Source organism: Rhea pennata, chromosome Z, assembly GCF_028389875.1.
Source record: "Rhea pennata isolate bPtePen1 chromosome Z, bPtePen1.pri, whole genome shotgun sequence".
Classification (NCBI taxonomy): domain Eukaryota; kingdom Metazoa; phylum Chordata; class Aves; order Rheiformes; family Rheidae; genus Rhea; species Rhea pennata.
In genome coordinates this window covers 63,721,309-63,865,487 of record NC_084702.1, presented here as the reverse complement: position 1 = coordinate 63,865,487, position 144,179 = coordinate 63,721,309, and the positions used below count along the sequence as shown (strand labels likewise).

The window sequence follows — 144,179 nt, the reverse complement described above, 5'->3', positions numbered from 1 at the left end:
ATGTGATACAAATTAACTGGGCAAGGGCAGGACCTCCGAGAGGGCAGCACACATCTTAGACCTCAGACCTCAGGCTCCTATGGAACTCAATGGGATTATTCCTGCAAGGAACATACTAGCGATGCACCTCTGGATAGCTGCTTGCTAAACGTGTCTTTCTACGCAGGTTTTCAGAGAGCCAGAACTCAGACGCATTTGGAGCAATACCTGGGGGAGCATACGTGTTGCACATTGTATGAAAGACGCTGAAGACATTTCTGACAAACAAGTGAAATCCCATCCCGTTCCACTAGAGGGTTATGCTTCAAGGACAAGCCTAAGAAGCAGCAGTAAGAGACTGAGGCCAGTATGCTTTAAAAAAAAAGGTAAAGATAATTTTAATTTTCCAAATACAAAGGCATAGCCCTACTTTACACCACTAGTTCTTGAGGCAGAAACAATTTATGAAGCATAAAATCTCTAAATTTTGTCCATTTTTCGTAGCCCGTGTCTCTGATTAACGCTTTCAAAGTTCCCACTCCAAGTCCTCCTCAGCCTGACTTTGCTGCCTAGGGAACAAGAAAACTTATCTGACTGCAAGACATTAATACAAAAAAAGACACCAAATGATGTCTCTTTTTCCCCTCTGCCATACCAAAGAAATACTTTTTTAATGATAGCACACGTTCACAGTGCGAGCAAAAAAGGAATTATCGCAGAAAAGCTTGTCTGAAACAACAGGCCATGCATAATAACTTCATAAATAAGAAAAAGATGGAGCCTGGTCTAATAATAGACATCACCTCTACCAATAGGAATACCCAAAAAAGAGAGATCAGATTTGAAGATAATCTTAATTCTGCCCCTAAAGAGACATTACTGTAGTTGAATCACAAACATCCTAGCAGTTTAAGTAAAACATTAAAATATTAAAAAAACACTAATTACAAATAAATCCCTGCTCTCCCCATAAATACCTTCTCTCCCCTTATCCAGACATACATGTGACCAATCATTTTTGTGTCAAGTTATTTTTTCTTTTAACTCGGCTTGATTTTGTCCAGGATTTAATCAACCAATTCAGTGAAATGAGTATTCATTTCAGTGAAATTCCATTTCTGAGAAGCTCTAAGTATGTTTCGGATTTTTTTTCAAGTAAAATGAATAAATCATCACCCTCACAGTGCTACAAGAAAGCTATAAAAATTACCTGCTCTGTCCTGTTCTAAGATAATCATGAATATGTGCTAGCAAAATACTTAGGAGACTTTAAAAAGATTGTAAAAATCATGTACATCTTTAAACAAGACAGGGTAGAAATACTACTTTTATTTCATTTGTAAGTGCTTCCAGACACTGAGAATTATGTTGATGGTAAACTACTATTTTCCTCAAAAGAGCCAATTGCTTCACTTGCAGTATTGAATTTTGAGTTAGTGAATTTTGAGCCAAATAGCACACAAAGTCTGATGCTTAGATGTCCCTCTTATTGTCCAGATTTGTGACGTCTTCATCTTTAAAATACACTCATCTCTGAAAGACTTCAGAAGAAATTCTTTTAAGGATTTGTGTTTTCCTAACAGCAGGTTGCTAAAACATGCTTCAAAATTTTGTGGATAAAGCTCATTCACTTTCTTCCCAACTTATGGATGTCAAATCAGTTTTGACTCAGGTCTTCCCAAGAATGTTTTCCATTTTGCTGTTTTCCTTTGTTTCACCAACAGGTGAAGCAACACAGAAATCAAAGACATCAAGGAAGAAAAGAGCTAATGGAGTTCATGCTTAGTCCTCAAGAGGTCTCTCTTATTTTATGAATTCTCTGTAGATGTCAGTTTGTTGTTGTTAACATTATTTTAAATTGATATACTTTCAGATTTTTAACTCAATTATTTACTTCTGCGTATTCCTTCTCCTTCCCTCTCCCCTGCTCCTCCAACAAAAATTCTTCAGTTTCTGTAAATGAATATGAAGAAAAGTCTCTTTCTCTGACAGTCATATTTCCATAAATTAGGTCACTCTCCCTATTCTACTTTCAGATATTTCACAGCCAACAGGGCCTCCGAGCTAGTTTAGTAGCTGTAGCTGGAAACTCTGTTGTTTATACGAAGGAGACATTTGATGTTCTCAAAAATCTGGCTATTGCAATCAAGGCATTATACAAGAATCTCAGCTTTCATTTTTTAAAAATTATTGGCTAAATGTCATTGTTCTGCGGAAAAGCTAGAAAATGTGACCACAATCTCAGAAACCAGAAAGTAGGAAAAAAAAAAGAACACAGTGAAAAAGCAATTATTTAGTTTCATTTATTTTAGCCAAACTTCATGATACTCATATATTCAGGACGCTTGATCTTGGCAAGGCTGTAGTTCACTAAGGTGAATAGTCACTGTGATCAAAAGTTCACAAGAATCACTGGCGAGAGGAGTGAGAGGAGTGAGAAGAACAGCAGCACCCTTTAGTTAAGCGTTGCTGCTATCACTACAGAGAAGTGGGGGTCTGCCAAGACTCACCCAGATACTTTCTCTCTTGTTCATACCTGTACGGACTAGCACTCAACTTAGAAGGAGTTGGAATGATCTAACTGATTAATTTTGTACTATACCATGACTTTTCAGGTTCGCAGAGATGGCTTCCTTTATATGCTAAGCGACCTCTTCTAGAGAATTTCATCTTTCTTTTCGGATCCCACAAAGGATGCTCAAAAAGTTCAACTGGCTCAGGATACGGCCAATGAGTGTGACGAGGGACTAGACACAGATCAAATTTAGAGTGGAAATGGGGACTTCACAACTTTACGCAGTGATGATCCTGCAATTAAGCTGCAACTGTGGGGCTAAAGATAGGGAATACCTGGAGTCTGGGTGAAATCACTACCATCTTCTACTGCCTGAAATGGAAGAGAGCAGAACAGACCTCATGAGTGAACCTAAGATAATTGTTTCAGGTCTGCAGGGATATTTGAGCACCTGCATGCAAGTCTTCTTAAAAAAAGGTGATTCAATAGTAAATGTAACAAATATAGACAAAACACAATAATACAGACTGAATGCTGAATGTCAGGATTTTACGATGCATTCATGAAACAATTTATTTTTTAATAACCAACTCTTCTTTGTCACTTCATATTGGTGCCTGGGCATGAGATTGGTCCATGGACTTTTGCAGGTGTAACTGAGATAAAGTAACACAGCACAGCCAGAAAGAATGGCCCACTGGAGACGGAACTACTCCAGCTGGGATTTGGGGTTTTTCTTTGCTATTCCACAGCCATATGCCTTTGGGCACGTCACTTAGTGCTTGTTTCAGTTGCCTAAACATACGCATTTCATGTCATTTGTAATGTCCTGGTGTATCTAGGTTATTCATACAAAGCTGGCAGATGTGGTGCCACATCTGTGCCAGACACTTGCACTTTTGCAGCATGAGTTACAGGCCCAATAGGCTAGGCACTTTATGTGGGAAAATGACTAAATCTTATTCTGCTTGCACTTATTTGAGACAATATCCTGTCCCTGCTCACTCTTCCTGCTCTCACAGCAGTGCAGGGTCTCAGAGCTGCAAGCCACGCAGGTGCCAACCTATGCTGAGGAAGTCCCTACTCTGGGATCACGCATGCAGTGCCGTCCTGCAAACTGCCCAGCTGAACTATGTCTCCGGGACACAGAAAACAGACAGTCTGCTCTCTCTCAAGACAAAACTTTTTCCAGATATTCAAGGAGAAAAGGAACTTACTGTAGCCCTAAGGATTGGCAGTGTGGATATCAACCCTCTTATTCAGGCTCTTCAAGTCACCTCTTAGCCAATTGTAGAAAAAAGCCCACATGAACTGATAATTTCAGTGGACAGACTTGGAGTCACAAGGCTTTTCCTAGACCCCTCCTTGGAGGAGGAGTGGAACAACATGAGCAAGGCAGTTTTTGTGCTACTAGACAACTATGTGCTGCAAGGCCAACAGACTCTCAGCAGTCCATGCATGGCCTCCACTCCAAAAAAAAAAAAAAGAAAAAAGAAAAGAAAAGAAAAGAAAAGAAAAGAAAAGAAAAGAAAAGAAAAGAAAAGAAAAGAAAAGAAAAGAAAAGAAAAGAAAAGAAAAGAAAAGAAAAGAAAAGAAAAGAAAAAAGAAAAGAAAAGAAAAGAAAAGAAAAGAAAAAAGAAAAGAAAAGAAGGTATGCAATAGGTCACAAGAGAGGGCATAAATTGCCACAGGCTTTTTTCCCTCCCATACCATTATCTAATAATTAAAAGTCCTGTTTAGTCAACAAAAAATGATTCCAAAATAATGTAAAATAGGTTTGCTTTAGAAGGTCCACAGATATCACTGCTGTACACTGCAATAGTGACTTAAGCCTACAGATTTGCTTGCAATGCCATTTACATAATATAATTTTATACCTTTAATTTGAATTTAAAAATCATTTTGAAAATTCACTGTTGCTTATACAGTGTCATAAATGTGCTTTTTAATGGACTGAACAGAAAACTTTGGTGATTTAGAAGTATTTTAATACATCTGATGTTGTAGCAAGTCTTGGAAAAAAATGTTTTAACACTAAGCACATTTTGATATTCTTATTCCATTACAAAAGAAAATTTTAAAGGGATTAGAATAATTCATGAGCTACTACTTTTCTGTTCATAAAAATAAAGAAGATCATCACAATCAGGAAAAAAAAATCTTCACTTCCATCATAGCCATGGCATTAACTTTTCCAAATTCTCTGTTAGGTCATATTTCCGCTACGGGTTCTTTCTATTTCCTTTCCTCTCTCACATGCTGTATATTCACCCGTATGTGTAACACAGTACTAGAAGGTGACATTTGCAGTTTATCACACGTATGGTGTAGGGCAATGATGATAATGATCTATGATAAGTTGCCATTGACTAAACAGCATTCTAAAACCCATTTGGTTCCATTAATCTCTGAAAGCAAACCATTAAAACTGATCCTCTTCCTTGATGGGCAATAAAGTAAATAACAAACCTCACAATAAGAAGTTAATGACCTGTCCCTAACAAGGCTGTAACTTTGACGTACACAAGCACCTACTCTCTCAGTTTAAAAACAAGATCCAGTATGTCACCAGATATATGCACTGAGCCAGAAATTGTCCATTTGTTATCTCTTTTGCCATGCTATACTGAGCTTTTCACAGTTGGCTATGGCTATCGCTCTCAACAATGATTTTTATTCCGTTTAAGCTGCAGACCAAGATCCACAGTCGGAGCCATTTTTGGACTAGAAAATGATGCATCTCCACTTATTTGATGAGTCAAATATGCCTTCTGCATTAACTCTAATAGAATCAAACTAACAAGAAGAAAAATAAAGTAATAGCAAAAAATCAATTGAACTTTCACAGTAGTTATTTACAAACTATGTCTGTCCTCACTTTAATCTTGGATTTAGTCTCCTATCTCATTCCAGTTGCAACTGATTGCCAACTGACCTGTCATTTCAAGTCTGCCACACAAAATGTTCCAGACCTTACAAGTGCAATAACCACACATAACCCCACTGCTCTTAAAGCACCATGCTCCTCATCTATAATTTTAAAATCACAGATTTGAAGTTATAGCATCAGTTGTGGCCTAGCTCTGCTTGGCAGGATTGTGGAAGTAGAAAAGGCAATTTGCCAGCCAGGAAAATGAGTAAGAGCCATTTTGCACTTAGTACATGACTTAGGACAACCGAACAGTAGCTTAATATTGCACAAGCTGAAACAGTCTTCTAGGGGCTGCTCTGTTTGACAGCTTTATTCTTTCCCTGCTTCCTCCCACTATAACACTTCTTGTGCCTTTACATGGGAATGGGTTGTTCAGAGCCAGTGGTGCTGGCTTTCTGGAATTTTGGATGCCTTTACAGCAGTGGTTCCCTAAATGGCTGTTTAGAGCACATTTCTAGCAATTATTGCATTTTCTATTAATTGTTTAAGTTTTCCAAATTTCATATAGAATCAGTGTCAGAATTCCTGCTTCTGTTCATAGCACTGCAGTCTCAGCAAGAGGACGGTCATCTTCTGCCCTAGAAATTCCATGGTCTGTGAGCATTTCTGGTTGTTTTCTGTTCTCTGAACAGAAAAGTACAATAGAGCAGTACTGAAAAGTAGCATATATAATTTTTATCATTTTTCACTTGCCTTCATCAGATAGTTAATGGTCTTAATGTTTTCCTTATGAATGTTTCCACTCTTATTTTGTACTTTTATCTTGGCTAAATAATATGGAAAGCTTTTGTAACTTGTTTAGCAACCTGTCACAGTTTTCATTTCGCTCATGCGTTAAGCCTCATCTTATCACATCACACACTGTTTGCAATGGATACTGAAAACAAAGCCTGCAGCACTTTCCTCAGTGCTGGTTTGGGGTATTGACAACACACAAGAAAATTTGTCTAAGACTGTTCATGCTGTCATGGCCTACAACAAGGTGAAAGTAACCACCAAACTGCAGAGTTTATGTTATTACTACCAGAGTTACCAACAAAATGTAGGAAAGGGGCGAATTTGGCTCCTGTCACATACACATAGACTTTATTTGACCCAAATGATGAAGGCCACCTGTCCACACGCCCTTCCTGAACAAAGTCACAGATACACATAGTTGTTAAACCTCCATGGGCTACCAGAAATGTCCCACGTCAGGTCAGAGTGCTCACATTCACAATATCATCTTGTTCCTTCCATGGCAAAAATGAACTATCAAGCTAAAACTCTGGGGTGCCCTCCAGGCAGTCTGACCATCTGTCATAGAGCAGATTATTAAAGCTGCATATTAGTTACCTACAAGAGGACTTGTTGACCATGCTCAATTCCTTCCTTCCACCAAACCAGAGAGAGAAGTTTCAAACCACATACCTGCTTCCAGCCATCTTAGTCAGAGGTGATGATAGCTTTTCAGATCTGACTTGCCAACTATTTACTGATGATCAAATTTATATTCCTTTGGTAATTTTTGCCAGTGATATTTATTAGGTAAAATTCCTACTACTTTGCAATTCAATCCATAGGACTGAATCCACTGAAAACAGACATGAATTTCTCGGCCAAATTAAAGAAAAAATAACTGTTCAATGTACTTGTTTTCATCTCCTAAGTATAACTCTTACCAATAGCGTATAATAAAAGTTTTATGTATAATAATCTCACTTATGTGTAGGAACTCAGTGTAATAGCATATTTATCCATGACTTGGAGATAGTAATACTCTAAGTTAGTTAATATATTTGGAGGGGGCTTAACATCATCAAGAACTTCTTTACTTGTTTTTCATGAGAAAGTTTTGCCCAAATCAAGAAATGAATCTTTGTAATCCAACTAGTCATGTTACTTTTCTCTGAGAAACAATACATGAAATTCTGCATCAGAAAAGGATGTTTGAGTGAACTGGCCTACAATGAACGAAAGAAAAGTTCATAAAATGGAGCCATGCATGGGTGCTTACAGAAGTCTTTAAATCTGAGATCTGAAAGTGGGGAACTTTTGTAAAACTGCACATTTCCAGAAATGTGCCCCTCTTTTTGTGATAAACAACCAGGCAGGAGTAAAGGAGGCTGACAGGTTTTCTCTCCTACCAGAAGGGGACGACCTACCTTTATCTGAGCTCAACTCTGTAGAAGAAACCAGTTGTATGAGAAACCACATCATATGATACATGCATCCCGTGACAACTGGATCCTGTTTGAATCTTCTTCTCTCTTGAATTTTAGGTAGGGAAATGTCAGGGTAGGCCTTCAAATTTTCTCCAGCCACAAATCCAGATCACTTCCAAATAATCAGCTTTATCTGGAGTCCTATTCATATTCTCAAAAATATTTATGCAGACATGCTCCTTTTAAGAGAGAGGATCCAGATGTGGCCCATTCTTGATAAAGAGTGACAGCTCCTCTGTTGGGAGACAGTATGCTGAGGAGGAAAGAGTAAAAGAAAATACATTATACTAATGAATATTGAATTATCACACCACAAATACATCCAATATAGAAATGTATGTGTATATACACATACATGCATACATATATGTTTGTGTGTATGTGTGTGTGTGTGTATGTAGGTATGTTAATAGCACATGTCACACAAAGTTACGCTTGGGGATTATTTTTCTTTCTACTCCCCACCAGCCACTCTGTATTTTTGGTTATGGAGTCTGTTGTAACTCTACAGCTATATTAGAGGTAGGACAAAGACACACATTTCATGTAAATCGAGAGCTAAATCTGAACTTTCTGAAAATTCGAGATGCTAGTGCATAGGGTTTTTTTAAAGGCTTTATTATTCCAAGATCAGGGCCAGCTGCAAAGATTGGATTCACATCCAAAAACATATAGTAAAATGCATACACTTCTTGGTAGAAAGAAGTTTTAAAACCTGTCAGGCTGAAAACAACCCTCTTTTTGTGTGCGGCCTGACAATTCAGTTACAGATTGACCCTATTGTTTTTTGGTAACTTAAATGTGATTGCTGGCAAAGCAGAAAAGGGTGAGGGAGTTATGGAGGCATACAGATAAAGAAGAAGAAAGCATTTCTGATTACACAATATATTCCTGACATGTTGTCACATACAAACCCAATATTTAGCATTTAAAAAAGAAAAATAAAAGAAAAAATAAAAGAAACAGCAGCTGTTTCCATGTGATGTCAGAGAACAGGTGTGATACAAATCTCCATACCAGCGCAATCGTATTGATCTCCTGATGATGCACGCATGAAGCACATGTGCAAACGTTATCGACCCATCCGGCATCTCATTGCCAGGAATATGGCCTGAAAATGCCCCTCTCTAATTGAAAACATTGTCAGGATAAACAGTGTATTGGCCAACTATTTAAAAAAACAAACTAACTAAAAAAAGGGGGGGGGGGGAAGGTGAGGCAGACGCGCCGCAGCCCGGCGTGCCCGCAGGCCGTCGGGGCTGCCGCTGCCGCTGCCGCGCCGCCTGCCCGCGCCCGCCGCCGCGGCGCGCCGAGGGGCGGCAGGGAGCCCTCGGCGGGGCCGGGGGCTCGCCCGCCGGGGGAGGCGGGAGGCAGGGTGAGGGGCGCTCGGCCGCCGCGGGAAGGGGGCGGCGAGGGCGGCGGGGCCTGCGGCTCCTCGGTCGGCGGCCCGCGCGGCGCTGAGCGGGCGCCTGGAAGGGGCGGGCGATGCCGGCTCCCTCTGCCCCGGGCGTGGGGGGCACTCGGGCCCCTGGGGGCACCTTGCCCCCCGGAGCCGCCCCTCCTGGAGGGGGCAGCTCCCGCAGCCGGCGCGCTCTTGGCGGCGTTTCGCTGCGAATTGCTAAAGGCATCTGCCATTAGAGGGCACTACACAACCCTACATCAACGCTGCTCCGCAGGGAGAGCAGGGAGAGGCAGGCGGGGAGAGAGAGTGGCACCGATTTGGGAAAAGATTAAGAAGGATGTGGAGTCCCGGAGCTTCTGAAGTGATCAAAATGCCCGGGCGCTGCTCAGGACGATGATCATAATAAAAAAAAATGCAGCGAGGTCAATCATTTACCAGTCTGCTTCTTAATGCGTGTGACTGCAGGTGGTACAGAGGGACATTGTGATTCATGCCCACTTTCAAAGCAGGACCAGGGCCCGGGCTGAGGCACCCAAACAACTGTCTTCTAATATTAGCACGGCTGTATTTCTGGATCTATTATAGTCTGTCCAGACAGATCCCATTGTAATGGGATCTTTTATTAAAAGATTAGCACTATCTCCTGCAGTTGGTGGAAAAAAATCTGTTATCACTGAGTTATTTGCAGTTGTGGGGAGGGGGCGGGCTGGGGGTGCGGGGAGCGCCGGGCCGCGGGCGCGGAGGGCTGCGCGCACCGTCCCCTGAGCCGGCAGTGTCCGGGAATTCCTGTCTGCATACTTCGCAGTCTGTTGTGCTTTGGTGGCTCAGAAAAGCGAAAGAATCGAAATTAAAAAGGCAGCTTTTGAATAAACAATACCATTTTCCGTTAAGTAATCGTTTTGTATAAAAGGAAATATCGCCTACTCAGTTTCATTCAGCGGTGCCAAAAAATGTTATAAATGAGAGACCGCCAACTTTTCTAAGGGGAGAATAATGCCAGACTGTGCTTAATAAACTAGTGCCCTAGAAGTTCATTATCGATGTTGCAATCTTTTCTGATTCTGAAAGGAGACCGCCTACGTCGCCCCCATTCCCGTCTCGTCCTCCCGGGCTCCCAGTGAAAAGGCTGTCACTTGGGCAGAGCCCTAGGTATTAAACTTTTATTTGTTTGGGGTCTTTTTTTTTTTTTTTTTTTTTTTTTTTTTTTTTTGAGGTTGGTGTTCTGAGTTGGGTTTTTTGGTGGTTTTAGAGTGTTTTTTTTCCTCCCCAGACGAATGCCGCCGAGCGCGATGTGTGCGCGCCAGCCGCCCCGCTGCCGTCGGAGGTGCGGAGCGCGGCGCCGAGTATTAGCCGCGACGTCGTGCGGCGGCGGCCCGCAGCCGCGGAGCGGGCGCGCGGGAGGCCGGCCGGCCGGGCTGGCTCCCCTCCGCGCCCCGGCAGCTCCGGTGCGCACCGCTGCGGAGCGGCGGCGGAAGGCGGCGCGGGGTGGGGGGGAGGGGGCCGCGGGGCCGAGCCCCGCAGCGCGGGCGCGGCCCGCCGCGCGCCTCCCCCGTGCGCGGGCGCGGCGGGCTCCGCGGCCGCCGCGGCCGGGCTTGCGCTGCCTCCCGCTGCTGCGCAGACGGCTCCGGCGACTGCGCCGCGCAGGGGCTGGCTCGGGGCTGCGCGGGTGCGCCCCTGTGCGCGCCTGTGTGTGCGTGCACCTAGAGCAGATAATTGGAGAGGGTTTCCAGAAGGTGGAAAATGTCACCTGATTCACACTGAACTTTTTAAATCTCCCCACCCCCGAGCAGACACACACACACATTAGGAGACCGCCCACCGCAGACAGCTAAGACCCCCGTATAGATTTAAAGAGAGACTGCATTCAGCGCCTGACGTTCATTCAATAGAGCGATCATCGCCGGCTGGCTGCTGCTCGCTCCCTCTGCCTGCTCCCCGTGATACTGTTCCTGTGGCTCTTCCACTCCCTGCTATGCTGAGGATGTTAAATCGGAGGATCCACCCGGGCATGCTCTTACTCCTGATGTTTCTGTGCCACTTCATGGACGATCACACAGTGCAGGGTAAGATGAGGTTGTTTATTCGCAGATACGTTTTCTTGAAACCTATTTTCTGTCTTTCGGGCAATGTTCAGTTTGCTGCGGTGTTTAAACGCCTCCCTTCAAGGTCCAGCAGGACAGAAGTTAACTGTGGGCATGGGGTTGCTTTGTGCCAACGTGCAGAGGTGTCATTTAGATTCCTTTTTGATCTTTTTGCCTTTGCACTGCTGTGCATAGGCACAGAGGACAGATGAGGATGTTTCTTGGTATTTATTGTTACTATGCAGCATGAATGAACAACAGCATCGCAAGGGAACTTTCTTAGTGTCGGATTGCGAATGAGTACTCAAAGTTTGTTGGTAATTTAGCTGAGATTTTTATCTCGCCTGTCTGACAAAAGGAGAGGTGGTGATGGGGAGCCCCACAATTACAACTGACATTTTCAGAAACTAATAGTGATCATTTTCTGGCCATTCCTTCAATATTAGGATTTTCTCCCCCCTCCCCACCCCCTCTTTTTGATGAATAGTGTTACTATGTTGTAAATTCTTCTGCACCGAAGAGTATGGTTAAATAAGTTTTTTTCCATGTGCACAAAACAAACACGAACCTGATATTGACAACTCTTAAGAGCCCTCTTTCGACACAAGGGAATATTGATTTTTAGTTTTGGATTTTTTTTTTCCCTTATCTTGACTGTGTTCCAGCCCTAACCTGGATATCTTACCATTACTTATCATTGTTTTTTTTTTCTTTCTTTTTTCTTATTTTTCCACCGAGCAGAGCTTAAGTTAATGTAACGTAGGCAACTGTAAAACATAAAACCTTTTTTTAAAGGGCGTTGTTTGTTCAATGATTTGGGGGAGGAGAGATGTTCCCCCGTGCCCGGCGACATCTCGGATGGCCGATCCTGACCCCTCACTGCGGTAAATTCCCATCGGAGGAAGGAGGCAGGATCGAGCCCTCGCTGGATTAGCACCAGAATCAATTGGTATTGAGTTGCTGGAGAAGTCACATTGGTTATTCACGGGAGACTCATCCCAACCAAAACTCTCCAGCTAAAAAAGGGGGAGTTGCTTGGACTAATGTTCTTGGCATGACTCCACAAATAACAGGGATACTAGTATAAAAAAAAAAAAAAGAAAGAAAGAAAGAAAAAAAAACTCTGTCCGGTTTAAGGACAGTGTACTTTCCTCTGAACTGCTTGCGAGAGAGACAACACCTATAACTTTTCCAGTTTGATCGTTTTTTAAAACTCTGTGGGGACCCTCCTACTCTATGTGCCTGTGTATTTTGTGTACTTTGCTCACTTTTTTGGATCTCTGCTAACCTATTTTAGTAAAGGAAAGACATTTGTTAGTAGAAGCAGCAAAATGTGGAGATTTCGAAAGACTTTGCTAACAGCAAATGTTCCCAATTCGTGCAGATTGCAAAAAGGGCTGGGAGTGAAACTCTGTGCAGCGCTAAAACAATGCTGCTGTGCAGACGCGGTGAGGAGGAGAGGGCAGGGGGAGGAGGAAGGAATTTGCAAGCGCGATTTTCTTTTTATTCCCTTTTAAATGCACATCCTTTTCAAGCCTCTGTCACGTGCAAGCAGTGTTCCTTCTGCTCTACATATGGAATAAATACCTCAGAAAACTGCCTCGTCCTGTTTTGATCAGTTTGGCTTTTTTTTTTTTTTTTTTTTTTTAGTTTTTGTTTTTTAACTGCGTTCCCAAATGGGCCGGTGTAGCTGCAAGTTATGAAATGGGACAAATAAAAGTAAACAGTCTAGTAAAAGTCAATGCAAGGCGCACGTGTTGTGTCTGGGTCACTGGTAACTGACACTGATATGGCTGAGTGTCTCCCTCTCGCTCGCCCTCTCCCCCTCCCGCAGCTGGGAATTGTTGGCTCCGGCAGGCGAAGAACGGCCGCTGCCAGGTCCTCTACAAAACTGATCTCAGCAAGGAGGAGTGCTGCAAGACGGGTCGCCTGACAACTTCATGGACAGAAGAAGACGTCAATGACAACACGCTTTTTAAGTGGATGATTTTTAATGGGGGAGCCCCAAACTGCATCCCATGCAAAGGTGAGGGGGGGAAGTGAGCTGCATTTTGCTGAGGATCAAACCAGCCAGGGGCTGGGCTGAGGAGGAAAAGAAGTGGGAAATGAGCTTGGGAGGTTGGGGGGGGGCACGACAGTTCCAGCTGACGGCTGGAAGTGCATCTTGTACCAGCCCTGGGATCAGCGAGGGGGAGCCCCAATTCTGCTTGGCCACTTCCGCACTGTGCAGAGAAGGGCTGCGGAGGGCAGTGAACTCCTCTCTCCCCTGTCCTCACTGGGCAGGAGAATTTCCCTCAAGTTTTGTCTACTGCTTGAGGGAAAAGGTGAAAAGGTGTTTTCTCTTTATACCCTGGAGTTGCAGTGGCTTTTTTTTTTTTTTTTTTTTTTTTTTTTTTTTTTTTTTTGCAAGCAGTTTTGACAGGAAGTCTGATCTGCACACTCGATACTAAAGCGGTGCCTCTTTCCTTCCATCAGAAACATGTGAGAACGTGGACTGTGGACCTGGGAAGAAATGTAAAATGAACAAGAAGAACAAACCTCGGTGTGTTTGTGCTCCGGATTGCTCTAATATCACTTGGAAGGGCCCCGTGTGTGGCTTAGATGGGAAAACCTACAGGAACGAGTGTGCCCTTCTCAAAGCCAGATGTAAAGAACAGCCCGAACTTGAAGTCCAGTATCAGGGCAAATGCAAAAGTAGGTTTGCAAATCTAATCCGATCTCCCTCAAATGCCAAAGGGTGTGTGTCTGAGAGTAGGGAGGAGGAGCTGACGTACTTCCCCACAGTAACCAGAGCGATGTTCCAAACGCTGGGAGACAATAACTAAACCACGCTCAACAGACGAGAACATAGCTGGATTGAGAATTCCCCACAGTCTAGCAGCACTTGTGTCCTACCAGCTACCCTGACATGGGAAGGTTTCCTCCAGCGGCCTTTAAATGACAAAAGCTGCTGAAGGCTTTTATCTGATCATTTGTTTCACTGTGTCACTCATTCACTCCTTGCTTAGGCTCTGGGATCTCCTATTAATCACTGCCTGTTTCCATCTTTATTTCAGAGACCTGTAGGGACGTTTTATGTCCAGGCAGCTCCACATGTGTGGTTGATCAAACTAATAACGCCTACTGTGTGACATGTAATCGAATTTGCCCAGAGCCTACCTCCCCTGAACAGTATCTCTGCGGGAATGACGGCATAACTTACGCTAGTGCCTGCCACCTGAGAAAAGCCACCTGCCTACTGGGCAGATCCATTGGATTAGCCTACGAAGGAAAATGCATCAGTAGGTATCTCGGTTGGAGGGTAAGAGTGGGGAGAACCTCTTGGCTCAGTTGTTCTGGGATATCGTGTGTGGAATTGGATGGACGTAGGTTGTGATTGGGTGCAGGACAGAGACCTCCAGCAGCCTGGGCTTGTGTCCTCTCCAGGAGAAAGGAAAGCCAGGGGCAAAGGTTGCAGAAGGGATGAGGGAGTGGAGGGCCTGTTCCTGCTTCTCTTGCTATCAGTGTGGGTGGGTGCTGACATTAGTATCCAAGGGAGAAGTACCCACACCATTAAATAGATGATGACATGGTTACAGTGTAACAAGGTCTCGATATTCAGTGGATCTGGATTCCTGGAAACAATTGTCTTCAAGTGGTCTTGGCAGAGCTTGCTTTAACTTAATTGGAAACATCTGATCACTTTTTCCTCTTTAAAAATACTGCAGAGTTTGGAGACAGTTGGTGCATCTCTGTGCATCCTGACATTTTGTATTGTGACTGTGATTTCCAGAAAGGAATGATAGTGCGAGTGTTACAAGGAAGCACCTTCAGGAAAACCTCTGCTCCCCAAAACTGCCGGGGGGATTCTGGGGAATCTCAGGCTGCTTTTAGTTGGCCTAGGTTGAGGTAAATTCACTTTCTAATCTTGTAGATAACTACTGTATGTGGTTTAGTTTTAAAATAATTGATTTAGAAATGCTGAATGTGTTGGTAAATTATGCACTTACCACCAAAGTTATGGGGAGCTGAATTTCCACTGATTATCAGACAGAGCAGGGAAGGATGTGCGCAATATGCAAATGTAATTCTGCATTCCCAGGGCCAGACTCTCCTGGCACGGCTCGGCTCCCTCCCCCACAGATAGACAGGCAATGCTTTCTGAGGAAGTACTTGCTTGAGTAAAACCAGCAGGTATCATCACATCTCCCGCATCTGAGCTTTGTCTATCACAGTTCATGGAGGAAAAGGAGTCTGGGATTGTTTGCTGTTGCTTTTCTTTTTTCTTTGTCTTTTCCCTTACCTCTAGTATCCTGTGTGTATTTTTAGAAGCAAAATCCTGTGAAGATATTCAGTGCGGTGCTGGGAAGAAATGCTTGTGGGATTTTAAGGTTGGCAGAGGTCGGTGTGCCCTCTGTGATGAGCTATGCCCTGAAAGCAAGTCAGACGAGGCAGTCTGTGCCAGCGATAACACTACTTACCCAAGCGAGTGTGCCATGAAAGAGGCAGCCTGCTCCATGGGTGTGCTTCTAGAAGTAAAGCACTCCGGATCTTGCAACTGTAAGTGAGATTTTTAACTCTGCAGACATTTAAGGCTTCTGAAGGCAATCCCTAGGTAATAAAGACTATGCCTTTACAAATAAAAAATGCTTAATTTAGAGATTCAAGATACAGTACATATGCAATATAAGTATGTGTGTATTGTGCACACACTTTGGTTACTGGTAACATGCAGTAGATCTCCAACAATTGGTTTGCTTTGAGCTTGGGGTTTTGGGGCTATTTTAAGGAAAAGTCATTTTATCAGAAAGGGGTTGCCCTAGGAGCATAATTCTAGCGATTTCTCCTAATTTGTTTGCTCTCGTGTGCTTCGCTGATTGCTTTATTAACACTCGGATAAACTCTAACTCCATCCAAAAGAACAAGCTTAATGGTAGCACATGGGCATCTGGTTTAGCACAGTTGCCTCTACTAACTCTGAATGAAGGGCACAAAGCAGTTAAACCTAGAACACAAGAGCGCTTTTTATTTGATTTCAGGAATCTGCCAATAAAACCTGAGCCATTGATTCTTCAGAACTTTCTGCAGTTATGACTTCATAGATTATGTATAAAAAAAAAACCTTATTGCATAACAGCAGATGCCAAAGAGCATCTCACTACAAGTCGCATAAAATGCAACGCTGTATTATGGCTGTTCAGAGGGCTTTGAAAACATGCACTGAGCTGCTTCTGCGCTGTTGTTGTCCTTATTTAAACAACAGCTCCCCTGTATTCCCCCATCTAGCCATTAATGAAGACCCAGAGGAAGAAGAGGAAGATGAAGACCAGGACTACAGCTTTCCTATATCTTCCATTCTAGAGTGGTAAAACCTCCATCACTATTGGAACAGCCATTGGGCACGAAATCAATGTCCATACTGTAAATAAGTGTATGCTTATTTATTTTGGGGAGAAAAAAAGTATACATATAGTTGAGTCTCGTAGACATTTATTTATACTGTGTCATGTTTTATAATTTATACATAAAATGTCTGGTTGACTGTACACCTTGTTTTTTGAAGAAATTTATTCGTTACGGGAAGAGCAGTGTTATTTATTGTGAGGTCTCTTGCTTGTAAAGTAAAGCTTTTCTTTTTTTCCTGTAAACTATAAAAGTCCATTCCTTAGAGCTTACCCACATGATCTCATCTCTTTGTTTCACTGATGTTAACTCTTTTCCACTTTAACAAACTTGCATGTCGGTTTCTGTTATGTTTATTTATTGGATTTTCTTCTTGCCGGTTCTGTACATAAAAGATCCCTCGGGTTTTTGTTTACAAGGAATCTTGACTGACCAAAAGGCGTTGTAACTGACTTAAATATACTTCCAGGGTGCAGTGAGGCGATCTTTAAGGAAACTTCTTCCACTTCACTTTTCTCTGCTTCTGATCACATCATGTACTGAAGTGATCTCAATGTGCTGAGCTTATATACTGTACTATAAGAATTCCGGACCCAAAGAAATCGGATTATGAAGGTTGTTAATAGCTACATGGCTAACTGTAATAAGAATAAGGTTTTTTGTTTTTTGATTTTTTTTTGTAACATGCATAAATGTTTTATCGGGTGTTTCCTTTAAGATGGTCTTGCAGTACCACTTTCAAAGTTTTGTTTTCCCAATCAGTGTGTCACTAGAAGTTATATCAAAGCTTTATCAGTTCAAGTTTCTTGCTTTTCATAATACTTTTTTTCTGATGCAATTTTATATTTTCAAACATGGCGAGTTAAATATAAATTCATTTAAATATATAGTTTTGTACTTTTCTACCATGTAAATGTGCAATGTATATAAAAGTTATAATGTGTATTTGTAAATAAATGATGAGTGAAAAAATAAAAAATGGAATTTTCCCTAGATGCAGTCCTCTGGTTTTGATTTTAAAGAGTTCTGGCCCTCTGCTGCAGAGAAGAGATATTGATAGTTAGAGGAAAGAAGGCTTGTGTATGACATGGAAGTGAAGCACATTGGTTACGGCCAAAGCTTTCAGCTAAAATTGATTCAAGAAACCCTCCTTTTCAGACAGGATCAATGTCTTCAGCTTTTTAATATTACATCATTTTAAACCCAGGTAAACTGATCAATGAGAAGAGAAACAGCATTTCTGTCTCCCTCTCCCTCCTCCAGGTAAAAAAGTTTGTCATTTCTTGGGTACCTTAAGTTTGCACACTTCTGGGAGGTTTTGAACATGCATTTGATTTTTTGCTAAGTTTCAGATTCATGTTACTGCAGTATTCTGTTGAAATTGTATCATCGTGTTAGATGACCAGTGGAAAAAAGCCAAAGGTGGCCTACTTGCCCATATGCTGGGTCTGTACCAACTGCCACAAAAGACAAGAAGGTGCTCAAAGAGCAAGCTAGCTCCTGGAGATGACCCTCCCCCCCAAAAGAGGGAGGTTCAATGCTGAGATACTGTTTAGTGAACCGATATTCAGACTGGACACACTTTTCAAAGCAGATTCCAGTCCAGTGCACTGAGAGGAAGGAAACAGCCATAACCATAGTGAACTGAGAGGAATGGTAACAGCCACGAGCACAGCAGTGACAGAAATTATGTTAAGCTACTTGGACTATGCTATTCTGCCAAATAAGGCCCCTTTCAGCAAAATTTCTTATCATACTGTATACGACACAAAAACGTACTTAAGCATCTTATTCAGTACTTTTCTGAGTTGAGGTCTCATAGCTGAAGGTGATTTACCCATTCTGTTTAAATACAAAACACATTTAAAGGCTGTTCCTGCTACCGTGCTCTGTATATTTTTCACTACAAACTCTTAATTTGTTATGGGTTGCTTAGCATTATCCAAAGCAAATATAACTTACTTATTTATGAATAAATACATAAAAACTACAGGACTGCATTTACAATATTGTATTCAAAATGCTACCAAAAAATTCTGCCTTACATCCTCCTGTTGCTTCGTTTAGACAAGTAGTCTCTTTGGAAGGAAGTGCATGATGAGAGGAGCAAGGTGAGGAGAATTTTAGTCTCCTGAGGGTAATACAGCCTAGAAGAAAAGAGAATGGGGGTTGGGAGAACAGAGGGATGGAAAAAGAACCTATCAAAAATCTCTTAAGGAATGATACAGAGATGAAATGTTTAATAGATGTGGAGAATATCAGAGGAGATTTTTCTCAAATTCAGATAGGTGCCAGCTACTTCATTTCCAACAAAACGACAACATTCAGGACTGTTTTTAATTGTAAATATATTTACATGTCTTACAGAGAGACTGTAGCAGAGCAGGATTTCCGGGTTCTAATTTTATGTCCTGCCCCTCGCTCACAAAATAGCTTTGAGAAAGGCAATGAGAGCCAAATTAAAAAAAGTAACAAAAATGCCAGTAGGTGATATTTAGGTGTGTACCTGTTTGTGAAAAAGCCACAAAAATCTACGTCAGGTTTTTGTTGATAAAATTATCTAAAAGTTCTGTGACTGTGTTATTCCATCACTACTGCTATTTCTACACAGTTCAAAGCCTTGAAAACTACCTTGCCCCAAAGCCTGCCTGTGAAGAACAGGTGGGGCATCTCCAGAGAGCCTGACGAGGCAGGCATCCTCTGGGCACACCTAACATACACCAAGCTCAGCGTGAAGTGCAATAGCCCGGAGACTTTCTTCCAGAAGCATGTCCATAAGTGGTGGTAGCACGACTGCCAGTATCTTACATAACAGCATACTTGTAGCTAGAGTACTTGTTCACGAAATTTAGGTCCACCACTCAGGCTGGAGAACGCTCTATCATGCCTCCTGCAGCCATACTTCTGTTTTGGAGAGGAAGCAAGCTTAATTGAGAGAGGATAATTTGCAACCCTAATAGATGCTCCTTTTGAAGAGGCAGTCTTGGGTTCTTGCCCCAGAGGCTGCCTACACATTTTGCATTTGTAATTGAGTAACATACATAAATAGTGCTTGAAGCAGGGGCCAGCATCCAGGTTGCCTCTCCTTCTCCTTGCCCTAGCATTTAAGTGCCTCCATCCCTGAGCTATGAAATCACGCCTAACCCTCTGTTTAAATCAAGATTATAAATCTCACATCCCTCTCTACACTGAGTCATACTTAAAACAGAAGACATTGTGCTTTTTTCTTCCCTTTCTTCTAAGTTTGCACCTGGGGAACTTCCTGGGAAGTGGAAATGTGGAAGTTATTTCCCTCTGTCTAAGGATGGCATTTTCTGTCCTATTTTTTTTCTGCTTCCTGTCTAACTAACAGCCTATCCTACAATACAGATCTGCTGGATGTTGTTTAAATGAAGAAACAGAGATATCTGGAGGCCTAAGAGCAGGAAGGTGGTTTTCAGCTCTGAAACCATCTTGCACAAGCACTGAAATCCAGAAAAGAAATAAGATTTCAGAAGTTTCTCTCTCTCCAGTGTTTTCCTTTGGCTGGCATATGTATTCCCCTTACTCAGCAAACCCACTGCTGTAAATTACATTTCTGGCGCTTTTAGTTCACTGTGGCATGTACCAGGGTACCAAATCCTAGGCCCATGAATTACACTCACAGATGCAGGCACTGAAGAATCAGGGACAGTAACATGGAGTGAAATGAGTACTTTTGAAAACAGAAACCTGTATTCTGGAACTTAAATAAAAACAGTTTAATTCCAAGATCCCCAGTTTTAGATATTTGAACGATAGGAATATTGCCTCTACAGCCCTGGTACCCGAAAGTATTAGTCTGTGCAATACCTGCAAGCAAGTATACGTAATTTGGATCACTCTAGGATGCATTCCTGATAGCAATGTTCATAAGACAGATTCAAGAACAATATAATGGCTCTCTTTTGCACCTTTTACCTCTTTGCTTGCTTTCTGCCTGCTAATACTAACTAAAACTACATTCCAAGCCCCTCAGCAAATTTCAAACAGCTGCCATTTCTTTTTTTTATGACAAAAATGTTTCCTTCTTTCCCTCCAAATGGGAATCAGGTGAAATTAAATTTCAGTATGCAGTGCTGTATTCCAGACAGTGACATTTTACTATACAATGAATCATCAGTACTAGGAACATCTGTATCTTATCCCTTTGAAGAACTGAGATTCTTTGCTTTCTGGTAAAGCATAACATTTGCACATAGACCAAAAGGTTCAAAATGTATTAGATTTTAAATTCATAATTCCCTGAAGATAAAGCAATTACATTTTTTGTTTGATATTTCTGTAATTCCAAGGCCTGCCCAATCCATTATGGCAGTATGCATTTTGCAGCTAGAGGTAGAGGAAAAATAGTTCCCACAAATTAAGTTTGAAATATCTTCTTTTTTTGATAGACAAAAATACATAATAGACAGTGGTTAGGTTCTTCCAACATTCATTTCGGCAGATCTGTGTAATTCATTATTCCTAAATAATGTGGCCAAAAAAACTATCACATTGTGTAGAAATCCAACCTGAAAACAAGACAGGACTCATAATATTCAGCTTAGCAACTGATTAGGAGTTAAAACTGCACTGGATGTCTAGTTTTCTTGTAATTTATAGGTACATTGTTTTGATCTTTCAATGGATTTGTTCAACTTTGCCATGGGATTGAAAAGCACTAATGTGTTGGAAAACTGAGAAGGAACTTTGGAGTTTGATAACAGCTAGATGCTGTTACAGGATAATTAGTTTAACAAGGTGGTCCAGCGTAAATTTGAGTGTGTAAAGGCCCCTGAATTCCTACCTGTGCAACCCAATAATAGCACCTGAGACTCCCAGAGCTTCCAGGCAGATTTACAGATATTCAGAACTCCCTGAAATGAAAGCACTGTATGGAGCTGTCTACAGTTACATTCAAGAACCAAATGTTAGTCCTCTGGTTTTAAAGATTTTTGACAATTGCTTTAATGAATTTTGGAAATACTTTTTATGGCATATTAAATGTTCAGCAAGGTGGCGTTTAAAAAAATCATTATTACTCTGTGCAGAATGATTGTATATAAAAATATATGGTAAGATATACTCTCTGCCTTGAATAATTCCTTTATAAATAATGCAGTTATTTCACCAATAAGAATAGTTTTAATATATTTCTCATTGAGATCTATTAGCAATATGGAATGCTGTTATTCAGAAAACAGCTCCCTATGAACCTTCTGTTGAGTTCCTTGTTATATACCTTTATTTCAAGTTTCAGTCACTTCATATTTTAAGAGGTACCTGGAACTACAAGGATGATGTTGATGGGTGGCTGATGTAGAAACCTTTAATTAAACTGCTTAGAAGATGCTAAAATAGGCTACTATCTGATTTCTGAATTAGAAGCATTGCTAAAAGAGGTCACAGGACAAGATATATAGATAAGCCAGATATGTATGTAGGCAAGTCTAAACTGACGAAGGTAGTGCTGATGATAAGCGAGTCAAGCGCAAGGACACTGGGATGCTCAGGGCTGGAGCACCTGCCTCTCCCTGAGGAGAGGCTCAGGGACCGGGCTCCTTCAGCCTGGAGAAGGGAAGATGTTGGGGGACCTTAGAGCAGCTTTCCCATATCTATGAGGAGGTCATTGAGAAGAGGAAAGATACACTGCTGTGCAGAGCCTGGCATTAGGATAAGGGACAACAGGCCTAGGTTGAAACAAGGCCTGTTCAGAGAGAATGAGCCTTTTTCTCCGTGAGGACAAGTCACCTTCTGATGTCCCTTCCAACCTGAATTATGCTCTGATCCTATGAAGAGGTATGTTCCCACACTTTTGAGTCTTGTAGACTCCAAAATCAGAAAAGAATGACCAGCTAATAAGAAACAAATCCCAGAAGAAACAAATGTTCATGAAACAATCATGTCACCACAGCTGCTGGACACAACTGTCAGCAGGAATAGTCTTCCTTCTTTAATATGTCTTTCCCTTACTTGATCCTTAAAATTTCTCATAAAATCTATTTCCCATTGATTTTAGTGAAACTTTTTAGTGTGCAAGGAATGCAGCATCTATTCACCAAAATATTCATGCTGTACAGAATAGAATGCATAGCGAATAAATTGCAAGTAAAAGTTACTGTCTGTATCTTTAAATCAAAATGAGTAAATAAGATGAAAGAGTGAAGTAGTTAAAATGCAGTTTAAAACTATTGTATTGTTCAATTCCATAATTTTTTTTTAGAAATGGCAGTAACTGCCAATGAGACAATAGCAACTACAAGCTAGATTAGTCAAGACAGCAAGGAGAGCAAAAAAGCCCCCAAGAAAAGACACTTGGAAAAATAATGGATAAAGCCTACTAAAGCAACTAAAAAGAGCCCTGCAGGGATGTTTCCCATAAACTTTTCCCACATACAGATGGTTTAGTCAGGACAATTCCAATTCTTCCAATTCTTGTTTTAACCAGAACTGCAAAAAACCTAAAATGCTTGGCACAAAGATTTAAAAATATTGAGTACTTCCACATTTGGACTCAAACTTTGGAGAAATTAATTCATTCATTTTCTGAGAAAGGAAAAGGGGATTGAGTCTCTCTCTACAAAGATACAGACACGGAGCTCCAAATTTACACAGCCCACAAACTTGAGAGTTGTACTTCCCAACCCAGCACGCCTGGAAGCTGTGACAATTCGTTTATTAATCTCTCAGGCATTCTCCACTTATGGGCTCAGATGGAACTTCAGCCTTAATTGAAAGGCACTTTCCACTGTCAGCAACCTAGCAAGCAGCACCACATGTGCTGACGAGGCGGAATCCAACCAGGGCGCAAAGCAGAAGCCTGATCAAAACTCTCATTTCCTATCTGGAAGAAAGTAGAGGCCAGAATCTGAAGTGTTTAGCTGGAATCTGTGTAAAGCAAAGGTAGCACGACATCTAGACTTGAGGATGGACAATGTCTTTGGATATAGTCACAAATACTATGCAAAACACAAAAGCATTGTTTACCTCATACTGCAAAAAATATGTGTTGAGGCATAGCGGCACGGACTGTTCCTAGTATTATTACCATTCTGTCTGTAAACTGCAGATGGTTCACTGCAGTGCACTTTTGGAGCCACACGATCAGATACATTCATAGGACCTGGGAAACCCTTGAGACCAAATCTTGCTCCGTGGGCTCCTCTGAGTTCTCCTCAGTAATGAATCATTCTGAATCTAGATAACTCTCTTCTGAAAAAAAAATAATAAGTTAAGGATTTCCATGTTATAAGATTTCTTTTTCCCCTTTTGCAAAAATGAGAAATTAAGAAGCAATACAGAAGTATCATAGCATGGAATATGAAAAAAAGAAAAAAGAGAGAGAGAGAGAAGAGAGAGAAGGGAAGAGTAGAGATCCCCAGGAAAAGAGCAAAAGACCAAAGAGAAATAAAATTATACTAAAAGTTGTATGTAAAGAATATACAGGAAAAAAACACATTTTTATCAGCTCCTCAGATGCACAAGCAATGCTATGAACTCTGAAGTGCCATCTACTGGTATATCTTGTATTAACTAACCATGTTCCATGGAGTCCACCATGGTATACAAGAAACTTGAGTTTCATTCTTCTCTGCCATTGACTTTCTGGTGATTGTGAGCAAGAGACTTTGCCAGATCAGTGTCCTAATCTCCTCCTTGTAAAATGAAGGTATTAGGACTTCATAAGCTGTATAAAGCTCTTTGAGACCTAATGCTAAAAAGTTCAGTATGACAAATAGGATTTTTGTAGCATTATCTCTGTGTACAAACTGAGCACTCCTGTAAAAAGGGTTAAAAAATGAAGTAGGAGACATGAAGAAAACGAGAAAAGAAGAAAATAAGAAAAGAAGAAAGGAGAAGAGGGTAAAGACTAGTAGGAGTTAAGGAGGAAGACAGTTGATAGCATACACTGTAAGTGATTAATTGCTAAGGACAACACAATTTACACTGCAGTTTTAGCAGATGCGTGTGTGCTGCTCCAGCTGTGGGAACAGCAGACTCTCCAGATCTAGCTTCTGACACACAATAACTGTGAACTCTATTATGTGAAAATAATAAATCTAAGCAGCACCTCCAACATATGAATGAGCAAGAAAAAGAGGGTCATATTTTCAGAAGTGTTAGCACATATTTGTCAACACATTACTTTGCTAAACAGCACAAAGGAAGATGACAAGACAGTGGTAACACACATCCAAAGCATGTGAGAGTTCACAAGTAGATACATGCTTTTGAAAGTCTGACCCATGTTCAATAGGTAAGGTCTCGAGGGATGGCAGCCTGCACAGGGTCTTGGGTAGAGTGGACGGATTTGTTTTGCTGATGTATTTACTGGCTGGTATGTTAATTTTTTCAATGTGTTATAGAGCAGTTCCCAAGTTAGGGTCATGACCCCACTTGGGGCCCACAAGCCTGGAAGTGAAAATGAAAGTGGGGTTGTGACCCTGGAAGTAGGGTTGCTACAGGAAAACTTTGGGAAGCACTGGTGTTGTGCTACTAGTTAAGACCCCTACATGGATGGCGAGTTTAATTACTGCTGAGCAATACAAATTTTTAAAGTGCTTATATTTTCAGAGATTTAGGTCTCATTTTTTATTGATTTACTGCGAGATTCAAGTAAAGGCCTCAGATTACGAAGAGACATTTGAGAATCAAATTCAGAGTTGCATATACTACAGCTTGAAAACATCAGGCCCATCAGGCAGTGAAGGCAGATCCACCATTTTCTTTAAAATGTCCTTTGGTAATTGTAGTCTACTGATTAGAGCACTTCTCTTACCATCCTTGGCCTGAAGAAATCACACCTACCTCTACCATTTTCCAGGAGGGTAATCTTAGCACCAAGCTGTCATGGAGAGATGTGACCATGCACAACTCTACAGCGTTATCAGGGGAAGTAGAGGTTGTCGCTCACCACCTGCATGACCTATATTCTTTGGGTAAGGCAAAAGAAGGGTTAACATGTTGGGGGAGGCTACTGAATACACAGGGACATCCCCTCTGAAGAAAAGAGTAAGTCTTACATGGTTCTTTGGAAGAAGTGGCACAGATACCTACTTCACAAATAGCTCCTAAGCTTGACTTCAGCCTGGTCTCTGAAGCCTTATGGTTCAGTTGCCAGCACACACTCACCGAATGCCACTTCAGGCACCCTAGAATATCCTGGTTGATGTCCAGTTGCTGTTCTCAAAGGACACACTTCTTCCATAGGTTCTGTGTCATATCTGACAGTCCCAGAGGAGGTCTGGGATACCCTACCGCATTTTAAATACCACAATGTTCCTATCTGTAGACAAGTGAATCGAGCCCTTATTGTCCTAAATTATGTAAGCACTTCTGAATATACTCATTAAAAGTAAACATAAAGAGTTATATCTCCTTATTTCCCAGGCTGTATACACATTTATGGCAATCTCAAATTATATTGTGTCATGAATATAGCATTCGCAGAAGACCTGCAAAATAATCCTGACTTTCACCTTGTGAAATATTCTGTAGCTAATAATAAAACATTTGTGATATGTAACATGTCATTTTTATCAATGAAGAGGTATTAACAGGCAATTTTTGGCAGTGACATGTTTCTGTTTCTCATTTATTAGTAACTTGCATTGATTTATACCAGGATTAATTATTGATGCAAATATTTCATCCATATTTTTTCTGTCACAAGCAGGGAAAAATGCATGGCTGTGAATAATCCATACAATGGTTTATGAAGCCCAAATTCCTCAGAGAGTATCACATATCCACCTGGTCTCCCTGAGTGCTGGATTTCACATTTAGATCTCTGAATTAACAGATGTGTACAGTCACATACAGGCAGATAGCTCCTTCTTGATACTACATCTGAGGAGGCTCATGGGCACTGTTTATTTTAATAAAATTGTGGGATATCTTGAGCTTGTGAAATTTGTTCCAAACTAATGTTTCAGAATGGTAATAACCAGTACTCTGCTCAGAACTGAACTTCAAAGTTTTTGTTTATAAAGAACATCTAAAAAATATAAGTTTACCCACTACAATGTGTTTCCAAAATCAAAACAGCCACAATTTTGAACAGAGATACTTGATCCTCAAAAATATACCTTTTTAATGTATGCAATCCCATTAAAAAGTGAATCTTATTACACACTTTTGCCTGAACATTTCAATACATGACATCCAACACCTTTCAAACGAACTCAGGAATATTTAAAATTTACAGAATTCACTATTGTCAAAACTACAGCATAAAAAAAGGGAGGTCCAAGAAAGAAGGAAATTGATTTAAAACTTACAATATTATAAAATACTGCAAATTTCAAATCATTCTATTTTCTACATTAAAAGTAGGGATTGTAAGAGCATTTTCAAGCTTTTCATCACAAGAAGAAAGATGGCTGGAAAGGTCGTTTCAAAGCTAGAAAGATGTTTTAATATGAAGCACTGACTTTCATGCATTCATGTTATGCAAGAACTTGAGGATTTTAAGAAACAAAACAAAAACAAATATTGAAAAACATGATAAAGTCTTACGAGTCAGCAGAGCTGACTGCCAGAGGGAGAGCAGTTTATTTGTTCAGAACTGTTCTGGGTCTGTGAAACAGAAGCCTTGCCTGTGCTTAAGAACGTCTCTTCTTATTAGTCCCATATAGGGTAATCCTTTCCCCTATCTAGAAATAACATTTCTAGATTTGTATGTTTTTAAAGGTGTGTCTTGCTTCTGGTCAGTGAAGCAAGATCAGTTTCTTCAACAAGAGCGCCAGCATACCTACATCTGCATTAGGGCTGTTAGGCACAGTTATGATGATGAAAAAAATTGCACTGCTAGCAATCATGGCAGTAAAACTTATTAAGTATAGACCAGACTTGAATACACTGTTTTCTGCAGGAACCACAGAAACCAATTTGACATTTGGGGTTTGCTTTTTCACAAGAGCTAGTAGCCACAGCTGCTTATAAAGTTTTAATAGCTATGTTTTTCACTACAGTAGCAAATCATATAAGCATATATCAAATAAGCTTTTACTATAATCTTGTAAAATAGTCAACAACATGTATCAAGCCCGGAGCCTATGTTCCACTCTTTGTTCCAATGATGTTAATAAAGAAAAAAATACATAATATTTGGATTTATCGAATCCACAGAAGAAGAACAGTCATATTTCAGGAATTCACACAGGCCAAGACCGTTCCCAGTAAGCAGTATGAATATAGTTAATATGGTCTGAAGGCCAAACAAACAAGCCATATGGACACAAGCCTTGCCATGACAGTTAGACTTAGGACCAAAGAACAATCCGTAGTCTATTTTATTCACTAATATAGACCTAGCCTTCAAATCAGATTTATGTGCTGTATGTATGAAATGTAGTTGTTATATGGTCTAGAAATTGCTTGTATAACTTACGAGTGATGGAATGACATAAGACAAAGCTACAAATGAGTTGTGCGTGATACTCATCTTAATTGTCTAGCAAATGCACACATGTATCAGCCTGCTGTGTTCCCTACTCCTTCAAAACAGAACTATAGAGATTTTTCATGGGGAATCAGGAAAGAAAGACAATAGGTAATTCTCAGTTACTCAATTAACTCAATTAATATAATAATATGTAAATAGTGCATATGTAATATATTAATAACAGAGAAGGTGCTTGTTATTAATATACTTGGGAAAAATTTAATCAATTTGAATAGCTCAAGTGAACTTCACAATCTGCATAGGAGAAATGCCAGAATTGAAATAAGTAGTTGCCTTATGGAATCTTGGCATTTTCTCCTATTCAGAAATGCAAACTGTGAAGTTCAAGTGAGCTATGCAAATCGTCTTGTCTTATGCTTCTCTTATTAGGCAATTCTGTCATGATATTCTGAGTAGTGACCTGCATAGTCCCAATGGCATGTGGATGCAACCTGTTACTTAAAGAGTGGAGATACTATTAGTAAATAATTATTTAGAATAATTTCCTACAGCTTAAACTGAAGAGCTGATGTATGCACAAACATAGCCAGGAGGGCAAGTAAGGAATGAGAAGGAATGAAGAGCATTTGGACAACCTCATGGGTTCCCAATACTGCTACATACTTCATAGCAGGCACAGTATTGTCATGTTTCCACTAGGATTTTATAAAGAGCAGGTACTAGTTGATCCAGTGGGAAAAGAAGCAAACAAAAGGAGAAGCAGTGAAAACATGGCTTCTGAATTTTCCCTGCAGTGCTAGCTGGACTAATATGCACCTGATTTTGAGCATCCGGGTTAGCCTTCACCAAGTAAACATAGTGCAATATTAGTTCTCCCTCAACTAGAGTTGTACTGCCTTTATGTGTGCGGTGTGGTGTTCTCGGGAAGATCTCCCATTGTTTGGGGTTTTTTTTCCTGCAGTAAAATGAACTGTTCTCTGCTTTTTTAATTAGAAGAACTTTCTGTTTGGCTAGAACTGTTGGAAGGCATTAAATGGCTATCAACACTTTGACGATTTTAGCTTGGATTTTCACTGCAATGGAGATGGGCAACCAGTCTTGATAAAAGTGAAATTTAGACTCTAATGACATAAAGATAAGGCAATGAGAAAGGCAAGAGAAAAGTCCTACAAAATGCTGACTATTGCATTTCTAAGGCTAATTTTAGTAGTGTGATTCGTTAATATTCATTAATTACTCCAATAGACCTAATTGCAACTAAAGACATCTGTCATAAAATTCTCTTGATAGCATCTGAAAATAAAGCCTTGATCTCACTTATTTGGTCCATGCATGGAAAATGAAAAAAAAATGTTTATTCTTTCATTGACAAGGGGATTTGCGGAGCAGTTGATTTTCTGACTACATTTCTCCTTCCATCAAGAGATGTAGACTGTTTGCATACCCTGAAAAGATATAGTCAAGAAGTCCTCTACTAAGGAAGTCAAATCCATCTCCAGAGATTACATTCTTAAAGTAAAATAAAATGCTACCTATATTTTTCAAAAATATTAACTTCTGCTCTCTATAAAAAGTAAGATAAAAAAGAGAGAGGCCTCAAAAAATGACTATATTCATCCTACAAATTAACAGGGATCTTTTCTGCACTATTTTGCAATCAAAATCCATAAAGTTGTGGGACTTTAGCTGCTGGAAAATAAGTCACTAAGGCTACAGGGTTTTTCATTATACGAAGAAGCCCTGTTATATAAAAATATGTTAAAATTAACATTCATGCTCTTTGCTGAAAATAAAGTGCATTTTCAGCCATTATGAGACACTTCTGCAAGAGATCTTCGCGACATTTTTGGAGAGCCTGTATTGTAATTCTATTCTAATTCTGGAAACCTATTGTTAAAAACCTGGCCATAGGGATATCAGGAGCTTAACATACTACAAAGAAATACAACTGTCCTCCTACATATTTATATAGATTAATATGGAAATATAAAGAATTTTTTTATGTTTTTTTTCTGCTGATTCCTCTCCAGCTACTTTTATTGTAATAAAGGAGGATGACCTATCTCAGAAAAAACCCACTGCTTGTTGACTTGTCAAAAAGGGAATGAATAATACAAAAACAAGAACAAAATCATAGCTAGGCTAGAATTAACTTCTTAGCGAAAACATTCCTTAAGAACTCTGAGTTTGGAACTTTCTTTTGCACAAAAGTAACTTCCACTGATACTTACAGTTGCAGACATCCCAGCACCTTTTTTTTTTTCTTTTAGTAAGCAAGGTTAAGCTTTTGTCTTACATATTTCAGTTGGCTGATGTATCAGATGGCAAAAGTGAAGCACATTCTGGGAAATCTGTAGCTTGCAATTCTTGTTTCTTAAAGACCTGGCAGAAGTTTCAGGTTTCAGGTTCCATGAGGCTGGTCTATGGTAAAACAATGATAAGATCATTATCCATAAAGACATCCTTGAACCAGCAAATATTGCATCTATTTTTGAGAAGGGAAAAGAAAGTGATACAGGAAACTAACTACAGGTTTGTTAGAATGACCCTAACAACATGCAAAACTTCATAACAGATAACTTTTTAAAAAATAACTTCATAAACAGATTTTAAAGACAAGAATAAATGAAAGGAAGGAGGCAATAAGAGATGGCAAAATGCTAGAGATAAGTTTTGTCATGGGGACACTGTGTGTCAGATTGCCATCTTTCCCTGATAAGTTAATCTATTTTCAGACTATGAGTATTTTAAGACTATTCAGAAATGCAGCAGAGATAATCCATGTGGACATCAGCAAAAAATGTGTTATGACACCATACAGGAAATTTTTAAGTCATGCCAGAAGAAGGGGGAGATTACTGAAATAATGGTAAGGCAGGTAAAAAAAATGGCCAAAAAGAAGGAAAAAATGACCACATGTAGTCTTGAGAAAGGGAGTATCACACCAGAGTGCTCCTCAAATATTGTATTTTATATATTTGTTTATTACCTTGGGACAAATACCTGTTAAAGACACAAGTTCAGATATATGATCAGTACAGATGAAGATACAGGTATCAGCCAGAAAGAACTGAATGACATTGATCATTGGTATATTACAACAGAATAAATAATGAGACTTTAAACTGAGGAGCTACTTACAATGACACAAGGCAACCGTGTGATATGGACATCCTACAAATCATACACAGTCACAAGACAGGACAGAAGAAACGATGAAGTTTTTGAACAGCTTTCCAGCAGGAGCAATGGAATAAAAAATAGCCCTGTTCATCTTAAGAAGGAACTTCATCAACTTATTAAAATGATTATATGATATGATTGCCTGAAATAGGAGGAGACTGGGCCAGATGAACCAGAAGATCCCTTTCAGTTCTTAAATATTCTTGGCAAAAAATCACAGCAGCTTTTCCACTATTTCTGAAATGTGATTTACCAGTACAACAACCTGCATTCACTTGCTTGTTCAAAGTCTTCTTGTTGAAAGGCCATCACTGCAAAACCTTGTCAGGATTCAAGAAGAGGGAAATCTGAATATAGAAATCTGAACTGTGAGGGAAAACGTTTTACCTGATAAAGTAACAGTGAAACCATAACAAAGATAGGGAAAAAATGGATTTTGCCTCTTAGAGAGACCTTTAAAAGAGAAGGATGGAAAGTGTCATAAAGATAATTATTCAAGGAAAAGTTCAAAATAATTTACAAAAGAATTCCTGAAATTCCCATTTATTTATTATCAAGTCAGTTTCAGTTAAACAAAGTTGATTCTTAATGTTCAAAATTCTGTTTTTTTTCTGAATAAATCATTTTCCTTGCTGACAAATCAAACATTGCTTATTATTTAGCCATAGGAATTGTGGCTGTTGTGGATGGACTTTATAACCTGGGCATTATTAGAACATTTTTCAAGAAATAGCCCTGGAAACTGAAGGTTAGAAACACATATAAGCAGGCTTCAACACTGTAGTCTGTGTTCTTAAAGACAGAAAAATAGGAAAAGAGAGAATTCCTTTTCTAAATTTACTATAGTTTCTCTGATTCCAGTTGTCTTTCTGTAGTGCAAACCTCCAAGTTTGTGAATAATGAGGATATTTCACATCATTTCACATTTGGTTTATCCAATCAGAAAACTGTGACAAACTTATGTATTTTTTTAAACAGCTTCTTTTTTTGTATCATTTTTTGGAAGCTATACTTTCTGGCTGGTCTTTCCTCTTTACTTGAGGATCTCAGTTTTTTATTACATTTCAGTTTATTGGAAATTTAGGCCTCAATACAGCAATGTATTTTAGCATGTTCTGAATTTCTCTAGGGCCATGAATATTCCCACTGAACATATGAAAGAGGCTATATTAGTGTGAGAAATAGAGCTGGGTATTAAATATATTTGAGGAGACCTTATAAAGTAATTTAGACTAAAATACGGTCGAAATTGAAAAATGCATTTCTTTTTGAATATACATTTCTACTGAGGTAATATAAATCAGTTGTACATCTAATACCTATACATGAGGCTACAAAGTTCTCTGAGCTCTTTGAATCTCTTATATGCTACTTACATGGTTGTTACATAGCTTAACAACAGATAATCTTTGAGAATAGATATATTATTTTCCGTTTCTAAGATTCATCAAAATTAGAAAGGAATGTTAAGCTTGAGATGAAATTTAAGCTTTCAGAATATGTTGCTAATTTCTTAAATTTCTCTGAGAGCCTTTGTTCTCATTCCGAATGTCAGTGATCCTCTCTGAATCACAAAGATTCAATAGAAAACCTTGACCATCATGTCCATGTTGTTCATAAATGTACCCTTTTATTTCATCTTGTGCTCTTTGTTTTCAGAACAACCACCCCCTTCTGCAGAAAGGAAAACCCTGATAGCACTTTCCTCCAGAGAATTCCAGTAAAAGAGCCAAGCAATAATAGAAGTATGGATTCATGGGCACTAAAATGAAACCATACAGAAAGATGGGCAGAGGATTTGTGCAGGAAAAGTACTGTTTAAAAATTAATCTTTATGGCTTACTGTGGATTAAGAACACTGAAAAAGTTCTGAAAATTACTAATTCAATGCTGTTACACAGCTGGTGAAAAAGCTAAAACACCATTTGTGTTGTAGACTTACTCATCATAGAATGACAGTCTGGGAATGCACTTTGTGACCTAAATGCTAAACTAATGAAAGATCTCCCCAAAATACTTATTGTATCTGCCATTTAGTCACAATTTCTGTGGCCACTGATATATGTACAGGGAATTTATTACCCTATTGTAATATTACTACACCTTCTTATGAGTAAAACAGGGAATGAGAAAAAAGGAAAGGTCTCAAAAACCTCACATGACAAAGAAGGAAATATGAGCACTATAATAATACTTAGCCTGTTGTTCATGAAAAGGGCAAAACAAATTTGTAACTTAAATTACTATATTAGTTTTCTGTCTGTTTTTCCACTGCACTTCAAGAATATAAGGCAGAAAATATGTGAGAACAGCAGTATTAAAAGAAGGCTTTTTGTTACGATAGTCCCTGAATTGACAAGAAGAATACACAGACACAACAGGGATAACAAGTCTCTTTGATGAAGTCCCTCTAATTTCAACCCGTTTCTGCCTTCTTCATGGAACAAGATAATCTCTCCAAGATGATTGTTATTGAAAAAAATTAGCTCAAAGAAAGATAATTGCTAATGTAAGGCTCCGAGGTCAGAACAAATGTGGGAAGAAAGGTAAGGAGAAGAATAATAAATATACAGACAAATTTAGAAGAGGGCCACGCTGAGGTAATTTCAAAACCAATTAAGCTAGCAAATCCTTAATTGTTTCACTGAGAAGCAGGAAGAGAAAAAGTAAAGATCACACAACTTTTCAAATGATCATACAGCTTCTCATATGAAAGAGCCTTGCTTAGACAACATACGGATCAATTAGATCCTCCCTGATCTAATCTTGACATGTTAACATCCGAGTCAAAAGGCACAAGTGTAAATAACTTCATTCATTGTTTATATTAGCTAAAATTAACTCGGTAGGAATACTGAACTAGGTGGAAAAGACCTATTTGTATCTAGCAGTTTCTGTTTCAGTTGAAATACAAATTTATTTCTGTGGAGTTCTTTGTGTTGCAATACAAACGCCTTTGGTGAAAACTAAATCTGATACAAAACCAAAGCAACAACGGTTTAGCCAAGCAAATGTCACAGAAAATGAAATTAAAAAATTGAAAGAAAATTGCATGAATGACTTTCTTTTATTATTATTTTTTAGGGAATTATTTTTATTTATCTTATTTATCTCAAAATATTCTGACAGAGAATTAATGTCATTTTTGCTTTGCCACTGTTTCCTGTTGGATGTAAGTAACCTATTCTTTGGTATGACAGTGTCCTGCAGTTGAATGGCTGATACTGGCAAAGAGCTATTAATATGCTAAGCTTTTAGTGGCATAGGATAGAACCATCCTCTTCTCTCCAGACGTTGCAACAGGCCTACAACTTAATCAACTGATTAAAAGACTCTGAAGTCTGACTTGGTAATCAAGCTATTGTCTCCAAAATTAAGAATATAAGTATTTCTTCTAGGTAGAAATCCCATACGTCCCAATGTTATTATTGTCCAAATGCATGTCCCAAAGTTATTATTATGCAATATTACCTTAAACAGAATAAAGAAACGGAGTGAAATAACTCATTTATAGCACTTTCTAAAATCATCAAGAAAAGATGCAATATAAATTGCACAGGTACTACAATGATAATCCCATAACTCACTGTGTACGTTACTAAGCCCCAGGGCTCAGTACTGGGTCCCATCCTGTTCAACTTTTTCATCAATGACCTGGATGGGGGGATGGAGTGCCTCCTCAGCAAGTTTGCCAATGATCCCAAGCTGGGAGGAGTGGCTGACACACCAGAGGGCTGCGCTGCCATACAGAGAGACCAGGACAGGCTGGAGAGCTGGGCGGAGAGGAACCTCCTGAGGTTCAACAAGGGCAAGTGCAGAGTCCTGCACCTAGGGCAAAATAACCCTAGGCACCAGGACAAGCTGGGGGCTGACCTTCTGGAGAGCAGCTCTGCAGAGAAGGACCTGGGAGTGCTGGTGGATGACAGGTTGACCATGAGCCAGCAATGTGCCCTTGTGGCCAAGAAGGCCAATGGTATCCTGAGCTGCATGAGGAAGACTGTTGCCAGCAGGTTGAGGGAGGTGATCCTGCCCTTCTACTCAGCCCTGGGGAGGCCTCATCTCCAGTACTGTGTCCAGTTCTGGGCTCCCCAGTCCAAGAGAGACATGGAGCTACTGGAGAGAGTCCACCATAGGGCTACAGAGATGATCAGAGGGCTGGAGCACCTGCCCTATGAGGAACGGCTGCGAGAGCTGGGCCTCTTCAGCCTGGGGAAGAGAAGACTGAGGGGGGATCTTACCAGTGTGTACAAGTACCTGAAGGGAGGGTGTCAAGGGGACGGGGGCCAGACTCTTTTCAGTTGCCCCGTGTGACAGGACAAGAGGCAATGGGCAGAAACTGAAGCACAGGAAGTTCTGCCTGAACGTGAGGGGGAATTTCTTCACTGTGAGTGTGATGGGGCACTGGCACAGGTTGCCCAGAGAGGTTGTGGAGTCTCCTTCTCTGGGGATATTCAAAGCCTGCCTGGATGCAACCCTGTCTAACATGCTCTAGGTGACCCTGCCTGAGCAGGGAGTTGGACTAGATGATCTCCAGAGGTCACTTCCAATCTCACTGATTCTGTGATTCTATGAAAAGAAAATTAATTCTGAATAAGCAATCAGAAGTATAAACTCACAAAAAATAACAGCACATTTGGGGAAAAGTGTGGTGGGCAAACTAAAGCTGCCACTGCCAAGTATCTGAAATAAAAAATATATTCATATAGCACATAGACTGACCATAAATTATTTTGAGGAGGGCATAGCATACTTTTGCCAGCGTAGTGAGTAGAATCAGACTGTTCTTCAACATCTTTTCCTATGAGTCAGAAACTTTTTCCTGCGAGTTTGAAAAGTATTCTATTTAAACAATATTCTGCCAATATATAATATTTTGGTAATTTACTTCCATGGAAACAGAATCATTAGTCCTTAAGAATTCCAACAGCTGCTTTACAGAAATCATATTATTTTCCTGGCACCATAATCCTTTTTGTAGAAACTAATTGTGTCACCAAAACTAACATTTCTGGAAGTCCTGGTGTATTAAAATGCAGTGATGGTTGTAATCAAAATGTAAAGTACTATTTAGCAGGCTGTATTTTAGCAAAAGATTTGATCACCCCTGACCAAATACAGAAGAGGCATAAATGCATACGTGGCCGTTTGCAGATCCACCATGCCAGTGCACGAGGCAAACAGAAAAAGAGCTTCTAACTCTTTATCCAAAGCATTCAGAGACAAAGCAGGCATAACCCAACTGGGATGCTGCCTTCCTTTCTGTAGTCTCTTGATTTCAGATTCCAGCTACAACAGGGAAATCTATCTTTTTATATGTGCACAGTCAAAGATAACAAGACTTGTTGGTAACGCTCATGAATCTTAGCCTTTCAAACTGCATAATTAAAAGAAAACTTAATTTTCATTTTACTGCAAAGATCCAATGTAATCTTCACACTTCTGTAGGAAAATGTGAATATGCAAACTGAGTGAACCAGAAGGTCCCAAAAATCTGGAGGCAAACTACATTTTTGTTATTTTAAAAGACCTTTTAACCAAACTCATGACATTTCGGGTCCAACTTCTGACCAGACAGAGTTTGCAATGCTAGGCTTGAATCAACCCTCCCACAAGGTCTCCCTTTTGATTAGATGGGGACCTTGGAATTTCCATGGGAGGGGAATCCCAAAACTGCACCCAGCCAGATAAACACTGCTGTTTCCCAGAACGCACTAGACAGGAGTCTGTTGGGGTATGTTGGTAGTACGAGAGTTTGCACGCCAGTGAATGCTGAGCAATACAGTAACTCCTGCGAATACCACAAGAAAGAGCTAGAATCAGTGCTGTCTTCAACTTGGTCAAGAAAAAAAGGAGAAAAATGGCAAATAACATATGGATTGTTACAGCCATGAGTAAAAGCAAATTCACTCCTTAAAATCTCTTGCAAGTTTTGCAGCACAGTGGCCAGATTCTATTTTGTGGTTTTGAACCACAAAACTCCAAGATTTAATTCAATATGCATGAAATAGGAAAAAAAAAAAAAAAAAAAAAAAAGAAAAACAGTTGGCCTTCAAATCCTGTTTACATCAAAATGAGGTGAGGCTAATTCAAAATTTAGGAAAATAATTCAAAAAACTCAAGAAACACAGAACTCGCTTGTGGTGTTTACTACCACAGAATATTATCAAACTCATAAAAACTGCATCTTTAAATTTATGAGTAGGAAAAAATCTTAATCATTAAGAATATTATTTAGGATTAGAACCTCTGTGTGGGAGACTAAATGTCATCCTTCCCTGTATTTTCCTCAGAAGGTACCTGGCAGTGGTAACTACTAGAGACAGACCGTTAACAGACTGTTAACCTCAGTTTGATCTAGTATTGCATCGTATTTTCATATTCTGTTCTATATTTCAGTTCTCATAAGGCTATAACAAATTATTTTCCTATATATCTTATTGGACAGTCTGGTTGATTCATCAAAATACATTTTTATTATATAACTGTAACAATTTCCTGCTGATCTCTCAAAACCTTTAAAAAGCCTGTTCCTTCAATGAAACTGGAATCTACAGTTGATGTCATTCCAAAAAAGGTAGACTGAACAAAAGAGAGAGAACATTTTAATCTATTTTTTTAAAAAACATTCAACCCTCTCTAACAGTGATGCTACTCTATGCAGCACTTCTTGTGAAATCTAGCTCCAGAATTAGTTTATGAATCCAAGTGAACATCAAATGAGTGAGAGACTGAGCTTTGAATGGCATAGCAAATGACGAGAAAAAGGAAATAAAATCACAAATCAGACAAACAAAATGTTAATTACATCAGACAAACGAAATGTTAATTACAATATAAGTCTATTCTATTCCTTTAAATAAATCAGCAATCAATTAAGCAATCTGTACCACAATTTATTTTTTCTAAATTCTCAGAGGCATTTATTTTAGCCTGCATATGCTTGCTTTATTCATAAAGAATTCTAATATATAAATATTTGAAAAGCAAATAGTTTTTTTCGGTTATACACTTGGAAACATTTCCTAATTTTGAATAGAGTTCATAAAACTGGTACTTTTAGTAAACTAGATGTAATTCTGTGACAGAGTTTCAGCAATATATATTCACCATTTTAAAGTATTTTTCTTTCTTATTAACCACTTTAGGTTATTTATTTCTTAAAACCCACATATTATTTCACAACGAACCTAAGATATCATCACTTGAATTATACTCTCACCTGATCACATCCTATCAAAAGCATCAGGTATATATCCTTATGATGACTGGCTAGAGAGAATCCTTTTAATTTAGGCTGCATAATTGGAATACCAAGTATAAGCCAGACATTCTCCGTCAAGACTGCAGAGAACCATTTCCTTAAGTCTTAATTCTCCATAAGCCTCAGGAAAAACTATGAAGGAAGAATGATTATCGTTAGCTTCTTCTATCAAGGCATATCTGACCTGGACTGCCAAAAGGACCAGAATCGCTAAGAATTGCTTTCCTTTTATTAGTCTGACACTTCCACTTACAAATACTCAGGCACACCCAGAATCTTTCAGAAATAGTATGAGAAAGCAGATGGCTATAAAAACTCAAAGACTAAAATCTGCTTTACCTCCAGTTTCAAAAAAAAAAAAAAAAAAAAAAAAGAAAAAAGTAGAAATTATCCTACAGATGTTAATAATTGTCTGGGGTGGGAGTCAGCGAGGGGAAGGCTGGCTTCTAAGTAAACAATACAAAAAAAGACAAAGAGGTCCCTGCTGATGTAAAACAATAAAAGCAGTTTTCTCAGCAGTGTCAGCTTAGTAAGCCTGAGGGTCTGTATTTTAAACCCCAGTGGCCTGACGTCACTCACCCTGATGGTGTGTGTGAAGGACGCTATCTCTCTGCGATGACCGACCTGAAAAGTGTTTTCAAAGCCCAGTGGGCTAATGTCACTCACACCGATGGTGGATGGTGGGATCTCTCAGGGTGGCAGCCTGAGGGAAGTGAGCTGCAACACCAGCAGCCTACCATCACTCACTCTGATGGCAGGGGGTCAGCTGGGATTCTTTGGTGGCCTCCCGGGCAATAGTTAAAAAGAAGATTTTGGTTCACATGTCAATGTCTAGCCTGAAAGCATTGAGTATAAAAAGTGATTTTTTTTTTAATTGTAGTTCACAAGTGGCAGCAATGCAGTCAGGAAGGGGAGTTTCCCTGTAAGGCTGTTTGACTGCATGTGAAGCTTACAATGGAGCTGGCGCTGCCTGGTTTTAATTTTTTTCTCCTATATGAGCTGAGATGTTTCACTCCCCCATATGAGAGGGAAGGAAAAATTAAATCCAGACAGCTCAAACTGCACTTTAAATTTCATATACAATCAAATTGACTTTAAGAGTACTGTCATCTTCCTTACCAACCGAGCTGCCATATACAGAATGTAAGTAAACACTAAAATCCCCAAATATCATGTCTTTATGTTCACTTAACTTTAAATGCAGAAACTGGCATTTGGGACAAAATCTCCCATTAAATTTATCCTGACATCTAAAGCCAAGTAAGTTTTAAAAATGACTATCTAGGAGAAATATTCTTTGCTTCACTGAAAATGAAACTTTGTTTCGGGGAAAAAAGTGTAAGCAGAACTGCAGCTGATATTTCATCAGCAAGAGAAATCATTTTGGATAAAATGGAACCCAAAGTGTCACTCCTTATAAAGTGAGCTCTTAAAAAGATAAAACACATTTTCCAACTTAAAAATTAGTATATTTTTAGACTAAGGTCCAGTCCTGTAAACATTAATTATTGGCAATAACAGTGCATATTAAGCTACTTTCAAGCTTAGGTGTCAGAGAGGTCAGGATCTGAGAGTTATCAAGCACTGAAATGAGTTTCCATATGTAAAAGCAATAAAACCGACAGCAAAATGGAGCTGACAATATGCAGTTATAACCAGTATAATCAGTTTTCTAGTATGCTGTACCCCTTTTTACCAGTCATCATCAGTTCTTTACCTCATTAAGCTGTAGAGATCTTTGAGACAGGAGCCATATTGCTCCCTATACGGCTCTTCTACATCATCTAGAATGAAATGCAACAATTCACTATAATGATACATAAAGGAGTTATCTGTAGAATCTTGCTATCACTGCTAAACGCAGTTTGTTTGAGACTAGAAAATTATTCGTATCAGAATTGATTTGCTCGGACATAGAGTAAAGCTTGCACAAGCTTACTTTTGCAAAAAAAAAAAAAAAAAAAAAAAAGTAGAAGGTTAAATTTTCCTCTCAAATTCTCACAATGTGTGCAACTCACATATGTGAAAAGAAAACATGACTAATTCTTCATAGTGAAGCTAATAAGCTTTCTCATAGAATTAGACAATAGGAACTGTGAGCATACTGTACAGCACAATAAATGCTGGCACATGAACTGTTTCAGTCTTGAGGGACAGTGTTTCACAGTATATCAGTGACAGAAGACCAGTTTGCAGCCAGAATTATGAATGAAAAGTTTAAGCCTTCATGAAAGTATGGATGTAGAATGACTCTTTTGCAGTCACCTCAAAAATTGACTTTTATTGAATTATTTTTAGTATACAGCATTTAACACTATTTTCTAAGACTGTGCATACACACGCAAATTGATTAGTTTAAGACACAATGATTTAAAAAGATGGTACATTATACATGTGAATACATTTACGTGATTTTAAGTCAATCACATAAAACATTATATATCAAATTTAAAGTTATGTATGAATATCTCACAGGTCTGTTTCTAAATCTATTAAAAATTTCTAAAGCTAGAAATAGTATCTCTCTTCCTTTCTTAGGCACCAGACTGCAAGGGACTGTTGGTGCATATTAATTTCACGGTAAACTGTGTGTTTGGAATTGCCACACATGCTGTCTTTGGAGAGTTATTTGTCTTGAAATAGCCTCTCATGCATTTGTGACTACTATACAACAATACTTCAGCAACAAACACTATGGTTACATTTATATGAGTAAATAAACAATCCAGGGACCCTTTTTACCCCTTACGCAGCTCTGCTTACGTGGCACAGCTCACATCAATAGAGCTAAACTCTTTCCTCTCTCCTCCCCTGCTCCAAAAAAACAATCCAAAACCAATAATGGCCTCATCCACTCTGCTTATTACGAACAGTCCCAGGCCCATGCTAGTTCCCAGACTCTGCTCAGACATTGTTCGGGACAGTGCTAATTGGTCAGGGCCAAAACCATTCCAGAGACTGTGCTAACAATTAGCACCACATTCAATCATGTGCACATGCTCAAGCCTATAGTTGCTATGATCTAGCACCAGACAATCAGCCTCCACAGCTGCCAAAGCCAGCTCTTGATTTTGGCACCCACTTCTATGGTTTCAGTTAATAAAGTGGCAGTTCAGTGTGCTACCTCAGTCCCTTCCTCTCCACTCCAAGTAGAGGTAGCAGGAGCTCAAAGAATTCAGCCATGTGAGGCACAAGAGGCATTCACATGCTACCCAAATTGCCCTTTTCCATCTCCAACAGTGAAAGATGCCAAATATAAAAATACTAAAAGCTAGATCTACCCCAAGAGCCTTCAGCTGAGCTATGATTATCTGGCAACTGATGGAAACTTTATCAACGCACCTAAGTTTTCAGCTGGGCCCTCCAGAGCACATAACTTCACCAAACCACTCTTCACTTGCTGATGCCTTTCAACAGCTCTAAAATCTTCCTCTGCTTCCAGTCCACTGCCCTCATATGAAGAGACAAAACAAGAGATTTCTCCTAGCTGAAGCATCAGAAAAGGTACAAGTTTAGGTTAGCCAAAGCAGGTCTGAGTTGGTGTGAATGGTTCCTACAATCTTACATCATTCATGCTACAAGAAAAAAGTCCTTGAAAAAGAGGGCTAAAAAAACTTGGATTTCCAGAGAAATATATGCACTATGTCTATACGCATGTGATGGACTGTTTCTAGTGAGAGATAATATACATTATTAGGCTGATAATTGATATATTAGAAAAAAATGTGAAAAACTTTGCAGAAGATTTTCAAGCCTGTCTCTCAAAATACTTGAAGAAAAGCTTGAGCTCCAAAGTTCAGAGTGGGTTTCCACCTATATTTAATAAATGATATCACCTCTTCACATCAGTCCATCAAGATACAAGGTTACTCCTGTAATAGGAAAGCCTTCTTACTACATCTGACTCGGATCATATTCACTGATAATTGAAAAAAAGAATTTTAAAAATTCCTAACTGTTAAAGCATCAAATTTGCAAACCATTGTTCTTAATGTATATTTGTATTATGCTGCCCAGGATGATTTTTCATTTTTGTTCTGCAACAATGCTATGTTCTGAAAGAAAAAACAATGTATTTCTTTAATTTCCCCCAAATTCAGAAATATAGAAAGTGTTTTGTGAGCTTTGCCCAGTACAAACAGTGTGAAATAATCGCTCTAAGTCTGACATTTAATCAGGATTATATAATCAAGATTATACAAAATAAAGTTTGATGCTTGTTTGCTCTCATTAGAAATTAAAGTTCGGTTGATCCAATAACTGCAGAAAACATTTGTTGAAAGACTAACTTTTTGTTGGAACTATTATGCTTCTCACTTCCTTTGTTTGGGGTAGGAAAATGTAGAATTTGCTTGCTTCTATAGGATTTTTGTATCTGAGCCTGTCAAACTATACTGTCAAAACAGAGTATCAGCTAGTTTCTCCAGAGCAACTCTGAAACAGTCAAAATGGAACTGACCTCCTTTAGTAGGAATTTCACAACTTTTTGAACAAGTTTTTAAACACTTTTAAATTTTCCAGTAAGAATTAGGCTGAAAATTTAGCATTCTACAAAATGTGAACAGATTTTAATAATAATTAATATATTTTAAGAATACAGTTTTTTAAAAAAAAAAAAATAAATAACATTCCTGTCCTCGAGGATATTACAGATCCCACTATAACATAGTGCTCTAGCACTATACGTTTTCCCAGAAACTGAAGGTCTTTTGAAGTTTTGGCACTGAACGCAGTAGTATTTCACTTTTCATTTATAGTGATCTGTCTTCTTTAAATAAGAACACAGCATTGTGCTGCTTCTCACATATAAATACTGTTATTTATTTCCCTTTTTTATTTCCACAGTCTAAGTGTCAAAAACATGACTCCGTTTTTAGAGAACAGTGGTCTTACTGGCGTTGCTTGTTCCAGCGTAGGAAATGAGCCTAGAGCTGCTTCGAAATCAGCACAGAGCTCCTAGAAGTACCACAGTAATGCAGACACTTGTCTTAGTGAATTGAGAACCTGAGAATTTTGTATGGTATGTTGTAAACCTGAGAAATACGTTTAAAAAACGCTTCTGTGTTTCAACGCTACTGCAAAAAGATGTATCAAGGCTATATATATATATATATAAATATGTATTATCTATATGTGTATATATAAACAATTGGGGGGGTACGAAGGAATGTGCTGTTTTCTCTGAGAAATGCGGTGGGAGAGAGCAGGGACAGAAGCCGCCGCCACAGCTCCGGCGCCCTGCCGCGCTTGTGCCGCCTCAGACACCGAACAGGTTTGGGCGCGGCGGGAGGCAGCGGCCGCGGCCCAGCGACACGCGGCCTGCGCGGCTGCGCCCGGGCCCGCCCCGCGGCCCCCCGCCCGGCCCGGCCCGGCCCGGCCCGGCCCGGCCCGTCCGGCGGCCCCAGGCGCTTCCCGGCACCGGGGACCTGCACGCCGCCGCCGCGCCCTCGCCTTCCTCCGCCCCCCTCTCCCGCTCGCCGCCTTCGCGTTTCCTGTCTGGGCGGAGGAGGTTTGGCCCTGCGACGCCGCCGTTCCCCAGCGGCGGCGGTAACCGTCATGGCGGCGGCGCTCTCAATGTCAGCGGCTCTGCGGCGCCTTGTTGCGGGGAGCGGGGCCGCCGCGGCCCGCCGGACTCCGGCCAGGTAACGGGGACCCCGGGCGCGCCGCCGTCCCGCCGGGCGGCCCCGCGGCAGGGCGCAGCCCGGCAGCTGCGGCCCGCGGCGGCCCGTGCGAGGAGCCCGACCCGGGCCTGGGGCTGCGGCGCCGGGCGCTTGGGGCGCCGCGCATGGCCCCGCCGCCCGCGGGGACAGGGCCGCGCTGCCAGCGGGCGCTCGCCGAGCCCTGCTCCGAGCGCCCGTGCCAGCGGCCCGCCCCTCTCTGCGCTTTCCTCCCCGCGGTGGCCGCCCGCCCGGCGTCCTTGCGGCGCCCGCAGGCCCGGAGCTGCTCGGAACCGCGAACAAGCCGCGCCGTGCCCGGCGTCGGCGGGCAGTGCTCGGCCGCTCCGCGGAGGAGGGCGGTGGCTCCTTCCAGCACCACCGTCTTCCCGGAGGACCGTTCCCCTTCTCCCTTTGCCCTCTTCCGTGCCCTGTCCCTTCTCCTCCTCTTTTTCTCTCCAAGATGTGTTCATAGCCTCTGCTTTCAGAGGCTATGAGGCTGACTCTGAAGATGTGTGCATGTGCTCTCTTCTGTGCGTGTCACAGGGGTGAGGCATTTGTCAGACTCCCTTTTCTTCTTGTCAGGAGAAAAAAATATAGTTCAATAGAGTTTACTGTGATTTACCCAGGTTTACAGATCTTGCAATCTTGGTTTCCTTTCAGGAAGCATTTTGACAGATATATTTGATACAAGTAGCTTCTTTGTTACAGCAATTTTAAAGTATAGTAATACAATTTTTTTCTATCTCTTTAAATATGGGAGTAATCCATATATATTTTTCAATCTACAGAAAGAATGTACTATACATACATGCTAAATAAGAACATCTATGTTTACTTTAGGATTCATGTCTAGTTAGAATTACCAGGAATAAAATGTAATGCTGCAGTTCAGAGATGACCAAATAAGATGCTGGAGGGGTCAACAGTGAGGGCATTTGGGTGAATTTTCTGTCACCTTAGCACTTTTGTTTATTCAGTTTCAAAATAAGGTTTGGGTCTAGTTTGATATGGCATTGCTAGATTAAAGATTCATCTTGTTTGCCTAAATTATGATACTGGAGCAATGTAACTTACTGTTTGAGCACTGTGAAATTAAAGTTTAAACTTTCAAGCAGTGGTTTTATTTGTAGTGGGGTTTGCAGTTTTTTGTCTGTCAGACTTCTGATAGTTCTCTGATTTTTGGAATTTCAATTACAGAGTAATATGGCTTCCTTCTGATTTTTGAAAACTTCCTGAGGTCACTCTTCAGTAGTTACAAGAGAGAGTCTACTCTGATTTCCTGAGTTATATCTGATTCTTACTGATATTATGACTTTCTCCAAGGAAAAGGTTACATTTACCAGTGGATGTTTAAGCACTTTAAAATATGCTTGCTCAAGTTGCTTGATGATTTTGAGCAGATGACTGTAAACGCAAAGAGGAAGTAAATATTCAGCCCTGAGTTAACAGAGTGTGCAGCAGTATTTCTGGTACCTTTAGGAAGGAAGTTCAGAGTGCCCAACTCTGAACTGAAGCAGCACTCACTTGAGTCTACCATTCATCTGGTTATGGTGAGACAAATAGATTGTGAGGAAGTGGCTTGAGCTGATCTGATAGGCAGTTCGACATTCTGTACGTTGCTTAGGTCACAGTTTGGGAGAATAACACTTTTGTGTTGTAAGATTTGTCCAGATTTGAGAAGGTTGAAAGTATGAAACATGCTTTGCCAAGCTTTTCCAAGTTCAGCCTCTTCAGGAAGAAAGAGGCACCTTGTTCATCTGTCCTACCCAATTACTTCCAATTTTATGATCCAAAATTTGATTAAAGGGTGTAATTTAAACAATGCAGTTAAATTCCTACAAGATTCATGTGAATAGGAAACAAACAGATATAAATGTCTTCATCTTGGGAAAGGTTGCATTGTCACTTTGCATTATAGAATCTGGGTAGGTGGAGTTGGGAAAAGAGAATTTGTAATTGTATTTTGAAGAACAAGCAAATTTCTATTAAATCTGAAAATCGGCCATTCATTCCAAAAATGCTTAGTAGTTCTTAGAATGACTTTGTTTCCTGAGATATTGCAATCGGGATACAAAAAAATGAATTTCTATTGCAGAAGCAGCATATTTTGCAGTTGTAATATCTGGGCATGTAGTCCCTACATTTCATAATAATGGATTATTCTTGTCACTTTTCAGTGATGGATGATGCTTCTTTAAAATGTATTGCTTGCATATTGTAATTCTGTTATAAAGAGTCTGAGTGCAAGCACAAATGTTTTGCTAGTTCATCGTAAATGGACATCTGAGGTTAGGAAAGTAAAGAATTCTGGATATTTGTGTAGTAGGAACCCTGTTACTCAATTCATGCCATATTTTTAAGAGAATGAGGAAATCTGGAATGCCATTTAAATCTTATTCTTCAGTTGACGTGTGTGTTAGCAAGCAAGTTTGCTTAAAAAAAAGGAGGGGGTGAAATTTTGTGGGGAAATAAAGGACTTGGAAAAGAAGCCCAGCAAACTGTTCAATGTCTGTCTTGCTCTTTTGCTAGGAATAGAGAATACATTTATTAAAATTTCAAAAAAACGTTTTTTTCATCAAATAAACTTATCTCCTTTTTTATGTTATTTTTTTTTCTTCAAAATGGTATTAATCCAACCAAAGAGGTTGGACCAGATGATCTCCAGAACTCTCTTCCAACTATTTTGTGTTTCTGTGAAATTCTGCAGCATTGAACTTCATTGTAATTAATTTCAGTGGATAATTGCGTTTGAAGTCACAATCTGGATTAAAATTTGAAGACAAGGGGAAAAATTCTTTAAGAAGGGCTTGCCCTTGCTGTATAAGTGGTTTTTATGCATAGTTTCATTTTGGTTGTTTATAGTGGGAAAAACTTCTAAAATATACATTCATCTTGAATTTTACAGTCATTTTATTTTTTTAAATATATATCAAACGAAGTACAGTGTTGAATCAGATTATACCAATACACAATAGTACAACTGTAAACTGAAATGCAGAGTAAAGCTCTAAGGATTTATTTAGGCGTTAGATTCTTGGAATGACATGGAGCTATGGAACAGATTCAAGGTGGAAGATGTGGCAAGACAAACCAACATAGCAACGGGAGAAAGAGATGAAATGCACTGCAGTTCTTCCAGTTAATAAGTACAAAAACAATACTCCAGGTATCAGTGTTGGTCTGAACTTGCAGATGGGCTGAAGCAGTAGTTTGGGGGAAGTAAATGTTCTGTATACTTCAGTGTGCAAGTCATTTAACACACATGCTCTTTAACTTATCTGCACTGTTCAAATAATGACTGTGTGGATAAGAGAGGATCTAGCAGCCAAATCTTGCAAGTCACTCTGACTGAAAACATGGCTAGTGGTTATGTTTTTATTGTCACTTGTCTCTTGAACAATGATCTGGTCTTTGCTCCTTATGAAGAAAGGACCTTTTGCTCCATCAGTTTTGCATGCTTTGAAGGAGCAAGGAGGAGATTTCTGACAGGTAGTGCAACTTGAGTCCTTTTACAGTACTTTATGTAGGATCTCAGATTGCTAGTTCATCCTTACTTGTTTTGGTCATGCAAGATCTGACTGAGGCGAAAAGCATATTGGTTAGTTCATGACTGATGTGTTGTTCATGGATATACATCTTTATTACTAGGTCATAGTGTCTCTGCTGAATCAGAATGATGCTTTTGTTTCATTGCTTTTGGTTTCCCTATTTGGCTTTATGGGCAATAAGATGCAAGACTGCTCCTTGTCTCCCTTCAAATGGAAAGAAGAAGCTTTGAAAAGAAGAAAATGTTAGGTGTAAAGAAACGCTGGAACATTAGAATGTTGCTGTCAAAATGAGGATTTCTGTCTCAGCTGAGAAAAATATTTGATTCTGTTGGAATATGGAGAACCTAGGATTTGAGAACTGAAAAAGTGAAAAATAGTGTGTTGTATAGTTTAGCATTCTTTTAATGCACAACATCTGTCTTCTAGTGAGCTAAGATGAAGATCATTCTTATAGTTAGTGTTATGTGGGATTTCCATAATGTTTCTTAAAGTTCAGGCAGCCTCACTGTCAGTCTAGGTCAGGAATAGGGCAGGTAAAAGGAGTGAAAGTAAGAGAGTTCAGAAGGGGAAAAGAGGTTGGAACAGCCAATGTTTGAGAAGCGGGGGGAGGGAGAGATGTGTTGCTCTGGAAATGTCTGTCTTTCTAATGTAATTGCAGAAAAATGAATAAACAGAGCAGGAGGTGATGACAACAAAATGTTCCTGATGAGGCTTCTTAAATTGCTGTTTGTTGTTGGGCATGTAACTTAGACCGACTTACTTTAATTGCAGCTGGTTCCTTCTCGTTTGGAATTGGAAACCTAAAATACCCAAATGGAGTGGATGACAGATAACATTTTTAGCTAGAGAAGGTTTAATGAAGATAATTACAAAGATGTTTAAGGTATGCTTGTATTGAAAGATAATTTTAGTAAATAAGCTGTGTGCTCACATCTGCGCTTAAAACAACTGAAAGGTTTTCTCACCAGCCTCTGGCAACTAGTAGTTTTGGGCTGAGAACTGCTGGTCACTTACCTAGAGTTTGGCCTATCTTTGAAAAAGCATTATTGCATTCTAGAATAATTCTTCTTCTAAGTCTACAGATTTGAAAATTTAAAGAATAGGGGTGACTTTGGTAGAACTGAAGACTGAAGTTCATTAGCTTATATATCACTTATAGTCTAAATCAAAAAGACATAATCTTTTTCCTTAGTTGACTAAACAGTTTAAACTAGGTTCTGACACTGAATTTGAAAATTACACTTCTTTTGGTTTTAAAAAATACTTTTGTGTCAGTATTGCTTAATACCAAATATGTGGTATGTTTAAGTTTGAAAGAAATGTATTTTTTCTATGACTTGTTAGACATAATCTCAAAATTTAATTAATATCATCTATCTCAAAAGCATTCTTCCGTGGCCTTTCACTCACAACTAATCACAACTGAAAACAGTATTGAATATTTTGGGGAGGGGAGTAAGTGCAGATCAAATCAGCAGTAGGAGTTATTAGACCTGTGTATTGATATAGGTCTCTCCCTTGACACTGTGGGTAATCTCTCTCATTGGTATGTTAAGTAAATGTTGAGGAATAGTAAGAATGAAAACACTTTTTATAGTCAATTTAGACAATCCCTTAAAACTTTCAGCTGCATTCTCGTTTTTGAACATTTTTTTTTCTGATGTCTTTGTATAACTTACCCTCTGGATGTATCTATTTAGTGTACTAATAATTTCTAATCATCCACAAACTTGTAACTGTGTCTGTCACTTTTTTTTTAATGGATCTATGGACTTTAAAAATAGTGTTCTGCATAAGGTAAATTTTTGGAGATACGTAAATAAGGTTGCCACTTAATTCTATTTGGGAGTAGCATGTAATCTTTTATAGTATGCTTTGTGCTGATCTTTGAGTACAGATATTTTCCTGCATCCCAAACTGTGCGTTCATGCTTCTTTAAAAATGAATCAGGTTTGTGTGCACCTTTTTCTTTCTTTCTTTGTTTTTAACATAAAGCCTGAAATTAAACTTCAGTGTTCTGAGGAAAATTTGAAAAGAAGGATATCCCCCTCCCCAGTGGCTATTGATTTTCCTTTGTCGACAAGTTGACTGTTTTAAGAAAGAAAAATTACGTGTATTGGAACACTGAGGCGCTTACGTAGTTAGCAGGGAAGCTTGAACCTACTCATAAAAAGTTTTCAAGTTTGTTCTGGCTTCTGTATTTTAAAAAAACCCTTTTATACTAACAGTTTCAGTAAATTTGTATAATCCTTTAGAGCTTATTTTTATATTTTTTCCATGTATGTATTTTCATTCTCGTGAGAATGATGCAGTAAATTTCAATACACTTTAAAAAATTTTTCTTTCTTGTAAGAATTTAGAATCAAGTGTGTTATAAAGGATATGACAACTGTTTTGAGATTACACTGTTTATTGTTTCTAATAAGAGATACTGTTAGGTTAGCAGCAGGTAAGCTGAATAGTTAACATCACTTTCTTAACAGTGCAATTCAGATTGTAAAATAGGAAGTGATGTATTTTTTAGGAGCTGACTGGCAAATTTTTCCTAAGAAATGAATTGTGTGCTTCTGTCTGAGTTTCAAAGTGCAGTTGTTCCTTCTTGATATTACGGTATATTTAGGTACCATTTGTTAACCAGCCACTTTCTAGCTGTAGTAATTTGTGTCTGTCTTAGTCTCCTCTTGTCCTGTGTCTGATGTTGAGGAAGTAAATTAACTTTTAACTAAACTAGACAGACTGTAGGCAGCTCCAGAATGTGTGTGGGCAAACACTTCTTGCAGCTGTTTATTCTTGTAGTGTTAACATGGAAGATTTTATGAGTTAGTTATGTTTTCAAAATCAGATTTGATGTATTTTATATAAAATAATTGAAGACCTTGCTTTTATGAGTGTATATTCAACATGCGTATACTTTTTCTGATCATCATTTTCTATCAGTCTAAATAGTGTCCTATGACATTTTCGAGACGCCATTTGTATTAATGTCCAAAGTCAAATTTCATTGAAGAGAATAATTCTTTTAATTTTTTTCTTCATTTCCATCTATTTCAGTATATATTTCCATCATTTCAGTATATATATTTCCATCCATTTCCATCTATTTCAGTAGTTCATATTTCAGTATTTGAGAATAGGAATGATTGAGACAACTTATTAATGTTCAGAAATACCCTTCTTGATTATAAAATTAGAGACGCGTTAGCTATTTAAAGACCCAACTATAAACAAGTGGCTTACTACTGTAGAACCACCATCTTTTCAAATTAAGAAAAAAAATAGAGCTGATCTTCATGCAGTAGTTTTAACTAGTCTGACGTGTATTCAAGGAGTATTTGCGTGTTTTGCATAAGTTATCTGAAGGGAAATTTTGCAGCAGTTGTGTTCTGTTGTAGGTCAGTGTTGATTGTGCCTAACAACAGAAAGAGACAAGTAATCTGAATGTTGTCTGAACTGGAATTGAACAAAAAGCTTTGTGTCTTAAGCACTAGTTTTGCCTTAAGGGTTTATCCTACTTTAGGAAGGAGCGAGCAGCAGCAAGACTGATAGTCTCTTTTCAGAGAGCTAACAGCTACTCAGAAGAGAAAGAGTATGGAGTAAGCTACTCAGTAAGACTGGAGAAAGACTACAAAGGCAAAAGAATAGTACTAGGGAGGAGGATAAGGTTAGTATATAAATAAGAGAACATACAAATATGGTAGCTGATAAAGTCATTCTTGTTTTCAAAGATGATTTCTCCCATAATATTTGTTTAGTGTGAAATAAATAATAAAACCACTGTAAATGGAAAGAAGATAAGATACTTATGAAACAACAGGGCAGATGAGCTATTTTCAAAACAGAATTCACTTCAGTAATTTGACAGTTTCATGAAAATGATCTTTTACCACGCAATAATTTATCCCTCACTAGTTGCTGTCCCAAGACTGCAGATTTTTATATATTTCTTCGTAGAAGAAACTGTTTTTTTGCATAAACTGGTTACATACAATTTTAACTTTCACTTGCATGTAGAATAGCTTTTAAACGTTTGATATAATGATTTTTGTAAGACTGCAGTTGGAAACACTGATAATAGGCCACTTACACTGCAGTCAGCCGCTTGTTTCAAGCCAAAGGTAAGTGTGTATTTTACAAGCTAATTATCACTTAGGCCCACAATAGAAAAAATACTTCAAGATGAGTATTTCTTTAAAAGATACATGATTTAAAATTGGTTATTACATGGAGACAGTAAAAAAATATTAAGTTATGGTTTGATTGCAAAGTAACAAAACTAAAAAACAAATGCAAATATACAGCAAGTACTTGATGAAATTGAATCTAATAGGAATTAACAACAAGTGTGGTGGCCGGGAGCTGCTCTTGAAGCTCAGTTGGGAGCTGAGGGTGACCTCAGCAGGAGCAATCTTCTTAGAGTTTCACAGCATCTAAACATGGGCAGAGCTGGATGCTGGCAGTAGGGTCTATAAGCACAGTCGCAGGCAAAGCAAAATGATGAACCACGTACAGAGTCTATCTACAGAGTCCAAAAGCGAAAGGAGACAGAACAAGAGACAGGATTGGAGACAAGGTATACGATGAGTCCAGAGTCGTTCCAGATGGCAGGGTCAGAACAAGACTGGAGTCAAGCTACAATATCTACCTAAGGGATCCAGGCAGGAGATAGATACGCTTAATGACCTAGTACAGGCAAAGACTGAAGACTTAGTCTTAGCCCCTTAGCTCCTTAAATGAAGCTCCTGAGCCACAGGCAGAGGGTGAGTTGATGGAACCCCTGGGTGAGGTTGTTGGGAGGGTAAGGCCTGTTAGTGCCTTCAGAGTCCTGACATGTGGTCTGACAGAGTTCAGGCTGTTAAATTGACTTGAAAACTCAAATGATAATTATTCATGTGTATAAGATTGTACCATTGGTGCATTTGCTCCTAATATAACTCATTAGGTAAAGAATATTGAAATAACATAGGTTGTTCCACTCAGAGGTATGTAAAATGCAGGATTTGGGAATAAGTCAACAAAAGAATAATGTGGACAGACAGAAGAATTAAAAATGGGCTGTGGTGTAATTAAGGTGTATGATATAATGGAGAGTAGCTAAGGCAGATGGTAATGCTGGAATGGTAGCAGTTTGAAGTGGAGTTAAAGGCAAAAGCAGAACATCAGGAAGGAAATTGAAGAGAGGAAAATGGCTCGGGCAAGACAAAGGTAATGAGATAAAAGCATTCCCAATAATATTAGCCATTCCCTTCTAGAACAAGCACTGAGAGCATACAGATCTGGAAAGTGACTTTCTTCTACATGTTGTATTCCATTTGTGAGGCATTTGGCTGTCTCTAACTGATTTTTATAAAGTATTACAAGCAGAAATGAGGAGATAGCTCTTAAATTTTTTCATAGCTGCCCAACAATTGAGGCTTGCTCAAATAGATGCATTGAGTTCTTTTGTGAACTGTTAGTAACCAAGATGTACACCAAGATGTAATTTTTCAATAACACTTTAAGAGATTTTCTACTTCAGGTTAGTTAAATAATTTACAGCTGAAATGTTTGAGGGCATTAAAATAAGAAAGAAGTTGCCTTAATTTATATGCCATTGTTTTGTAGATGTTGTCAGTACCTTGAGATTAATAGAATGTGTATTACTTAAACCTCTAAGCTCAATCAAATAGGAATACTAAATCAAGAGGAAAGGATAGGGATGGAATACAGGACTGTACTGTGTCCTAAAACATTTGAGTGAAGATTTCTGTGTGTTTGCGTTTTTTTTTAATTTTACATAATTCAAATGCCCTTATTCAAAATGCATAGATTTCCCTAAGACAGAGGTGGATTGTGGAACATTAGCTTCATTCCTCACAGTTTTGGAATTAAACCCTTTGACTTTTGTTCTTGTTTTTATAAAGAGAGCACAGTTTTTAGTTATTGTCTAGTTATATGAATGCCTGAATGTGGATGTGTGGGGGGAAGTTTGACATTTAGAAAGCACAGACAGAGCAAATATGTCACCTGTGTATTTTTGTCTTTACTCCCTACACAACTTTTCCCTCTTCCTTTTTAGTTTTATTAGGCTTCCTAACTAGATACTGTGAAATTCAGTTGATAGTTGATATGGCCTTGTCAGCTTTTCTTTAGTATTATTTGCCTTCCAACTGACTTGCCCCAAGAGATTTCCATTGATCCACAGGGAATCTGCCATCCTAGGATTGTGATCTGAGGTTAATATCTAGGATTAAGTCTTCTGGTTTAGAGAGTAGCATGTAATGAAATTGCTGATCAGCAACTGTGTAACAGATGGCCGTAGTTCAGAGCTGCTCTGTCACCTGACAACTGGACGTCTTATGATTACTCTATTGCTGAATAAAGTAATACGCCAAATGTCCTTACATAATGAATCTTATGCCCCTACTACAAAAACTTTTAAATGATCTTGGGTTCTTTTAGTCTTAATATAATAAGCTCCTCTCTTGAAAAGTGTTTTGGATCCATTCCCTGCTGTCTTTTGTAAGCAGCTGGCATGCTTTGGATACTGGGGTCTAGAAGCACTTGGGTGACTTTGTTCAGAATGCACTAGTCTAGTTTCAAGTAAGAACAGAATTTGTGTTCAAGGTGACTGAGAAACAGTGTGGTGTGGGTTTTGGCCTTATTAGAGCTAGTTCAAGAGCAGGAAACTTCATTTGCTCAGGTGCTGAAATGAGCTCAAGTAAGCTTTCTGTGGTCTTGCTCAGTGCATTCCTCAACTCGAGCTATTTTCATTGGACTTGCAGTGTGCAGGTACCCATCTAATTAATTCTTCTATAAAGCAGAGTGCTCAAGAGCATACTGCAGATACTTGGGTGGCTCTGCAGGAGCAGGCTGGGCTTCGCCTGTGCTTGTTATTTGACCATTGCTGAGTCTCCTGAAGTCCTTACTGTTCTTCGTTGCGTTTCAAGTGGTGTCAGCTTAATGAGCTGACTAGAGGACAGTTTAAATGGGCCCTGTTTGAGTCAGGGACAGTGCAGGCCTGGCAGTAAGTCAGAGCTAAGCTTCCTCTCCTTGTTGGCCCTGGCAAGCTATTTTAATGAGGGAGACTGGTGGTGGGCGACACAGGCTGAACTGTGTTTCTGCACAGAACTGACTTTTGTCTTCAGGACTTAACTAAGGCTCTTCTTAGCATGGAAGTGGCCATGCTGCTCTGGTCCTAATGTAGTTGTAGAGGGAGTAGACTTGTGTTTGTTTGCATGGTACTGTGGTTCAACTGGCTGTTCGCAGACATGCCACTAGCATTTCTCTATCCATGGGCTAATTAAAGTACTAAAATTTGACTGTTTGCTACTTAAAAAAAACAATACTTAAAAATATTACATGAGTTGGATTCTAAAGGCAGAAGAACTTAACATTTGGCTTTGAAAAATGATGCCAAGTTACAAGCCACAAGTCAAATGCTGAAAGTTTTGTTTGTTTAGTACATTTAGATGACTAGTGCTTGATTTCATAATGCAGCCTTGCCTAACAGAAAAGCACAGCCAGTCCCTGCCCCTCTCTCCAAACCCACACCTGGCATATATATATATATTTTTTTTTGTATATGAGCTTTTTAACAGGTAGAAGCAGTGTTTATATAATGTTTCTATTTCAATTTTTTTTGCCACTTAAAAGAGAAAATTCAATAGTTTAGATTAAATAAGTCGGTATTCCTTTCATCCATTCAGAAACATAATTTACTGTGTTTATCATTTAGCATCATTTTTCAGGCAAGGAAAAAATTATGATATGCCAGTGTTGTCTGAGAATGTAACTATTTATAAATGGGGAACTTGCCTGTCCTCCAAACCCAAAAGCTATTCATGCAGTTCATACCATAAAATAGAACTACATGATACTACCTGGTATCCACATACACTGTTGGGCATTATAAACGTGCGTGTTTTGTTTTATTTATACTACAATATATTTCTTGTTCTTACAACATCCCAACATAATGTCTGTGATTCTGATAAGTCATGGTCACTTTAATTAGAGTTTTACAATAGTAAATCTACTACCAAGTAAGTATTATGCTACTTATTGAAGATCATTTCCCACAAGTTCAACTTCAGAAGCTTTCTGTACAAAAATGCATTATTTTGGGGCTGAATACCATGATCTGTACCATATCTAATGTGATAGAGCAGACAATCATTAATGTCTTTATTTTAGCTGAAAGAATATTATACTAATTTGTTTTTAGTCTACTTAATTGCAGTATGTGACTAGGTTGGATGTTATGGAAGTTCTGAGCTGACAGTTTTTTCCATATTGTTCATTTTTGTTCAGAATTTCAGTGTTTTTATGGTGGCTATATACTATAAAGCTTTCCTGTTAAATGCCATAATATTAAAAAAAAGTTGGTTTTCCAAGAATGATTATCTGTATTATATATCAGAGGGTTCAGTACTGAATTCTGCATATACGTGTATGGATTGGTGCTGTGGTTGTTCAGGATCATGTATCAAAAGCTCCACTTAGACTTATTTTTAATGAGTACCTTCATGTTTCATGACTTTTTTTTTAAGAATTTTTTTCACCTCTGTTGTGATCTGATTACTGGTGCTGTGACAGCTAATTTTCTTTAACATATCTCCAACAATTGACCAAAAGGGGGTGCTAATAGATTGAACAGTTGGATATGTTGCATACAGAGGTTAAATAGGGTGGGTTTTTTTGTTTTGTTTTGTTTTTTTTGCAATGAGTTCAATCTTAACTACTAGATTAGATCACATAAGTACAAGTCTTTTGCATCTGAGCGCTGTGTAATGTGCCAGTAGCAATGTTGTTCTTCTTGGAAGCAAATTCATGCCTCTTAAACATGGCTGCTTTTCACCTTCCATTAGGTTTCAGGAGAATTCTTCGTTACATTTCCACAAGTTCTGTATCAGTCACATCCTTCAGTACAATATCAGTTACTTTTTCTGCTTATATAGTTAAATAAACAATATCAAATAGGAGTAAGCATAGGTTATTTAGCAGAAATTTTAGAACTTCAAGTTTGTTGAATTTTAGAAATTGAATACAGACATCCAAAATTGTCAAGATAAATATTTAGGCCAGATGCCTTAATTTTCTAGTATGTCTATAAAAACTATTGTTAATATTTTTCAAGCTTAATGATTGAATTGCATTTTGAAGTCTTCATCCAAATATCACAAAAGAGGTCTTCATCCAAATATCACAAAAGACTTGCTGTCCGTTTTTGACAGATTTCTCCTGTTCAGCAGAACTGCTTAATGGGGTCAACATTGCTGGGGCCTCTACAGTTTATTTAAGAAGAGAAGAGGAGACACACAAGAAGGTCCCTGGAAATGGGGAACTCTACTATTCCCTTATCATGGGATAAGATAGTCAGGAGAACGGAAAGTAGTGTAAATGGTGTAGCTAGGATTGGAGAATTTCAAATGGCTTCTTAATGGACCTCTCCTTTTCTGTAGCAGAGATGCAGAAGCTATTTGTGACTATGCTAAGAACAACAACTGACTGTGAAAAGGGAGTACTTTTTCCAGTGGAAGACACACATTTGGTTGATCACATAATTTGTTGTTCCAAAATACACAAAACGTACAAAAATCTTTGAGTACAGAAATTCAGATTGTGTAGTGCAGCATTCGCCATTCATTCATTCACCCTTACTGAACTAATGTGTTGATATTTTTACAAATATTTAACAAGAAGAACACATAGTGTACTCTTTCCTGGGTTTCCATCCTTGTCTTGCTATTCATTTGAAAAGAAATCTAAGTTTACTGTGGTATTCTAAAACAACAAATAGTAGATATAACCCAGTCTGGATGTAAAGTTCAGCTCTTACAACATCTTTCTTAAGAAATGTGTATTATGGAAGAAAAAGTGATTTAACCCTTTGTAAATAAGACTGAAGTCCAAAAATGTAATTAAAATGTATAGATGCAAAGTAGCTATTAAAGCAAAGTTCATGCCAAAGCTGAACTGTAATTAGATTGATGTTAAAGACAAAATACAATTTTTTATAATACAATTTTAGGTGAACTGTTCAAATTATTATAATGAAATGATAATAATCATAGAATCATAGAATGGTAAGGTTGGATCTCTGGAGATCATCTAGTCCAACCCTTGGTAGCCCATATGGGGATTGAACCCACAACCTTGGCATTAGCAGCACCACTCTAACCAACTGAGCTAATGAGTTCATTAGATGCTGATAATGTAAAATGATTATAGTGGAATGTATAAATCAAGTTTAAAGAGTTTACAGTATTCAACACAGTGCTGGAGTGGGGAGGGGAGAAAGTACCTCTTTTGTAATTATAAACCAAACAACACACTGACTGCTTTGAGTGGTAGTTTCCATTGGCAGCAAAAGATGCTGTTAGCCATATTTGTGGAGACACAAAGATTCCTCCTTATTTGTGTGACAGACTGATGTATAAAGAGCAAACAAGAAAGCTATGTTCCTTTAAGAGGAGTACACTGGGGAAGGAGGGAGTGTAATGCCAGATATATATGAAGGAAGAGGCACAGAAAGACAGACTTCAGCAGGAGGAAAATTTAACTCTGAGTGTCTGCTGTTTTAAGTCTAGAATCTTAGCCTGCCACATAGCCTGCCCTCCTTGTCTGCAGAAAGAGAAACAATTTAGATGCAGGTTAGTGCAGGGTTTTGCTACAATCCAGGAAGCCACGGAGTGGATTAGCCTCAAACTAAGCTTTTGGGAAAGGACCTCCCTACTAGATCATGATGTACAGGGGTGATGTTTTTTATAAAACTTACTTTACTTTTTCTGACCAATTCATTCTTTTTGTTTGCTTGTTTTAGAAGGCTAATGATCCTAATAAAACCTGGGTTTGCATTGTTTGTACATCATAGGGGAGCTCACTATAAGAAAAATATTATGGCAAATCCATAGCAAAGGTTTAGTAAGCTTGGAGTCCCATGATACTTTGCATATTAGATGAAAACTGGAGAGGTGGTTTGGTCTGTATGTTGAATGGGATATCAACAAACCTGAAGATAGAAAGGCTTATTACTGTTAGGTGTTAGGTCAAAAAATGTCTGTATAGTTTCTGTACTTTAGAATTATATTGCTGGTCTATTTATCATTATTTAAAATATTTTTGTAGTGCAATAGTTTTAAATCAGTGGTAAGAACAGGATAAGAAACGTAATTTTTTGCTCCTAAGACCTCAGTCCTGAGTGTTTAGGTGGTGGTGGGGGGGGAATGCATAAGCATCCAAGAAAAAGTAAAGTGGGATGAAGTGAAGCCAAAGATAGACATAATGCTTACAGAGAGAGAGGAGGAAAGCAGATTACCTTTCTAGAGGCTAGTGGTGGAGGAAAGGAGGGGAGCTACGTGAGGATGGAACTGTAAAAAGAAGTGTATTTTATACTTCTGCAAGTACATCTGACACAATTAAAAGCCACTAAGGGTCAGAGCATATGTAGGCAGAGGCAAGTATTAATTGGAAATTTAGTGAGAATGACTTCAGTAGTGTGGATGGCATAAAAGATTTAAACAGAGTAGTCATATAAATGATTTAGATAGTACATTCATTTACTTTGAAGGTAAAATAGGAAAAATGGTGTTGTCAAAGTTATATGATTTCTAAGGGGAAATTTAAATGACATAATGATAGTTAACATTGTGCAAGTTTGAGAAGAGAGGTTTGAGAAGATTTGTTTACTTGTCTCTTCAGTTAAGTGCCTAACATTAGGGACAAATTTGCAGTGAAACTTGTTTGAAATTAAACAAGTGCTTTGGGAATTAAGTAATGCTTTCTATTAACATTTAAATAGTAGTATTTTAGATCACCTGATATCTCAAAGTTGCAGTACTTTCTAAGCTCCATGCTCTGTGAAAGAACCAACAAATGGAAATATCAACAGCCTATCATCTTTAAAGGGAAACTGGCGTTGTTTATGTTCTTACAGTGAAAGACTGCCATGGACTTACATTTTGAATTCCTAGTTTATTCTAAATATCTATTTTCAAACAATTTTCAAATAGAAAGTTCTTAAGAAAAGTATATTCTTTCTAACTCATAGTAATCCAGGGATGGAGAGAAGGCTGAGTATGAGGAATCCATAGAAGACTGCAAATTCCAATGATAGATCTTTTTAAAATTGTGTACTATAAAAAAGGCACATTTTAAAAATGAAGAGGAGGAGCAGAAGCTGATCTAGGTTAATAAACCATTTATCTGCTTTTGTAGAAGAAGAGTTAAAACATGATAGAAATCCGTAATGTCTGATGCCTTGCAATTTATCCCAGTTGACAGAGATGCCTTGCGCAAAAAACTGCTCAGAGAGTGACTTTTAAAGTCTGATTAGATTTCTACAAGTGTCTGTTCTAACTGTAATAAGCTCTTAACTATAATAGTATGAAATCTTTTTGCCCTTTCTTCTGCAAAGGTAGAATTTTCAACTGAACAATCACCTGAGTAGAACCTAAGTCAAATGACATAATGCTGAGTGTAAATCATTTAGAAGGGTGTTATGCTTTTCAAAACCAATTGATACCTTTCCAAATTAACCCCCCCAACTCAAACTGAAATATGCTAAATTTTACTCATTACATTTATATTACAAGAAAAAAGTGTGACTCTGATCAGCATAATTACTCAAATTCTAACACATTTAGTCCTTTATATATTTTATTTATCAGCAAGGGCTGATATGTGTATGAGTAAGGTTCAGAGAACTTCTTGATTCCTATCTTGGATTACTTTTCTATCCAGAAAGAATCAATTTGAGTGCATAACCCAATATGCTTCTCTGACCATAGGTAAAGTAGTACAGGGAACAGAACATCATGTGAAGGTCTAGAGTAACTGCAGAATACTACTCTGATGCTAAAATTTTGGGAAGGAAGTGGAGATGCAGTTGAAACTCATTTTTCTGTAAAATATTTTGCCTTGTTTAAGGTTGAAAATTATGTGGCTTAAGCTGCCTGCCTTTGGAACTTGAGTATTGTGGTGCTATGTAAGCAACTTTTAGGATAAGTTCTCCTTGGGTGTGTTTTTGAAGAAGGACTATCTAGTAGCCATTCCTTTATAGCATGTTGTGGTAACAATCTTCCCTGTTTTTATTAAGGCTTTGCTTTTATTTACAAATTAAAAATGACAGCTTTGTTGCACTAGAAGCAATATGGGACTGATGCATAATTGTCATGATAGTCCAGAGATTTTGCACAGAATATTCATCATCTGTATGTTTGTGAAATTCTTGTGCTCCCTTGCTTCTCTGAAAACTTGATCTTTTTCACCTAAGTACCCTTACAGACAAATTCTGTCAGTTTGAATAGGAATTAGATGTGTCCATGTCACAAAGTTGGGTGACAAGTTGGCTCTTGAGTTCATTTTTCACTATGTGGAGCCTTTTTGTTGTTGATAATGACAGATCAAATGTAATGTAGCTGAATGCAATTTGTGTTAGAAGTATAGATTTGTTGAAATCTGCATTTGAAATATTACTGAACTGAACTTTATTCCACTTACTTAGTTTTAAAAGATTCATGCGGCTTGCTATCTACTAATTTTAATTGCTTCCTAGTGTAGGGTTCACCTTTTAAAACTTTATCTCTGTAATATTTTCTGAAAATTTAATGTTCATTGAGGTAATGTGTTAAATGCAGTACCGCTATTCTGTTATTACTTGTATTACGAGTGATTATATTTCATTGATGAAGTTCATATTTTCAAATGCATTCTCACTAGATTCAACAAAGATTGGAGCAGGATCTGAAGATTAGAAGACATGGGTAGATGAATGTGTTATATGGGCTGTACCCTGATTGCAATTTCCATCTTCTGACGACTTAGTAGAATGCTATTGAAGATATGCTTTTTTAATTCGACATTTTTTGAATGACTGTGTGCAAGTTATCTAGTCCTGGTACACCTTTAAAATTACTGATGGTTTAACATTTATAGGTCATTTTGGTTCAGATGATAGTATTGCAAGTTTTCTGTAATTCTGCTTTTAGAAAATGTGGCAATTTTAAAGCTGCTTATAGTACACAGCTAGTTTCTTCAAAAATTAGATAGCTATTATCAATAGTGTTAAATTGCTAGAACAGTTTTAAGGACCCTGTAGGCAAAGTCTTTATTCGCACCTGCAAGTCTGACTTCCCAAGTTAAGTTATCTTCTGAAGAACAGTTGAAACTGAAGTGGCTGAGTCCTTCTTACTGTTTGATATTGTATATTCTTGTGCTTTTGTGCCTCATTTGTTTAAAATGACCTTAATTAAACATGAAGCACACTAGAGAGTTGTGCTGTTTGGCTTGTTTCACTTGCTGTTGAGTTATTTTGTCCAAGATGATTTGCGCTCAAAAGGTCCAGTCCTGACATCAGTGACATACTGAAAATTAACGACAAACTTTATTTCTCAGTTCAGTGTTCTGGGATTGGGTTGCATGTTCCCATCTGTACCTTACAGGTTTAATAATTGTGCTAAAATGTGAATCATATTTCTTGGAAGCTAATAATCTGACCCATACTGATACAGAAATGAAGCAAAATAATTGTGAGATTTACCTATTCAAAACCAGAAATTTTTGTCTGAATTATCAGTTTAGGTTGTTTTTTCTTTTTAATTCGGTGATATTTTGTCATTAAAGTGTAGAACGGGCGCTTTACCATTACAAATAGATTTAGGATTTTTTTCCTCTGATGCCATCATTTTAAGGATCAGAGTTCCAGAATGCTTGCAGCAGCCTTGTATTTTTCTGTCTGTTCGTGACAAACCAGCTACTGTACATTCATATAGAGCAGTACAGTCCTTGCCACTGGCAGTCTCTCTGTGACAGAGAGCCTGTAGGCTGACATAAAGTGCAGCCTGTTGTGAACTGCTAAGTGGGAGTCTGCCAAAAACTCAGCAGACAGAACTAATTGGGGAGAAAAAGGATTTTTGTGCCCTCATCTCTCCCTCTTCAATTTTTTTTACAAGACGGATATTGTTAAAGTAACTTGTTTATGTAAGATTTGTCTGCCTCTATTTTCTCATTGCATGAATCATTTTTTAACTTCGAGTCTTGCACCGCAGGTCACTGAGCACTTCCACATGGCGGCTGGCACAGAACCAAACTCAAGACACGCAACTCATCACAGTTGATGAAAAATTGGTAAGGGTTTTCTCCTGCATAGTGCTATGATACAGCCTTCAGGGTTATTTCTGCACAATAGGCATTCAGTATGGTATTCTGTGCTCTTCTAGGAAAGCCATATAAATATGAACTACAAAGCAAAAATCCTTCATACATTTTAAAAAGGCACATTAGTAAAACATAAGTATGTGAAGGAAATACGGCATTCCAAGTATTACACAATGTAAAATGATGAGTACCTTGTTTATTATTATGTTGTGGTCAAGGACCAATATGAACTCTGATTTATAACAAATTTGTTCTTTTGAAATCTAGGTTTTGGGGGATTTTTTTGTGTAGTGGAATTATACGGAATTTGCCAGCTTCCTGAAATTCTCTTCATTAGGACCCATATTACTAAAGGAAGTGTGTAAAGAAGCGTGAAGGTTATTGTTACTATGTACATATAATCCTGCTTTTGAATATGCACGAAGGTTAGATTACAACTGGGAACAAATGCATAACATTCTTCTGCTAATCAGTAGCAGATCAGAAATTTGGCAATCTTTTCTTGTAAGTTCTTCCATAATGTGTGGTCTGTTACTCTAGATGCAACCTGACACTTATGTTTACATTATTCAATAGCATAATTTTTGTAAGACTTCTGGAGGGAATGCGTCACAGTAGAAGGATGCTTTTCATTGGTTTTCATATCACTTTTGAATCTTCAGGAAAAAATGTTCCCATCGTATGTACCAGATAGTCCTTATTGTATGTACTTTCTTGTATCCCTGAAGCTTTGTTAACAACCTGGGAACAAAAGGAAATGCTTGAAATTTATGTTTATAAATTGAACATTTGTAATGGTAACTACAAGTTGAGACAGCCAATGTTTAACATCTATTGAAAAAAATATACTTAGTTGAACAACTCTTTAAGGCTTTTATATCTCACATTTTATAATACAGATGTAGCAATAATTAATTTCTTATGTGTGAGTAGATTCATTTCCCGTGGAAACTTCATATAATGCTTTTAGAATTTCTTTTTCTGAATTTAAAAAGCCATGACATAATCCTAGTTTTAAAAATTAGGGAATATTTCAATATTGTATTTTAACAAACATGATTATCTGCAAATTAATTGCATAACTTGGGTTTCATGAAATTTCATTTAATATACTAGGGTTCATGAGTCACTACATAAATAAGATTCACCAAGTCAATTGACCTACATTTCCCTAAATGCAGTATGAATTGCATTTGGTTATTGTAGCATTGTACTTTAACATTAAAAAAAAAAAACCTAAATAGCATCTTTTTGTAATGCCTTGTTTCACAGTATCATACTTTTTGTTGTGACCTCAGGTGATGGATGCATAGATATGTAGAGGCTACAGTGTGAAAACAGATTGACAAAATAAATCCTTTATCTTCTGTTTTGTATTTAAATGCACATTATCCCAAGAATTTTACGTTACTCTGTCTAACAGTAAGAGTTTAAATTTATAACTGAATTTAAATGATACTAATTTGAAATATCAGTCTTCTGTTCTCTCAGTGTTAGTATAAATGAATTGTGAATGAAATGGTTATTTTTTATGTTGTGTGTTCTGGTCAGATTGAAGACATAGTTCACTGTTTGGGTTTTTTGGGTTTTTTTTTGTTTGTTTATTCACTTTACTTTTGAGATCTGATATGAACAGTCATTGGATCATTTTGTTTAATTCTACTACTCACTTGTCATCTTTTGATACATACAATCTAAATGATCATTTTATGCTCATTTCTTTGGAGTATTAGGATAAATGTCAAACTGAATAGTATTTTCTTGCAATGTTGTGCATGTAGAGTTCTTTTCACTCAGATTTTTGTATGGCTTGAAAAAAGATGCTAAAGGAAGAAGAATAATCTTTTAAAAGTTTCACGTGTAATTTGGATGTATTTCCATAATATGATAAAATATCCAATAATTGATGTTCTATGTAGTGGGCAAAACGCATCCTATTAGCAAGGAAAATCTTCAGGAAGAGGTTTTATGTGGTTTTCAACTTTTTCAGGAATAACGTGACTCCTGTAGACACCTGTTAAGCCTCATGGAAAAGTAGATTACTGTATTAACCTATTTGAATTTGCTAGATTTTTTTTTTTTTTTTGTATAAGGATTAATTCTAACACATTAAAACTAATTTAACATATTCCTTGATTTTCCTGTTTTTTAAATAATATTACTAAAGACAATGCAACTATTATTTCTATACAAGTTATAATTAAAATGTATTTCAAAAGATAATATTTTAATTTTAAATTCTCCTCCTTTTCATGTTACTGCCAGAGATAGGCAACTTATTGTTAAAAGTCATTAAATTGTATTTTGATAGATTTGTTGTTTGTCATACTTTTTTAAAAGCCTGATGTGACTTTTTTGGAGTACCAGTAATGGGAAGTGTTTATCCTTGTTTGTTCTATTCCTTTTGTAACTCTTATTTTGAAATGGAACTCCTCTGTGAGTTGATGTTTACAAGTTTAATAGATTAACACTGTGGTTATTAAAAACTTTTAATTACATTTTGTCATTGAGTTCATCTCTTTGCAAGTACTTTTATAGGCCTTGTGTTCCCACATGTATGCATATATGATAAAACCTCATTAATAGGGATTCCTTTTGAATTATCTAGAGTCCTTTTTGATCCTATAACAACTAAAATATTCCTTCCGTGAGGAAACAAACAAAATAGAAGTGAGAAGAATATCCTAACATTAAATTATTAAGTGGTAGTGAATCACCTTATTACTGTCAACTAGTGTGTTGAAAATAATAGAAAAATACATACTAGTGAAACAGTGAAAAATGAATATGATCTAAATCACTTTTTCTCTATTAGAAAAAATTGGGACTCTTAAAGGTAAAAAAAAAAAGTTAGAATACACTAGCTTTTATAGAACACGCTCAAGAAATGATGTTTTATCTTTAACTATCAGTCATTTTCTGTGATTTTATTAAAAACAACTTAATGAACGGTTAAATCCAAAGAAAATAATATACAGAATGACCAAAGCTAAACAAAAATATAGTTCTTGCATCATATCTTGAATCTCTGTCCACCAACTAGGTCATATTCCAAGTGTCTGGACAAATAGCTGGGTGAAAAGTAGTCTCTCAAGACTGTTTGCATTAGGAAATTTGGGCTATAGAGGACAAAGGCTGTCGCAGCAAATCTGCCTCAGGTAATGTTCCAAATGACTTAACTGTTTGTGTGGATGGAATAACATTGTTTCCATCATCGTTATAAAAAGCTTTGGATGTTTCGCCTAAAATGGGGATTTGAACTATTTTAAATTACTGTGATTTGTTTCAACTGTTGTAAATGCAGCATTTAAACAACAGTTTAAAATGCAGAGCAATACTATGCATTTTAGCTAAAAGTAGTCCAGTTCAGCACATATGCTTTAAGCAGGCTTTCCAGTCAGTGCAAGTAACATTGAATTATCAGTGTCTAGCCCTGAGTTTCTACAGGCTAGACGTTTTTGTGAAAGTTGCTGTCTGCAGCCAGGAAGGTGCTGTACCAAATTACCCAAAAATGTTTGCCAGTAAAGAACTTTCTGTGGTGGTTAAATGATACCAACATTGCAAGAATATTTGAATATTAGAACAACCACTAGAAAATATTTTTTGCATCTCTAAAGCAGAATATGCCACTGATAATGCATATGCTGTAGCTCAAAGCAGAAACTAATGGTAGAGCTGTTGTTGAGCTTGGTCACTGGGAGGATACTTAGAAGCATTGTGGAACTGTGAGAGTGTACTTAAGTACAACTATTAATTGCAGCCATCTCACAGGTGTATACTATTTTGTGTTAGGCCAAAGATGAATAGGATGACTTGCTAAAAGGTTAAACATTTGAGAGCATTGCTATCCAGTGCAATTGAAATGGTGCTAAAATGTTTTTTTGCAACATTGTGAGAACTTGTGTGGACATAGACAGTATTACAAGAATGACAGGCTAACAACAATAATGCTATTGACTTTTCAGCTCCTGTTCTGAAATTGCTCTCTTTTGTCTGTACTGTTAATTAAGCTATTTTTCAGTACTAGCGCAGAAGAGTACTGAAACTCAGTAGTGGGCCATTTTCTTTCCTGCTGAGGATGAGCTTCTATTTATCTGTCATTTAAGATAACTAGTATGTTGAAGTATATATAGAATTTAGCATGTAAATCTAAGCCTGTTTTTGAAGGTAAGCAGATCATACTTTTCAGACAATGTTCAAAAGTAGCATTAAGTGCAGCCTAGGCCAAAACTGGTTGACGACTATTGTGAAATCTGTACCAAGAGTCTTAGCAGCTGCCTCTTGCCTGTCCATAGGTAGTAGTTAATGTCTATAGTAAGTGTTTACTACTGGATAATCCAGGAGTAGCAGAGTGTTAATAGAATTCTCAGAACATGCCCCTCTGGCAAAAAGGCATGCATATACTTTCAATAACCAGTTGAAACATTCAGTTCACTTCTAGGAAAATGCATTATTAGCAAACATCACACAGTGTTTTCAGGATTGAGTCATAACTAGTTCACCTTCATCCAAATCCCAATTTTATCTAGGCTTGGAAAGTAGTGAAATTGTATAATCGCAGTTTGATAAAAGAAGTATAGACTTGACTATAATAAACAGTGATAATACTGTAGCTCAAAACAGAAATATGCCAGCAAGTGAAAAACAGCCTGGAATAATGAAACTTCTTCGGATATCAAACTGATAGTCTACAGTGCTGTGAAACAAAGGACATAGCAAATCAAGCTTTAACATGCATTTCAAAGTGTGATCATTCCTTGCAGCCTTTCCCAAGAACCGAAAGTATATAATACACTTTTAGCTGAAAAACAAAGCACTAATGCGTCATGAAATTACGTGCGAGACAGTGTGACATTGCACTTGAACACTGTGCATCGGAGTTTTTCAGTGAAGAGAAACACTTGGCAAAGTGTGCCTTTATTGAAGACAGGCTTACTGGATTTCCTTTTCGTGAAACTACCACTCAGCCAAAAATTCTCCAAGCATTACCACTCTGTTAGATAATAAGGATATAGTGGATGTTCTGTGTTTTGGTTTTTCAAAATTCTATTAACCCCTTGTGGGTTATTCCTTGAGGGTGAGTTCAAGCTGTTCCTAACGTAACTTAATGGAATAAAAGTATTTAGAATGATCTTTTCTTCATTTAATCCAATCTAGCTGCAGTATTTGTTCAACTGGTAACCATAAAGGATTTGGTTTAGGGCAACATTTTTCTTCAAATAAGGAATGTAACTTACAAATGTTTTTGTGCCTTATGGGTATGACTCTGAGGAGTTGTTGTATGCAAAGGGTAGAAGGTACCAGAATGGAAGTCTGTCAGGGGGCTGGGAGAAAAGTGTCACTATCACCCATCTTCTCATCCAAACTCTCCATCCCCCAAACTTTTGCCTGGAAGGCTGTGTCCCTTCTACTTCTTTCTAACTAGATCAGCAGCTAGCAATCTATTTTGGAAGAATGAAGAATAAATGAAAATGTACATTCAAACCCCACATATGAGATACAGTTAATAAAAGTGTTTTTCCCCACTATTTTTTTTTTTTGCAGATATGACTGAAGAAAAATCTTCTAGCTTTGGCCCAAAGGCCTTGTATATGAGGCCTGTGGCTTGGGGAAGTTCTTTCTTCCATCCTAATTGTGTCAAGTAAGCAGGTGGCCAGGTGCATGTTGTACTCATAATGAATGAAAAAATGTTTGCTGGTAGTTTATAAAATATTTAAGACAGTGTGTATTGTCCTCTGTTGTTTCACTTCATATGCAATACTTAGTGTTCATTTTTGTATTCTGTCATCTAGAGTTGCAATGGTTGACATTTGAATGGTATTAGTCTCCAGTGTAGAAGGTGTTCAAGAAATAAAATAACATTTTAGAATTGCCTGTAGTCTAGAATTAAATATATCCTTTCAATAAATGTGAAATGTACAAAACAAAATTAATTGCAGGTAAAAATGCATATACAACTACTTTAATTGTAGGTGTTAGTGTGGACTTGCATGGAGTTTAATATACAGAGCCTTAACTGTTTGTGTAGTCACTGATAGTTTGTTATTGGTGTGTCTACTTTTTTGCTGCTAAGTATAATCTAATAAAAATTTCCTTCTTTGTTCCACATGAAGACTAAGACAGACTGCTTGGGGAGAAACTGTTTTGGATAGCTGTGTCAAGCAGCTAAATGTAGTATTCAAAGATTTTAATTTGTATGTGGGGTGGGAGGGAATACTCTTTCTTCCTTCATGTATAACAAGCTGGTCTGTCAGATATATTTGTTTATGAATAGTGATTTTCTTTTTAATGAAATTACGTCATTTCTTCATTATAGTTTTCACTGGTAGGTGCATTTGATGTTAACTAAAATAGAAGCTCAGGTGTATGTGTGTGTGTATCTACAGAGTATTTTTCAGGATTGCTAATTCACTATATTTTGCTGCTTGGCAATTAAATCCCTCTTTAATTGGAATATCCCAGCTCAGTTCAGCCTATAGTGCTTGCTACAACTTGCTTTTGTACACAATTATAGTCTGATGAATTTTGTGGTGGTGTAGAAAATTTGGTTGACTGGATACTGATAGAGAGCTTTTTGTAAGAATGTCTGCAGGCAACAAGTTACTCCCCAAGATAAAAAGGCTTTCAATAGCTCTGACAATTCAAGTAAAGAAATTGCCATCACCCTTTTGTTATGTCTTGAGCCATCTTTTAAGTAAATATTGTTACATGACTAAATTGCAGGATTAGATAATTTTTTAATTCATTTTAAAAAATTCTGCACATCTTACAAGTAGTTCAGAACCTAGTATAAACGTAGTTGTATCCATGAGCTGCACATGCACTCTCATCCCTATGTATGTTTATTTGTTTTTAGGATAGGGTAAAGGATTTGGATTTCTTCCTCTGAGAGCCTTTTCTTTTGGTGCATGGTAGTGCTATCTCTGCTGGGTATTGGAAGGAGGAGTGTCTGAGATTGGGGTTACACAACCTTCTAACATCTCGAGTGTCTGTTTTGTCTGGACTTCCTTCGTGCAGCATTCTTGTGCAAAAATTTCAAGGCTTTAGTCTGGAGCACTGGGTCAAAGAATCTCTCTTTGAAGAGTATGCAGGAGAGTTTTTGTTTCATTACATAGTATTTCATGTTCTATCAAAGAATACTAGTTTTGAAAAGCTTGCTGTGATGGCCGTTCAGAACAAATTAAAAGAATGACATTGTGCCATGTTTAGTTTGTCTGGTTTCCAAAGGGTTTGTTCAACATGCAAATACTTGTTTGGTTTTGTAAGTCTAAATATACAAGCAGAGTTTCTAATCCACTAGAAAGAACAAAAGTAAGCCATTGATACAGTCTTGAATCAACAGAAGTAGTTTCATTTTTTTGAGCTGTTTTCTATAGTTTTGCCTTTTAAAGACTAAGTTGTATTTTCCTGTCCCGGTAGAACAATACAATTACATGATCCTTTTCTAAAATACCTAAGTTAGTATGCCCTGCTGTGAAAAATTTCTTTAAATACCATGAATAATTCTTGTCCTGTCAGGAATAGTGAATAAGCAATTCCTCATAGAACCTTTTCTTTTCTCTTCAGCACAGTCTTTTACTTCTGCATTTGTGTAGTATATCCAAGCCGTATAGCTAAGACAAAAAACCTAGTCCAACTGTTTACTTGGTAGGAAAGTTCTATGTACAGACTTGGAAATTGTTTCCAGTTGTGAAGTTCCAGTTGAATCATTTTATTAAGTCGGAAAGGAAAAAGCTTTCCTTCTCTGGAAGGAAAGCTGCAGTCCAGTAAAGCTGTGGGAATCCCTGAGTGTCTTGTGCACACTACAAGAGAGCCTGGTGCTTCTTCTGTACTGCCTGTCTCTACTCAGTAATCAGTGATGAAATGAAAACTGTTGCCAGCTCTCGAATACTCTTTAAACTACTTTCAGGGCTGCTTTCTCAAATTGGGAAGGATAATCTATATTAAGTGAGGACAAAGACCATGGAGAGAGTATGTAATGTTCAGATCCATAGAGTTTGTGCAGTTTAGTTCTTGTATGGTAAAACCTGCACTGTAGAAGAATTGTTCTTTCTCTTAAGCATCTGTTCAGCATACTCAGTTGTATTCACTCCGTAAAGCCCATTAGTTTGCTTTTTGTGCAAGAGAAAAATCTTTGCTTAATATAGAAATGTTATAATTATGCTGCAAAAGTTTAAGATTATTATTAATAATTCAGATTATTAACATCTGAAAAAGTGGATAGCTTTTCTTTAACAGACATCTCATTTTACATATGTGCTTATATATTTGTATATAAAAATGAAAAAAAATATATAGTTCAATATCATCATAACTCATCTATTTTAAAGATTTCACTGAGTAGCAAATTAACCAGGCAGAACCTTTTTAAAGAAGTATATGTAGTGTGCACTAATATTTCATTCTCTATTCATTTATTTATTTATTTATTTTCCTTAGGTGGCCACATTTTTGCTCCTGTGCCTGCTACATTTGAAAGCATACCTGGGAAAGCTAATTCTGGCTTTTTGATAAGTCAGAAGTTGAATATTCTTCTTCTGTAATGTCTGTTTCCGAAAGAAATTCCTACTATTTTATTGATTTTTAGTCAATGTAATAGGTACATTGCGTTCTCTTTTGTTTCTTTCTCTCCTCCCACCCTCCCCATATAATAAAATTGAAAGGAAGGATGTAACGAGTTGAATTATTGAATTTACATACCAATTCTTTATCTTGGTGACAGATTTCTCTCTATTGTCTCAGAAAGTATGAGACCTTGATTTCTGGCCTAGATGTAACTTAAAGGCTAAATATATGTAAAGCAGAAATTGCAAAGACAAACTTATAGATAGAACAAGCTAAAAACAACTTGTTACATTGTATTGATTATTCAGCTTTTAGAGAGAAACTCTAGAAAGCTTCCATTTTAACTAATTTTATAGAAAGATTTAAAGAAACAGCTTTTGTCCAGTGATACTGAGCCACATATTGATTATGATTAAACAGTTGAAGCCACATCAATCCTTCCCATCCCTACCAGGGAATAATGAAAGTGTTACTGTTAGAAAAGATCTTTCTAAAACATGTTGAAAGCCCTATACACTAATTAACAAAATACATTTAAGCTGTTAATAGCTGCAGCATCCCTGATGCAAAGAACTTCAGGATGCTAACACTGCGTAACAGTACTCTATTGCGCATCTCTTTAAAGCGGGTAACTGTGTCAGTTCTTTTCTTGTTCACTACCTGCTGTGTATGGAAATTGTATACACTATTTAGCACTTCCTTTCAACTTTTAAAGTCCATGCATGTTACCCAGAAGCATTACATCTTGCATTGGATGACAGTAAAAAACAGCTTTTAACAAATTTGGTTTACTTGTAACTTCTTAGTGCAACTTTGCTTCTTAAAAGCATACGCTGACAGGAGTCTCGCTTAAATTTGCATTGCTTGATTGATTACTTTCTGTTGTTCTCCCCTATGTTTCAAACTATTTGTTACATTGTAACAGAAGTCTGCTACAGTCACAGGAATCTCCTTATGAAGGGGATGTAAAGAATAGAGAACAGGCATCACAGTGAAGGTGGGCATTGGTTTACGTGAACTAAGGATTTCTGAATATTGTGCTTAATAGTAGAACATGCAGTACTGTGACAATATTGTCAGGTTAAACTTTAAAATACTAGTTCTTATTTTTGTTCCCTCATTCTTGATGAATGTCTTTTATAAATAGAAGCCTAGTTTGTTAAATTCTATCCCTTAAACAGTGTTCCACATCTGTCAATAAATAGGAATAGATATGTAATTGGGAGGTGAAGTGAAAGGAATACCTGAATGCATTATAGTGACATTTTGAAGAAATGTTATAGTGTTCTGTGTTCTACCCACTCAGAAGCTTGTCAGTAATTAAACTGAATCCACAGTAGCTGTTTCATACACTGCAGTGGTAATCTTTCTTATGACTTCATTGTAGGGAATCTTACTAGAGTTATCAAGTCTTAAGACTTTGCCTTACATCCAAATTTGATCTTGACAGTTCAGATTTTAAGATATTTGCTGTCCAAATTAGAGTATGAATTGGCTCAGTAAAAGTCCAGGTGCTCCTACTTCACAGCAGCAATAGCACTGCTTATGTGTAAGTACAGTATCCCAGTTCACTGGGATTAGGCTCTAATGTTAAGCTAGCTCCCTTGATCTTTTCAGCATGAAGTGGTAAGTGAGCTCTTCCATGAAACTATGAGAAGATACCACACATTCAAAATAAATTAGATCCTCTCCCATCCCAAGCCTGCAGATGATGAAGCAAATGGTTTCTGTACTCAGGAACTTACCTGGGCAGTATTTGGAAAATTTATTAATGGATACTTTAAAGGAGACTTTATGGGGTTTCAAATGGGCATAAAGCAGTTCAGAACTCAGATTTTATTTATCTTTTTTTCCTTGCTTGTGACAGAATTCCTGAAAGGTAGTAGCTTTTTAGAATTAATACTTTAAGTCGTATGTTTGTGATTTATTCTGTAAACACATGCACATAAATGCAAGTAACTGTTTTAATGAGCATTAAAAGTAAGTAATTCATTAAAACACCGTCAGAGACATGAAAAAATACAGAAATTATTCCCAGTGTACAGGAGTGGCCGGAATTTGGGTTCTCACTTAAAATGTGGAAGACTCAACCCAGAGCTTATGGTTAGGGCTTCAGGTGTCCATGATGAAAAATAAATTTTATATGCTGGAAGCTGAACAGTCATCTTTGGTCAATAATTCACTGTAATGTTCATGAAGATTTGTTTAGCCTTGTAAGCCAATCTGCTTATTATAACTTTTAATAGGAACATAGCATAAGTAATCATAAGTGCAAAGTGAATAAATTTTGTCTGATAAAATATCACCATCCCTTAAATACAACATTTTATTTAATAATATATTAAAAATTGAGCTGATTGGGGGAATCAGGACAATGCTGTCTAACTACTTTAGATGGTCTCTAACCACTAGTACTTCTATCTTACCTTCTTTAAAGTCTTCTCCCAGCCTGTTACTTGCTGTTTGCCAACTAAGAAATAGTGCCTGTAGTGAGCGTTGGTTAAGGCAGTAAAGTACTAACAGTGTATTATTCTAAGAGGAGTCAAATTATTTCAGCTGTTTAATTTTCCTCTTTCTGTGTGTAAATGCAGGTAAATGAAGACTCCTTTTCGTCCTTTTATTTGAAAGTTTACATATAAAAAGTTTGAGGTTTTCTATTCTTAGCTACTTGATGGTTTTGTGCTGTTTTGTTTTGTTATTTTAGTGTTGTGGAGTTCTGGTAGAATGTTGAAAAATTGTGTGCTGTAGAAAACTGCATACTTTTAAATCTGTATTTCAGGAATAATGAAAAAAGAAACCCTTCTATGTATGGAAGCAGAAGACTTTCTTAGAAATGGTGTGAATGAGTTCTAGAAAGAATATTGTACTGAAATCTTGCTGTGTTCTGCAAAAAGGTTTATAAAATCTGCTGCAAATAATTCAATGTCTTTTTTCCACCTTGTTTTAGATACACATGTTGTTTATAATTATCTCAATCAGTGTCATGCCCACAGTGAAGTGTCAAATGACTATTAGTGGCAGTATCAATCTATTTCATGAAATACATTCCTTTCTCTCTCTCTCTCTCTCCCCTTCCTACCTGCTTCATTTCATTTAATAATGGTTTTCTGAGTTTCACTCATGTTTACTATAGTTTTTGCAATGAGCACAAAATAATTTGGGGCATGCAAGATATTCAGAAAGTTGAGCAAGCCTTTGTGCAATGGAGTGACAGGGAAATTCTCAAGGAGGTTTTGTGACTATAGAGATTGCTTTGACATCCTGGCTGTTAATGTAGGAACCCCTAAGCTGTGAAATACAAATTGTTGAGTAGTTTGCACTAGCAAACATTGTCAAGAGATTTTTAGGATGCTGAAATCTTCAGCATAATGGCAGTCATTAGACTGAAAAGTACTATCAAGGACTTTGGTTAATTCCAGCCCATGTGGCAATTTCTGCTTTTATCATAGACCCATTCTTCAGTGTATTCTTTGCAGTTTCTCTTTAGGGTTTTCAGCAAAGCCACCTGTGTAAAGAGATTTCCTTTAAGTGGAAATTTTCTTATAATCATTATTGTATCTTGTTTCATGTTTACAGTATTTGGTTTTCTGTTTTTTTAATACGATTCTTTCACGGCTTTCCTCAACTCTTTTGTAAAATCTCTCTGCAGCATGATTAGATAGGAGAACACATTATGGGTAACACATGTTGTTCACAGATTACTGTGATAATGCAAAAAGATTGTGAAGCCTAAAAGAAAACTGTATTTTGTGTGATACAAAATTTCCTAAGGGCAAATAGACTTTTTTTCCCTCTGCCTTGTTATGTCTGTAGCTGTTAGATAAATGTTGTCTGACCATGTTTAGTTCATTCTGCTCCATTTTTCCACTTACACTTTGCATAGTAGATTTTGTTCTCTTGCATTTGTTTCAAAAATACCATAGTGAAGTGTAGAAATGTAAATGTTCTCATCCTCACTTACAGCCTGAGCAGTTGAGCGCATTAAATAAAAAGCTTCTTTTGCAGCAGCTACTTTGTGGGTATTGTGCAAGATGTTCAGTGTCCTGTTCTGTGCTTTGATATAACAGCTCTTAAAGAAAGTGTATGTGCAACATGACTTTATAGCAAAACTTTTGCCTACTAAAACATATTGGGGGCAGAGGGGACAGAAACTGCTGTAAACTCCTATAAAGTACTGAAAACCTCTACTTTCTCTCCTTTCTAACAAGTGTAAACTATTGAGGTTAAGTAGGTGGGGCAACCGGAAGTAATTACTAAGGCCAGTGGCATTTTTGCGGTTTAATAAAGGCAGAAGCTAATTATTCAGTTTTTATTTAAGTGAAATGATGCCAAAAAGGAGGTTCCTGCAGAGCAGCTGCACTCCTTCAGTGTTACCCTAATTTACCACAGACACAACTGTCACAAACAGAACTTTTAAACTTGATATATAGCCACGAAAGTAAGGAGCCCTTTGTCTGGAGTGCATGCAGAAGAACTCCTTTATACAAATCAACCGGCAGATGACGGACAATGATGAAAATTTGATTCTTTGAAGTCATAATGGTCATTGAAATGTGTGAAATTCTGGTATTGAAAAGAGAGCGCCTAGCAAGACTCTAAATCCTGGGTGGTTGCTGGAAGCTTGCTGGGAGGTTTTTCTGTGTTTTGACATCAACTTCCCATTGCTTGTTCCCTGTTTCCTTTATTTAAAAAAAAAAGGGGGGGGGGAACTTAAACAGTAGATAGTTGATAGCGTTTATGTACAGTTTTTGTCTACGCATGGAAAGAAATGTCGTAGTAGCAATGTGACACCTTCAGGTACACCTGACTCATCTATTCAAAACTACTTGTTTATGGGGATGTTTTAAATGCCTTGGTCACTTTCCTTTGTATTACAGAGTTCATCTTTCTTTTTTTCCTTTGGAATTTGTGCTACTAGTGGGGTACTTAATGAATTGTTCATTTCCTTCTAAAGTCACCATTACGCTGAATATTGCTTTCATTGATCCTGCATCTGTGAACCAGTTTTTTTCTGCTATATAGCACTTTTATCGTTTTCTGTTGCTCTTTCAAGGATAGCTTTACCAGGCTTTCTACCATGACAAGGGTTCTTAAGTAGCATAAGTTATAATAAAGACAAAAACTCTTCTTGATTTTAAGCAATTTGATGTGACTTCTACTGCTTAAAAAAAGTAAGAATGTCATTTTTGTTTCTCTCAACTTATTCCGGGAGCCAAAATACCTCTAAATTGATATTTTAAAAACCCAGAAGTTACTATTTAAAGAATCTATATATATATATTGAGAAAAACAATGTGTCAGAAGGCATTTTTAGATGAAAGCCTGTGTTAAAAATGAGGTGTTCTTAATTTTTACTAAAGCAGTTCTATACAGTTCAAATCTCAAGTCTTTTAACACAGCTTGATACATTATCACCTTATTGTTTAGATCTTTTGATGCTGAACACCTCACTAATATTTTAATATGCTAACAGAGCAAAATTCAGTAAGGAGCATTAAAAAAAAAAAAAAAGATGGCAATGTGAAACTTGCTGTCAAAAACATCTTTGTTTTGGAAAGTTGGTTCACAGGTAGTTTCAATGAGAACTTGAACTCAGAACAAAGCACTGAAGACACAGTAGAGAGTTCAACCCAGTGCAGCATAGTTCTTTTCAAGTATTATATTGTTTTAATGGAATCTTGGAGCGGGAGCTTTAGCCCATTGAAATGTCGCTTAAAGGACAGGTTCTTCTGTCACTAGCTGGAGCTGTGTGGATGAAATGATCACAATAGAGTGTTGTAATGCATTTTAAAAGTGTGAGAAATCAGTTTGTCTAGACTAAGAGTGCGCCTACAGGGAATAGGAATTTTAGAGCTTCTGTGCTCTTTAGGTGTCAAGTATGTGATAGATGCCAAGCCTTTTTATTCCATATCTTTGGCAACAGCTCAGCTATGCTACAGTACCTTACATGTCTACAGCAAGCAAAAACAGTGATTTTATGTCAGGACAACTTGGGCTTCAGAATCCAGAAACTCATTGTCCTAACAACTGTCTGTTCAATTGCCAGCTTTAGACTGGGGAAGATATCAATAAACAATTGCTAAATTCCCAGAAGGCATGGAAACTTTAGCTAGAATGAATCAAAGTATGAAGAGCTAGCAACACCATGCAGTCACTTTAATTCCTGAAAGTAGGCAGGTTTTAGTTTTCACCTTGAAAGATTTTTATGGGATGAATCTCATATTATTAGTAAAATAACTTTGATTTGGAGCCAGATGAGTGCCCAGAAAACACTTGGAGGTGCTTGGGGTTTGTTTGGGTTTTTGGTCTTGTTTTAATCCAGATAAACAAGTCTAGGCATTTCTAGGTAACTACAGTTACCTCATAAATACAGTATTCACCAGTTTTCCATAGTGTAGAGGTTTTATTATATTGCAGTCTGTATGCATAACATGTCATATTTTCACGGGTTTTGGTATGGAGGCTTCAAAAGAGGAAATTGAGTATATCCATAATGTTATTTAATATAGCATTTTATTTTAAAGCCAGATAACTCTGAAGTACATAAGCCTCTAAATCTTAAATGTAAAATTCAAAATTGACATACAAGATGCTGAGAATAATAGTAAAAAAAGTTGTTTTCATCATTTTTATCTATTTTGAAGCTTGCAAATTTGGAGATATTTGATAATAACAAAAACACAGGATCTTTACATGTAACAGGATCCAGATTATTTAAAAGGAAAAATCAAATTTTTGGTGAATATTTATACATTTTTTCCATAGAGATATTTTGGGGAAGTTTATGTGTAAAGGATAATTTACTGGCCTGTTTCTATAGACAGGCAAGCTGTAACATTGAAGACCCACCAAACTTTTACTGCAGGTTAAAAAAATGTTAGACAAAGCAGTTTGCCAATTCCAATAAGAAAACTTGAAGATATTTCTTTCTAAAACTGTGGTTTAAACTTCAGGAGTCGTAAATGCCAGTCTATCAAGGTGTTTTTTGTGTATGTGTTGCAACATTTTGGTAATTGGTAGTGTTCCTTTTTCATATCATGGCTAGACTCTTACTAAAAATTATTATTACTAAACATTATTTGATCCTAATGAAACATTTATAATTAAATTGTAAAGATATTTTGACAGTTTCTGGTAGGTAGTCCGAATACAGCTTTTAGAATTTGGAAATTTTCTGTATAGGGGTGTATGTGTGTGCATGTTGTTCTACTTGTAAATACAAGACAAACGCTTTAAATTTGCTCCCTGATGCAGTTTTGAGGGATTGATCCTTCAAAGTTTATTTTCTGAGGTGAAATGAAAAATGAGACATTTCTCGTTTCGGAGAATGATCTGGTGACAGCATCAAGAGCTTTTAAGTTGGCCACAAAACAAAATGCTATGAAGTTAGTAGCTACAAATGTGTAAACCCATAGTTTTAAACTTGTTTGACTTTTCATTTGAGTCATGCCCCCACTGGTGAGATGAGTTCAATATGCCTGAAGTTCTGCTACACATTTTGGACTTCAACTAGTTTAGTCTTTGTTCTTGGGGAGTGGGAAAACCCACGAGCTACCTTTGGCCTTTTAAGCATATATCAGGAGTAGTTCAGCATCCTTAGAGGAAGTATTTGATGTTTGATTTCTGTCTTTTTACTGTACTAGGTTGAACTGACAGGTTAATTTTATGTAATTACTGTTTAGTTTTTAAAGAGAAAGTTCACTTTAATTATATCAATGCTGGTGAGAATAATTTTTCATATCAATTCTTGTGAGGTTTTTCTCCACTTTATTTCTTGTTAAAGCCAGCTAGTATTTTTTGATTGTTTTTGTGATACTTCAGTTTTTATATTTTTTTAGGTTTATTTGTTAAGACCTCAGAAATGAAGCCTTAATAGAGGGCATCCTACTACTGACTTTGTAAAATTTTATAAGCAATTTTGTTTGTAAGTTGGAATCTCCCAAATCTTTTTGTCCTTCACAAAAATACCTAAGAATGTTATCAAGTGCTGTAAAAGCTTGAAAAAATGTCCCTATCAAAAATGTCAAATCACTACAATGCCTATTTAAGAAACGTGGACTTGAACTGACATAGGGACTTGAGCAACTGTGGGCCTGGATGTTACTGTCAGTCTATGCTCTACTTTTTTTTTTCTTCAAGGAGGTGGAGCAAAGAAGAACATATGTTATGTTTCCACATCTGCTTTAGCTGGTGTAAGTTGGAGCAGCAATGACTTTATGGCTATGGTCAGAGGATTGGAGGGAAAGTCCTGTCCCTTCTCTGGCCCTGGGAGTTGTGTAGCTGGATGGAGAGCAGGTTCAGATAACTGAACCACACAAAATCTAATTCAGCGAAGGGAAACAGGGTGATGGAATCCCCAAGCTGGGTCAGCTTCAGTTATATTAAATTGGTTCTCCTAATGTTTGTCTCTATGAATTTTTCGTTGTAATTTTAAAAATACCAAGTATGAAATTGCATAAAAACAGTAAACATTGTTATTTTACAAGCATTTTATGTGAACCATTTTTAACAAGATGCATTATATCTTTTATAGGATATCACTGCTTTAACTGGTGTTCCAGATGAGCACATCAAAACCAGAAAAGTTCACATTTTTGTTCCAGCACGTAATGCAATGCAGGCAGGAGTTAACAACACAAAGAAGTGGAAGATGGAATTTGATAACAGAGAGCGCTGGGAGAACCCTTTAATGGGTTGGGCATCAACGTGAGTAGTTACTAAATTTGCATATGTTTTTCTCCAATATTTGGCTCTTACAGCTGTGTAAATTTAACTGTAAAATGTCCTTTCTACCTGTCAGTCTGCTTGTGTTTTAATAGTACTTAGGTAGCTCTGTCTTTGTCACGTGATTAATCAACTGTTATGTTTAAAAACAGATTTTAGCTCACAAAATCATCTGGAAGAATCTGAAAAGTGTTAACCAAAAAATTGAACTATTACATTTGTGGTGATGTCACTGTATGTCAGCATTAGGGAGAAGAGCTTATTAGTTATTTGAAATAGTAAATCCTTTTTAACTGTCAATTGCGTGTTTCTCATTAGGTTAAACATAATGATATCTAGCTTCTGGAAATTCTGAACGAAGCTTATGAATATCCTGAAGAGCTAAAATGAGGAACTATAACTATTTTATAAAATACACTCTTTAAAAAAATTACACCATTTGCCTTAGTGTTGCTATTATTAGGAGTAAAAAATCTTAAACATGCCCAAATCCAGAAAAATACTAGCCCTATGTAGTTATGCTATAATTTAGAGATCTAAGTATAATTTAGATGCAGCTAAATTTTTGTCATAAATGTACTACCTTTGTTGTATGGTGTGATTAGAATTCCCGTAAAGTATGATGACCGTCCACAGTTCTTGTGACAATATTGTACTTTGAAGGTTTCTTGTTAGAGACATATTCAGAAAAGTTAATTCAGTATAAACAAAAACCAACCACTGCAGATTATTTTTCAACCTTCAGAAAGAATCCGACACCCATTGAAAACATCTGACTGGCAATCACATAAACATTAGAGCTTATGACACAAAATTTAACACAGAATTCTGATGAAAAAAACCTAAGACCTTAAATATAATATGCTTTGAGGAAGTATTTTTGGAGATCTATTAATATTCTAAATCGAGGCACAGAATGAATAGTTTTTTACATGAGCGTATCTTGAAATACTAATTCAAAACAACTCTGAAATCAAGTCTTCCTGTAATGTTGGTTTCCCATTTTTTTTAAAAAAAAAAAAAGAGCTTGCTCACAACCTATAGCATCTTTGTTGTATTTGTATTACAGAGCAATTAGTGAAGCCAAAATGAACTCTCAGTAAATTAGAGAAAAGTTTGGCTGGGGATTAAAATAAGAATTGTATTAAAATATTAATTATATTAAAATGTCTGTTGTAAAACTTAAAACCTGTATGTAATAGTGACTACTTCTTAAACAGGTCCACAGGCTTCTTACCTTTTCATATTAAGCATATTTAAATTACTATTTCAGAAGACAAAACTGTAATGATTTAATCCATACAAGATTTGATGGTATTCCACCATTGCACGTGACCACTGCATTTAGCAAGTAATGACCAGGTTGTTTTACAGTGGCCTAAATCAGTTTAAGTGATAAACTGTTGACGTGCAATATCCCTTTCCCTCTATTCTTGTGTACCCCCCAAAAGTCTCAGAAGTGTCTAGCCGCTCAAGCATGGTCTATTTATACCTCTGAACAGATTATGATATTGTAGCAGGTGCCAGTAACACCTGCTTTAGTTCAGGTTGAATTTAATTTTTCTTCTAATCCCCTTTTGCTTTTCAGCTACTTTAACCTCCCCAAAAAAGTTAATTTCTGGGTGGGATTTTGCATAATCTCAGCCGAAATAATGGTTTTTAACCTTTCTAACAATTGTATCTGTTTGTGCCAAATAAACCACCTAGAAAAATGAGCTGTGGTATCAAGGGCTCATCTGTTAAATTATCCTGGAGTGATCTTATTGTGCAAATTTAAAATGGAATAGCTAGTTTGAATGACTCTTGTCTTTGGATACAGTTTCATTTTGGGGTAGGGAAACGGATATTTCATGTGTAAACAAGCTCAGATAGGCCAAAAGTGTGTACTGTGTTGTGAGTTGATGCCACTGGGTCAAGGGTTTTGTAAACTAGTTTATATCTGTTCATTTTTTAAGGAACTTTCCCAAGAACTATTAGTGGACATTCTAGTAATCTCAAATTAGTGTTCAACACACAGAAATACTTAAGAAAAATTTCTTCTCTTCAGATATAATTTCTGTAGAGATTCTTCTTCCCATTTACTTTTAAATAGTTTAGTGGCATTAATTAATTAGCTCTTTTTCTCTGTATTCTAACTTAATATACTTGCCTGTATATCCTTGCTAGATTTCTATCATTTTACAGTCTCATTTGCTTTTTCCACTATATTTTTGTCACTTCTTCTTGAATATAGTGTTTTCCATGGGAATTACCTCTTTGTAGATCCAAATGAAATGGACCCATGACATTTTAAAAAAATAATTTTAATCTAAAAGCTTTCATTACAAGAGTGTGCAAGGATAGTTCTTGAGTATTTCTTTTAATATAAAGTTGTAAACAAAGAAACACAGGAAACGTATGATTTGCATTCTGTAGAATCTCATAAAAGAGCAAAATGTAGAATCTCAGTAATAATTGATAGGTTAGAACATAGGAAATTCTGCAGCACTATTTTACTAAAGCTATCAAGACATCATGCTGTCTCACTCTGAACTCCACAGTTTGCTCACAGATTATTACAAACTGAAACTTATGAAAAGCTCATTTATGGGAAGAAATCAAAAAGCTGTATTAAATTGGATGAAAGATGATACTACATGAAAATAGAACAAATCAGTTTTGGACAGTCCTCATTTCCAAACTACTTCTGTCCTGGAAGGTTTTCACCAAACTTTTGCAGTCCTGAACAGGCATGCGACCTTCGCTATACCTCAGATGTACCCTTCTTTGTTTCCTGGTAGCGTTCTTACTAAGTAGCATCATTTTTTGCACCCCAGTCATGGAAGAAAGGAACAGTAAGTAAAAGCTGTTCCAATACTGCAGTATTTTGGTCACTTGGTTCTTCACTGATCGTGCTATGGACTTCATAGTTACTGATTCTTAACACTTTTGTAAGATAAATCTTTAAATTTCTTTAAGAAAGCCTATCTTAGTGGCTTGTGCAAGTGTAATTTCTGCCCCTTTATATTCTTTTTTTGTTTTTTTCTTTTTTTTTTTTTTAGTGGGAACTATATTGGATATATAGAGAACTGCATTTAGCCCATGTGTACATCAGATAAAATTACAGTGTTGTCTTTGCTGGAAGCTAGATTCCTCTTCTTCCCCTTTCTTCCCTTATTTCCCGCTCCCCCCCCAAGTCACAGGCTTTGTCCTTTAATGTAAAGAGTTCAACATATCTTTGGTTGCTTTTTCTCTTCATCTATCCTTATAGCTTCAAAGAGAGAGAACAGTTGAGAGGCAGCTCCTTCAATAGTTTGTTGCAATTTGGTCTTGTCTTGTCAGTTGTCTCCTAGGCTCATGTGCAGTGTTGTCTCAGAGAAGCATTTTGCCGCTACAACAGATTTCTTATTTAATTTGCATAAAGGTTTTGTAGATGAATTTATAGAACTAGTTTCCATCATTTTTGTTGTTCTTAAATTGAGTTTTTGTAACGACAAATTGGATGTTTTTATTTTAATTGAGATTTAATATTTAAAAAAGCCTTTTGCTTGTTTGCTTGTTTGTTTTTCAGAAATGAAACTGAGAAATATCTGATCATCTAAAAATAACTACTATGTAATTAGTTAGCTAGCAGTTTGAATTTCTGAACTTTGTTTTCAGTTGAGGCCTGAGATCTGATTGTTGTACTGGCTTAATTTATGGAGATCATATGACTTCACCCAGGTTGGAGTTCTAAACTTGTTCGCATACTTTTCAATTTCTCATTAATTTCTGTTCTGCTTAACCTGATATTCCAACCTCTTCTGTCTAAGATTATTCTTTCTCTAGTTGTTCTATAGACTTCTGGATTTCTTGAATTGTTCAAAATTACCTTAAACCTGCCAGTCTCCAGGTTCCTCCCACTGTACACAGCTTTCAAAATTAAAAAGATTGCTGCAGAGCACTTATGTTACCTCAGCAGGTAGTTAGGTATATTTGTTGAATAAAAAATTTAAAGCATTAATTTCTGCAGGGAGCTGGGAGGGAAGGAATTGATTCAACAGACTGAAAGAGGGAAAGTTTTGCACAAAGTAAGTGTTAATCCTTGGAATATTTAAAAATAAAAAAGGATTTTGAATGGCTGAAGTTTGGGAATGATGCTTTTGAAGAATTATACTAAAACAGATTGATTAATACAGTATTTGGTTAGCACTTGATATATGGATATAATTAAGTATTTCATGTTTCAGATTTGCTTAAAATCTGTCATCTGATTTATTAACAGAGCTGATCCTTTATCCAACATGGTTCTTACTTTCTCTACTAAAGAAGATGCCATTGCCTTTGCTGAAAAAAATGGTACGTATTAGGTGTGATAGACTCAGTTTTCTATAGATAATCTTGATCTCAAAGTACTTAAAAAAAAAAAAAAAAAAAAAAAAAGAGAGAGAGAGAGAGGAAAAAAAGAAAAAGTGCAGGACAAAGAATTTCTGCTCTACTACACAAAATTTTAGACAATTACTGCTCTGCTTGAGAAAGTGGAAGATTTCGGGGCAAGGTTAGGGGAGGGAGAAGGCTGTATTTCTAAGGGTGAGGAAGGCATTGAATCCAGACCTTCTACTATCTGGAAAAGTGTTCCAGCCTCTTCACTCTACTTTTGTAATGCTGCAGGCATCTGCATTTTTGATGAGAACTGAGCCCTGGTCGAGTCTTGAAGGAAAATTAGTACGTATACTTTATCTTTGAGAGTATTCCAGGTTGAGGGTCCCAGCTGCCTGGCAGTGTGATTTTATGTATTTATTTATTTTTATTTGCCTGAAGCCTTGGCATGAGCACCTGAATACTAGTTAAGGAAGGACTATCACAACACCTGTGGATGACAATCATAAAAGCTAAAATTAAGTGTCTACCAGTTCAGCATGTAGAGCTTTAGGATTTGTTATGTTGTGGCATGGAGTATACCTAACTCTTCCCAAGTACAATTTGTAAAGTCTAAGCACTTGATAATTATTTGAGTTTGAGAAAAAGATACTAGTAATGCCCATATCATTACTTAATATTTTAATACTAATGATGAATCAGAAGGATTGCATCTGTAAAATTATTTGGGTTTTTAGTGTCTGTAGAAATTTAGACTTGTATTTTCTCACAGAATCATGGTGTATCACCAGCAGTATCTCAGAATCTCAACTTTTTGAATGTTCAAAAGTCTTTTAAGTTAGAGTTAAGGTTTTGATCTCCAGAAAAATTGTACTTACTAAACTAAGGGGGGTTTTTTAATAAATAAATAAATAAACCTTTCTGGAGACATCTTTATTGGTTCAATATCCACTTAGGTTGCATCCATAACTTTGCCATAATTGAGATGCACCAAACTTTTCTGTGGATGCTGCCTTTCCTAAATTATCATTTCATTTTTATTTAAAGTAATGTAGTTTTGTATGTATGAAATGTGCATAGTATTTTCTGTGTAGTGTTTTCTGTAGTAGTAGCTTCAGTATCAGGTGTAGCTGGATACATAAATTTTACAGTATTTAGTTTTGCTTTTAGAAAGAGAAACTTGGGTGCACATTTACAACAGAACATGGCTTCTAAACTGAGATACTACTGTGAAATATGGAAATCTAAGAACACAATATATGCCCCTCTGTCCTTCGTGCATGAACCATCCAAGTTTTCATTAACAAAATTCCTTAAGAACCTCAAGTTTATCTTTTGCAAATTCGGGGTACTGCAGTTATTTTGATACAGTTGGGAAACCCCAGCTATTCTCTCTCACCTAAGATCTTCAGGAACCTCAGGCAAGCTCTCTCTCTTCCCGCCCCCTCTGAAGTATCTTCTGTAGTAGGAATAATAGCACTGAGTACAGTAACAAGAGATCTCTGCCCAAGATATGACAGCTGAGGATGGTCTGAAGCCAAAGCAAGAAGATAACACTTGTAACAGGAAGAAATGAAAAGTTTAGTCTGAGACTTATTTTTTTTTTCTGAAATCACTGAGATAGTTGTTTAAAAACACTAAAGCTTTAGTAACAAGGATGGAGTTCTTCTACTCACAGTAGCCTTTAGTGAGGTGATCAGGATGTTCTCCCAGAAGTGGTGAAATCTACTTCATATCCCTTTAGTTTGTATGTCAGAGTTGTGGGCAACAATAACCTCCCCCACTGTTGTGGTATTTATGTAAAAGTGACCTCTGCTCTCTGTCATGAACAACTGAAGGTGTCTAACTCAAAGAGACTGCTCAGAGTGTGAAACCTTATCACACACGGCTGCCTCTTGCAATCCAAAGTTAGGTGTAACTAATGTTGTGGTTTTTGGATGGCTCTGGCAGCCCAAGTCACTGTGCTGGCAATTGCGAATCTCTTTTGGAGGCACTCAGCTCCACTCTATCTAGTGTATAAAAAGATGAAGCAATAACTCGGGGCTGTAAATTCCATTCCAGGAGCCAAGTGCCTCAAAGTTAGGTGTCATAATGTTGAATGTTGCAATACCAGTGTCTGTCTCTAGATTTAGTTCTGACTGTTTACTCAAGCTTATATTTTAATCAGAACAGTAGGAGAAACTCAATACTCTCACAGATGGTAAGAGTATGTTTTTAAAATTACCATTCCAGTATATCTTATGCATAGTAGTTATCTGGAAGTTAACACTGGTTCATCTTACGAAAAAAAAAAAAAGAAAATATTTCTGCGGACTTTGTGAACACATGGAATTGAGGTGCAGTGGCATAACAACTAGTGTATTTTACTGTACATGTTTTGATATTTAGATGTTTCCTATGAACAACGGAAGGCTTGCTGAATTCAGCCGTTGTGTATAGAAACATATGTATGTGCTTTAAAAATGTAAAGATTCAGATGCATATTAAACATTTCAGGTTTTATCAAGTTTTTGCTTAAAAACTAAAGAGGAAATCTGTGGTCTTTCTTAGTATCAGTTAAAACTACGTTCTTACACACTTCTAGCTTCAACTCCAAAACCTCAACTTTGAATTAAATGTTGCAGCTAGAGAGACCAAACTTTGGAATACTGAGTGCTGCCCTGGCAAATTTCCAGGCACCTGGAGGCTGCGACCAATTTGCATATTGATTTACATAAACACTAATGTTTCCACCTCCTCTTTTTTGACATTTTTTAGCATTTCTCTAGCTTAACTATCATAATTTACTTGTCTTCTATCACTTCATTGCCTTCTCTCTTACTCCTAATTTTCTATGTTCTTAAAAAAAACGCAAGTGTTGTAGGTTTTTTTTTCTTCGCTCTTCCTTTCTTTGGTCCTTCTTTTCTTTCTTGCTTTCCAAAGTCTCCTTTCTCTCCCATACTTTTTGGATTGGTCTCCTGTGCGTGCTGTCTATGTGATGTTGCAGAGTTGTGGAGCCATGAACTTGCAGGATTGCATACAGAAACAGTCAGTGTTCCCAGCTGAGGTTCACTGATGACTATCAAGTTTTTTCAATAATATATGTGGTGGGAGCAATGAAAATTGAAGTATGCAGTATGAAGTATGATGAAGTCTGACAATTGAGAGAACAGGGGTATGTCATATTTGTGGCATTTCTGTATTCTCTGCTGCTAACTACAAAGAAATAAATTAATGGATGCTTATCTGGAGGAAGAAAAAGATTAAAGTTAAAAGGTTTAAGTTGCATTTGCCCTGTATTATATGCTGTGCATGTTTAGAATTCTCTTTGTTTCTTGTCTTCTCCCCTGTCCCCCCTGCCCCCCTTCCTAATTTTTCTCCTCACCCCCAGGCTGGAGCTATGACGTTGAAGAGAAGAGAATTCCAAAACCTAAATCCAAGTCTTATGGTGCAAACTTTTCTTGGAACAAAAGAACAAGGGTGTCTACCAAATAGGTTGGCATTGGCTATCTGTCTGACTGTTAATAAAGTCAGCTGTGCTGTATTTATAGTCCATGTATAATACATCTCTTAATCTCCTAATAAATCTGACCTTTAAACTACAGATGCATCTTGTGATGTCTATTTAAAATGTTTTTGATGTCTCCAATTGAACCTGTTACCAACTTCCCTATATATAGAGGAGATTTGGGGAGTTCATACTTCTAGAAAATTACTGAACAAGGAATCTATCAAAAGGAATGTTTGAAATCAGCTGCAACTTTAAAGATTGTCGTTTGTTTTTCATTATAGTATTATATTCTATATCTTGTTTAAACTTATCAATCAGCCCTGCATGTGCAAACTATATTAGTAGAAACTGATGTATCGTTGTATACAGAAAAAAAAAATCTTCAGTCAAATAACAAAGTATGATGTACAGAAGTTAAAGTTTGGATATTATTTAGACTATTCCGTGGAAATCTATGGTGTTTAAGCTCCTTTCTATCCAAATTAATATTGTAATTATGCCAGTGGCATTCATGGCTTGAGTAGAAAAAACAGGTTTTTGCGTTAAACATACAGAAAGTTTGGTCCAAAAGACAGAGATTATAATTGTTTCACTGTGATGCTTTTTGAAAATGAAACTGAACTAGTTAAATATTTACAAATTAAGTTAGAAGAGCATCAGTTTTCTCCCATAGCATCAGCATATACTTCTGGTTTCTTATTGCTAATTACATTTTTGTCTGTATTGAGGTTTCCTATTAAATAACAAGAGGTGTGGTGATAGCATTTCAACCTTAAAACTGAATATATAGCCTAAATTTCTTTTGCGTTACGTGACATTTTAGTTATTACGATGTACAATATTATGTTTGGAAAATTGAGGGAAGAGTACACCTTTCTCATATGCAAGTGAGAGTTTTATCACAACTTTCACAGAAGAAACAGGTCAAACACATATATCTAAAAATGGTATGAGTGCTATCAACTATATTCTATTAAAAAGAAGGCATGTAACTAACTAATGTTGCCCCAGTTTGATGATGATCTTGTTTTGGTTTTAACCAGCAGCCCTATATGGTGGCTAAGGTTTGTTCAAACCATTGTTTTTGACCCAGTTTCAGTTTGATCAACCAGTTGGCGGATGTTGTTACTTTCCTACCACAGACAAGAACTGTTATTTCAGTTCATCTTTCTATTGAATTTTGAATGCAACATTGTGCAGTGGAGCCTAAATTCCTCCAGGAACACAAAAGTGCAACAAACTGCAATCTTAACAGTCCAGAATCTACTGCATCTCTCTCTGTTTCAACTAGTCTTAATATTCTGTTCTTAATAATAGCGAGTCTTAATACTCAATTCTTAATAATCAAATGTAATATTCTGTTCTTAATAATAGTGTTTCTAGAACAGGCTTATTATCTTTCATTGGTACCTCAGCAAGCTACATGTCACAATCAGATCTAAATTACTCACCTCAAATCTGAGTGGAAATCTTTTATATTTGAAATTCATTAGCTTGTGTATATGTGCTGGTTTAGGATGGATTTTTGAGCAACTATAGCTTGTTAGAGTAGCATGTGGTCTTATGAGCATTAGTATGTGTTTTATTTTGTGATTATGAAGAAATGTGGGATTCCAGACTGCCCAAAGTTTTCCACATCACTCCTGGTGTCTGTCAGGTAATCTCCAGTCAAGTCTTGGTGGTGCTGTCTGAGAAACTGCTGCCTCTAAAATTGTGCGTAGATGTGAGCCAACAATAACCTCTGAAGAAACTGAGACATATAGGAAGACTATAGGCCTTTTCCTTCTACATACTTTTTTATTGTATCAGCTCTCCAAGGTATGTGATACGTATCTTTTTCATGGCTTTTGACCATATGAAGATTCCTGGTACACAGGTTTTGGGATGTTGGCCACTCCAGTATTGTGACTTCTGTCTAAAAACAGGTATGTTTTGGTTAAATTTTAACTTTGCTAATAAACTCCATTTTTTTTCTTTTATCCTATATTTGTATTTCCACCTTCCTGTCACCTTTTTCCCAAGTTCCTTGCAAAAATTTTTGCATGATTGTGTTTTGTTAAACATATTCTCATTTATGTCAATTCACTGATGATCCACCAAAAAAAAAATATGTTTAGCTGTCTTCTGATTGCTCTGAATTGTCTTGATCTGCACATTTATAAACTTTCTCTTACCTAAGCCAAATTAAAATGCTGGAGGTATATGCTCCTCAACAACGCATGAAAAATATCTTACAAACCCCTTTGCAGCATCAGACTTGCTATAAAATGTAGGTGCATACCTGCATATGCTTCAGCAAGTTTTTGATAGTTTTGGTGAGAAAAACGAGGCTTTAAAGGTTTTAGAAGGATAAAAAGTTCTTTTGAAGATGGGTAGCATTCCTAATTCCAGTGAACAATTTCTTATTATAACAAAGGCCCTGAGACTCTTAAAATCATGATGTTGTAATGGAACATAAAAAGACTGTCAGGAAACTAGGAGCACAAGTTCAGATCTCTAGCAATGTATTCCTTAACTGTGCAGTTTGATGGATAATTTAAAACAAATCAGACTACTAAGTGATATTACGAAATGGAAAATTTAATTACCCTTATCTGCAAAGTTTTGTCATATAGTAGAAAGGGAAAAGTGAATTCAGACTAATTTTAGCTTTTGCTTGTAATTTCATGCCAGGAACCTACATAGTTTGGTTTTGTCAGAGATACAGTTACCTGACGCTATGTTTGATTACTGGGCATGCCAGCACCTTTTGTTACTCTAAACAGAAAAATAGTGCAAATAAACTTGAAATAAGCTAAAAATAATAATAATTTTAGACAGTTTTACAATAAATTATGGTATGCCTGGTAATGCAGTTTTGCTTGAAAAATCCTTGTCATAGTATTCCTGCATTCTGAGAAGGAAAGATTTATGGAATAGTTGGCCCCCCTCCACCTTTTTTTAGGGGCTTGATTAATGCTGGAGTATAACATCACCAACACCAGATTTCTGAAGTAAATGACCCTGCAGAACTCAGCACAACAAAAAAGATAAATTATTTTGGTACTGTATTAAAATTTAGATTTCAATTAGATTTAAAATGTGGATTCTTCCCCTGAAGCATCCTAGAGAGGTCCCTGTTCTGAAACTTTCCTGCACAGGAAATGTTAATGAAATCCTTTTTGAACAAATTAATAAGAATAATAATAAATAAGAATAAATACAAAAGCAAGACAATAGTCTTGCAAGAGCCCAAAAGAAATTTAAATAATTTAAATACTAAAATTTAAATATTTAAATATGAACTTACTTACCCATCTGTGGCTTAAACATTTTGCTTAGAACTATTTCTGTAAATACAAAATTGTATACAAAGATGTATACAAACGTGATGTCAGTTTTCTTCCAAAAAATGTCTATAAACACTGCTGTGAACAGATAGGATATAAATGATGAATCGCTAGTGGCTTTTTAAGAAGGAATTCATTTTACATGCCTGTTAATGTTCTTCAGGAGAATTGATAAATATGGGGACAGGGTGATTCAAATAGTCCATTTGGATTGCCAGAGGGCTTTCAAAAGTGTCCCTCATGAGAGTACAGAGTGAGGCAACAACATACTTATGTAAAGATAGTAGTATCATTTAGGAGAGGAGGAGGTTTGTAAGGTGGAATTAGCTGTCCAGTCTGTGCAAGAGATGGCAGGATGAATAAGGTAGGTGCCTATAGTGCAGTGGCATGAGTGGTGCAGAGGTGAGTACTGCCTTATTATTCAGTGTCTTTCCTGAGGAGGAAAGACGCCAAAGTAATCAAGATGCAGGTTCAAAATAAGCAAGAAGTGTTTTTTCAAATAGCAAATTTTGTAATTCATTGGCAAAGAATATTAAGGCTGTCCAAACTAAGTTTATGCAAGTTCAAAATCAACACAACGAATGCATAGAATAAAAATCTGTATTAAATACAAAATAGTGTCTCGGTTTAGAAAAATCCTTGAGCTAAAGGCCACTGACAGCTAGAAAACCGTATTGTTGAAGTATCTCATTAGAAGCTTGTCCTGCTTTTATGATTCCTTAATATATTCGTGAGTCGTGCAATTTTTAGCCTTTTAATGGTGCTTCTTTTTCTCTCTTTGATGAGACAAATTTCTGTTTTATTATTGGGGTTCTGATACTGAAGTTCCTTCAACAGTCAGCATCCTGAAGTGTGCAGCCTTTAAATATGTAATACACATAATAATTAGAGAAAATATAAAATCTAATTTTTTTTTACAGATGAAGCATTGAAAAATAAACTACTATATAGTTTGCAACTACAGATAAAAACATTTTCTTTAACTTAAGCTTTCATGATCCTTAGTTTGTAGATTTGTATTAAACGGAACTCTAGGGAGAGAAAGGTATGTTTAGTCCAACAGAGAATACTGAACCACATTAGTGAAAATGCACAATTACTGGATTCTATGTTTTGCACTAGTTTTATAACAGCATGCTATGTAAGTCCTATTATTTAAACAAAATTACTTTTAATAACTGGGCTATAAAAGAGCAAAACCTGCCTCATAAGTACAATGTAAATTTAAAAAATAACAGTAGACTGAAAACAAGTTTATTCCAGCCCATGTCTGGTTTAAAATTGCAAATGTCGGTGTCTTACAGTATCTGCTTTAAAATGAGGTGATGTGAATCCTACCCATCTTTCTACAATGTGGATATCTACTGGCTTCCTTTCCTAGCTGGTGGATTGTGATTCATTTAGTTAGTGTAGAAATCTGAAACAAGTAAATTGCACTGAGCTTTAGAAGTACCTTTTTGTCTACTGCCATGAGTGTGATGTGAATGCTAAATATTTATATGTCTCAAAAGACAGACTAAACAAATAAATGGCAAAAAAAAAACATTAAAAGTTATTAAATACATAGAAGCCACCTCCACGTTGAAGTCCCTAAACCGCTAATGGCTGGAGGCTGTGAGAATGCACAGGTATGTTACTCAGCAGGCGTCCCCGCAACGCCAGGCAGCTGCCTACGCTTGCTTCCTCTTGGAAACCGGACCTGGGCTAGATGGACCTGCTGTAACCGCTTTTACCCTCTTACATGTGACTGTGCTGCCATATTCATTGTATACGTCTGAACTTTAATCATCAATACCACTCTTCATGTCTGGGAGATAATTACCTTCTGAACGGTGAAATATTTTCTAACCAAGGGATGTTGAAACTGTTGGGTTGGTTTCTCCAGCTAGATCTGAATCTCCTTGCTTTGCACAGCTGAAGTTTGAATTACAGATGTATTTTTATTTTGTCATATTATCTCAAGTTTCTTCCAGGTTTTTAATGCCTCCCTTAGAAAAGATGGCTGAAGCAACCCTCTCCACTACCACGATGACCTAAGAAATACTTTTTCTACTTCTGTTTGCTTTGGGTAGGGAGAAGAAGGGTAGTTTGGAGATGATGATTTTTTTTTTTTGGGGGGGGGGGGGGGGAATTTTTTTGTTTTAAGACTAACATACGGTTCAGTAAGTGTCTGTCCTTGTGTTTTAAGATTCCATGTGCTTTCTGAAGGAGGCATAGATGCTACCACTGAGTGCAGCAGAGGAGTGGAGAGAGTTAGGGATACTTAAGGTCTGTGTGACCTTAAGAATAGTATCCTCACTTGCCATCAGTGCTTGCCTTTCCAACTGATTAGGAAGCGCAGGAGAGAAAAATTGCAGAGCCCACATTTGAACTTAAGCCTTTATCTTCCTGAAAAGAGCCAGGAGAAGACCACAGAGGACAATATAGGGATCCCATTTCAAGAAGGAGAGCTCACTGACTACCTGAAATATTTTTGAAGAAAGAGCTGAGTTCTTCCCCTGCCTACCTTCTATCCACTGGAAGGCAGGTTGTGAGGAAAAGCTGGTAAAAAGTACAATTAGCTCTTCTGTTGCTGACTTTTACATGTTAGAACAGGGTAGAAAACAAGCCACACCTGGCTCCCCAACTCACCAGTCGCAGAGTGCACCTTAGGAAATTGTCTCAGTACCAGGTTTCACTTCTTGCCTCCTTTTCCCACACTGCATGATGGCTTATCTTCAAAGCATTCCCATTTCACTATCTTCAGACAATTCTGTTGCGCAGGTGGAAGGCAGCTTTTTGTTTTTCTTCAACTTTGATCATTCCCATATGGTCTTTCATACATGCTCAGGGTCTCTTTCTAGGATCACGATTTGTTTTTCTCCTGCTGGACAATTTTTCTGACCAGGTCTGTCCAAAAAAAAAAAGAGGGCACTGGAACACAAAGTGATGTGGTTCCTGGGAGTAGTTTGGCTTCCAGACAAAAATAGTTGTATAGTGCCAGGGACATAGATCCGTGGCCTGGCCGGGATGAATGTTACCAGGTATGCAGTCTTATCTCAGAGGAATGTTAACCTGATACGCAGATATTCATAATATAAAACAAATGGTGTTACAGAAACAAAAATCCAGTTCTTACTGGCGCCTCTTGGGCCTTTTATTCTTTTTTCATAGGCATTGACTTAAAGATTCACAGTCATTCTTTGAGTGATGTGGTTATGTGTGTTCCATCTTTGTGCTATATTTTCTGGAGTTCGGAGTTTCTTTTTTGGCCAGTAGGCTTTGCATCCCACATCTGTGCACTTGAATGACCTTCGCCATCTCCTGAGGGCAAAAATGGCAGAATGTAGCCAACTGTCTCATCTGTGATTAGAATTGCTAGTAGTGTCTAGGTACGTAACTCTTTTAATCTGTGGCATGTCATTAATTTAGTATTAGGGTAGCTTTAAAAGATATTTTATTTTTAGGCCTTATTTTGAATTATTTTTAACCTTTTAGAGTCCTGCTGTTTGTATTGTGAGCAGCATAAAGTTCTCTGTGGCCTTGGCAGCTTAGAAAATATTCTATAAAGAAGAATTAAATAATGTTGGGAAATGTTGGTTTGTTGAAATTGATTTGTGGGAAAATTCTGGCTTAAGTAAAAATTAGTTTTGAAATATTTTGCAGCCCAGTCATAACTTCAAATCAAAACCACTTAGCTTGCGTGAAACTAGGCAATAGCTGGAAATTACAACGCACTGATACTGGGCATATGAGAGAGTCATATCTGGGAATGCAGAATAGAGGGACTTGCACCTGCTTCTCTTACTTCCCAGGTGAATTCTCTAGTGTTAGGCTTTGGAGTTTCTCACCATTTTGCTTGCCCAGCTAATGCCTAATATCTGCAAATAATAGGACTGTTCCAAAGAAATGGCTGAAAGTGGCATTAACTCTAGACTGGATTAGTGTACTTTCCTAGTATGAGAATGACCCAGGCCTAGTATGAGAATGTCTGATTTGAAGTCAGAACTTTGGTCTTGGTCTTATATCTCCTAGGTAACTGGTGTGACAATTATTTGCTTTAGTTTATTTTTCTTTGCAAGGAACTTCAAAAGCTCTAGGTTGCATTTCCAGGTAAGATCCTCAGGGATATTTCCCCACCCACTTCTAGTTCATTTAGAGAATCTTCTTTGCCAGATCACAGGCAGGATATGCTGCCTCTTAAATCTCTACCAGATTTTGGCTCAGAATGAAAAGGAAATATAATTTCTAATGCCATCCTGCAGAATAGAATTTACAAACTAGATTTCAGAGCAGCAACAGGGATCAGTAAAACTTGGATCAATTTTGGAGAAATCCATGGGCAGTAATAAGTCTGGATCTAAGAATACTTGGTCATGTGCCATTGGGCATGTCCATTGCTCTCAAAGCCAGGTTTAACCTTCGCTATATGCAAAAAATTTTGGCATGACATCCTGGTTCAGAGACTATACCCTGCCACAGAATCCTTCCCCCAGACATGATAGAATGCTTTAAAGTTGTTCTCACCAGCCTTCACCTGCACTGATGCTGATAAGATTTGCAGTCTTATGTTCACCCAAATAAGTTCTCCTCTTGTTTCCCTGAGACTGGGGAGGCTGATCAAATATTAGCATTTCTTAGAGCATTTTATCTCAAAAATTGCTCTGTGTATACTGCAGTTATAAGCCCTTCCTTTCTAGCATCATGAGGGAAGTGAATGGGGGGGACTTTGACTCATTAATTTTGTTTCTTAAATTATCTTTGTATGAAAATAGGACTTTTTATGAACATTCTATTCCTGCTTCTTGAGAACCAATAAAAGTTCACTGTACTTTAAACTGCATGCAGAATTTCTCCTTACAATAGTTGTTATAGCCTTCCATGTCAATCGTTTACTTACTTAAACATTTTTAAAAAGGCTTCATACACTATAGATGTTAGAAAACTTTTTGTTGACTTACATCTTGTCAAAACATTCACTACCTGATTGAGCTGTCTGGCTTTCTTCAAAAAATAGCAAGTCATTCTGCAAGCAGTACTGCACATTTTCTCCCAAGCTTATCCATATGGATCACTAACTCAAATACACTACATCAACAGATAGCTAAATGAGATTCTTCTCCTCGCCAATCAGATAAAGATATACTCCATAAAAGGTTCTACAGCTTTTTTTGGAAATAATCCCGTCTTTGGAGTATGCACTATGCCACCTGTTTACGCATTTATGAAACACTGCTCCCTGCGGAACAAGTCTAGGATGTATGCTTATTTTGATAAAGTGGTGCTTTAATCTTCATCAGACACTAAGCAGTTATCTCCTGCCACTGAAGTCATGTCCAAGAGTACAGTAATGCATGATACATTTTCTCTCTTTCCTTTGATTTACTTCCACAAATTAACTGTTCTTTTTAAAGTATATGTGTAGTCAGTGTCCTGCTATTATAAATCTTTTAACAGATTAATAAATGAAGGAAATGAAAGGCCTTTGGTTTTGATCTGTCCTTTTACACTTGTGTGAAGAAAAGAGGTGGGGATACCTGGCACTCTAATGAAGACCATCCAACAGGTCTAAATTAATTAAATATTCTGACTGTGCATTTGTGGCATATGAATAGCAGGTAAAGATTTGTTGCAAAATACATTTCATAGAACAGCCACAGTAGAGGAAGCAACAGTTTTGTCTCCTTTGAGTGGGTATTTATTTATGTATTCACTGCTGGTGCCTTGCAAGTGCTAATCCAGTGATAGAAGGAGATGCTTACCATCTAGCTAAGTTATGGTTGAAATGCTGCTTAATCAAATAAGCTTATGTTCAGATGATTTGATGTCTGCATACTATTAACCGGCGCTAGGTACCTTCTCTACATCCCATCGTATTGTATCCACGGCTGAGCTGTAATGCCAAATAATGTTGTTGATGCCATAGCAGACAAAGATATATAGAGAGGGTTGGGCAGGGAGGGAGTTGTTTCTTTTGTTTGGTTAGTTGTTTTTAAGGCATCTTCAAAATTCTGTTTAGAGAGTGGATAGCATGTTACCTACACCAGCTTGGTTGACGGTGGTTTTAGAAGATTGAGCCTTTCTTGAATAAGAAATCTGTTTTGGTCCTGACAGTCAGTATATTTGACAGGAAATTCATAATAAATGAGAAAAGCAATTTTAGCCCTATCTAGAAATTCTTTTGTTCTAGGAAGAGCAGGAGTTCCTATGCTGTGTGCACTGCTGCTACCTCAAGGTGCAAATGAACATGTAGAATGAGCTGAGTTAGTAGGAGTTACATTTCTTCCTCCAACTATAGCTCACTCATCGTAAATCTACTTGTAGAACTGTTGGTTGACTTTTCACATCTGGAAGCAATAAGTAAGTGGCCTGCAGTCGCCAAATGTCAAGACTGGAGATGTGAGGTGGCGAGTGACATCTTACAAAGCTGAGCAAAGACCCTACTGTAGGTTGTCCAGTTTTTTACACTGCTTTCTGAACTATACCAAAAATAGTAATAAGGGTGGATTGCAGTGATGTGATGCTCTTTACGCCATCTGGCTAGAAAGCTATGACTATAGCATCACATCTTCACCAGTCACTGTCCAAAGATAAAATTCTGTCATTACAAACCTGCCTACATGATGGCGTTGGAATGGATACCTCGATGACACGATTGTTACATTCCTGTGTCCTCAGAAAATAGAACTTACTTATTACTTACTTAGTCTTCTAGCTGATGAAATGGTTAAACAGCACCTAGGAGGTTTTACGTAAACGTACGAGTGCCTACTTTAAAAACACACACAGATGCACTGCTTGAGTCTCTGCTGTAAACAGTGTATTCTAAGTATGTTCAGGTAAAGGAAATATGGAACAAGTCCCTTTTCATTTAATGTTCCTAAGGACATCAAATATATTATAACTAGCCACAGTCATGGAGCACTTGGAACTTCAGTCTGCTTCCCACAGGAAATTTTGCTACATTTATTTCCACTCTATAGGCCACTTCAGGACTAATACGTCCAGTCAAATTACTTCTTACTTGAACTTGGATGCTTACTCTGAGATTCAATAATGTCTTTGGAATTCAGACACATTTGTCATTGCATTCTTTCCCAAAGTAAATTAAAAATACTAGATTCAACAACTATTTAGTAAACTCAAAAGACTAAGGAACACAGATCTTTGCAGGGACATGGAATCAACAGACCAACCACAAATAACTATTCCACAACTAGCTACAAAAAAAAATCTGCTGTGATTATCCTAAGTATGCAACTGTGCACTTACTTACCCATCAAACATCAAAATCTTTTATAAAAGTTCCTGCCATTCTGTAACTAACCCCGGACATTCAGCTTGAAGACAAAAATTACCAGGAAGGCTAATACACTACAGTAAATCAGGAAAAATGATTAAGGTGTCACCAATGTCCTAACCATGGCCTTAGAAATAGTTGGGCATTTATGAAGAGAAAATGCCTAGAGGATCCTAGGAAATAAGCAATGCCTGACACCACTCAGTAAAGCAGAAAACAAAAAAGACCTTAACAAGACGCACTGACTCTGGAGAGAGGAACCTATCTGACTCCAAACCTGACAATCAGTTTCTCCATAAACAAGTGAACAGAGCTAGAAGAAGAAGTTTCCCAATATCAAAAGATAGAGAGCAGTGAATTTTGCCCAATGTCTTAACCACTTTCTGTGGCCAGTGTCTGATGCTTCAAAAGAAAGTAACACAGCCCACTCCTCTGATTCCCCCAAAGCCAAACTATTCACTGAGGGAAAATATAAATGTCTCCAGTCCCTGCAGGTAAACAGCTGGCAGGATTAAAGTATTTAATATACAGTGCAAAAAACTTAAATGGAAAGCCAGTGTTCTTTCAAGCCTCTGTTACAAGTACAAAATGTTAACCACCCAAAAATACAAATCCCAGGTTTTAATTTTTCAACAGCAGACTCACTTCTATTCTGTCACTAAATCCCACTTACAAACTTGTGAGTTGCTAGCATGAAACAGTCAATTCCTTGCAGTCCTTGTGTTTTGAAGGCAGGTCCAGAAGGGCTCATCCCTGAAATACTGCGGTGAGATTTTTTTTTTTTTTTTTTTTTTTTTTTCTGTTTTTCAGACTAATGGATTTATAACCAGTTCACAGGCCTTTCCACATTTTCAACCAGTACACATTCTCTCTCTCCCTCGCTCTCTCTTTCTCTCTCTGGTAGGTGCCTTCTGAATAAAAAGCCTAAACAGATTCTTTTTCTGCCTTTAAATACTAAACATGACAAACACTTGAATCCTCTCTCATGCCACAGGTTTGTCATTTCCCACATCGTTCTAGTAGCCATTGCTATAAATGTTAAATTATTCTTTTGGTAATATAATTGCTGAGAACTGTACATATTCTAAACAAAGCCATATATCGCTTTGCATGCTGTTCACCATCAGCGTGCGAATAATCTCACCGCAGACCATAGAGCTGTCTTCAGTATGGTTGAGACTAACTAGTCTATTAAACAGCTACAAGATCAGCACTGCAAGGTGTGCATACCCAGTTTTAGCCACTAGCCTTCTCTTTCTTTTGGCATGATTCTGTTCTATAGCTGTGTCTTTAGACAATGTTAGAAGATTGTATCTATAAGACACATTTTGTTTGCAGGGCCATACATAAAGGATGAGCCACTTCCTACAATTTCAGCATGAAGACAGAAAAGGCGGGCTTACCTGAAGGTCTCTGTTCGGCGCGCTTCCTTCGATCCGGAAATCTGGTCCAATACGAAGCCAAAAAAATTATTCAGAGTGGGGATAGGAACTGACATCCAAGAAGTTGGGTTTGTTGTCATGAGAGCTGCTGATGCTTCGTGGAGAGTGCAACTGTGCTTCTGCCTGAAAGTGCAGTTAACACAAACCAGTAATTTAGAATGTAAGCAGGAAACATCCCAGTCAAAGAATTTTTTCAGAAGTAGAAAATTTTAAAAAATTAGCAGTGACTTACTTACTTACAATCTGATTTTGAACTTGGGCTGTAGAAAGCCTGGAAGATTGAACGTATCAAACTGAGACCTTGAAAATTTTCAGGTGAGCACTGGGGGGTGGGGGGGGGATCCTTTTTTGCTTCATTTGGTTTTAAGGAAGTAACTTCTAAATCATGAACAATAAGTTGTACTCAAACATAAAATTGATTAAGACACTAGCTTTTAACTGTCTTATGATGATATTGAAATTCTTTGTGTTTTAGCAAATTTATTTCAAATATATGAGGGTTTTCCTTGGCTCTAGATCAAACTAAATGCAAAGATAGAAAGCTTATTTTTCAACAGAGAGAAATTTTGAGTGTTAAACTTTGAAGTCCTGAGGAGAGATCTCTGTTCCCAGAAAGCTTCTCTTTTGTTTTGGTACTTAAAAAAATAAAATAAAATAAAAGTCTATCATCAGTTGACCCGAAAATGTTATCACCTCTGCAAACTTTGTCTTACAAACATTAAAGTAACAAGGAAAAATGTCAGCTAAATATAGTCAACAAATAACAAATGGGAGTTGTTTTCTTATCAGAATGACAGTGCCCATGGTGGTGATTGTACTACTAGTATTTACCTTCCATTTGCAACACAGCTTGTTAATGTGATGGTTATTTGTGTGTAGTCACAAACAAGATAGATGAAGGAGAAAGGGAAGTTATTCGTCAAGACTGCAGACTGCAGCGTGGCAGTGGCTGATATATATCAGGATTGCAACTGTTGAAACAAATGCTGATTTGCTAAGCCCAAATTGTTTAGGAAAGGCAATGTGTTAAAATATTCTTTTGATAGATTTACTGTTCTATTCCTTATTTAAAGACACAAGAAAGAAAAATGTGGAAGAAATCTTTTTTATTATAAGAAGTGTAAACTTTCACTGAAACCATACTCTCTTAATCATGCAGGTAAATGAAATCTAACCTAGCCATGGAGCTAAAAAGAATACCAAAGCTAAGTCTGTAGGGTTGGATGAAATTTATATTAACAACTCAATTAAATCACCACATTTTTTTTTAGTGGATTAAGATTGTAGTTTTCTCCACAACAATAGTTTCTTCTAAAAGAAGCAAAAATTGTAAGCAAAGTCAATTTTCATCAAATTTGCATCAGATTTCAAGCAAAGTTCATTTTCATCTAGGTGCCACATGTACTATGAGTTTTAAGTGGAAATTCCAAAGTTTTATGGAAAAAATATTCTTTTAATTTGTTAGTTCTTAAAAACCAAGAAAAGGGGTATACTGAATAGGTTACTGCATAGCACATAGCCGTTTTATTTAGAAAATTGCCTTACATCTTTCAGGATCTAGTCCTGTAAGTCCTTCTCATTGCAGTGCAATGACTAGAGGCAATTTTGTACAAGGAGAGAGGCCAGATGATTAATACATATTCTAGCTTGGCTAAGGGAAGGGGAGAAGCAAGTGTGTGAGTTGCTGAAGTGGACATGAGAAGTTTCATTCTGTTGTGGCATAAAAACTACAGACCAATCAGATTGTATTGGCAATCCTTTTTTTCTTTTTTGGGCACCTTATCAAAGAATTCTGTCAAAAAAATTAAGTGTGTGCTTATCAAAGTTGTAAGGTAGTAAACTTTGTCTGATGATATTGACACTGGACACTGAAAAACAATGAAAAATAAATGCACAATGAAATATATATACACGAAAGCCCAACTTACCTTTTTGATCTGAAATGCAGAGGCTATTTTGTTGCAACAATATGCTTTTTCTTAGAGTGGTCCAATGAAGAAGAAACTGTTCCTCTCGTTTTCAGGTCCAAGGGGATTAAATGCATTCCATCTTTATGTGTTTCATAAAAGGCTGAAAATGTAGTTGTTGGAACTGTGAGTCCATGATAACTTGTCAGGAAATCACAGAACAGAAAAAAATGGTTTAGTGCTGTAAAAATGAACATATCCTGTGCCTTCTCCTTTGCAGGAGCAAGGCAAGGCATATCCTTTCAACTCAATTTGGAAAGTCAGTATAGATCTCACTCTGTGACTTCATTGCCTGAATTCTCTTATGATAGTGGATGTTATTTTTCGAGTAAGATCTAGAATTAAAAGCTTTGTGGCTGACATTAAAAAAAAAAAAAAAAAAAAAAAAGCCAATCCTCAAGCAACACATTTTATTAAAAAAGAAATATGAATGTTAACTCAACTGAGCACTGTCTGACCCACATATTCTTTTTTGCCTGGTACCTTGTATCGCCGGCGTAGCTGTTGCTAAGCTCTTACCGATGCCTTTCTACCAAGGTGCGGCAGGCCCTCGGGATGGAGGCAGCGGCTGCGAACTAAATGGGCAAGAGCCAGTTCAAACACAGTTAGTTCTGAACATGAAGGAATCCACGTCAGTCAGTGCCACTAAGATAAAGTACCTAACTGATACACAAGATGATAAAAGTGACCATGCCCTGGGTGATTCGCACTGAGCCGGAGCTTTCATCATCTGCCTGGGGCTCTGCAAACACGGGACCAAGGGACCAAGGGTGCAGCTGCCCCGGGACAGCGAGGTCCATTCCCACCACAGCTTTATAGACCTTCCTGAAGTTTTTGTCGCTCTGTCTTAATAGTAACACATAGGGGTGGTGTAACACCATGGAGGTTTCTAACACCTGAGGCAATGCATAACAAATTTCCATAGACTTTTTTTTTCTTTCTTTCTTTTTTAGGCTTAAAAGTTTTAATCAGTTCTTGTGCGTTCATGGACCTGTGCAGTAGTCTCCAGGGAGGATTTTACTGGCTGTCCCTGAGCTTACAAATGAGCAGGTGGCAACTTACACTGCGCATAGAAAGAGGTGCATAAGAAAGAGTTACAAGGCATTGGACACTTTTTCCAATGAACTATTCTCATCTTGTTAGTATTATCCTGATAATGAATAATCTATATTATTCTTATTTTGTACAATATTGTTCTCTAAAACCTCCATTGCATTGCATACATATAAACACACACACACACACACACACACACGTGCACATCCCCATACTCACAAGTCTACTACAAAATTTTCTCTTAAGCCCCCTGCAACAGCACAGCACCATTACAATGAAGATCTTGTCACAGTTTCTGGTGTTGGAACCCACTTTCTCAGAAATTAATCTACTTGCTACTAAAAATCTCTCCACAAATGCTTTTATTCTTTGGGATGACTCTATGTGAGTAACAACTGAAGCAGGCATATCGACAGAGGAGGAAGAGAGGCAATGTTCAGAACACAAAATATTTTTGTTGTAAGTTTTTTGGGAGCATTTGTCATACTCCAGAAAATGTGGCATATAACTCAGGTCTATCATTTCAGCTAATATACTCCTACGTTAATATTGTATATTATGATTTGTTTAAAATTCTAAGTCAATCATTGAAACTTTTGTTATGTGTGTATAATACGAATTCTGTGTGAGTTCTTGAATACATCACATCTCCCCACTATGGAGGGCTACAGGGAATTCCATTTTTACCAAGAGGGGATGTCAATATAGTCTTCTATTAGAAAATATGTCTAACATGAAAATTGAGTTTTTGTCATAACTCCTGGCCTCTATAATGCAATATATAACAGTTGCACTGAAACCCCAGAGGCTTTAGCTTTGAGTTGTCTTTCTTTTATTACTTTGCAAGAGCTCTCTTTTAAAACCAGAGGGAGGAGGGGTTAGAAATGTAAACGTAAAACAAAAAGGTCAATGATACCTATGTGGAAACATCCATTTTCAGAACCAGTCTTCAGTTTCATCCCCAGCCTTAGACAGCTGCCAGGCTCTGCTGATTTTCATATATCTTCATCATCCACAGCTCCTATTTAGATGACTGTTACAGTGGAATAACAGAAAATGTAGCATTCTCTGTATAAAACAAAAAACAGTCTAATATGAAGTACTTCAAAATGTCAAATCTGTTGGCAAATCAATCTAGATTTTTCCAGCAAAATTACGCTCCTTTTCGCAGAGTTCATTCGAGACTGCTACCCAAGCAGAGGTAAGAACTCTGCAGTAGGTATTTATAATGTTACATTATGCCACACAGACAAAAAGTGTTCTAACTTTTTTCAGTATTTCAGAGTTACAGCAGAACCTTTCAAGGAACAATTAGCACCTGAATAATTTTATCACTTGCTAAGGCAGACTCGTGAGTTTTTCTATTTGATGTTGAGGCTGAACATACTTTGTAAACTATGTTCAGTTTCCCTTAACACTACCTTATGTGTGTATGAAAGTGAGGAATTACACTTCCTTTGAGCTTTCCCACAAGAAAAGACATGTTCTTGGAACACATTGATCTAAAAATCATTGCAAAAACATAATGATCCTCCATATAAATACACATTAACAGTGTCACAGTGTTCCTAAATGTACTTGTGTCTGCAAAAATTTTCGTATGTTTTCTTGATAATGATAATAGAAACATTGTTGAGTTTAATAAATAGCTAGATTAAATGTAAAATATACCATCATTTTCAATACTTATATTTAAATGCGAGTCAGTCTGGTCTAGGGAATGATTGCTGGTAATTATCTAGTACATCAGTCATTTTAATCAAATACATTGGATAACTTCATGCTACCAGAAAAACATATTTATAAAACTACTGTTCCTGTGAAGGCTAATGAGCAGAATTTGGGGGTAAAACACTAGAACAGAATAGAGAATAGAGCAGTAATCCAGCTCTTTCCAGGCAAATCTAGCTCTTTTACCAGCTCTGTTTCAAAAGATCATTCAGGTAAAAGCAGCAACTTTTTCAATTCAATAGATGTTAACTTTTGAATAAAAAGATGGTAGTTTTTTTTTTTTTTTTTTTTTTTTACTCACTTTTCTCTGAATTATGCTGTAAATAGTAAGATTAAAGAATAGGGAATGAAAGAGGAGAAAAAGAAAGCAAAACAGAGGCAGAAATGTTAAAAACATTTTTCATAATCCTTGGAATGTCTAGTTGTTAGTCATTATACAACACTGAACCCTATCCAAGGAGATAAACTAGTGGAAATGGAACATATTACACTTGAGAAAAAGGAGCTATTTCAAAGACAGAGCCCACATTTGAGCACTAACACTTGTGTGAGGGTGATGTCAAAGCCTCAAACTGTCTCACTTTTTTATTTTTTTGAATGGGAAGCTGGACAGAAGCTTGGTTCCAGAATTCATTCTGTATGGCTACCCATATATCCGTATAGGGATATGTGGAAGAACCTGATGCTTCCGAGTCAGGAAGGTCTTATAGCGTAAACTAGCATGGTCTAGCAAACAAAACGTGCCAAACTCTGTGTTTAACTATAAAAAAAAGAGATGTTGTTAGAGCAATATAACTGAAAAGAGTGAAAGGAAAGGCACCAGCGTGTAAAGCTCTTTGAATATGGTGAAAGATCTGAATGGAAATGCAAATGAAAGCAGAACAGAGCACTTAGTACAAAAATAGTTATTACTATAGAAAGGTGCATGGCGAAAGGAGAGCACAGAAGCCACAAGGGCTGGAGAACAGCACAGCTACCCTGACCAGGGCTTGTGGAAACAGCCGGGCAAACCAAGAAACCAGCAGACACAGGGACAGGTGGAAAAAAGAGTCAGAAAGGGACTTAGGCCATGGAATCAGAAAATGGAGAAGAGGAAGGTGAGGTGATTTAGAAGGAGGAAATTAATTAATAACAGTTTATTTTTCATTTTGATGTGAGGAATAACATTGAAAGGAGAGAGTATGGTGTGGACTGTGCATGGGAAATGAAACTGCAGAGAGATATTTAGGGAGACATTTTAAGGTCATTCATTTCTGTACATTGGCAGTAATCCATTGTGGAGAACAGACAGCTACTGTAGTTGTTAGTAAAGATAAATGTCGTTGAATTATAGATGAACATAATGGAAAAAATTCATGTCTAGCTGTTGTGTAAAATTAGGAGTGGGACATACTGGCTGTGTGGGCCTGGTGAATGCCAGGTGCGTGGGTGAGCAGGGAGCGTAGGGAAAGGGTGTCCTATGCCAATAGTCTATTCAGCTTTTACACCAGCACTGTAATGTCATTATTTTCTCCTGCTCCAACCTCTGAGCACAAACCAAAGAATAGTAAACACCAAGTGTGTTGCTGACTTGGCATGTCCATCTTCAGTGCAAGGAGCTGCAGAGGAGAAAGGCTTGCCTTCAATACCGCGACAGTTTGCAGAGGCCCCCGTGATCACACCTGCTGTCGAGGCTGCACCATGCTAATTCACAATGCACAACAGACTAGCAGAGATTTAAGTCAGTTAGACCCTAAAGCTCTTCTGACAGACACAAATTTTCATTACTTTAATTATTTTAATGAATAAAATGTACTTTTCAAGTGATCGCTCTGGAAGACTTTCCTGTGTAATGCTCTTACATGTACAGAGCTCTCCACCTCTCCTCCCCTTGGAGCGACAAGTCTCCCTTTTGCTGCCATACTGAACAGTGGGATCTGGCCCCTGTAGCTGACACAGTAGCTAAGGGCTGTTTTATTGCCCTGTGAAGCATCTTTCCCCTTTACCCATTGCAGTTCCGAACAAAGTCACAGTGATGGTGTTGCTGCCACTATTCCCATGCAGTACAACTACTGCTTTCCAAATATCCATTTTCTCTCCCTCTTTTCTCAGCTTTGGCTATTTTTCTTCCACTATTTTCTACCCTGCACACTATTTATCCTTCTGCGTACAGGTTTGAAGCAGGTACACACCTGCTTTCCCAGTAAGTTGCTTCCTCTATCACAACCATTTAACACGTTGATAGCCAATTTGCTGTAGATTGTGCTGTCTGCATACAAAATTAACTGAGTTCGCATAGACTGCCACTCAGTAAATGTTGTGCAGTATTGAGAGAGTGACCAGTTACAACAGCTGGTATAAATTCACTTGATCCACTCAACCAGGGGGCTGTTGCAGGACACGAGAATCAGCTACTCACAGCCAGCCACCACAGGCAGCCTTCTACAAACAGACTGCAAGAGCTGCTATCTACAAGTATCGCCTAAGAAACTATATGTATGGCCACACAATTTAACTAGTGGGATACATACGTAGAGACTGAACTATTTTATTTGTTGATTCCTGCATGTTTAAAAAAATACATCTGGTATGACATAATACGTCTAGAAGGAAGAAACCATGTGACTGAAATCCTATTAAAATCTCATTAAAAAAAGAAAAACAAACAAACAAACAAAAAATGCTTCAAGCATATACCTTTCCTCTATTTTTGTCCTGAAGCAGCACAGAGAGAATAACAGAAAGTTTGAGAGGTGGACAGCTTACATCTGAATCCCTAAGAACAGAGCCATAAAAGTGTTAGGACACCCCATTGCTGTTTTACATCCAGTCCATCACTTCTCCAGACTTAACACTGTTTTTGACCTGAAATTGAAGTCTATGGATGCATAAATTTTCAAAAGAGCAGTTCTTCAGTTCTAAAAATCCTGTTTCTGGATATGCCCAACCATTTGCAAATGTTATTGATGCTAAATAATCACATGTCTGTCCCCATCAGGATTTCCAAAGTATCAGTTCAGTATTAGTTTCCCTTCTCTAACCTGCAAGGCTAGATCTGGTGGACACTCTCAGAGTCCATCTACCAGGTTAGGATGCAAGGAAACCTTGCTGGAGATTGACCATTGCCACCTTTTCCTGGTACTCAGTCACCCCTGGGGCTAGAGCAGTCACCTAAGATGTCAGAGATTTGAGATTACTCTACTTTGCACCCTCTGACTTGGCTTTGATCCTGCTTGAAAATGAGGAAGTGAATACCAGTATATAATTTGTACCAAGGCATACTTCAGACTTACTTTCTTTGTAATTCTCAATCTCTGGTTTATGGTAGAAAATAATCTACTATCCCTCTGCCTGCTATTGTCAGAAATCCAAGTGTTGCTTGTAGAGAGAGGAAAATAATAGTTTTTTGAGTGAAAAGAACAGAGAACACTAAACATCACAACTACATTACTACAGGGAAAAGTGGGAGCAAGAGAGAAAGCTGCCACCTCTGGCTAAGGAAATTCCTTAGCTACAAGTTATTGAGAGTTAGAAGACTATCCAAGGAGCTATCACTATGTGATGTCTTATTCATATAACCTTTCCAAGATGCTTGCTGTCAGAGGCAGTATAGATTTTGATTATTGTCTTCACCTGCTCCAGCCATTCTTATGCTCTTTGGTTTAGTTTCTGAGAACTGGATTTTGCCCCCACTATAATTCCCTCCCTCTCAAAAACACACCTTCCCCAATATCATCCTCGGGCTGTAATCCCTTGGAATTGAAGGAAAGGGGCCTTTTTCCTTTCAGCCAGACCCATCCCCTCGTATCAGAGGAGCAGAGTCACTTGGCTCCAGTTCCAACATGTATTATCACTTATCCCTGCCATGTGCACATCACAATCTGTGCCATTTTCCGGCCACTCAGCCACCCTCTCCTTCTATGATTCAACTTCTGAAGACTACCGCCAGCCTGAACGCCTCCTCTGTGATAGCTACATGACATGTCCTACAAGTTATTGAAAATACCCCATGGGAAAATAAATTATACTATGCTGTGATCAAATCCTGAATCTTGTCTGATGCCACCAACTCAACTCTAACTGGCAAATTTTTATCCCTAAATGAAGGACAAAATAACAGTCTTCCCCTTCTGATCTAAGATTATGGGAAACACAACTCACCCCCAAACCAGACCAACCTAGGAGAAAGTGTCTCGTTGTATGCTCTATGCATAGAAAGCAAACCTACCCGCTATCTCCTTCCTTCTCATACAAATGCTCAGAACATTACCAGCTTGGAAGAAATCTCTGCCATTCTTCCCCAGTTACCTTAAAATCAGCATACTACCAAGAGCAAGGCCCACCCTGGGGGTAGATCCAGCCCTACTTGCTGCCCCACCTACTGAGGACAGCACAAGGGTTGCTCCCAAATCAGAATCTGGCACTGCAGGGGTTAATGGAGAGGGGGTGTGCTGGGGAGGAGAGGGTTAGCAGAAAGAAAATAGCCCGACACTCTTCCCAGCTTGTTTGATGGAGATGCGACCTGGCAGCATTGAAAAGCTTCAAGATTAATGGAGAAAAGGCGGAATCTGACAGCTTTTCCGCTGGTTTCACTCCTCCTGGGTGGGCCGATTGCTCTTGAATGTCACTTGCTACTTAATCTTGTGTATCTGAAACAGACTGACGTGTTTGGGGAGCCCCGCTTGCTCTGTATAGACATCAATTGGGAAGGCAGATAAAAGGAAACTGCATTGAATTACTCTCTTATGCCTTTTATAGAGCACTTTCTGACTACAAAATAATTAGTAGCCCCATCCAACGAAACCCATCGTGGTTAGGGTACTCTTTAAACACCAAACGTGAGGAGGAGCAAGTATCCCTTACTCTCTTCCAGCTGCTTCCCAGAACTACCATGAAACTGAGACATGTTTATACTCAAATGGAAACATCCCTAGATAATGTCATTTAGTATCACTCACTCTGTGAGACGCTTGCATTGATTTTTTTTTTCTGTACTAACTCTATTGATTTCTGTCTGCTTGCAAGATCAAAATTTGCTGCAGAGTTAACAATTTATATTTTATATGCTTTCCCTGCTGAGCAGAAAAACACTTATGTACTCTTTAAAAAGGCAATACGTCTCACAGTCACTGAACATGCTGCGTTCTCCCATGTAGTAGATAAAGGAGTGCACAGGACACAAACTTAAGTTTTTCTCCATCAGCAGTGAAATCAGAAGATGGTTGTCTTCCAGAAGACATTTGATTCTTTTTTTTCTTTTAATCTCAGAATTTCAAGTCTAGTTCTTACTTACCTTTCACTCACGTAGGATGATTTACAGCTACCTGAAAAGATGTCAAAAAGAAATACCAATCCCCCATAGTACAGGAAATTTGCTTCATATCCCAAACCGATTCTAGTGCTCTAAGCCTGAGTTTTCTCCCATTCGTCCCTTAAAGATAGGTCCAGAGTTACACTAGTGGAGTAACAGACAGCTGGCACAACTTCTCAGTGCACAACCAACAACGCGAGCCCAAGGCTGATCCGAGCTGGAAGTTAACAGCCGAACTCCCGAAACATTTGAAAAGTTAGGGGTGCTTCGTTTCCACACGAATTAACTTTTGCCTACAGTTAGAAAATTGCCTCAAATGTATTACACTGAGCAAATTTGACGAAAGACATATCAGTTATGAAGTCTTTAAAATTTTTCTTTTTTTTTCTTTTTAAACAAAAAATTCACCATCAAGTTTCAAAAGGTTAAGCTGCATCACGCTTTTCCCTCTAGTGAGGAAAAGTGTCCCAGATTAAACACCAATAGCACCATTGTGTTTCAACGGCCACCTAAAAACCAGATAGCCGAGGATGACTGCTCCTTTCCCAATTACGTAGACCTATTCAGTTGAGGGGGGAAAAAAATTGCTCTGTTCTGTGCAGTTCTCTTACAGCATTTTTCCTCAGATCTAAGTGGCACTTTATAGGAAGAAACTGTGATTTTACACAAAGACTTGTAACAAGCTAGGGGAACAGCAGCCACTTCACTGGTTTTATTTCAGCCGACTAATTTCTATGCCCTTCTGAGGAAGACAGAAGATACAAACTGAATGATGAATCACTTCAGTGAAAGTGTCACAGAGCTCTGTTATTTCATTCATTTTTAAATTTTTTTATGAGGGAATTCTCAGACACCTTACTGTTTTTAAATCAGCAGCTGTTATTTTCTGATTGTTTCTGTTTCAGCAAAGCTGCAGGGAAATGCTAGAATTTTAATCTCACCGAGTGCTCAATTTGCGTCAGTGTTAAAAAAGAAAAATCATATATGTAATAGTTGTTTTACTTAGCAAATCAAGAAAACTTCAGTTCCAATTTTTCTTATTTTTTTGGGGGGGCCAATGACTGTCTTTTAATAAACAAATAGGATAATTACATGTAAAGACATCAATGTGTACCAGTATCAACTTTCTTATAGTTCAGATCATTAATTCTACACTTAGTCTTTAAGATTGTTTTACATATTTCTCAGCATTAATCCTTTAAAAATACAGAGAAAGATAAAGAAAATAACCAAGCCTGAATAAGCTGATTTATAGTAAATTGATTTCTTTATCAAGTATATGCTCAGTTTATATGGATTCAGGAATGAATCAAGAGACAGTAATGAAATGTAGGCTATTAGAACATTTTTGCAATGTCATGTATGAAGAGAAAGAAGCATCATGATGTCCTAGAAACTAAAGGGTCCTCATGTAATTCCCCCCCCCATCCCTAGATGGATGTTTACATTGTTAAAAATACATAGAATTTTAAAGACATTTACTAAATTTTGTTGAAATTTCTTTCTGTTGATACAGTCCAGCTGAATTTTGTAACAGACTTGTCAGAATAAATCTTAATCTTTCTGGATGTTGTTTTGTTTGCTAAACTGGCTTGAGGTTTTTTAAGAGCAGTAGTCAAATTCTACACATGTATTTAACTCCATCCGTGAAGTCACTGCGGCTGTTGGCAAAAATAGAAGTGAGAACGAGCACAAGTGCTTACCTTAAGGAACCAGGCCTTGCACGTAACGTGTTCTTAAAGAAGCCAGCAAGCCTGAAGCGTGCGAGAGTCTCCATTCTGTTCAAGGATTTGGAACAGGCAATCTCTGTTAATTAAAAGTATATTCTTTCCCCTGGGGGAAGAAAAGAAAAAAGCATTTGTTAGTATCACACCAATGTTTTATCACAGCAAAAGTGGGAGATGCAGCTAAACCTTAGACAACTTTTATGAAGTGAGTCTGCAGATTGCTCTCACATTAGGTCACAAAAGGGAACTTCTTATCTGGGAACTCTCAGTGCAACAATTTGCAATAACTCTTTGATTTTCAGACTAGCTCAAAGTACTTGAAATTGTGGGTCACTGACATAACACGCTGCAACGTTTCCTTCGGGTCCTCATGATCCACGCACAGCATCCTACAGGGACTGGAGCCAGTATACAACTAACGGCCATCAACGTGTGCAAACATACGCACAAACACGTGCACCAAAACTAAAACCAGAGAGCTATTTTCCTCCCACAAGCAGGAAATGCTCTTCTTCAGTACGGAGACACAATCACAAACGCAGAATGCTTGGAGGAACAACACTGGTGGCAAGTTATAAGCTCAGACAAGACAAAATCCAAAACGTTTAGACTTTTATGTTACTACAGAAAAATAGAGACGTTCAGGTTGAGTTGGTCTTCGTAGCTACCCAGCCAAAGACAAAAGGCAAGAGAAAGAGCGGCCGGAATTGGCACTGTCAAAGGGGAGGACGCCTCCACCTCCACCTTACAGGGTCTGTGAAATCTCAGCCCACAGCCCAGTAGAGACACAACATCCTGACACTAGCAGCTTAGTTACTGTGAGGAAAAGAGTTACATAATCTTTTTCATTCCCATACTTCTATTAAGAAATGTACTTTGAAATCCATCTGTTAAAAGTTGATTTTAAACCTCCAGAGGCTGATAAATCTACAGGTCAAACTTCTACTGTGGCAAACACCTTCTGCCATTACTCTGAGCTTGAAGTGGCAGAGCTGAGCCGACCCCTCAGGATCCCTTCCTGCTGCTTCAATTCCTATGTTGTTAGGTCATAAGAAAATGAGAAGGAGAGAAAGTAACTGTGGGGCAAGAACTACTTTTCCTTTTTTTTTTGAATATGAATGTACAATCATAGGCATAAAGAGTCTATTCATAGCAGGGTGCTTCAGAAAGCCAGGCTAATGTAATAGTTAATAATAATTTCTTTCTCAGAATTGCTTCATTGCAAGAATTCCACAAGAAAAAAAAATGCCTTCCTTTGGCAAAATAGGACCAAATTCCATTTTACCAACCTCTAGACATACTGACCATACGATCGTGACACGTTCTCGTTTCTTAGGCTTCATCCTCACACAAACTCACTAGTATTTGTATATGTTAACAGTTAAAATGTGTTAATTGTTTTCAGGATTTCCAAAGCAGAGCACTGATCTTCAATGTAAAAGCAAAAGCTAACATTACAAGATTAGAAGGAATGACGGAGCCCCCTGGCAAATTGCCACGGCTGTGGGTGCGGGTTGGAGACAATGACATGGCATCACATGGACCCAGGCCAAGAGCAGAGGTCTTGGACAGGAGCTGAAGCTGAGGAAACACCACGTGGTGTCCTCCAAGGCACCTCAGGTCCCAGGCAGGAGGACATCACAAGTACTGGAAGACAGCTGTTGGCTGTGGGAAAGCTCTTGGCACGTTTGTCCCCCGTTCTGCAGGAGAGAAGGCAATACTAATGCAATATCTCGTGTCTGCCAGGTAGGAGACTGATGGTCTCATTTGGAGATCTAACTTGCAGAAGCAGGGTGGGCAAACTGGAGGTGCTGGAGCTGCGGGAAGTGTAATTGATGTGGCTGGTTTGCATAATTATCAAGGTGGAGGATGGAGAAGCGCAAGCCTTTCGGAGAAGAGAGTGCAAAACTTTGGAGGGGGTAGGGGTGGGCAGGCCTGGAGACTCTGCATTACCAGGCAGCCCTTACAGTCCTGGCAGCATGAGCCAAAACACCCCGTAGCTCCACGCATGCGGACGAGGTCTGAGACAGTTGGTTTCCACACACACATGTGCACGGATATTGGAAAAAAAAAAAAACAAACAAACAAAAAAAAACCATACATGAGAAATACAATGCAGTTGTCTTAAAATCCCATCTTCTGTGTCAAGGTCTGGGAGGAGGGGGAGGATGACCAGTGATCAGCTTGGGGACTTGGCAACCCTCATTTTTTTGTGTGGTTTCTTGCACCCCTCACCAGTTAGTCTCAAGGGTGGGATTTTTTCCATGGTGCTTTCAACAGCCCCAGGCTATGCCCCAGGTCTCAGATCCCCTGGGTTGTCCTGGAAACCTCACTCGGACCTCCTTTCTCCTGCGTGCCAGGGAAGCAGGGCTCTGCAGCCGGGTTCAGGGGTTGCTTCCCCGGCAGGCCCAGGCTGTCGCTCCCGGCCCGCTGGGCGCCCGGCTGCCACGATCCAGCCCTCTGCTCCACAGAGCGGCGGAGGGAGCCGCTGGTGTAATCCTATTACCTCCTCCGGAGGAAAGGAGCAGAGGCAAGAGGCAGGTCAGGAGACGGAAGACAAAAGGTTGAGCTACCGCCCGCAGCAAAATAGGGAATTCCAGGAGGGAGCACCAAATTTGGGGGCATCCTGATGAGAAACAAGAAAAAACATTCCTGCAGCCGCAGCCCTGCTGAGCGGAGGGGTCCTGAGTCTGGAGGACCACGATTAAGACTAATTGGGTGGGTTCACACGAACCGGAGGTGTTGTTTCAGGTCCTTAGTGAAGGACTCGGCAACGCACTGGCTTAAACCACGTATTCGGCAAGTTTCCTTCCAAACTAAAAGAGTTGTTTGTTTGTTTGCTTGTTTGTTTGTTTGCTTTCCCCTCCCAATGAAACTAAATTCCATTGCTCTGACATACGCGAGGTCTTTTGGTAGCTGTTGCTGCACATAAACTATTGCCACTCTTTGAATGGATTATTAATGATACAGTACGACACTCTTAATTAGGCTGGCCACTTTATTGAGGCCATCTGCCAGTGAATCACATCTTGCCTAGTTTTAAAATCCTTAACTCTTTAACCTCTTTCTCCCTCTCTTTCTCTGTACATGTACATGTATATATTAATTATGCCTGTGTATTTCTTTAACATCAGATGCAGTTTGATGACAGATCAGGCCGTGCTCCAGTGATACAGCAGATCCAGCTGCAGTGCTTCTCATGGTGGACCAGCAATGCCACCCACTGCAAAGCTGTGATGCAGTGGAAACCTCCCCCCACCACCACCCCACTAGGTCCAGTTTGTTTAACGAGTTTTGCTGTTAACGTTGTTATCACAGACTTTACGCCAGAGGAGGTACTCTGCAGCCAGCATGAAGCTGGCATGAATTTCATATTGTAGGGCCTGGCTAATGTGATAAAAGCGTTCTGATCCACATCAAATTAGGTGGACGATCCAGGGATGACCCTGTTCAACAAGCTCTGAGACAAACTGCTGCTGCTGCGACGTGTAAGCTGGTTCTCAGATGCTCTGAGAAGAATTCACCTCTCTGTCTTATCCGGTGGAAAAAGAGGTTCCTACTGCTAAGCGATGTCTTTCCGAGCGTAGGAGGCAGCGGTCCCATCAAAGGTTGCACTGCAGCATCAGCTTGCAGCTGGGGAGCGCGCTTTTTAACGAGGGTCTTTTCAGCACTGTGAAAGCACACGAGCTGCAGCCCTACCTGGAGGCAGGGCAGAACAAATTCACGCTTTTTATGCTCAGAGTCTAGTATCTGACACATCAGCAACACTCAGTTCCCTGCTCTGGCCTCTAAGCCTTAATTTAAGGATCCTTAACCTGAGGCTGGGGGAAACCTATGGCCCTGCCCTTTGCTGTAGCAGCTCTCTTCCCTTGAGGGTGCAATAACAGGTGTTGACTACTCTTTTCCCAACCCCTGAATAATCCTAAAGCCACTTACCTGAAGGTAGGCCTCTTTCCTTGTATCTCATAGCTTTGTTTCCACAGTCTACCTCATTCATTTTTCTTCATGTTTCATGACGTTTTATCTTCCAAGAGCAGAAGCGAGGCAGTTCTGGGCTCCCCGCTGATGGGACTGGTTCTGCTGGTAATCTGTTAAAGCCTGTAGTTACCAGGTTTCAGAAGACAGCATAAGTTATGGTTGTTTATTCTAGCCTTTAATTAAATCTTATAGCAACCCCTAGAGTTTATTAATTTAAGGTGTTTGCCTAAATTTGAGCCCTGTTTTTATCTCCATTTTAAATATCATTACGATATCTTAAAGATGCAGTGAGAAGACTGTATTCCTCCTCCCACACCTTCCCGTTGTCCACCGCTGATGCTCACACTTTATCCCTCTCAGCTTCCTTTGTTTCAACAGCCCCATGATGACTTTTGTAAATAGAGAAAATTTGTTACTCCCAGAACAAATTATTATAGCCAAGTTATAAGTGCCTGGAAAGATGGTCTGTAATGGCCTTGCTGGCAAAGGCATGACTTTAATTAGTGCTGACAAGATATTAACTCCCCATTACACTTACCTATTTTCTGGCTCAGGCACTTGGAACAACATCAGGATTCTCAGAATGCAATTTCTTTCCTTTCTCCTTTTCCTGAGGTTTCCAACACAGTTTGGAAGGGCAGCTCCCCGCTGCAGTGATGCAGTACGAGCCTAGCAGATACTCAGCTGACTGGGCAGGGGCATTTGCTGGGTGAAGACACTCGAGAGCAGAGCATGGTGCAGAAAGGATGGATGAGCACTGTGGTAAAACAAAAGAAAGCAATAGAAAAAAAATCTCATTCTCAGGTATCATAGGCCTGAAGTGCAGTGTTGGTGGAAAGTGTTTCCCCCTCTGCCTGCCCTTTCCTCTTTTTTTCTCTCCATTCTCTTTTCCTTTCCGTCCCTCAACCTGTCCCCCCGCATGCAGCCTCGGACGATTGTATCAAGCCCTACGCCTCTTTTCTACCTCTCCTAGAGTTACCAGGTGTGGGGAACGGCAGATGTGTGGATTTCACGCGCCACTCCTTACCCCAAGTATTTGGTGCCACTGTTTCCTCCTGGCCCCAGTGCCTTCAGAAACTTGTGACTCTCTGCTTAGAGAGTCAAGCTTCGGAGGGGTGAGTGCAAACAGACTGTGCTGGGCGTTAAGAGATTTTTTAAAAAGACTAGCTGTTTAATCCGGGCTTGTTAGCTGCACCTAGGACACCTTGTTCTCTCCAGTTCACCACATCTCTCCCCCTTGTTACTTTACCATGGAAAAGGCTGGTTCTTACCTTGCAGTCTGGAGACACAGAGAGGGCACGGGGAGCTCTAGCTTCCTTTGCCTTGGGTTTTCTTGGGGCTCCTTTGATAAACTGTTTGATAAAAGGCTATTTTGTCCAGATATTGCTGCCAATTTTTTTTTTTTTTAATTTTTTTCCCCCTGACTAGTAGAACAACTAGTCAGAAGGGAAAAATAACATTTTAAATACATTCTTTTCCCGTTTTGTCAGACATACATTATTTTTCCAATGAGTTCCATTACCAAGATTATTACTGAAAATAGACAAATTATCCAATAATCACAGCAGGGTTTCTAGGATTTTTAACTGTACAAAACATCTCTCAATTTCCCCCTACAGGACTGTTTCACAGCCTGCTCAGAAAGCAGCATCTGATATTCAGACTCTTTTTTCTTAATTAGTCAGAGATTCAGACAAATAAAATCAATGAGCTGAGCTCTGACAAACTGATTTATTTCCAGGAGCAAGGTCTCACTTTGCAATATCCTTTGAGGGCTCTGTATTCCTCTGCAGTTCTATTTGCCAAGCTCCAGACAGAGGTCATATAAAATTAGTCACATCTACAAAAAGCTACTCCTTTTCTTCGACCCATTATTCTTAATTACCCATATCCTTGAGCCATTCTTTTTCTCCTTAATATTTACACCAGTCTCACGTTTGCTCTCTGTTATCACCCCTCTGAACAGTCTCCTAGCCAAGTTCCACATGACCAGCTCCCCTAATCTCCGGGGCAGGGAGGAGCAGTGGAAATTGCAATTGCTGTGTGTTCCCTGGCAGCCCGACAGGACGTCGCCTGGCAGATGAAACAGTCCCCACGCGATATCCCAGTATCAGCTGGCTCCCCCCGTTACCTGGCAGCAAACCGTCAGGCTCTGAGAGCTTTCTCAGGGTATGAGCTCGTGGCAGCTGGAAACGGGCTCAGCCCAGATTGCCATGCCCCCAGTTAGGCAATTCGACAACTAACTTGTGCCAATACTAGCAGTCATGCAACTGCATCTTGAGCTGGGTCAGAGAGCGTGTCTGGCCAAATCCTAGTATGGAAGAAGGGAACAGTAACACTGGTGCAAAGATGGGGGAGGAATGCAAAGCGCGCAGCACCTTCAGCTGATGTGAACGCGTGCTGGCTCTACCGGCCCAGCCTCTGCTAAAAATCACCCTTACTGCGCTGCTGTCCTCCTTTTCCTGTGAAAAATGTTTCCTAGTGCCAGCTCATAGAGATGGAGCTGACTCCCATTGAGTTTTCCACTGGCACTTCCCCAGTAGGACTCATAATTACTCTTTAATTACATGATAGACTTGTCAGGTAAGTACTTACTGCTTTGGGCACAGAAACCGTGCTTCTTTGAGATAATGGGTCCACACAGAGGCTAAGCACACAAGATCTCAGTTGCACTGTTGGTCACAAATGTCTGTTAGGACTGACCTTTTCTCACTAATCTCTTCTTGCCACACTTCCATGTCCACTCATACTGTGAGAAAAGGACACCAGGACCTTTCTTAGGTTAGAGCAAGCTCTTTATTCTTTGAGTGACTGTTCTGGGTGGATTTTGGTAAACAGCAGGCAGCTATCTATCTGCTGATAGGATGAATATTTAGCAGTTTCCTTTCACTTATTGCAGGAGAGTCATAGCAATGCAACATGTGACCTGGATGTTTCTATCAAAAAAATTGGCTTTGACAGAGCAGTGCACCACTGCTCTACACGTTTCGGTAGGAGGGGCTTTCAAACAGTGAGATTTACCTCAGTTTTGCCAAACTAGGTCTACTGTGGCTGACATAAGTGAAGAGTTCAAGTCCCCCAAAGTTCCCTTTACTCCAAACTGTATAATGGCAACTAAAAACACTAACTTAATTCCTAGTGGCTCAAAGTGAGCACACATCGAGCCCATTAATAGTATAAAGATGTCCAAGAAAAACTGGGAGAAAAGCATTGGGGGGAAAAAAATGATCCCTGCAATATCCCAAGAAATCTAATCATGATAGGGTGAGAAAAGAATGCAGCCCTGGATTGATGGATGATGTGCAGATATTTTTTGTTAAAGTCTTATGAAACAAGTAGAAAGTCCAGATGTTTCAGAGACTAAATAGCTCAATATTTCTGAAATGGGTGTTGTCAAGGGAGCTAGTTAACACTGAGATGCCCAGATAGGTTGTCTTCTACTTGGCTTTATTAGTTGGCCTAGCTAAAGTTTCTTTCTATAAAGAAAAGTGTTCTGAGCTTCAGCAGAACAGCGTTCTTCTATTTAACCACATCAGACTGCCAAATGTTACAAAAGCGGGTCTGTGTGTAGGACCTGATTGCTGTTCCACCTGACTGGGGAAAACAGCACAAACAGGGTGATTATGGGCTAAGATAATCTTCAGTCTAGTTTTATCCATACTCACCGAAACCTGAGGGGTGGATAAGTCACTCAAAGACATTGAAACTGCTCTATCTTAAAAGATCATTTTTTATTCCTCATCTCTTTAGAAATTTGAACCTTGTCAGTTCAGCTTGGAAAAAGCAGACTTCTTTCTCCACTTTTAGTAGCCTCATCCTTTGTTTTCATCGTTTCAGAGTCAATAACTCTACTGTTATTCATCTTCAACCTGACAGTAGAAGAAAGCCTGCAAAACAGAAAACAGAAAGCCCCTAAAACAGAAACAGTGAGTGATATTTTTAAGTATATTATTGAGATGCTTAAAAGACTAACTTAAGAGAAAATATTCTTTCTTTTAACTGGTGATTTTCCAATTAAATAAAACCTAAATTAATCACAGTTCTTCAGTACTGTGACAAGACCTAAGTCAGCCAGAGCTTTGAGGTGTATTTACCTTGACATTTTATTTTGGTTAGTTTTCAAAAGGCGACAAATCTTGCTTCCAGGCCTTGTTCCAGTCAATCCAGTGGCTTCCTAAATAGCAGCACACCTTAGATAATCTTCTGTACTCTGAGTTTTTCCATCACAGGTGGGGCTTGGCTGCTAGGTTCCTGTTCCTCTCAGCAGGATCTCCTTGAGCAAGTCTCTGCACTCTCTGCTGCGATTTTCTTCCTGCATTCTCTGGAATGCCCTTCCACCCGTTCCCGGAGGAAGGAGGACTCCTCCTCTGCCTTGCAGATAGCTTTACAAAGTAATCAGTGGCCTTCACAGATGTTCATAAATATCTTTTTCTCACTTTCTACGCCTTACACCTTAGTCTCTGATGAGTTCTCTTATTCTTGACCTGATCGGCTCTAGGTTTCATTTTTTTTGTTCTTCCAGGTTTTCTGACCCAACAAACGATAATTACAAACTTTCATGAACTTTGTAAAAGCATTGGTGACACCTCCTCAATGACTTGGAAATTGTATCTAGCTTTACAGCTGTAGTTTTCTCTTGTCTATACTATGCTTCTTTCCTGGGGGAGGCGGGGGGGGGGGGAGGTTGAAGGAAGTGAGATGATAATCTCATTCCTTCCTCCATCACTTTGCAGGCTTTGTGCTACGAGAATTGGTGCTTGACCAGCACCTATCCCTAGAGGCTGTTCCCCCATTTTACTACAACTTTGTCCTTATGCATGCTGATATCTCAAAGAATCACAGCTGCTTGAGGTAAAGACTTCGGTATTTCATATACTGCAAATCTGATGAGCTAATACTGTCCCCTTGTTAATTGTTTTTCTCTTAAGAATCTTAACTTATTTATGAACACAAAGCAACCCATTTTCACAGCAGCTGAGGTAGATAGGCAGGTTTTAGAACGATTGCTTCATGTCCTCTGCAGGGAAAATATGCTCAGAAAATAACATTTCATTTGTATTTTATTATTTCTGTCTATTTTCCAAGATCTGATATTTCTTGAGAGTAATTCTGATAACAATTGTATTATATGCAATATTTTCCTTTGACCCAAGGAGTGGTATGTGTGCATATACAGGGATATGTGTGGAAGGAGAGACACACACACATACACACACTCCTCTTTCCTTACATATGGAAAATGTTTTTCCTTAACAGCTGAATGCACATAGATTGTTAGTAAAATAGAGAACAGTGCAAATAAAAATATGTAGTTCCTAAGTGTGATCAGTGTATGCAAGCTGTAATCATTGCTGGGACCACTGAAAATTGCATGACCAGCAATGATTTATTAGTAGTGCAGAATCCAGGGAAATACTCCCCTCTAAATTATTGTTTCCCTGGCTCTAAGCATTCAATAAATTCCCAGCTTGTGCTGAGCCAGGGAATGTATTTTCTCCTTTTCACTATATTTGTCTGTGGTCTGCATTATCATTCACTAAAATAATGCAGTGTCCAAATGTATTTTCTTGATCTGTAGATTTGAAAGCTTTTGTGCCCCCCCCCCTTTGACCCTACTCCCTCTTAGGAATTTTACAAATAAATCACTAACCAGCATTCATGTAATGAATTGCTCTCTTTCTTATATACTTATATATTTTTTAAATAAGAAGGGCAGAGCAACAGAAAACCTAACTTCAACTCACTAGGCTGAAAGGCCTGAAATGTGTCATTTTCATGTTTACACTGCATGGATTGTCCCTTACTTTTAGAAAATATATCAAAATACTACGGATGATTTCCCAAAGTGATGCCTTAGTGGCAGATCAGAAAAGCCTCTTAAAAAAAAAAAAAAAAATTCGGTTATTTCTCTGCAAAAGCACCCCACCCCACCCAACTGTTTTTTTCTTTTAACTACCTAAATTCTTTTTGCAAATCTCTTTGTACTAATTTCTGAAATTTTCAGGAAAATGGAGGAGGAAGCATTTATCATCAGGTGCCAAAAATCCCAGTTAAGCTTACATGCTAGGTGCTGCAGTCAGTGCTATTTTCATTATAGACAGAAATGACCCAAACCAAGGAGTCTTTCATATTCCCTAAGCAGTAACTAAGTTGTCAAGTTGACAAGCCGTTGCTACTGGAGTTGGTCAAAGTCAAGTTCATCTTGGCTGTGAATTTGCTGAAGATGTTACCATGTGCAGTGGGGGTTGGGAAATCTGCTGATTGCCATTTTGAGAAGAAAAAGAGATAGATCCATCTTTCAAAGACTCAGTCACGCACAGATACTGCTACTTTGTGGAGGCCTATGGTGAATTTCTGCTAATCGGGGGGGGGGGGGGGGGAAGGAGGAAGGGAGGGAGGGAGATGCCATGCCACTGCTGTAACATCAATTAAGGAAAAGAAACAGCACATGAAGAAGTGCAATTTCCAAAACTCAGTAAATTTGTGTTTCACTGCTAAAGACACAGAAAAAAGCAAATCCATTATATGCTGAGTCCAGAGACAGGGAACTTTTGCTACTGAGGTGCAAGAGGAGGAGGCAGTAAAGATCTGCCAAGCCATGGGTGGGACAGGCCATTTAAACCAGCAGACAAAGATACATCATTTGAGCCAAGCAATCATTAATTGGTCTTTCTGGTTTTGTTTTTGATTTTAAACCGCACTGGTCTGGGCATTGTTGGCTTTGTAGCCACGACAAGGCTGGTGCTTGACTCTTTTTTTGCTAAGATGCTAGACAAGTTCATCTTTTGAAAATTAGCACACGTGACTAAACACACAATGATAAAAGCACTTATATTATTTCCATAAATTCCCCTGACAGCCATTTGAATGCAAATTGAGCAGAAAGAAATCCTGTTTAAATGAATTAACAAGGAAAGGCGACAGAGTAGGGGGAGGGAGGGAGGAGCAAGACTGAACACAGACAGAGGTAGATGCAACCTCTTAAAAAACAGTGTTGGTTCTTATTCAATATAAATAAAGAAAGCATTTTTAACACCACTATTTAAGGCCATAAGCCTCTTTAGTTCACTTACCCAGCTCTGAGTGCACCGATACAGTGAAGATAGTGAAGCACGTGTCATCTATTTCAACACTGCAAACCAGGGATGGCTTGTTACGTGTTGGCTTGCTTTCCTTTTGTCCCCATGAACAAAAGGAACAGAAATCTCTTAATTGAAATGATAACAGCACAAAATTGAAATGATACAGCACAAAAATTGTGTCATATGTTTAGAATCTGCAGCAAACATACCTCCTTTTGGCAAGGCTCTCGCAATTGTGCCTGCTGCCCTGGTGTGTGCAGGCTGTAGAAGATAGATGACTGTTAGAAGATTTACAATAAAGCTACACTTAATCAGTCAACCTGTTTATTTTGGCTTGAAAACTGTGAAGTATGACAAAGGTTTATAAAACTTCAAAGAGTGTGGTAGATTATTTAGATTGGGCTTCTCTGAGAAAGGGCGACACTGCTCAGCGCTAGCATTGCTTCGTTGTGCTGCTCCTCGGTGCAAGACGAGGCTATGGCACTGTGTCTGTGACGGGCAAGAAAGGGGGTAGGGGAGAAATATGCTTCTTCCAATAAACCCACTATCAAAGAAGCCAGATGGGTCTTCAGGTTTACCTGGGTATTAGTCATAACAAAGCATTGCATCGGAAAGGATTTAGACAGGAAAAATAAGATTGATGGAAATTAATCCTGCATGAAGCAGCATGGAAAAACAGCTCTGGGAAGAAACCAGAAAGAAACTAGGCATATATTCTCCCACGTGTTCCTAAATCAAGCATAAGCTGCAATACATCTACATGCAGTCCTCTTTCATGGTGTGCAGCATCAGTAGATACACAGAGACGTAAAGACAAACCAAGTGTGTTGCGAGAAACGGCACTGGTGATTCAGTGTGTGGTAGTATCACCTACTGCTTTTCAGCTCTAGTGAGTCTGTATAGACAGACACATCATTTTCAGAAGAGAGATAAAACTTTGGCACAGCTTATTTGCAAACATTGTTTTCATTTAAAAAGTTATTCAATCTTAAATAACTTGCCATTTAAGAAGCTTTTAATCCCTGTCACTAAATTTCCACTAAAACTGTAAATAAATTTCACATAGTATCAAATACTTGAGGCTGAAATAGTCACAGGAGGTCATTTGATTTAAATAGTCTGAAGTTTGAAAATCACAGTACACAGTTCCACAACTCAGCTTCATATGCAAATATGAATTTCATATTGCCTAAAAACTAGAAACTAATTGATTTGAATTATGGTTAAGACATGAATAATACATTTAAGTAAAACATGAACTGTCCATAAATCTGAGATAGCTGGTAGTACAATTTAATCCAAAGGGTTTGAAATATGGACAGATTCTAAACTGTGAACACATATCCTTTCTTTGTGGCTGACTGGGTTTGAGTTCACATTGTTCGGGAGATACATGTGAATGGTTTGCTACAGCTGAAAGAAATGAACTATACCCAATAGATCCTTTCTTGAACAGAATACATCAGAAAAGACAATGCCAGAATCTATGAACTGCTTAGACAAAAGACTCTTCAAAATTAGCCTTCCATGAAAGCAATTGTTCCATCATCATCTTAATACGAGCCAAGAGGTAAGCTTGTCATTCTTAGGTGGAGTTGCACTATTGTACGCACATTTTCTCCATAGAATTATAGTACTGTGGGGCAAAACTTAGCTTTTATCCCAAAGGACTCTCCAAGAAAACTAAAATCCAAGCTATGCTGGGACCCTACCTTGTCTCCTCTGAAACACAGCTGCGGAAGAGAGTCCCAACTGTTCACAGGGTTCAACAGGACCACTTACAAATTAATATTAGTGAAATTAAGCCTCTTGTCATCAAAACCATTTGGTAAAGATAACAAAGTAAAGGCCTTTAAACTCCTGAAAGTGCTATAGGAATCTTACAATTAAAGAATTACAACTTTATTTTGGTAGTCTCATGTTTAGAAGAGTAATTGCACAAGGAAAGCACTACAATAAGAGCTTACGTTCAAACACCAGCTTTGCTTCAGAGTCTGGGTGATAAAGTCAACATTATTGCAAATCTTGGTCTCCTTTTCTGCAAAATAGAAGGAAAATCCCCCTCACTTTAGTAGAGGATGTTGTGAGTCAAGATATTTTAGGTAAACGTCACATAGCAGTCATCCTACAAAAATGTGTGTAGTTAAATGTGTTACATATTCCTGCAAACAACAGTTTATATGATGATGGCCTGAATGTCAGCAGCACAAGCGCTCTCCATTCCTATCAGATATGCAATGGAGGCTCTAGCTGCTCACCAGGGGAAGCTCTAGCAACAACCAGCAAACCTTAAAAACAGTAACACTTTGTTAAAATTCTCAATACAAAGCTGTAAGGACTGCCCCTTTTCCCAGCAAGATTTTAATTGCTTCAAAAGGGAGAGTGAAACTAAAATGCAGCTAGTAGAAAACCATCTCCCTCAATGATCTTGAAAAGTTGTTAGGCAATGGTCTGAACACAGCTAGTGGCGTGCCGTAAAGAAACTACAGTATGACTTTAGTCAGTCCTTGCATTACACTGTGCCATAAGCACCACCTTCCATTGAGAAGATGCTGCCTGCAGGCCAGCTGGAGGTCACCATCCACAACGTTCACCTGTACGTACTACAGGTAAGATGTCCCATAAATGATTAATTGGGAGCACTATTTTTAAAGAAAAGATCTTTCCTTTGTTCTGTAACCACAAATATATGAGTAAACTCCAAACTTTCCTCATGAGAAACATTAAAATAGAAAAAAAGGAAAAAAAAAAGGCATTTACCCTACCATCACACATCTCAGTACAGTGGTGGTATCCAACATGCCTATCTGCAGTCCCACTTGACTCTACATCTGTCTAGCTACCCAGGAGAATGACGCATCTGGAAAGGCTGAATAGGCCAAGGAAGCTGACATGTATTTTGGAATGTTCTTGAGAAAACTTACTGGAGAGAGGTCAACATGTTTTTTTTTTCTTGCATCTATTTGCATTAAATAAAAACATATTGTATGTTTTTTGAACACTCAGATCTGTTTTTCAGTAGGAGTGCAGAAGCATGTTTGAAAGTGTTTGCTTTGAAGAACCTTTTATGGAAGGCATAATACGTATGGAGGGCATAATATGAGGATTAATACTAGCAACAGATATAGACAAAAAGAAACAAAACAGGTTTCTAACAGAACCAATTACAGCAGAAAATGCTTTCTGAACAAGTTTTACAGTTGCAACTGAAAAATTAGCATTGTTATTTATGGAGTGAACTATGAAAAAATCCTCATCAGGGCAAAATAAGCAAAAATACAGCAAGTAAAACATTTTAAAATATTGGATAAAAAAAGAGAAATATATTTCTCTATTATTTAAAGACCAAATACCGTATGAGGAGAAATTACATGCACAAGCATTACCATGTTCAGCAGCCTGAGCTATTTTCTTCCTTTTTTGATTGCTGACCCACAGAGTAGACAGAAGCAAAGTTTGTTCATTTGCTTTATAAAGTGAGAATAAGACCTAAGAGAAATTTGATAACTTGCACTGTGATTAAGACCATTTGGTGACGGCCTCCAAATCTTAATACCTCTAGTTTAATAACTGTGAGAACTAAACAGATCTTTGTAAATCAATGAGTCCACCAGGATTTGTACAGCAGGATGTTTTACCTGCCAAGTGGTTTCTCTACATTGCCTAGAAGAGAAAATTTCGCTTTCCCGCCTTATTATACTTTCTATTGTTTTCTCAAATTCAAATAGTATAGTAAAATTAAGAAATCTTTCTCCGTGAAGCTATAGAAAAAGATACCTCAGTAAAAAGCTGGTTAAGCACTTAACAAAAATCCTGTATCTGAATGCCTAGCCAGTAATTTCTATTTCACTGGTTTAACTATGGAAATAAATGAGTATTTCTGGATCAGTCTTGAACCCTCACAGAAATGCAGAACAGTTGTCTTTGTTAAGGGATAGATACTCAGCAACAGTCGCATCTCTGGTAGCTCATACTCTGACCAAGTGCCTGCTTACATTTGAAACGGATCTGAAATTGAAACACGACTCATTTCAAGATAGCTAACGAGATGATCCAGCAATACCTGCAGCTGGTCTAATTCAGGATGTCTACCACACTTGTTACTGTTAAATAATAATAATAATAATAATATGCATCTTTAAGTGGACAGGTTATTTGCAGTTTGATTTTAATGAGCAATGTACCATACCTTTATCTGTATTGACATCCTAGAGTAATAAATGAAAAGTTAGGAAAACAACTCAGTTCTTGCCTAATAATATCACTGAAGATGCTGACCCAGAAAGATGCACCATTTCAGATCATTCTTCCACTTATAAAAGCAACTGTAAAATCAAATATTTTTACTGAAAAAAAAATGGACTGCAATTTTTAAACCTATGTGAACTAAAATCATCCCATTTAGCATCAAATGACATTAGTTTAAATAAACTACAACAGTATCCTTTGTTATTTAAATGGCATGGTCCAGGGCAGTATCAGTGCAGACTGGAAGGCTGCAGAATTTTCTCCATGTCAGCCTTTGGAATTGCAGCGCGTTTTTTATTTCCTTTTGTTCTATTTTGTTTTATATTTTACCATTTGATTAATGAATCTACCTAATGATTCAAGGATTTATTCAGAATTAATGTGTTTTGCAACTACACTGTTCAGCTACTAGTGATTTCAGAGAGTTAATGTACACTACAGTTATCCACTGCCAGGCTTGCTTGGCTGGATCTAGTCCAAACCTAACAAGAGGGTCAAATTTCAATATTTAAACCAGATCATAAACTTTCTCAAATTTGATTGCTTGAAGTGGTAAAGCTTTTAGTTTCCATATTAACCAGTGGACATCCTTTAAAAGAGGCAACTGGATTATTTAAAGTACCTAGGAACTTCTCTCCCCATTTCTTGATGCAAGGTAGCAAGCACAAAGGTTGTAGGCTATATTTCCCCATGTCAATAAAGGGATGAGCCCCATAGCCTTGAGAAAATCCCACATTCTGGTGTATTTGAGCACTTCAGAGAAGTTAATGAAACCCTCAGACCCTTTAGCAAGCGGCAGTAAATCAATATTACATAGATAGAGATGCTAAAAGCGCCAAGGAGGCAGGGTCAGAGATAGGATTAATATTTAAGTATCTGTTGTTCACTTCTATATTTTTTCCCCCCACTTACCAATACACACTTTCAAAGTCAAAAAGCTGTGCTCCTTCAGGGTGCTATGAGCAAGGATTTTTCAGTAAACTTAAGGCTCTAATGTTCATGGCATGGCTTGGAGCTCTCCAAGTTGTTGGAGAAAACCACACACGTTTCTTTCACTCCACTGATCTGTATGGGGCATAAAACTTGGTCCCAGAGAGAAATATCAAAATGCTTCGTAAGTTTTCCATAATTTTTTGTGAGCTGGAAGCACCCTTCTTCCATTAGCAAAACCATGTTAATCTCATCAGTTAAAAACACAAGGGTAGGCACAGTGAGGAACCGGGACACTCTAAATGGCTTTCCATGCCCCCAAAGCCAACTCTGTTCTCATTTAAATTATCTCTGGAATCTATCATCTAAATAGTCTTGCAGTTCCGATCTACGGACATCTGTACCCAGATGTGATGCTCTTCCTGCCACATCTCCCAGGACAAGGCATGCTAAGTCCAGCCAGCGCAGTGGGATCCAGAAGTCACTCAGCACCCCAGCTCGTCTGCTCTGATGGGAACACCAAGCACTTAAACACAGGTATTTTTGTTACTAAATGAGCCCGTATGCCTGAAAACACCAGGGAACAATTACGGTGAAGAAGATGGCATTACACAGAGGTACTTTTCTGAAAGAAATAGTATGTTAGAGGTCTGAATCACTCATCTGCGTAAAGGCCTTGCCCCTGGGGGGAGGGGACGTGCGAGCTGTTTGCAAGGTCTTCCAAATGTCTCCTCCGACCTAGGAGCCGGGCTTTGATCTGCGCGGGATGACAGTAAGCCAAACTGTCTCTCATTCAAATGAATCTGCCAGACAGTTGGGAGACATTCCACAAAGGGTCACCAGCAAGGGCTGCAGAGGAGGGCGACTCCAGCCCGTGCTCCTTTATAATATCTCATCACCGCCTCATCTGTCTGCTGAGCAGGCCTGCTGTGATTTCCCCCCACATTCAGACTCAATTTGTATGCAAATCCTCCCTCATTTGTTCTTGCTCCCTTCAGAAAGGACAAATTTAGTATAATAACTGTAATTGCTTTAATAACATGAAAAAAAACAACACCTTTATGGGACCAACAATCAAAGACTGAAATTGTAACACAGCATGACAGGTGTGGAGGCATGCCACCATTACCGATTTTCCCATTTTAGTATTTCTTTCATCATCTTGAAAAGTGCTTATCTCAATAAGTCAGGCATGGCCAGCTTGTGGCTCTTGAACCCCATGCAGTTTGCGGCAATTTATGCACAGCTCCCATGCTAAAGGCACATCACCAGTTAGCGGTGGGACTCTGCAGGATAGCGGCTGCTGGGTGATTTTAGTCCCTCCCTAGAGGAAGAAATGGGTCAGTGTGGCCTGGCAAGGTAGAATGACTATCTATATTTTCTCAGACTGACTTCTCCCCTCAGCTCTATTATGTTCTTATTTAATATCTCATGGTCTACCCGTCACCGACTTAGAATCATCTCTACTACAGACCATATAGCCAGAGCTCACAGTGCCCATTCACATGGTGGCCTCCATCCCCAATCACACTAAGCTAAGCTTTTGCATCCCTCCTGCTTACCCAGCCTATGTCTGCTCTTGGCATCCATCTCTATGGAAAAGGAAAATGAATGGTCAAGTCATTTTTCAAGCACAGCAGCCTTTCCCTTCCTCAAACCTAACATAGTCAACTTTTTCTGGTTTAATTCCAAGATTAATCAGTCAGAATCCATTTGCAGCATTAATCAGTTGGACTTGGGCATGTCTGATCTTGGCTTTTAGTAATACTCTAACCCCTTAACTAAGACAGTTGTATTTTTTAGTTGCTATTTGCATCACACCCTGCAGTTTTAATCATAGAACTGAACCTTAAAGCTAGTCCTACTGCAATAACTCCTCCTTTAGTAAAAGATAAACCCTCAAAGATCAGCTTTGCGCGAGTCAGAGTTGTCTACCGGCTTAAAGTAGAAAGTATGGTCCAAACCAAAATGTGCCATTAACATATAAATGAAGAAAGATGTCGAGAAATGGGTCTTCGTGCACACTCAGGAGGAGACGGACCACAATACTGTCTCTCATCTATAGACAACTGCAAACAGACTGATCCCTTTGGGTGCCAGGACACCTCTCTGTCACACTGGCCTAAGCAGTCTTGCTCAGACCCCCGCTGCTACACCTGCCCCGACAGCCACTCAGAGGGCACACCCGCAGGACGTGGGGGAGTTGTGTACGCAGCTGTGAACGCTGAGGGCTTTTTTAGGCATGATATGCAAGCAGGAATTAAAGGATCAGATCAGTAACCGGAAACATGGACTAGTAGTGGGCTTCACCACCTCCTTCAGGTCTTACTCAGGTTAGACGTAAAGTGGTTCCCACAGCTGATCTGCTTGAGAACATGCAAATCACCAGTATCCAGACATTAAAAAATGCCAAACTTAAAAGAGGAAATAGTTTGTCTTCTGTTTAATTTGCCCCAAACCTAAAGGCAAAACTGCATGTTGAATCTCTCACAGGCAACCAGAACAAGAAGATTCATCTTCTCAAAGTCATTTTATGGAAGGTTCCTCCTCAGTGTTGAAAAGGGAAGAAACAAATGAGATTTCTCCTCTACAAACATTGCATGCATTTTCTTTAATGTCTAAGTTACCATCAGCTTATCAAAACATCACACAACATTTGACCTTGGTATTAAAATTATTTGGAGATTAAAAGCAAGCACTAAAAACAGGCATGGTATTTATATAGCCCATTATAGTAGGCTATATAGTACTGACACTTCTCAGTGGAGATAGCCCTGAATCAAACCTCAGCTCCATACATCAGAACAAGAGAATAAAAGACAAATCAAGAAAAGAAAAGAAAAAGCTGAATTTCTGATCTCAGAGCCAGGCCTACCAGGAATGGTCCTGGTTCTGCTAAAGCCTTCGATGCTTGAACATTAGGTACTCTTTTTTTTTTTTTTTTTTTTTTTTTTTTCCTGTAGCATCAAAAGTGCTCTTTAATCTGAAAGTGAACACTAAAGTCAGTTTGCTATGTAAATGAAATGAGAACCCCAGGAACAAGATCTCAACAACATACTGCTATCTTTGGGTAAACATTTGTTTGTAATATCTTTTAAAAATAATACTGTCAACTTCAGTGATTGACGATTTCACCTCATTTATCACTGACAACTAGAATTATTTTTTCAGCTGTGGATCATGTTAATTGTGGAAGCTAATAGATAGGAATGTGAGGTAAATGGTCTCAATACCTTTAATATACGTGATGACTTTACCAGACTTGCAGTACTGTATTTACTGTAACCAAAAGGTCATGCTCTATATTCTAAAGGTAAACACTGAACTTCTCTGCATCAGTCACACCCCTGCAAATCATGTACAAAAACATTTTTGGAAATTAGGATTCTCTCTCTCTTTTTTTTTTAATTAATCTTAGTTTCATATGCTTCAGAAAAGGCTTTCAACTTAAGCAGAGACATGTGTAAACTGGGGAGGATTACAGTTATCTGGCTGGCAAACAGGGCATTTTAGTGAGGGTGAACCAAGGCTGTTATAGTTTACCGTACTGGCAATGAACGCTCTTTTCTTTTCTGCAGCAAGGTAAATATTGAAGAAATGGTGAGATTGCATTGTGCACTTCAGTATTAAACAGAAAAGCAATTTCATAGACACTCTGATTTAGACATTCTTACCTTTAAGTGGTGAAATCCCATTCACATCTTAAATCTTTATGTCTTACAAAGACGTTGTACATGTGAACTCTATAATAAAACAGTTCTGATACAGTTTTGTTAACAGACATGCGCTGTTACAAGCATTAAAAATACATCAGAAGAAATGGGGACTTTGAAAGGGATACAAGACTACTACATAGGAGCTCAAAAAGGGAATCTTTTGGAATTGAGGAAAAGGAATAATTTGGGGGCAAAATCTCCTCTGAGAATACACTATTAAAATTTTTAGTAGGAACAGTCTGCTATGATACGCATATGATGCTTTTGTTTCAAAAAACCCAACAAGAGACATACTAGTGGAAAATGGGTATGTGCTTTCAAGTAAATGTGATGAGGTGACACTGGAAAGGAAATGTTGTTTTAGCATGTGCTAACAGAGTGCAGAATGGATTAATTTCTATAAAAGAAATTTTTAGAGTGCCAACCTTAACACACAGCAGGACTTGTTGCTTTAAAGGGGCCATGTCAAAGTTGACAGGCCCACAACGTAACCTACCATAAAATTAAACTTTTTACGAAATGCCCTTTTGATCCTGAAAAAATCTATCAACCTTCCAAATCCAAGGCTGTCACATTGTTAAAATACCAGATCCTTTGCTGTGCGGACATTAAATTTCAGTTTGGTTTTGCAACACGTATATGCAAGTCATGATTTTGCTCTCTCCTCCACATTATCTTTGGGACTATGCAAGATAGTCATTTAAAAAGTACCACATCTTTTATTTGGGACTTCCATGACTTAGAATTTCAGTTAGCAGCAATTTATAACAAAGAGATAACAGGAGACCTCTACACTGCAAAGGTAAATGTCTCCTTAGGAGAAGGACAGTTCTTCATTCATGAAAACTGCCAGACAACAAAAGGATTTACTTTTATCTTGCTTCGTTTAATACGGGCAAATACTTTCCAGTGCACGCTGAAATGCAATAAATTATAGTTACAGGGCATAGTAAAAAAAAAAAAGAACAACGGTGTTTCACTTTTTCAAGGTGAGAGGTTGAAAAAAAAAGGAGAGAACTGTGATTGCTCGTCTTATTTTTTGGCATTTTTAGTTCAAATTCTAATGGGGAGAATTGAGAAAATTAATTGTGAATTGCTTTCTTTATATTGCACATAATCATAATAGAAAGCTACAATTCATGTCTATCTTATTAGCATGTGGGTAGGTTCAAAAATACATACAGAATTTTCATACGAGAGGCAATGTTTGTTTATTTAGAAATGAACTATACAACAGGTTTTCATTACAAAGATGCTTCTTATCAAAACGAAGCTTTTTTCAGGCAACGATTTTCTCCATTCTCATAACAGTTGTACAGTTGAGCATAGATTACATGTCACCTCTCCTCTTCACACCTTAAATACCTACTTAATTTTTCTTAGTTATCCTGAGTGACCGCAGGACCTTTTGCTAAGCACTCTTATTGGTTTTACTGTGAACCTGCCAACCTCATGATCACAACCTGTCCCTTCTGTTTTCACAACCTTATTGCCACAGACTGTTAGCACCAATATTCGTATCTGAAAACCTACCTTCTCCAGACAGTTTCAGTGCTGTAAAAATGAAGGCATACATAAGACAGATTGTAAGCAGAAGTGCTCCGCACACTTGGCACCAAACCCCACTCCACGACAGGTTGTCCTGAACACAGTCCACCCGAGAACACCAGAATACCGTGCATCACATTTTTTCCATGAAATTTGGTGAAAAAATAAGCAGGATACACAACATACTTTTGGCTTCTTAAAAAAAAAAAAAAGTAACTGGAATGAAAGTTAAAATATTTTAAAGAAGCTAGGATTAAGCACAACTTTCTCCCACTAACTAATCACACCACATCTAATTAGATGTGATCTTCAGACCAACCCACATAGCAGTTACTCAGCTCACCCATGATAGTTGAGAATTGAAGAAAAATGATCTTCATCTAACTAATTCAGCAGCCCTGCTTGATTCCAGGGGTCCTTTTTGATTCCAGAGACTGAGGAGGTACAGTTTTTGTTTTCATGTGGGAGATGGGGGCTCTCTCATCGCCGTGTTAATCTAGGCCCTGGATGACTAACCCCACAGCTGACACAAACAGATGTTTTCACTTGTTTGAACTATTAGGTCAAAGGGCTAATGAGCTAATGAAAATGCTTTAAAGATCTCTCAAATGAGACATGATTAGTATATTTTCTGTCCCTATTTATAGGAGAGAAAACAATGAAGACAATATTCTGCGTTTACAAATCTATTTCCATCCCAGTTTTGGATAAGAGGCAGATTCAAAAATAATGTACATACCCCAAGAGCTCAATCAGGAACCTGCAGTCTGGCTGAGCAGTGCTGTACTTCCATCAGCTGTGTCACAACTTGCATCTTCTCTACTCAAACAGTGTGTAATAGAATAACATTAAGATTACGTTGTCTCAGCAAGTTTTTAACTTTTCCCCATAGTATCTTTCTTTGCTCAACTTTTTTCATGTTTTCCTTGGTATATGTCCTGTACTGTGTCAATGTATTTAAAAATACGTTCTAGTCATATAAACATGTCCCTCAATTTAACTTTTGGGATCACCGTATGAGGATTATTCCGAGCTGTGTTCCAGCAATAAATCCACAATATATTTCAGAAATATTTCCAGAGCAACAACACCTTGCTGTGGAAATAAATCAACCAATTTTTGGAGGTTTATGTGTACCTATGTATAATTTAACAACTATTGTGTAGTAATCATTTGTTTTCATCAAGTAGTAAATAACTTATTTTGAAGATTCCATACCAAGGTAATAAACAATGCTCCCAAACCAGTTAATACTGAAGAAATCCAAACTTAACAACTCAACTCTACACGGTGTTTATTTTCATTTTGTTTTTGATAGTGGAAATCGTGTATAAATCACAAACAGTACAAGTTTCTCATGTCTGGCAGTTGTCCACATGAATGGGTCAACTACTGTGTATAGACACTGTATTTTTAGTATAAAGTAAAGATAACATGGCAGTTAACTAATACTCTCAACTACAGTAAAGATACAAACTTTTGTAATATAAATTAATTGCCATTACAAAAAGGCAACTGTATTAACTAATACGGTACAAAAATCTGCAACTTCTATAAATATAATGAAATGCAAGAAGTTAAATGAAATAATACATCACAGATTTCTGTAAAGCGCATTTGAATAGGCAAGCTAAGATACACATGGAACATTATACAGCAAGAAAGAATATGAAAACCCACTAAGATTTAACTTTTTTTTTCCATACAAATGCTAGAAGTACAAGTACAGGACACAACATGGAAGCAGCGGGATTACCAGCTGAGAATGGGTAGACAAAGAAGTCTTATCGACAAGTTGTAAAGCATTAGGCAGCAGACAGAAGCTTGTCAAAACCAGCTGTTGTTGGATACTGATTGATAATGTTTTCATTCTGACGGCTGAAACACTGCAGACAGCCACAGGTCTGAGAAGAAGCCCAATGTGGGCACATACACTTACACACACATACACACACAAAGTAATTCAACAGATGTCTAAAGAACATTAAAGCACAGTATCTTTTTTAAAAAGACAACGTTCACTCCTTAATGAACTTGCATGGAAAGTAGAGCCTAGTGCCCAAGTTTATTTCATCTAAATGATGAACACATGTGAAAAGATAAAAAAGCAAATGAGATTGGTCATCTGAATAAAAACTGCACAGTGCTCACATAGTCTACCATAGCCATAGTATTGAAGAACACTTTAGACAAGGAAGTCTGACAGGAGTTGCAATGAATGTTTTTAATCCCTCCATAAAAAGGTGAAGGTGTTTAGACATCAAAAAGGTACACATCCATTTAAGTCCAACCACAACACAAAACCACAAAAGAACTACATTCAAAGCAAAGTTAAGCGTTGGTCTTAGCCATAATCAGTTATGAGGTATTGTTTCAACCTGTGGTAAGGAATGATCACTCTATTAGTAAGAATATTTAAAATCATTATGAAAACAATCACTGCTCCTGTGCAGTTGGTATTAAGCATCAAAAGGTCCCTGTCTATCTACACTGGCATACGCCAAAGCCATGCCTCTTTGCCTAGTTGGGCCTTTTAAATGTTAGCCATGTAGCACCTTCCAACAGTGCATAGTTGGGAAATCATAACCAAAATATAAACCCAAAAAATCAAAATCTTTGGGCCAGGCTCACTGACAATACAAATCACTTGTGCCATTGTTCCCTCACTTTCATACGGGAAAGTAAGGGAAAAATAGCAAGAACATTTTACTTCTCACCTTCTAACTAATGTTAAATGAAAAAAACAGAGCAGTAAAAGCTCTGAATCCCTCCTTTTGCCTCCCCAAACTGCCTGTCTTCTCCTGGGAAACACTTCTCTCACTCCTCCACACCATTTCTTACTTGTCGTTGTCCCTAACTAGGACAGAAATCTGGGGATCTCATGGAAATCTGGAGACTCATGTTAGCTAAGAGAGAGAGTCTGGAGCTCTAAATTAAATCCAGTTCCTCTTTAAACTCAGGAAAAGGAGCCTCCTTAAGCCACACAAGAGAAACTGATGGGCAGCTGGGTTGTTTTTACATTGTACAGAGAGAACTGGAACCACCAGAGGACTCCTCAGCCTGTATTTTAAAATGAATGATTCCAGTTCTTGGGTATTTCCAAGAGTCTGAGCATTGAGGAGATTGACCTGGCAGGAAAAAGAAGAAAACAAAGCAAGAAGAGATGTCCTTCAGGCTTATGAGCAAAGCTTCCTGGCTATTCTATTACAAAATTAAACAATGAGCTTACCAGTTTTCCCAGCTTCATTCTGATAATAGGAAGAAAGTTGAAACAGTGATTACCACGCCATGCATTTGGGCAGATATAGCTCTGAAGGAGCGAGCCAAGAAATCCATGAAGATTAAAAAGTAAACAAGGAGCTATAAAAACATGTTTTTTTTTTTAACAAAGAGTATAATTACAAATAATAAAAAATTGGCTTTTATAAGCCTTTATAAGCTGATCCTTGTTATTTTTTAATTCTCAAACAAACTAGTGAGAAACTACAATATACTTTAAACTTAAAAAATAAATGTTCAGAGTGGAAGGATACGTTGCTTAAAGTCCTGAAAAATGATTTGCAAGTTTAAACATATGAGAAGCAGAATCAATGAAGGACCATTGGCACATGACTACAGTTTGTGTTTGCAGATACTCATGCACACGGGGAGCTGAATGCACAAGGCACAACATTCAAGCCGTGCACCAGTCCGGTGACTGGTCTGCACATACCCTGTTGTGACTGACTTAATTGTGAACCACAGACCTGGCACATTTCTTTAACAGACCAAACTGGTTGATATGGTTTTAAAAACCAACAGAAGGCAGCCAAAAAAACAGCAGACCTACAATAGGGAAAACTTGGAAAGAGGAAATATGCATTGTGTTACTGGAACCAAATGGGATTTTTCCAAATGTATTACAAATGTTGTCTCCAATGAATACTATTTTGTCTTCTAAGTAACATTCAGCCCAGAGGAAGTTCAAGAGAACAAGTTATAAACCCTTGAAAAGAGAAGCTTATAATACAAACACTGGCAGGCCCTTACTTGTGGTATAGATGCCTTGGCACTGTTAAGATAACAGCAGTACTTCATGAGCAAATGATGCAGAAGACAATCCTTATTTAAAATCAGTCACACTTCAAACTAGTAATAAAGCATGCCTCCACCGCTGATTTACGAGACATTTGCTTTGCTTCTATTCATAAAAACCAAGTTTCAGTGAAAGTAATAACTTTATCTCACTTCTGTGTATTTTCTACAATGTTGTCACTTAGACCATCTTTTTATCACCTATTCTTAACAAATACTACTGCCTGCACATACATCTGTGCCTTTATTTCCTCTTTAGGAAACTTCCACCAAAATAATGTTTTATGCCTTTGACAAGGTTATGCATTAGATTTTTAGAAGAGGAATCAACCAACACATCAATTATATTTTCATTTAGCAAAACTCCAGACTAAACTGTGCATTAACAAGAAACTCCTTGCTTTTAAGGTATCATACATCAAGATTCTCAGTGGCTGTGCTTTCTAGTCAGACTGTGGGGTCAGTAAACAAGCTAATACAAATTAGTCTTACAAATCCCTAAGACATTAGTTATTTTTAAAAGCCAAGGTAGCAGTTAGAATTCCTCTTTTATAGACTATGTTATTTTTGTGCGTGCAAAATTTCATATCAAGGATGATGACAACACAAGAAAGCAACATGCAGTGTGCAGAACTAGTGGTAAACAAAGAGGAACTCCCTATTTCAGTAGTGTAGACAATTTTACTGGAAATAATCATGTACCTGATTCACAGAGTGTTTAATTTAACAAGAGGGTACTCTGCAATAACTGTGTATGAACAATATATCATAGCACAGTCTTGATACCACATCATAATTAAGCTGTGAGCAGAATGAACAGGTACAGTGATGACCGGAGAATCACTCTTCTCTCCTGCATTTCACATTCTTGAAGGTTCGAAGTCTCTCTCTTCTAATAAGTTTATTAGAAGGGAGAAGCTGTCTTTTACTGCCTCCATATCATCCAAGGAACAGGGTTTAAGAATCCAGCGCTTTCCACGTGCAAGTGGCTCAAGTTCAAAATATTTTTTGATCTATTAAAAAAAAAAGAGATAAATCTATTAATAACACAGTCACAACATACTTTATTTTATTTTTTAAGATGAGACACACACACACAAAAATCACTCCAAACTAACATGTAAAAGATCAAGGATACTCATTTTTAGAATCTTACTCACAGCTGTTCTTATAATATAGGTTATATGTTGTGACCTGAAAGTGTTTTCTTTTGGGGTGAGTGACCTGCTTGGAAGCTACCATTCTACCAATACATTTAACAGCATGGGAGGTCTGGGGAGGATTTATACACACTTAAGGCAGAGCAAAGCACATGAAACAAGTGTTCAGAAAAAAATGAAAACACATTCAAAAATATGGCAAAACAGCAAAAATAGCGGTAAGAATTTTTAAGCTAGGTTTTTACTTTAACATGAAAGCTGTATGATTCATCATATTGCTACTGGTAAACGTTTAAGACACAAAATTTGTTGCCAAACTAATCTAACAACAATAACTGTCAAAAATTTACAAATTTACAAATCTTAAGCATTCCACTCAAAGGTAAACTACAGTAAAGGGTTTCTTAATGGCCTTGAGAGCACTAGAAAAATAAAAATTCTTCCAAAATCAGTCATTTTGGGGAATTAAACAGAGAAAACTAGAATGCTGATTTGATTAGCACTACTAGGCATATACTTAGTAGTAAGTATTATACGTGAGGTATGATGGTTTTCTATGATGGTCTTCATTCAAAATTCAGTATATTTCAGGAAGCTTAAACTACTTACTAACAATAGGTAATAATGGCTATAACGAAATAACTAAATTCCGTTTGTATTTCTGCAGCAACCATGCAGCAAGGAGGTGTAAGAATAAGAGGCAATATAGAGTTACAAGGTATAAGGTTATTATAAGCCTTGACAAAACATATTGAAGAAGATGCAGTTTTTTGGAAAGACCAGTCATCATGGACACTAATCAAAACATCAGGTCAGAAAGACAGACCCACCAAAAGAATGCAAAATAAAAGATTTTAACTTAGTATCATACTGTAATCATCAAATTAGCAAAGCACAGTGTCATATCTGATTTTTGATCCCATTAATGCCGCATGGAAAAAGACAGCATTTTGCAGGTTATTCTGATCAACAGATTATATTAAGCTGTTTTCATAAAACTTTTAGTCTTTGATGGTATTTGATCCAAGAGTCTACTCACATCTGACTTGTCAAAATAGACCTTTAGTTTTTACACTGAAATTATATCCATCAATACTTGCTATTGTCAATAAACCAACAGAAATATTTGGTCCTAACTTAGTTTGCACATTCTTGTTCCTTACATTTCCTGCCAAAACATTCTTAATTTTCTCCTATCGCAGACTGAGCCACAAATATGCACAACAACAGGAACCGTTACTAGTATTGTGGTAGGCAGCAGAGGCCCTAGGCAGGCAACCGGAGCCGCACTGTGCCGGGCTGCAGAGAACAGGAAAAGGCTTCCAAAGCCCCAGCCGGCTGCAAAGCCTCCGTGCCGCTCTTCCCAGTAGGCACGCAACAGTTTTTTTTAACTAACAGTGCAGCCTAATAGAAGAGAACCGGCTGTAGTTGATTTAACTCACAAAAAATCACAATTCAATAGTGACAAGGAGGCAGGAAGGATTTCCAGAAAAGGACTTTGATGGAGCTTCTAGCAACAGAATTGTCAGGAGAAAACCTGCCGCTCCGAGATGGGAACTCCGGCCTCCCTCCGCCAAGACACAGGTGAAACCTTTCAAAAAATCTGTTTCCGGCAAAGGAGAAGCGTCTCAAAAATGACCTGCAAACACGCAGGCGAAGAAGTGAGGAACTTGAAATTCACTCCCCCTGAGAGAATTTTCAGAAAAAATACAAGTGGGAATAAGTAAGTCCGACACGAACCAGTATTTTAATACCAATGTACCTATTCCTCGGCACCACTATCACAGCGACATAGCAGTACGGGATATGTTAGCACGGTAACATGGGGTCAAAACACAAACACTAATCCCCGGGAGGGCTGTAACGTGGCGTCTTCCGGAGCTGAATTGACACCCGGCTCAAGTGGGAAAGCGCGGCGCCGACCGCAGCGGTCGGGCAGCGGGGCACCGCCGCGCTCCGGCCCGCCTCGGCGGCAGCCTCCCCGACCGCCAAACCGGGGGCAAGCGCGAGCCGCCCCGAGCGCCGCAGAGCAAGGTGTCAGCGCTGCCGGTTGACGAAGCAGCCTGCTGGTGTTAAGCTGACAAATATGGCCGAGTAATTCGAGATCCTGCGGACCAGTAACCGCGAGGATGTCCACCACACCCCCCCTACTGGAAGACTATCGCCATCAGCCCCCTGAGCCCGCTGAAATCCGTCCACAAGCTTATTTACGCAGCCTCCGGAAATAAGGCCGTACCATCTGAAGAAATGATTAGGAAAAGGCCATTACGTTTTAATGAGGCTGCTCAGGTTTAAAAGCCTTAACCGCCTAGAAACGCTTACGTAAGGAAACGATGGCAGTCAGCACGGTAGCACCGAGCCTCGCGCGTTCGTAAGCAAATACAACATCGCTTACCAACGTAGCCCCTAGCCAAGAAAAACACAATGACTCTGAGCTGTATTTCAGTGCCTGCAGACTCCAAGGTATAGCTGCTCTTTCAGTAGTAAAACAGCATCAATTTATTTAGTGAAACAAGCTTTGCAGAGAAATTATTTATGTGGTGCTGAAATTTTAAAAAAATTACCACACTTTTCTTTACTGTTTCTTGGTGTGTAATCAAAACGTAATAAAATCAGCTGCGTGATGTCACCACTTTTCACATCTGACCATCAGATCAGAGTCTCTGCAATAAGAGGTCCCGAACGAACATTAAAATTAAAAGTGATCATTAAGCGGCTTTTGAAATGGGAAGGTTTGATCATGGCATCGTAGCACAGTGCTTTCTATCCACATAAGTAACAGCTATTTTAGGGGTACCTACAGAGAAAAGAATTTGCTAGATGACTTGCCTCTAAGCCAAACATAGGAAACGAACACTAATCAGCTCATCAGTGTTAAATAACTAAAACAGAAGCAGCACAGAAGCAATCTTCCACAACCCAAGAGTCACCTCACGGTATGTTACTGCTATTTCCTCATTTAAACTTCACACTACAATGCAGTTTACCAAATACTAGAGTTTTGCAAACCAGCTCTACTGTTTCGAAACTTCCAGAAGAAAATTCGCATATACACATAGTTTCTTCTGCAGTCTACTACAATTCCTCCCCCCCCCTTAAAACAGAAGGCATTCAGTTCTAAAAACAAAAGCTTTTTCCAGACTGCAAAAGGAACCCTCTGCTACACACGCGAGAGGGAACAGTGGCACAAAACCGGAGGGGCACAACGAGACGCCCCGCGCTGTCCGCACCGCTGCGCTTCCCGCTGGGACGCGCTCCCGGCTCTCCAGCCGCTTTCCTTCCCCTTCCCCTGCAGCTGCTTTCCGCCTGACGGTCACTGCTCACACTCGCTCCTTACTGGATTTTCTGAAGAGGACGCACACTAAACCATCACCAAAACGTCCGAGGGAACTTGAAATTCGGTGGCCACTTTACCTAGGTGGCTCCTGCAAAATCTGGCCCTCGGCAGCAACTGCTTCACCGCGTCCCCAACCGCTGTAACCTGTACAGAAGAGGTCTCCTACAAGAGGTGCTCCTCCGCCTTCCTCTGCTGCGCAGCGGTGAAAAGCCTTCTGCCTGCTCGTGGATGCTGAAGCAAACCCGAACACTCAAACACACTCCACATCACTGACGCATGCGTTACGCATTTACATAGCATAATCCTGTATTTACTTGGGGACTGCTAAGTTTTAAAAATATAACTTCAGAGGAAAATGTGGTCAATTAAATCCACATTATTTTAGGACGTCTTTACTAGTACTTTATAGGACCTCACTGCATGCATTGACTCCACATGGGGGACTTGTTTTATAGAGAAGCTGACATCGTATTTTTGCCACATTTTGAAGTCAATAAAATCCAACAATACACATTTGCAATTATTCCCACTCTTCCCACACTCCACCTTCTAAGTCCTATCCCAATGGCACAATATGCTAAGCATATGGTTATCAAATGTTGCTTCATCTATGTGCTAGAAAAGTCAAGACACAATAGAAGGATAGATGCCCAGAACCGCAGCTGGTACAAATTAGCATAGCAGTGTGGAATTGATGTTACTAAATTGATCTACGTAAACTGAGTAAGCAGTCGCGCTGAAAGCCTGCGCATGTTCTGTTACCGAACCTCATCTATCCAGTACACAACACACACAAACACAAGACGTAGGAAAATTTAGTGTCTCTAATATAGGATTAGAGTCATTTCTAGTTTTTACTCAAAATCAGTAAAATCTGTTTGAAAGTATTACTTTTCATCAGAATTCAAAATGTCAATACCAAATTTCATTAACACAAGAAAATTCCATTCCATTCTATCTAATCTGCTATAAACAAATGTATGATACAGACAGTAACATACACTAGCGGGCTTGATTCAGAGAATTTAGTGGACAAAAAGAAGATTGCTGTTATATTGAACAGTTTTAATGGGAACACTGAAATTAAAAAAAAAAAAAAGTAATAATATGTGTACCTGATACGTAACCAAAAGCAGCTCAGTCATGTCTTTCCTAAGGCGGTGTTTCCACTGATCTGGATCTTTCAAAGACTTTTACAGGATCAAGCAAGGAACCCTTCAAGTAGGGGACTGGTAGATATAAAGTAAATTAAAATTTCCTAATTTGCTGGGTCCATAACATTAACTGCGAAGGAATGGTGCGCTCATTTACTCCAAATCTGCACGGACAAGAAATGCAGTAATAAAGGGAGATCCGAGTTCCCCGTATGGATAGAGTAAATGTTTCACTGGACTGTGATGCTGACACTACATTTTCAGACAGCATAAAAATCTGACTTTTGGAGCAACTATTTAAAAAACTCAAGAGAAAGGTAATTTTTGTTTGTACCCTGAGTACATGAACAACAAAAGAGCTGGCTGTAACAGTGACCAAAGCATGCTCGTATTCAAAATATCTGGAGAAGAGAAAAAGCCAAAAAAATCCATTATGTAACATTAAGTTTTAAAAAGAGAAACTACATAAAATGAGTAACTTAAAGAAAATTAACAGTGCAGCTAAAAAGGTAAAAAGCTTGCAGGTGGCCTAGAAAAAAAAAAGAAACATAATTAGAGGCTCAGAGTATATTTATACCGCTAAAGAAGACTTTAAAGGAAACAAAAAAAGAAATCTTTTAACTGTTGCAATAAAGAAAAGGATGGTATTAGAGGTAACAAAAGTCATGTCTAAAGAAGGAAAATAGAAAAGGAAAGGAAAGGAAATTCTGGCAAATTAAATAGAAACCACAAATGTTGACCTACTAACCATAGAGTGCAACCGATTGCTTAAATCACCACTGATGCTAAAAACTAAATTGAAATCCACTCCAGTTTACGTCAGTGCACTAGACAGCAAACTGCACAGCCTCTGGACTGGCTACACATGCTCTTCTGCTGATACGTTATGAATATAGTGACTTACAAGAGTGGGTCTAGAAGGACCCCTGTAATGCATCTTTAGCTAATAAACAATCCTCCTAAAACACCTATACCTCGTATCTATTGGATCTATATGGAGTATCTTGTATGTGACAAGGACAAGAATGAAATGTGCCTCAATTGATGGGAACAGATGGAGATACTACTGTCATCTGAACAGATCTCCTCAGTAACCTATTCACAGGGATAGTTCCATGAATGCTATCTTGAGATTAAAATCAGACATAGAAACTCTCACAGAAATTCTAGCTTTATAAAGTTAATTGTTTGTCAACTGATCTTTATATGCCCAGTTATTCCAAAGTCTGTATATACAATGTCAAAAATTTACAACAAAGGAACTAAAACCACATGATATTCAGAATGATATAACTGAGCTGTTTTTTTTTTTAAGAATGACCTGCTGA

General features: G+C 38.2%; 3 protein-coding genes across 7 annotated transcripts in view; 2 read left to right on the top strand and 1 right to left on the bottom strand.

Annotated features, from left to right (window-relative positions):
* Nucleotides 1-10,826: 10,826 nt before the first annotated feature.
* Nucleotides 10,827-17,350, top strand: FST (follistatin). 2 transcript variants are annotated; one of them, XM_062599700.1, is made up of 6 exons: nt 10,827-11,095; nt 12,948-13,139; nt 13,589-13,807; nt 14,170-14,394; nt 15,422-15,652; nt 16,132-16,369. In XM_062599700.1, coding segments are annotated over exons 1-6 (960 nt in total). In that variant the 5' UTR covers nt 10,827-11,004; the 3' UTR covers nt 16,134-16,369. The 2 variants fall into 2 exon arrangements, with proteins under 2 accessions (XP_062455684.1, XP_062455683.1); XM_062599699.1 differs by lacking the exon at nt 16,132-16,369 and adding an exon at nt 16,379-17,350 and having other exon boundaries at nt 10,831-11,095.
* A 26,369-nt stretch (nt 17,351-43,719) lies between these two features.
* On the top strand, nt 43,720-87,896 carry NDUFS4 (NADH:ubiquinone oxidoreductase subunit S4). Its single transcript, XM_062599503.1, has 5 exons — nt 43,720-43,988; nt 62,578-62,656; nt 79,785-79,957; nt 84,219-84,292; nt 87,684-87,896. Exons 1-5 carry the CDS (start codon nt 43,903-43,905, stop codon nt 87,785-87,787), a joined length of 516 nt encoding a protein of 171 aa, XP_062455487.1. The 5' UTR covers nt 43,720-43,902; the 3' UTR covers nt 87,788-87,896.
* A 46,507-nt stretch (nt 87,897-134,403) lies between these two features.
* The window catches only part of ARL15 (ADP ribosylation factor like GTPase 15), a 219,962-nt gene continuing 210,186 nt past the window's right edge, over nt 134,404-144,179 (bottom strand). For all 4 annotated transcript variants that reach the window (XM_062599814.1, XM_062599816.1, XM_062599815.1 and 1 more), the window contains one exon: nt 134,404-138,213. In XM_062599814.1, the coding sequence (XP_062455798.1) occupies nt 138,061-138,213 (153 nt within the window). In that variant the 3' untranslated portion in view covers nt 134,404-138,060. The remainder of the gene's footprint in view (nt 138,214-144,179) is intronic.

What these genes read in the sequence shown, in the direction of transcription:
- FST (XM_062599699.1), top strand. Translation starts at nt 11,005, where the DNA reads ATGCTGAGGATGTTAAATCGGAGGATCCACCCGGGCATGCTCTTACTC. An exon ending in GGACGATCACACAGTGCAGG is followed by an intron (nt 11,096 to 12,947) that starts GTAAGATGAGGT and finishes CCCCTCCCGCAG; the next exon opens with CTGGGAATTGTTGGCTCCGG. An exon ending in GCACTCCGGATCTTGCAACT is followed by an intron (nt 15,653 to 16,378) that starts GTAAGTGAGATT and finishes TCCCCCATCTAG; the next exon opens with CCATTAATGAAGACCCAGAG.
- NDUFS4 (XM_062599503.1), top strand. Translation starts at nt 43,903, where the DNA reads ATGGCGGCGGCGCTCTCAATGTCAGCGGCTCTGCGGCGCCTTGTTGCG. An exon ending in TCACAGTTGATGAAAAATTG is followed by an intron (nt 62,657 to 79,784) that starts GTAAGGGTTTTC and finishes TATCTTTTATAG; the next exon opens with GATATCACTGCTTTAACTGG. An exon ending in TTAATGGGTTGGGCATCAAC is followed by an intron (nt 79,958 to 84,218) that starts GTGAGTAGTTAC and finishes ATTTATTAACAG; the next exon opens with AGCTGATCCTTTATCCAACA.